This window comes from Trichechus manatus, unplaced genomic scaffold (assembly GCF_000243295.1).
Source record: "Trichechus manatus latirostris isolate Lorelei unplaced genomic scaffold, TriManLat1.0 scaffold00030, whole genome shotgun sequence".
Lineage (NCBI taxonomy): Eukaryota > Metazoa > Chordata > Mammalia > Sirenia > Trichechidae > Trichechus > Trichechus manatus.
Window position 1 is genome coordinate 6046338 of NW_004443966.1, and position 124590 is coordinate 6170927.

General features: G+C 41.1%; 3 protein-coding genes across 4 annotated transcripts in view; all 3 read right to left on the reverse strand.

Moving 5' to 3' along the window:
- The window catches only part of ANXA2 (annexin A2), a 50794-nt gene extending 42985 nt beyond the window's left edge, over positions 1–7809 (reverse strand). Inside the window, exon 1 of the mRNA XM_004374620.2 lies at positions 7747–7809. Within this exon, the coding sequence (XP_004374677.2) occupies positions 7747–7804 (58 nt within the window). The 5' untranslated portion in view covers positions 7805–7809. The remainder of the gene's footprint in view (positions 1–7746) is intronic.
- A 17357-nt stretch (positions 7810–25166) lies between these two features.
- ICE2 (interactor of little elongation complex ELL subunit 2) lies at positions 25167–82312 on the reverse strand. 2 transcript variants are annotated; one of them, XM_023729693.1, is made up of 16 exons: positions 82066–82185; positions 81502–81632; positions 79395–79499; positions 72549–72810; positions 71263–71382; positions 64997–65134; positions 63831–63947; positions 63496–63655; positions 62345–62526; positions 55708–56710; positions 54612–54787; positions 49589–49718; positions 36649–36733; positions 35284–35334; positions 32226–32484; positions 27554–27682 (listed from the first exon to the last, which is right to left on the reverse strand). In XM_023729693.1, the coding sequence occupies exons 2-16, from the start codon at positions 81540–81542 to the stop codon at positions 27554–27556; spliced, it is 2958 nt and encodes a 985-aa protein (XP_023585461.1). In that variant the 5' UTR covers positions 81543–81632; positions 82066–82185. The 2 variants fall into 2 exon arrangements, with proteins under 2 accessions (XP_004374678.1, XP_023585461.1); XM_004374621.3 differs by having other exon boundaries at positions 25167–27682; positions 81502–82312.
- Positions 82313–92533: 10221 nt separating this feature from the next.
- The window catches only part of RORA (RAR related orphan receptor A), a 48948-nt gene continuing 16891 nt past the window's right edge, over positions 92534–124590 (reverse strand). Inside the window, exons 2-9 of the mRNA XM_004374786.2 lie at positions 121572–121713; positions 118007–118402; positions 111905–112026; positions 109499–109631; positions 108725–108832; positions 103822–103932; positions 102722–102834; positions 92534–100851 (exon numbers count right to left, since the gene is read on the reverse strand). Coding sequence (XP_004374843.2) covers positions 100687–100851; positions 102722–102834; positions 103822–103932; positions 108725–108832; positions 109499–109631; positions 111905–112026; positions 118007–118402; positions 121572–121584 — 1161 coding nt within the window. The 5' untranslated portion in view covers positions 121585–121713 and the 3' untranslated portion in view covers positions 92534–100686. The remainder of the gene's footprint in view (positions 100852–102721; positions 102835–103821; positions 103933–108724; positions 108833–109498; positions 109632–111904; positions 112027–118006; positions 118403–121571; positions 121714–124590) is intronic.

Here is a 124590-nt window from a genome sequence, read left to right on the forward strand (position 1 = left end):
GAGTATAATGAGCTCTGGTGGCACAGTGGTTAAGTGCTCGACTGCTAACCAAAAGGTCAGCAGTTCGAATCCACCAGCCACTCCTCGGAAACCCTGTGGGGCAGTTCTACTCTGTCTTATAGGGTCACTAGGAGTCAGAATTGACTCAACAGCACACAATAACGTATTATATTAATTTATTATTTATAATCATGCTGCAGAAAAAGCACAACCACAAAGGCACAGTAACCACAAATGAACAGCCATGAGGTCTGTTATTACTGCATGCAAGTGTCTTCTGTAGCCATATAAATATTTCCTATTACATGCAAATTGAACGCCAAACACATTGCCACCATAGAACTAAGATAAGACACTGGTTTCCTCACTCCGTCAAATCCCTTGTCAGTGCAAAGCCGTTTTGCATGAGATGGATTGGTTGCCAGGAGAACAATCAGCTTGACCACCCATAATGTTTGTTAAAACATTAGTTTAATATAGTACATATGACTAATGAGCCCATGTCAGTGTGCTGCTACCCTTGAAAGCAGAAAAGAGAAAGTCTTGGCAGTGCTCCTGTAGGTTACAAACCCTGGTAACATTCAAGTAATCCATCAACTGACCCATAACAAGCACACACTAGGGCCCACACGAGAGAAAGGGCACTGAGAGACACCCAGAAGTACCCCCCACAGGGCTTCAGGGCTCTCTCTCCCCTCATTGCTCCTCTGAGGGTCCTGAGACCCAGTGGGCCAGGTATTTGCCCAACGGGGCTCAGCTAATAAGCAACAGAGGCAGGGCCAGAATCCAGGTTCCCTGGCTCCTGGACAGTTGCTCTTTCAGCCTCACCACAATGACTGCTCATTCCAAGAGATTAAGGTACAGAGAGAAAGACAACAGTAATACCAGCGAAATCAGTGCCGGGCTTAGCGGTGAGGCGCTGACTGACTGGTTTGAGAAGGTTCCAGCAAGCAAGACAAGGGGAAGGCCCAGGGAGACAGAGATGGGTATTCCAGGTGGGAGAGAGCAGGAGAAATGGTCTGAAAAGGAGTGGCATCTAACGCCGTGCCCTGTGGGGAGCCGAAAATAGAAGGTTCTGAATGGTGTAAAATTAAACTTGAATACAGAAAAGCTAGAGGGTGATGTGGATCCAATCCTTGTTTATATTTCTCTGTTCACCAACACATTTGCTCTTACTGAAAACAAACTCAGTAGCTCTGCCTTCAGTGTTCCTACTGCTTTGAATGAGAATAAAAATGCTGTCTACATGACACACAGGAGTCGCTGTGTAGTGCAAGCAGTTAAGCGCTCGACAGCTAGCTGAAACATTGGGGGTTCGAACCCACTCAGAGGCACCTCAGAAGACAGGCCTGGCGATCTGCTTCCAAAAGGTCACAGCCTTGAAAATCCTATGGAGCAGTTTTACTCTGCACACACGGCGTCGCCAGGAGTCAGAACTGACTCTGTGGCAACTAACTAACAACATGGCATGCGAGACAATTCCCCTCTGTGAACTGCTCATTTCGGGGTAAAATTCATAACCGCATTAAAAGCAGAACGGCCACGCCTTTTCTGGCCGACCTCTCCACAAAACGCGAAACCAGCAGCCCGCATCACCCCTTCCAACACAACTGGTTTCAACTTGCAAGTATGAAAAAAAAAAAAAAAAAAAACAGCCAATGTAATCTGTTGATGAGAACTTCTACACAGCAGTACCTTCCATTCCGGGGAAGGGCTGGGTGGCTAGAGAACAGCATGAAAATAGCCCTTTATCAGAAAAAGCTCTTTCAAAAAAAAAAAAAACGAGAGCGGTACAGGCAGACTAACTGAAAGGACCACACCCACACCAAGCTGACTGGAAATAATTCACCACTGGGATGGGAAGGAGAACAAGCTTGCTGAGCTCCACCCTAAAGAAAGTGAACAGAAAGAAGGGTCTCCTCTGGCCGAAAATATTGATAACGACGCGGTAAGCACCCGACTAGCAAAGTCTTCAGAGTACAAAGCTCGACATTAACGAAAGCTGTGCAACATGAGTGATTTATGTGTAAAATAAGGATTATATTAAAGATAATTGAAGGGTTTGTCCTTTTTTTTTTTTGGTCAGTACACATATTGTTTTATGACATTGGTTAACAACCCCATGACCTGTCAAAACTCTCCCTTCTTGACCTTGGAGGACTTTTTTTTTTTTTGGTGAAAATATACATAGCCAAAGTTACACCATTTCAAAACTTTTTACATGTACAATTCAGTAAGGATTTGTCCTTTTTGAAAAACCCCACAGGCGTTATTGTATCTTATTGTTTCACTCTACGGACAGTTTCAACTAAAAAAAAAAAAAAAACAGGTGTAAGTGAAGCACCTTTAACCTCTCCCCCAAAAAGAAAACGAAAGCAAAATTGAAAAAAGGTTAAAACTGAAAAAAGTGAACCCGCAAGTCAACACTTCCAAGAGTAAAACTACATGGTGCTGGAGAGAATTGAGAACTAGCTCCAGAAAGCCCAAATGTTAACAAACGCGTGTCGCAATAGGGCTGGTCTGAGCACAATCCAGTGGTATTGTGGGCACGGCCCCTCCATGATTTACATGTGGAATGTTGATGCATTACCAGAAAACAGATCCCTAGCAACCAGGATGAATCAGTCAGCGACTGAATGACACAGACTAGCAAATGTGGGTGTGGGTGGGAGTGAGGAGGGCTGGGCTTCCCCACCAAAGCCCTTCCTGTACACTGTCCTTACCACCGTAGAATACAGGACCAGACTAGAATTTCAAACCAAAAGAAAAAAAAGGGGTATGAGTGTGTAGGGGTCACCCCACTGTGCCCTACCCTCCACTCCCCAAAAGTGTCTTTATTTAAAAGAAGCTTCCTGGGAGCACATACTCTCCTGGGCTTTATGGTCTTGATTAACGCCTGAGGCCCACGGCCAAGTCATCCCCCCAGAGTCCCTGGAATTCTGCCCAGTGGCCTGGATCAAGCTGGCAGGATGCACAGACACACGTGCACTTGCTCTGGCCTGGCCCTCCTGCCACCTGATCTGAATCAGTGCTTGTTGGGAACCTACAGATGTGCTGCAGCTCCTTGCTCTCAGCGTCTCCCTCTGCCAGTCTCCTGATAGGGGAGTGGAGTGGTCGGAGAGAAATCAGCAGCAAGAATGAGCTCACTTGGCACCAAGTGCTTTCAGGATTGGGAAATCCAGGCCTTTGAGTTTACAACTTAATTCCAGTGTTTTATGGCCCACATATCGTATTTGCAACGGTGCCCGGCTGCCTACGGAAAAGAAATCAACTTCGCACTAAAGATTTTCACTCTGGACGTTGCCTACCCTTCCACCTTTTAATGCCTCTGTGCACACATGCACGCACCCAAGTCAGCTCAGACGTTAACTCTTCGCAAAACAAGCACAGCCTAGCCTGCTACCCCCAGGCCTGTGCCTTCCATGTTCCCGCCACCAGGAACACCGACCGTCTTGATGAGCTGACGTCCAACAATGCTTCAGGATTCAAAAAATAGTAATGCGTGTTCCCTCTGCTCAGGCACCCTCCCAGCTCTGCGCTCCTGTGGCCCTGTGTATCTGTTAAATACTAGTGTTAAATGTCATCTTTCATACTATCTGCCTGAAAGTTGGGGTCTTACTCATCTGTTTGTTTATAGGTCTGAGTACCTGGCACACAGCAGGTGTTCAGCTGAAATCTTGGCTGGTTTCCACACGCTGGGACTTTCCATATGAAGGCTTTCTTTTTTCTTTCCCAACACTCTCCTTCCTCCCTTCTTCTCTCTCTCAGACTGAACATTTTAAAAGCAGCTTCAGTTCCGCACATTCAGAGCTGGAGGCTGAAATTCCCAGCCTCCGTGCGAGTCTTTGCAGAACCTGGCAGATCCCGGGCGGCCTCTCTGTCACCGTGACATAAAGCTCGTCCTCACCCCCAGTCCAGCACCCACCTCTGTACTCATGCTGCTTGGGTCCTTGCTCTGTCCGCAGGAAAACGAGGAGATATAACCTACTTCCCCTCTCCATGGAGACGCTGGTGGTGTAGTGGTGAAGAGCTACAGCTGCTAACCAAAAGGTCAGCAGTTCAAATCCACCAGGCGCTCCTTGGAAACCCTATGCAGCAGTGCTACTCTGTCCTATAGGGTCGCTATGAGTCAGAATTGACTCGATCGCAAGGGGTTTGGGTTTTGGTTTTCCCCTTTCCACACTGGAGGCAAGGCGGTGGAAGGAGGAAGGGCTTACAAGTGGCCTTGGGTCTCTAATATCCTCGGAGCTGTGAGTATGGAGGCTGGGTGTGGCAGAGAGAAAACCGGCAAGTGTTCCCTGTTACAGCCACTGCCTGGATCTTTCCCCACCAGACTCAGCCTGGACTAGAACCCTGGCCACCTGGGCGCCACTGAGCTGTGCTCTGACATGGACGAGCTGAGACGGCTTAAACATTTCCAGGTGTACCCTAGAAGGGCGATTCAGAGAAAGTCTCGGTGGAGCCCCGCAGACGCACAAGCCTGGAGGCGTCCCCGACTGCCAGCTTGCCCTCTCCACAAAATGGACGGGGACTGCCTCTGGCAATGGGAGAAGAAAACATATACTGGACAGTGAATGGGCGGAAAGAATTTTTTAAAAGAGCTGGCATTTCCTCTGGCGTGGCAGACAGCTAGAATCGGGTGCGGCACCAGGGAAAACAAAGGAAGTGGATTCCCATGTGCAAAACCAAAAAAAAAAATCAGGAACATCCCATTTCTGTTCTCACCGTCAAGTCTGGAAGGCAGGTAAGTCACCATCACTTCAAACAGCAGCTCCCCGAGGCAGCCTACATAAGCTGCTCAGGACTGTGGGACAGCTGTACTACAAGGGCAGGGAGCCCCAGCCGTGTTTGGAAACGCACGCTATTTGAGGAAAACGGAGAGTTTAAAACCATCGGACACTACGTTGTGTTAGTTGCCAGTGAGTCGGCCCTGACTGCAGGCGACCTATACATACAACAGGACGGAACGTTGCCTGGTCCTGCGCCATCTTCAGGATCGTTGGTGCAGTTCATTTATTTTCTTTTCTTTCTCTTCCCGCTAGATTTAGGGTCTACAAGAGCACGCGTTTTCTGTCTGCTTTGTACACTGCTATGCCCCCAGTGCTTGTAACTCCAAGTGACACATACTAGGTGCTTCATAAATATTTTGTGGAATGAATGGATGTTTACAGCAGCCCTCTAGACTCTGGGACTCGTCTGGGACACGCCCAATCCTCCCTAAACAGAAAAGGCCTCAGCAGGCAGAGCCCCACACAAGCAAAGAGGTAGAACAAAGGCTCACGATGGTGCCAGATAGCAGGCCTATGCTTGCAGGAAGTTCCTACAGCCCTCAAAATCAATTCCAATTACCAAAGAATGTCTACCTTGCCAGGAAAACTACTTAAATCAGAAATTAGATTCAGTGGCCGGGAAGCTAATGGCTATGACCACAGGCTTAACAGCAATCAATACGTTCCTTTTCATAGCGCAAAGACACAGGACGTTAAATACTGAGACTCCAATCCATGACCGGGCTCCTGATCAAAGCCTGTGAGTCAGCAATATTTCCTGCACATTTACCCCAGACAGGCAGGCCACTTGGCACCTCGGTGAATTACAAAATCATAAACCTCCCGCTAAAAAAATACACATTAGTGGTCTCAGCCTTCCACACAGATGGGATAGGTACTTCTGGAGAAACCCTTGAGGCTTTTAGATAACAAAGGCCCTAGAAGGGAGGAAGCTGCTAAGTCGGTATGTCTTAGCGCTGTTGGCCTCTCTGGATCTGGCCCTCGCCTCAAATCTTCCTTCCCACTGCCTGAGTATTATCGCTCCTGGATTCCACAGCCTCAAATTCTATAAACGACACGTTTATAATTGTTGGGGTCAGCAAGGTTGTTTTGTGTTTTGCTTTTTAAATAACACAATTCCTCTTGGTTTGCTGAAGATTTCAGGCCACCAGCCATCCCTAACTTAATGAATATGGATTCAGTCTGCTAGTCCCTAGCTGTAACTGGTGCTGCATGGCTAAGAGCTCAGGCTGCTAACCAAAAGGCCAGCAGTTCGAATCCTTGGAAAACCTAGGGGGCAGTTCTACTCTGGGCTACAGGGTCGAGATGAGTTGGAATGCACTCGACAGCAACTGCACAGCTGTGACTACACTGAAACGGGAAGGAGGAGGGTAGGACACAGCGCTGAACAAGCCTGACGGCTGTCGAAACTCATCAGAGGTCAGGGTGCTGTCTGAGGAGTGGGAGGAGGGCGGAGAAAAGAACGTGGGGAGAGGCAAAGACAGACTTTTCCAATTAAGATGATTTAATCACGGCCAAGTTTGAAAGTAACAAAAGTTCTGGTAAAATAGTTCAGTGCTTGGTTCGTTCTTCCTACTCACAGATCTCTCCTTATACCCACCCCCACCCCCAAAAGAAAAATCAGGCATGCACTCTCGGCACTTACATACCCTGCACGTTAAATACGGTTTTCTGGGCTAGCCCGAGTGCCTGAGCACGCTGTAACACTGGGAAAGCACCTTCTGCATCCCAGAGCACCAAGTCCCAGACAGTACACACTTCTGGACAGAATCCATCAGTACAGTTGGTCTGAGCTCAGAGGTCCAGGTCCCTGGACTCCTGGAGCTTATGGTTCTTGGTAAAGACTCAGGCAGTGTGCACCCACAAGACCCAGGCTCTTTTACACAGATTCAGCACGCCTAGCAAATCGTAATAACGCAACAATAACGTCCCTCTGCATTTGTAGAGTGCTTAGTGTTTTCATTGTACTTTCCACATTCATTGTTTTGCTTTTTGAAATCTTGAAAAAGCATCTTGTGTGAGTGGAGGAAATAATGAATTCTTAAACCACTTTCACAGATAAGGAAACGGACGTTCGCCTCTGATCTTCTCCACGGTCAGAAGGAGCCCAAGGCCAGCACTCCAGGCGCTGGGGACCGCCCCGCAGCGCTGCAGGAGCTGCCGGGAGCCACGCCCTTCTCTGTGCCCTCAGTCCCCGACTCACTGACGCATTATTGAGAGGAAAAGTCAAGACAAACCTCCCCACAGAACCAGGAGGACACTTCCTTCCTGATGCAAATGTGTTCAACCCGGCTGAGTGTGACCCCTAGTAACGGGGAAACTCTCCAGATAACACTTAAATCCGAGGTTGCTATCCCACAAGATAATCTAGACAAAGGAAAACGAGCTGAGGTTTTGTTTCTGTTGTTCTGGTTTTATTTGGGGGGTGCGTGGCTACTAAAAACGCCCACCCCCATCCTTACCCACTGCTTCCCCACTTCGGGTGAGTTGAAGCTCCACAGATGCGCCTTTGTGTCAAGTAAAGTAACTGGGAACGCTTGAGGATTCCTTTCCAGATGGCTGCAAGGCTTTCGCTGAACGTGGGGGGAAATGCCCAGGAACCCGCGGCCCCCTCGGCGGCCACACCCTGTCCCCCAACCCCGCCTGCCGCCCGGCCTACGGGCCTCCCTCCGCTCCTCTCCCCTGCGCGGCCTTGCCCCCGCTTCCTGCGAAGCCTTAAGCGGGATGTCCGATCCCAACCTCTCCCTGCACCCCAGGCCCGGGCGCAGCTCGGCGCCCGGCCCCTGTGCCCCCACCCCGACCACCTGGCCCCTGCGCCGGCTCCCCGCCCAGCCCCCGCCCGGACGGCTCCCGGGTCCCGCTGCCCGAGCCTCTCCTGGCGAGGCCGCGTCCTTGGTCCTGCCTTCCCGCCAGCGCGGGTACCCCGGGGCCATAACAGGCGGCACGCCTCGCTTACCTGGGCCGGGCGCCGAGAGCTGCGAGCGTCCCCAGATGCGAAGCGGAGCCGGCCGCATGGGTGGGGCTTTATACCCGCTTCATCCTCGGTGCGCGCGGCCCGCCCCGCCCCGTCCCCACCCGGCCGGGGTGACTCACCCTCCCCTCGCCCTGCAGTGTCCCGCGCCCGCCGCGCCCTGCGCCCTGCCCTCTGTTAAAGCACGCCGAGGCCTTGGCGAGCTCCGGCCTCCTCCAGACCCATTATCGGCCTTGTTTCTTCCTCTCTCCCTCCTTTTACTTCTTGAGAGCCACGTTGAGGTCTCAGCCTGGCTGGGCCTAATAACTTAGCTTGTTAGAAGACTCGGGGCTTGGTTAAGTCACCTTTTTTTTTTTTTTTTAAGGCGTCAATGCAATGGAGAAAAGACTTGTTCCAAGAAACACAAATCTCGATTCCCCTGAGCGGCGGCCGTTGGCATCCAGCTTCGCGTTACCGTCTGCAAACACATTAGCTTAACCCCTGCCCCGCAGTTCCCGGGCGTAGCGCGAACGCGGAGAGGCGCTCCGCCTGGCCCTGCCCTGCAGAGCCCTGGCCCACTCGGCCTCCGAGCGAGCGCAGGGAGCGCAGGGCTGGGGGTTCCCGGGAGGCAGAGGCTAGGAGCCAAGAGCCCAGAACCCACCGCATCCCCGCCCCCAGGAGACTCTCCCAACCCTTCCTAGCGAGCTGCGCTCAGCTGCTCCCCAGGCTTCCGGAGGCATTCCAGTCGGGCAGCTGTGCGCGCTCCCGGCAAGACGTCCCGAGCTGGGCGGGGGCCGGTGGCTTTGAACCCCAAGTTGCAACAAAGAAGTTTCCTCCCTTCCTTCTTTTACTACTGCCGTGTTTTCCCAGCCGTTTAGCCCGCTGCCTCGGCGGGATTTTGCTATTTCCCGCTTTTCTTCCCTTTTCTTTTAACGAAGCACATTGGCAACATGTAGGCAAACATGTTTCTGTGTGACTGAGCAAATACTGTAGTCAAACCTCAAACTGGCAGAAATGCTTTGCTGAGTCCCGAAACCTTTGCTAGGAGACCTTTCACTGCGCCCTTGAAGTCCTTTCAGCTCACTCCCTACAGCCCTTCCTCCTGAAGCTTCTGTGTCTCAGTCTCCCGTGTGTTTACACCTCCATTTTGACTTTCCAGTGGAAAGCCAGCTCACTTCTGCAATCAGAATGAGAGGAAAGGTAACCCAGAGCTCATGTGGCAGAAGAAGACACCAAGGCCAGAAGACATTGGTGCCAGGCTGACCTGCTGACTGTCACCCAGTGAGTCAGATGCTAAGTGGAAGCAACACCTGGGGCCTCTTGTCTGCCTTCCGGTTACCCAGTTCTTTCCCGAGGAATTACACATGATCGACTGTAACTGAAGAACAAATAGCAAATAAGTCAACGCCCTGGATAAAATTTCTGATCACCATTTATGGCTTATGCAGTGAAAGCCTATAAGGCAGAAACTGTGTTTATCTGCCTACTCAGAGAACATTCTGGAACATAACACGCAGGTGGGAAAGAGCAGCCTGCATGAATCAGTGCCTTCTTTCCTTCCCGGGGCCAGCTCCACAGCCTTTCTCCTGATTGTGCGGGTAGGTCCTCTATGGAAGGTAGGAATTCAGACCACAGGGACTATGTGAAAGTCACAAAGTAGCCAAAAGATTGGGGTTTTTTGTTTGTTTGTTTTTGCTTGCCCTGGGCATTTCACAAATCCAGACTTCCACAGTCACTGCCATAGCCAGGGTTTGCTTCATGCTGGAGAACTTTGCACTGATGTTATCTTCAAAAATAAAAAGAAAAGCTGTTGGAAGTCATGGTTTGCTATTTCTGAGGAATGTGAAGCCAGTTCTGCTAGTATAAAAGAACTGTGAGTCTTAGTGCAAAGATTCTCTTCTTTCTTTCTCTCTTTTTCCCCCCATGATTGGGGAGAGTGTTTACTGCCTTAGACCTCAGATTATGTCGGCCATTTTGTGAATTTTCCTCTGAGGGATGAACTTGATTCTATCCACATTTGATCTTGTGCACGTCAACACCTCCAATAGTGCCTGACCAGCATGGATACCCCCAGTTACCACCGAGCTGATTCCGACTCACGATGACCTCACATGTGTCAGCATAGAAACATACTCCACAGGGTTTTCAATGGCTGATGTTTTGGAAGTAGACCCCCAAGCTTTTCTTGTGAGGCACCTCTGAGTGGGCTTCAAGCTCCCACCTTTTGGTTAGCAGCCTACCACATTAACCATTTACACCACCCCTGTAACCATGTGGCCTTCAACTCTCATTGACAGGCACTCAGTACATGTTGTGGAGTGACAGAATTGCTCCCAGAGTAACATGTTAGAGAGGAGCCCTAGGGATTAACTGTCCCATCTTTGATTTTTATTGATGAAGAAACTAGAGTCCAAATAAAGTCTCCTGCCCAGTCCAGAGATTAAATAATGCACCCAAGCTCCTTATTTCAGTTACTTACTAAAATGTAACAAATTATCGCCAAGACGTGGTGGTTAAAACATAAGCAATTATTTATTTCTCACGACTCTGCAATTTGGGCCGCAGTCGGTGGGGACAGCTTGTCTCTGCGTCCCACGATGCTGATTGGAGGATACAAAATGCCTTCCCTCATTCTGCTGGGGCCTCAGCTGGGGTTGCTAGCATGGCTGAGGGCTGGCCAGGCTTCTCTCTCTCCCTTGGTATCTCATCCTCCAGGTCCTCTCTATATACCAGGGCAATCACGGATTTCAACTGGATTTTAAGAAGAAAAAGCCGAAGCTCGCAGGCCTCTTAGCACACAGGCTATACCAAACGGGCCACAGGTTGGGTTTGGCCTGGGGGTTGCGGTTTGCTGTTGTTGTCAGCTGCCATTGAGTCACACACCATCCTACCCCTGACTCGTGGCGACCCACGCACACCAGAACAGAGCGCCGCCTCGTCCTGCACCATCGCCACGATCAGCTGCGGATCAGACTGTTATGATCCATAGGGTTTTCATTGGCTGATTTCCAGAAGCAGATTCCCAGGCTCATCTCTGCTCTGTGCAGTGTTGGCTAGGGAGATCCAACTGTGACTGCAAGATCCAAAAGAGCCGCTGTCAAGCAGGGTGGTTGCTTGCTTTCAGGAGGGTGTACGGAGAAGATTCCAGGCCAAGAACTGCAACAGTGTCACCTCCACTGCGTTCTACTGGTCAGTGCAAGTCACCAAATCAAGAGTCAAGGGGAGAATAAACGGACTCATGGAGTGGGGACATGTGTTTACAAAGATGGAAGGACCTGCTGGCAACCATGTTTGCAGACAGTCTACCACAGTCCTTAAGCTAGTAAGTGAAGAGCTGGGGCCAGAATTTTATTTTTCTGCCTTTCACCCTACTGTTCCATTACTCCTTATTTCTCACTGAAGTGAGATTATTATGCTTCAGTGAAATACAGGCTGTCTCCGTGGTATATATATTGTATGGGTTAGACTCTCAATAACCATAAATTTGTTATTTCTTTGAGCATGTCATATGCAATCATTATATAATAATGTCTTATATATGAAGACCTGTCTAGGAATTGTCCTGTACTAAATGTGTCTTGCTCTCTGGGACCTAGCATCCTCAAGTTCATAAATTAGGCAAACTTTGCACAGTATTTAATTTTATCCATTCATTTATTCTTTCAACAGATATGCACAGTGCTAGATACTGGAATTAACGTATAGGATGTATTGAGGTACCTCAAAATTATTTATAGAATGAATGAACTATTCTGAAACATGTTTCGTTATTTTTATTTTTCAAAAGGATGCCACACTCATGAAAAGCATCCATGCTCCATTAGTTAGTGGCATCCTTACAATATGAAAAACAAAATCAAAAACCAGTTGCCTACAAGTCAACTCTGACTCACGGTGACCCCATGTGTGCCAGTGTAGACCTGTGCTCCATAGGGTTTTCAATGGCTGATTTTTCTAAAGTAGATCACCAGACTTTTCTTCCAAGGTGCCTCTGGGTGGACTCGAACCGTCAACCTTTCAATAAGTGGCCAAGCGCATTAACTATTTGCACCACCCAGGAACTCCGTAGAATACTTGAGCTTCTTGAAAGGAGAAGCCATACCCATTTACTGTTGAAATGACAACTCTCTTAGTTATCTAGTGCTGCCATAACAGAAATATCACAAGTGGATGGTTTTAATGAAGAGAAGTTTATTTCCTCACAGTCAAAGTAGGCTAAAAGTCCAAATTCAGGACGTCAGCTCCAGGGGAAGTCTTTCTCTCTCTGTCGGCCTTCTCATCAGTGTTCCCCTGGACTAGGACCTTCTCGGCACAGGGCCCCAGTCCAAAGGACGCGCTCTGCTCCCGGAACTGCTTTCAGGATTGTATGAGGTCCCCTTGTCTCTCTGCTCACTTCTGTCTTTTATATCTCAAGAGATTGCCTCAGGACACAATCCAGTCTTGCAGATCCAGTCCTGCCTTATTAACACAACTGCCACCCATCCTCCCTCATTAACATCATAGAGGCAGGATTTACAACATATAGGAAAATCACAGTACCAGGAATCGTGGCCCAGCCAAACTGATACACACATTTTGGGGGGGCCATAATTCAAACCATGACATTCCACCCTTTGACCCCCCAAAAACACATCCTTGCAACATGGAAAACATATTCATCTCATCATATCATAGCAAAAGTCTTAACTCCAAGTCCAAAATCCAAAAACTCCTCTTCATCTGTGAAATCTAGAATACAAATTATCTGCTTCCAAAGGTACAATGGCAGAACAGGCACAAGCTAGACATTTCCATTACAAATGGGAGAAATTGCAGGGAAAGAAGGGATAACAGGCACCAAGCAAGTTAGCAGAACACAGTACATTAGCCCTCAAGGCTTTGAAAATAATCTTCTGTTCTCTGAGACAATTTACACAATAGCCCTGCCCTCTAGACTCTAGGTATTGGCCACAGTCTCTGGATTCTCAGTGGAGGCCCATCAGCCTTAGGCTTCAGCTCCTCCTTCCAGGCCCACTGGGACAGCAACTCTGCTCCCTTGGCTTTAGGCGCACCATTCTCCTAGTCCACTGGCGTGACAACTCCACCCTTAGAAACACCAGAGGCCATGGCTCCACCCTTTGAAATCCCTGAGGTCATGGACATACCTTTTGAGGCTGAAGCAGCTCGGCTTCTTGTGTCCCTTGTCTCTTCAGCTTCTGCTTCCTATGGCCTCTCAGCCCTCGGGCCACACGCCCGCATCTGCCCTGCTGGGGCAAGTGTTCCAAAGCTCAGTAGCTCCACCCTTAGTGCCCGGAGGCACCCCACTCCTCCAGGAAGCCTTGTGAACACAGGCACTCAGCTCTCTCGCTCAGTGGGTCGGCTTCAGTGCCGTCTCGCACTGGTCTCCTTGTTCTGCTGCTGTTGGTTCTCTGCCGCTGCCGCTTCTCTGCTGCTGTAGGTTCTCTGCTGCTGGTGGTCCTCTGTCACTGCCCCACGTCTATCCATTCACAGTTCTAAAATCGCTTCCACATTTTAGGTATCTGTTAGAGCAGCACCCCACTCCTGGTACCAAATTCTGTCTTAGGTATCTAGTGCTGCCACAACAGAAATACCACAAGTGGATGGTTTTAACGAAGAGAAGTTTATTTCCTCACAGTAAAGTACACTAAAAGTCCAAATTCAGGGTGTCAGCTTCAGGGGAAGGATTTCTCTCTGTCGGCCTTCTCATCAGTGTTCCCCTGGACTAGGACCTTCTTGGCGCAGGGACCCCGGTCCAAAGGACGCGCTCTGCTCCCGGAACTGCTTTCAGGATGGTATGAGGTCCCCCTGTCTCTCTGCTCACTTCTGTCTTTTATATCTCAAGAGATTGCCTCAGGACACAATCCAGTCTTGCAGATCTAGTCCTGCCTTACTAACACAACTGCCACCCATCCTCCCTCATTAACATCATAGAGGCAGGATTTACAACATATAGGAAAATCACACAGTACCAGGAATCGTGGCCCAGCCAAACTGATACACCTATTTTTGGGGGGCCATAATTCAAACCATGACAACAACTCATTTCCCAAAAGAACGCTGAACACTGTAGGTCCTTAATAACTATGTATAGAAATTCATAATAACTAAGAATAGAAACACTTGTATAGAGGTGTGGCTTTCCCAAATGTCAAAACAAAGGTCAACACTTTTCTGCCTTCGTGAATTTCAGACTAAGCTTAAATAGCATGTCTAGTCACAGGATCTTGCTCCTAACAGAATCACTTATCAGTAGAATTTCTCAGAAGACTATGATTTGAAATCTAAGCGTACATCTACCCTATGACCCAGCAATTCATCTCCTAGGTATATACCCAATGAAAACATATGTCCACAAAAAGACTTGTACAAAGATAATTCAAAGCAACTGTAAAATTAACAATCAAAAACTGGTTACAGCCCAGGTACCCATCAACAGGAGAATGGATAAGCAAATTGAGATGTATTGACACAATGGAATACTACTCAGCAATAAAAAGCAAACTCTACTGTATACTCAGCAACATGGATGGATCTCAGAAACATCATGCTGAGTAAAAGAAGTCATACACGCAAGGGTACCTACTGTATGATTTCGTTTATATGAAGATTTCAAATAGGGAAAACTAATCCATAGAGGGGAAACACTGGAATGATTGCCTCTGGGCATGAAACAGAGGTGGGAATTGCCTGAGAAGGGGCATGAAGAAACTTACCAAGGTGATGGTCATGCTCTGCATCTTGCTAGGGGTCCGTGTTACATAGATGTATATATTTGCCAAAACTCATCAAATGGCACACTTAAGATGTGTGCATGCTGCTGTATGTAAGCTTGACCTCAAAAGACAACAAAGGTTTATAAACAAATACTGACTCCTAGTTTATGATATGAAGGTCTAAGTGTTTAGTGTCAAATTGTACTGATGTCTGCAATTTACTTTGAAATGGATAAAGAGAAAAAGGATTACTGATGGATGTATTCTGTATGTGACAGAGGCACCCATTCATGTTGTGGGAAGGGAGGATTGTAGGACTGTTCCCCCAGGACAAAGAGAAAAAGAAAAGTGATTATAGTGACAACATTTTAGAAACTGAAAAACAGATGGGCAAGTGACAAGTGGCTTAGCCGATCTTGGAATCTGGAAGCTTATCTAGCCGTGGGAGATACCAGGAAGCATGTTATTTTGTGTCATGGAACCCCAGAGAGGCTTAAGAATTGGAGGCATCAGGTGCCTCCAAATGTGAGGGGTCGTGGGACTGGAAATAAGAGCACTGGTCGAAAATCTGTATAAGAACCACCTGAACTAAGAGACCCCCTCCTTATCACTCACAGTCCAGCAACAGCCCCTCACCCACCCCAGCCACATGAAGGACATTTACCCTCTAGAAAGGCTGGCACAGAAAGGTTATGGACCTGGGGACAGAAACAAGACCAAACCCACTGACTCATAGTGACCCTATAGGACAGGGTATAACTGCCCCATAGGGTTTCCAAGGCTGTAAATCTTTAGGGAAGCAGACCGCCACATCTTACTCACATGGAGCCACTGGTGAATTCAAACCAGCGACCTTTAACCACTGTAAGCAGCTAATCGCTTTAACCACTGTGCCACCAGGGCTCCCTGGACTTGGGGACAGCAGGCACAATCCAGGACAGGGAGGTCATGCTGAAATCAAGGAGATTACAAAAAAGTCTCTGTACTGAAAGGTAAAATTCTCAGTCCCCTGCCCCTCATAGAGCACTGGAAGACAACTTATTAGCCCTCTTTCCCGCCTCCTGCCAGTGCACAAGGTGGGAGGAGTCCACGCCGGAGGAGATGACCTACCCAACAACAGCCCTATAGATATGGACTATTGGGGTGCCTTCATCGACACCCCCGCCTGGTCACTGTAGAGTGAAAACCACTGCTTGGCAAGCCGTCTGTGGAAGCCATGTGTCCTGTTAGAATTGTGCTGTGCCAATCTTGAAGATGAGGGAGTAGCCAAGGATCACCAGACACTTAACAAGAATATCTCACATAAAGTACAAAGACCAAAACAACCTACCAAACAGAAAAAGAACTCAGAGGAAACAGAAACCATGCGCAGAGTATCACAAAACTTCAAAACAACTATCATTCATATCCTCATATATGTAAGACGAGATACTGAATTTATGAAATAAAAATACCAAAAACCCAAACCCATTGCCATCGAGTTGATTCCAACTCATAGTGACCCTATACAACAGAGAACAACTATCCCACAGGGTTTCCAAGGAGTGACTGATGGATTCAAACTGCCGACCTTTTGGTTCCCAGCTCAGTCCTTAACCTCTAGCCACCAAGGCTGCATGAAAAATAAATCCAAAAATCCATAGCTATTGAGTCAATTCTGACTCATAGAAATCCTATAGGACAGAGTAGAACTGCCCCCATAGGGTTTCCAAGGAGTGGCCGTTGGATTAGAACTGCCGACCTTTTGGTTAGCAGGTGATTTCTTAACCACTGCACCATAAATAGGAGAGTATAAAAACAAAGAACTTTCAGACACTAAACAAGAGCTCTTGAGAATTAAAAAATACAGGAGAGCGTAACTGAGAAATTACAGATTTGGAGAATAACTTAATGTTAATCAAATAATTCTCCCAGAAAATAAAGCAAGAAGGCAAAGATTTGGAAAACAGGAGAGAAACAAGAAGAAAGAAAAGCATCTGTCTGGGAGATCCAACATCCAAATAATAGGAGCTCTAGAAAGAAAGAATTGACAAAGTGCAGGGAGAGAAAATCATCAAAGAAATGACTGAAGGCCACAATGAAAGGAAACCCCAACAAGGCCGTGAAATTCCACAACACTGGGTGGGGACAGGGCGAGGTTTCTAAAAGTTTCCAGAGAGATGAAACAGAGCATATAAAAAGAATCAGAAATAAGAATGGCATTATACTAAATATCCAGATCTTGTTTTCTAAATAACCTTCCCCAGTAGAAGAAACCAGGGCCCCCTGGAGAGACGGTGGAGTCTCGGAATGGGGCAGGGGTGCACATGGTGAGCCTGTGCTAAGCAACCTACGGGAACGTATCCAAAAGACACACGAGCCAAGTACATTTAAGATCTGTATCTTCTATCCCATTGGCTTGGCCACATTCTCACAGATATGGCGGGCATATCTGTTACCACAGAAACAAGGGCTACTCAATTGCCTACCCCCCACCTTCATCCTCCATTTAATTAATTCCCATCTGAAGATAACGTCCACAGTCTTCAATAAGGTACCCAACGTTTTTAATTTGCTTCTCTCTAGCCCACCTTCTTAGGCTCCTTTCTTCTCCGTAGAAACCCTGGCTAGGCCTTAGTCGCACCAATGTCTTACTACTCCAACAAGCTATTTGTGCTTGTGCCTCTGTATCATTGGTCAGACTTTGTCCCTCAGCTTGAAATTCCCTTTCCAGTCTGGCAAGTTCTAGTGCAACTGATGCCTCTGATTGCTTTGATCTGACAATACTTCACTTTTATACAGTGACTTGCAGTTTAAAAACAACTTTTATATCCATTATTTACTTGATAGCTACTATGGCCTGTTCTAATGAAATGTAACCCTTGAAGATAGATATCCTAGGCATTAGTGAGCTGAAATGGACTGGTATTGGTCATTCTGAATCAGACAATCATATGGTCTACTATGCAGGGAATGACAAGCTGAACAGAAACGGCATTACATTCGTTGTCAAAAAGAACATTTCAAGATCTGTCCTGAAGTACAAGGCTGTCAGTGATAGGATAATATCCATACGCCTACAAGGAAGACCAGTTAATACGACTATTAAGCAAATTTAAGCACCAACCACTAATGCCAAAGATGAAGAAATTGAAGATTTTTACCAACTTCTGCAGTCTGAAATTGATTAAACATGCAATCAAGATGTACTGATAATTACTGGTGATTGGAATGCAAAAGTTGGAAACAAAGAAGAAGGGTTAGTAGTTGGGATATATGGCCTTGGTGATAGAAATGACACCAGAGATCACATGATAGAATTTTGCAAGACCGACAACCTATTCATTGGAAATACCTTTTTTCAACCACATGAATGGCGACTATACATGTGGCCCACACCAGATGGAATACATAGGAATCAAATTCACATCTGTGGAAAGAGACAATAGAGAAGCTCAATATTATCAGTCAGAACAAGGCCAGGGGCTGACTGTGGAACAGACCATCAATTGCTAATATGCAAGTTCAAATTGAAGCTGAAGAATATTAGAAAAAGTTCATGAGAGCCAAAATATGACCTTGAGTATATCCCACTTGAACTTAGAGACCCTCTCAAGAACAGATTTGAAGCACTGAACACTAATGACTGAAGACCAGATGAGTTGTGGGATGACATCAAGGACATCATACATGAAGAAAGCAAAAGGTCATTAAAAAGAGAGGAAAGAAAAAAGACCAAAATGGATGTCAGAAGAGACTCTGAAACTTGCTCTTGAAGGTGGAGTAGCTAAAGTGAATGGAAGAAATGATGAAGTAAAAGAACTGAACAGACGATTTCAAACAGCAGCTCGAGAAGACAAATTATTATAATGACATGTTCAAAGACTTAGAGTTAGAAAACCAAAAGGGAAGAACACGCTCAGCATTTCTCAAACTGAAAGAACCGAAAAAAAAATTCAAGCCTCGAGATGCAATATTGAAGAATTCTATGGGCAAAATACTGATCGACGCAGGAAGCATCAAAAGAAGATGGAAGGAATACACAGAGTCATTGTACCAAAAAGCACTGGTCAACATTCAACCATTTTAGGAGTTCGCATATGATCAAGAACCTATAGTATTGATGGAAAAGTCTAACCTTCATCGGAGGCATTGGTGAAAAACAAGGCTCCAGGAGTTGACGGAATACCAACTGAGATGTTCAACAAACAAATGTAACATTGGAAGACAGCTACCTGGCCAACTTACTGGAAGACGGATCCATATTTGTGCCCATTCCAAAGAAAAGTGATCCAACGGAAGTCATCAAACAATATCATTAATATTACATGCAAGTAAAATTTTGCTGAAGATAATTCAAAAACAGTTATAGCAGTACATTGACAGGGAACGGCCAGAAATTCAAGCCAGATTCAGAGAAGGATGTGGAATGAGGAATATCATTGCTGATGTCAGATGGATCTTGGCTGAAAGCAGAGAATATCAGAAAGATGTTTACCCGTGTTTTATTGACTATGCAAAGGCATTCGACTGTGTGGATCATAACAAATTATGGATAACATTGTGAAGAATGAGAATTGCAGAACACTTAATGTGCTCATGCAGAACTTGTATGTACATAGACCAAGAACAGGCAGTCATTTGAACAGAGCAAGAGGATAGTGCACGGCTCAAAATCAGGAAAGGTGTGCATCAGGGTTGTATCCTTTCACTGTACTTATTCGATCTGTATGCTGAGCAAATAATCAGAGTAGCTGGACTATATGAAGAAGAACAGGGCATCAGGATTGGAGAAAGACTCGTTAACAACCTGTGACATGCAGATGACACAACCTTGCTTGCTGAAAGCGAAGAGGACTTGAAACACTTACTGCTGAAGACCAAAGACTACAGTTTTCAGTATGGATTACACCTCAACATAAAGAAAACAAAAAATCCTCACAACCAGACCAATAAGTAACTATATAGATTCCTTTACTTCTCCCCCACCCTAAAGGCCATAGTTGTCGTACATATTACATCTACATACATTATAAACCCCACACTACAGTGTCATAATTTTTGCTTGAAAAATTCATATATGTCTTTATAAATCAGGAGTAACAATTGTCCTTTTATATTTACCAGATATTTCCCATTTCTGTCCCTCTTCATTCCTTCCTACAGATCCAAATTTTAATCTAGTATCATACTCCTTCAGCCTGAAGAAATCTTTAGCTTTTCTTGTAGTGTAGGTTTGCTGGCAGAAAATTCTCTTAGTTTAGACATATGCACACCTATGTTCATGGCAGCATTGTTCACAATAGCAAAAAGATGGAAACAACCTAGATGCCCGTCAACAGATGAATGGATAAACTATGGTACATACACACAATGGAGTATTACGCAATGATAAAGAACAATGATGAATCTGTGAAGCATCTCATGACATGGATGAAACTGGAGGACATTATGCTGAGTGAAATAAGTCAATCACAAAAGGACAAATATTGTATGAGACCTCTATTGTGAAACCTTATGAAAAAATTCACACATTAAGCAAGCTTTAGGTATGGTTCAGTCAGGACTCAAAGGCTGACTCCTTGTAACTTCCCTGCTTCTTCCTTCAGAGTGTAGACCTCATCTTCAGGGGGGCATCTCTTCTGTCCGTAGTATGGCTGTGAGGAGCACCAGGCCTGTGGCGCATATCCACTCAGAGTGCCTCAGCTCATAAACATCGAATAAAAGTCCTGAGATTTGAACTGACATTATCCTTAAACTATTTCCTGGGTCCAAGAGGTTTGCCGTGTTGAGATCTGAGTTACTATACAAATCACAGGAGAAAAGGAGATTAGACCTTTCAGGGCCCCACCCCTGGGGCTGCGATCAGTCTCACTCTGAGTACGAATTGACTCCACAGCAACAGGTTTCCCGTTATGCCACAGCGGACAGCATCGAGGTTTTTCTGAGGGAGGAGAGCAGACAGAAGGGGACTGGAGACTCTTTCCAAGTTGAATCTTTACACCTAGTATCTTCATCTTATTCTCCACCTCCATCCAAGGGTCCCCAACCAAAACCCCTCCTCCAATTCTCCACCAATTCTTATCTATTAATTTGCATCTTTGTATTGCTTCAGTTTACAGGTATAATCCCCTTAATCTGTAAACAAAAGAATGTCCACATCATTCTAAAAACCAAAACAAAACTCTTCCTCCTTGGTTGTCCTTCCGGTTGTCCTACCTTCCTTCCTCAATAAACTTCTCAAAATTGCATCTCCAAGCGGCCCCCTCCCTCTTCTCTCATTCACTGCTCAGCCCACCCTAAGCTCTGTTGACTGTTCCTCACCGCCGCTGAATCTGCTGTTGACTGTCGACTCCAACCAACAGCCTTTTTCTCAGTCTTCATCTTCCTTGAGCTCTCAAGAGTATCTGGCACTGTGGATAACACTCTTTAAAACCTTTTTATTTTGAAATAATCTTAAATTTATATCAAAATTGCAGAAATAGCACACATAACTCCTATACACCTTACATCCAGACTCCCCAACTGTTAGCATTTCTCTGTCCAACTTCTCCAATTTGAGAATAAGTTGCAGGTATTATTTATGTAATTATAGGACTTGCTCTGATATAGCCATTTCAAAAATCAGGAAGTTAACAAGGATACATTACTACCATCTAATATACAAACCCCATTCAAGTGTTGACAATTGTTCCAATAATGTCATTTATGGACCAGGATCATGAGTCACATTGTCTTCTTTCATCTGAAACGGTCCCACAGTGTTTCTGTCTTCCGTGACCTTGACATTTTTGAAGATTAGTGACCAGTAGGAACTGACTCCACAGCAACTGATTTCTACTTTATAGACTATCCCTCAGTTTAGGTTTCTCTGATATTGTCATGATTTAGACACATTTGGCAGGAATATACCACAGAAGTGGTGTTGTCGTCTTCTTGGTGCATATCAAGAAGCACAGAGTTGATTTGTCTCGTACTGGTGATACTTTCACCACTTGGTTAAGATAGCTTCTGCCATGTTTCTCCAGCACTAGTAATTTACTAAATATGTTGTACTTATTAAGTAATAAAAAATTAACTATTTTGTGGGGGGATTGAGACTATGAAAATAGTCCTGTTTCTCATCAAATTTTCACCCACCACATTCAGCACTGATTGATGATTCCCAGGTAAAACAATTCTTACTGTCATGGTTGCCAATTGGTGGTTTTTCTAATTCCATCATTCCTTCTAGATTTATTGGTTGGCATTCTACTGTAGTGTTCTCTTCTTCCTCCTCATTTATTTATTCATTTGTATCAGTATGAACTCGATGTCTATTTTACTCAAAGGATTATAATCCTTTACTGTCATTATCTGATGCTAAAATTTTCCCAGGTCTGGGAACTCCTTTAAACTAGCTCCTGTGTTCCTTTGATGTGCCCATCGTTCTTTGCGCACCTCCTTACTTTCTGGCGTAACATGATGTCCCAAGCTCATCTCGTATTTTTCCTGCCCATCTTGGAATTAGCTTCTCCAAGAAGCCCTGGATTCTTTTGGTGAACAACAGGAGTTAGAAACCCAGACCTGGGAGCTAGGTATGCTCATTGTTACTGGAGTATTATTGCTTCTAGACCCTACTCTCAGCAGTTAGGAAATACATATGCACATGTACACATACATTGCTATATCTGTTTCTCCATCTCTCACTACATACATATTAAGTGCCACGCGTTCACACTGATACCTCCAATACCAATCCAATACTACAGGATTTATTATTGAAATCCCCTTTCCCATTATTCTCAATGTATTTATTTATTTGCTCAGTTATCCAGTATATAACCAAACTCTCAGCCTCCTGGCCCAAACGAAGGGGAAGAGGAGGAAGGAAGAGCTTGGTTCCAGACATGCCAGGCCCACCTTGCCTGGAGTAGCAGCCTAGAGGTGGGCCCCGACACGTCTCGTTCTTCCCCCTAAGCTGTAGGCCCACAATTCCACTCTACAGAACATCCCCTTGTTCTGCTGATATTTGGTTGAAAACACTCGTCTTTTCACCCCATTCTTACTCTTCCTCTAATATTTTCATTTAGCCAGTGGCAGCACTCAGGCTAAAAACCTCAGCCGTCTCTGAATCCTCTCACTTCATAATCCCACACGCACACCATTTCCTGTGTCCCGTCTTTGTTACTCTGCTCCTCATCCGACTCCTACCCCCAGCCCTATCAGCTTGGAGAACACGCACACATTTGTTCAATAATTTAATACACATTTATTTAATGTTTACTATTTGCCAGGCTTGGTTCTAGATACAGAGGTAAAACCTTAAGAAGATGAGGTTTTCAACTGAAGCATCACCTCATGTATTAAAATAATTTTTTTTGGATGCCTGGGGGTAGAAGCAACTGCTACTTCTTTTACATAATCTAATTAGAATACCCGTATTATTATTTTTTCTGTACTTGTTTAGCTGTCTCTTTCCATGAAACTGTAAACACTTGAGGATAAGGACTTTTAATTCATCTTTGTATTCCCAACACCTAGCACGGTGACTATGACACAGCTGTGAGTCAGCGTTATATGAGGAAACGTTCATTTTGGGGGAGGGTGAAATCTGATCAGCGCTTTGTCTTAAATGGTGTTCTGATCTACCTCTCCTTGTTTTCAGTCTTCTTCCTCTCTAAATAATTCTTTACATTGTAACTTTCCTAAAACTGATCACGTCATCTTGCTCAAAAAGCCTTCAACGTCTCCTCGTTGCTTTCAGAATAAAATTAAACTATTTGAGGATAACTTTGAAGATCTCCCGCCACAGAGCACTGACTTACCCTTCAGCTTCTCCCGTGTCACCTTTTACCCCCATGCTTGTCATGAGCATACTTATCATTTCCTGCAACCAGCACCTTTCATACGATTGTCTCTCATGCTGTAACGCCCTGCTCCCTTTTTTGTCCATATTAATATTCTACTTGTCTTTCCAGCGCAGCTTACGTGGTACTTTTACCAGACCTTCCTCTTACTCCCAGGCATCTGTTTCCCCTCCTCTGCACTATTGTTCAACTTGAACATCCTGCCCTGTATTATAACTGACTGTGCACGTCTCTATCCCCAACCAGATCAGGAAAGACCCTGAAGGCAGAAACCAATCTGCTCTATCTTTACATCCCATGAGATCTGTATAACGTCTTACACCAAATGAATGCTCAAAGATGCATTATCAATTCAATAGAGGACAGGTAAGGTTTGTTTTTTGTTTTTTTTTTTGAGACTTTTTTTTTTTTAATTGCACTTCAGGTGAAGGCTTACAGAACAAATAGTTTCTCATAAAACAGTAGTACACATATTGTTTTATGACATTGGTTAACAACCCCACGTCAACCCTCTCTCTTCTCGACCTTTTTTTTGTGTGTGTGTGAAAATACACATAGCCAAAGATACACCATTTCAAAAATTTCAACATGCACAGTTCAGTGACATTGACTACAATCTTCCAATTGTGCTGCTATTCTCACGTTAGATGAAGGCTTACAGAACAAAGTAGTTTCTCATTTAACAGTTAGTACACGTTGCCCTATGACAATGGTTAACAACCTCACAACACATCAACACTATCCTTACTCAACCTTGGGTTCCCTATCACCAGCTTCCCTGTCCCCTTCTGCCTTCTGGCCCTTGTCCCTGGACTGCTGTGCCTCATTAGTCCCATTTGGTTTTACGGGGCTGTCCACTCCCCGGCTGAACGGTGAACCTCGGAAATGACTTCACCACTGAGCTAAAAGGGTGTCTGGGACAGGTAAGGTTTTGACAGGTGGTAAGAAACCCAAGCAGATATAGCTTCATGAGCAAAACCACGCAGGCAGGGGCACAAGTGGCTAATGTGTGAGACAGAGAGCCTGGCTGGAGCAGCTGTTCCATTAATGGGGTGCTCGGGAGGGAACGGAAGCCTACAGTATCAGGGTGGTTGGCCTACTGGGTGTGACTCTTAACATTAATGCACACATACGCTCCTGTGTTGTGTATTTTAGGGTAAGCAAAACCTAGGATAGGGAAGACAGAAAAGATCGCTGTTTTTCCCTCAAGAAATACATAGTCTCAAGAAAGGGAGTGGATTCAACCTACTATCATAGAATCTCTAGGGTTCTTCCACTTTCAAAACAATCTATACTCAGGCTTTTTGTTTTTTTGCATTCCTTACAGAATTAAACCAGTTGTACCACAGACCTACAGCAAAAGTAAATAAATAAAAATAAAAAAAAACTGTTTTGAACCTCTTGCTTGATCACTTTTTAATAGAGTTCATGTATTTAAAGCAAACAGTAATACTACCAAGGGTGAACCCTTGACTGTTTGAATCTTCCTGTGTGATGGAGCAGTCTAGATATCCGGCCTAGAAACAGAGGCCTGGGCAGGTGAGAACCAAACCCCACGCAGACATGTGTGTGAGCTCTTATGTATCTTGATGAGATGACTTCACATAGGCCGGGAACACGGCAACAGTGTGGAAGGATCAGTGAAATACTTCCCTGTATTTCTAGATCTCAATGAGAAATCAATAAATCTTGATAACAAATATTCTAAGATTTGATTAAAAAGCATCAGATACCTATGGCATATCATATATATATATATATATATATTATATATTATATATATATATATAAAAAATCTTATTATTAAGACCCATTACTGGTTTCACATTGCTCAGGACAAAATGCAAATGCCTTAGCATAACATGTCTGTCCCTGACCTCTCTCTCTCTCCTCTCTCAAATTCCTATCTTCCAATCTGGCCATTTCTCAGTCTTTGCACACCCTGCTTTTTCGTCGTGGGACATTCCTTCATTCTTCCCCTAAACTCCTGCTCATTTTTAAAAGACTCAGCTCAAGCTTTATCTCAGGAAACCTTCTTTAACTATCAGGTGTCAGTTAGATAGATGTGTTTGTTGTATTACTTTATCAGAGCTTATTGCATAGACTGGTATTGTTTATTTTCAAGCTTATGTCCTCTACTAGAATATGAGCTCCTAAAAAAAAATCCTTGACATCAACATATTGATTTATTCATGCATCTAACCTACACTAAGCAATGACATGACAGGTACTGGGTCAGGTGTTGGCTATATAATGGTGAGCCAAGCTGATGTGCTCTGGCCCTTGTAGAGCTGGTAGTCTATTCAAGAAGACAGACAATTAAGTCAAATAAATGTCATCATATCTGAAAAGGAATTTTATGAGCGAGTAACAGGGGGGACCTACTTTAGATTGCATGGCATACAGCTGCACGCAAATGTTTACAGAATTAAATTGTTTCCCAGGAGGTGTGTGTAAATTTTATCTTCATCACTGAAGTAAGTGGGCCAGGTTCATCACATCCTTGCCAACACGGGCTCTAACCATTTTGTTTTGTTTTTTAAACATCTTTGCTCATATTGTGAATGTTGCTTGCTTATGTATTCTCAGTACTAAAGAGCAAGAAAAATAATACAAGGCATGATCAAATATATATTAAAAATGCTTAAGTAGAAAAGTAAGACTAACTTTATATATATTATCGGTTACCCAAATATATGGCTAAGATAATTTGAAAATAATCACTTGCAAGATCACACGTCTTACTATGTAAAAAACAATATTAAAAAAATGAAAGCCAATTCTTTCTGGTATTCAGAAGTCTGAAGCAATCATTGTTCAGCTTTGTAAAAAGAGGAAATTCCAAGGGGATCCCGGCCTCTCCCTTGGCTCAATGCCAAATGATTCAGGACTGAAATATTTCTGGGATACGTGGCTATAGGACTGAAATAAAGTTTTTTAAAAAAAGATCGAATCCATTAAAAACAAAAGAAACAATCACTTAAAAAAGGAATGGCAGAATGAGGACACACTACATTAAAATACACAAAATAATTTTACTATTACTCATTAAATAATTCAAAAATTTTTATAACTGACTGAAAAATAAAAACAGCACAAAACTTGGTAGTCGAAGATAAAAATTCTCAACTGTTATTTATAATAGTTGACGATTTTTTAAAGGCTTCATTACTTATATTAATATAAAACACATTAAAAAAAATTCCAAAAACAAAGCAAATATTGCCTTGGATTAGAAAGCTTGTATTTTACAGATGACACACGATTTCTAAAATTTTTAGTGTATATTAAATAACAGGGATAAAAAAATTAAAAATTTTGTTCTTAAGTCCAAATTGGTTACAGTAACATCAGCTGATCATGTCCCTTTTCACAGTCATCTATTTAAAATATGGGCCTGTAAAATTTAATCAATATAGATGAAAAAAAATAGCTTCTTTTATCACACCTTAACCCTTTCAGTCAGCATAACAGGATTTTTCTGGAAAACATACTCGTGTCTTTGCTTTCACTGGTGTATGTCAACACTCAGCTGGGGTCTGTGCCAGGAGGCAGAGGTGCTCCTGGCCAAACCTGTTAGACCACAAAATGTTGTTTTTTTTAAAAAACAAACTGATGGTCGCACACTGAGAAAATATAACTTGTGACTTTTCAGAGGCAGGGTTTTTTTTATTTTTGGCTCCTGCAATAGAATTTCACCAAGTTTTTTAAGTTATCAGCTTTATTAACCTGTAATATTTCCCCTCAAACTTTTCTGAATTTAACATTGTTATAACTGGTTTTTTTCCTCATTTAAAGTCGTATATAAAAACAGTGACAATGGGTCAGAAACAGGGTCATACTGCTCAAAATTATCTGACAGTGGCAAGATTTCACCTTCGAAGCCAACCTCAACAGAATAGAGATATAACTTAAATTATTTACATAATATATAATGGTAAATGCTGTTCCTGAAAAAAATTTGTTTCCTATTTACAATATTTAGAAAAGGTCTACTATAAAAATATTCGTCTTCTCATTTACTTCCCTGCCACGATAATGTTAAAACCCACTTAGATCCTCTTCAGACGTAAGAGTTAACAGCGTAACATTCCATTTTAGTCCAAATGGCCAACACAGTTTTCCAAGGCACTCCGGGAACTAGCGAGGTCACTAAAATACACATTTTCCTCTTGCCTACTGATCTTTTAGGCATATGTCCCCTCAAATTTTTCTGAATTTAACATTGTTGTAACTGTTTTTTCTGGAACTTCACTTGCAACAGTACAGCCCTTAAGTCATTTTTCTTTTATTTGGAGCTGCTCCTTCATTTTCGATTTGCTGAGCAGGCAAGCAACTGCTTTCGGTTTCCATGGAAACTGGATTCCTGCGGCTACGAGTAGGCATTCTTGTTCCACCAACCTGAGAGAGATGAACAGAACAGCTTACCATATTTACAGCACACCTAGGGACAGGCAAATCCGGATAATTTACACATGTACTAACCGCCTTGTAAATGATCCTTTATGTATTCTTCATCCCCAGCCACCTGGCAGTTTCTGAACAAGTTTTCATCTTATTTATTTTATTTTTTTTTAGTGCTTTAGTCCAAGCACTAAACGTGGAAGTAACGATCAGAACAGGGAGAATGCTCTCCATGTTAAATATGGAGAGGGCTGAAATGTTAACTAAGAAAACGAGGGAACGGCAGGCCTTTGGAGCGGTGTGTTCGTCTGCACTCATGAAGATGAAGGGCCAGCGAAAGGAAGAAATGAGAAGTACGAAAGGAGAGAAAGGACACAAAAGGAGGAGGTCCGAGGTCGTAAAGAAACAACACGGACAAGAAAGGACCAAGGCACAAGATAGAGAAGAAGGGAAAGAAACAGAGAAGGGACAGAAATCAGGGAAAACAGAGGAGTCTGCAAGGGAAGGAGGGGAGATCCGACAGAAAAGCAACATGGAAAACGAGGGGAACCTGAGCAGAAAAGAAGAAAACTGAGGGGATGAAAGAGAAGAGAGACAGAGACAGAAAAGGAGGGGAAAGCTGTGAGAGAAACAGAGGCTAGGAAACGGGGGAGCAGCAGGGGCAGCGTGGTGTGGGGAAGAAGCTCTGGTGCTGGTTCTCCCTCACGCCTGCTCTTCCTCAGAGTACTAGCTCTCGGTCTCCGGGACAGAGGAGCTCCATTCCTAGGACACAGTCCTTTGTTAATCCTCATCCTCTGAAGATGAGATGTGGAAACGCTGTCACCTCTTTGGTCACTGAGAGCACAAAGCTTTTAAAAAGGATAACGGCGAAGGTCAGCCTTGGAGAGAAGCAGCGAAGTGGCAGAGCCTGAAACCATTTCCCCTGACCCTGCTGCCTGTATCCGCCTCTATTTCTTTAAGCCACCTTGCACCCTTTCTGCTTCTCTACATCATGTCCGCTGAACTTCAGGCCTAGGAGTGATAAGTGAAACTGTAACTCCAGGCACACACATACTCCTGCTGCGGTTGTTAGCTGGCATCCGGTCGTTTCTGACTCACGGCTACCCCACGCGTGTAAAGTAGAAAACTCCATACTGTTTCCAAGGCTGTGACCTTTCTGAAATATGTCACCAGGCCTGTCTTTCGAGGCGACTCCAGGTGGGCTCGAACTGCCAACCACCAATGCTTCAGCTAGTAGTCAAGCACTTAACTGTTTGCACCACCCAGGGACTCCTCTGGTGGAAACAGTGCTGGCACTGCACTAAGGGGTAGCGGCTCACTGAATGGATCAGCCTCCAGCTTCCCTTTCTCAACAGCATCTGTCTCTTCAGGGGCACCTTTTCGTTTACGGTGAGATGACCAGGAAGGGCAAACTTGAGCTAGGTTTTGAGTCTGCCAGTCTGTCTGAATCTGCTGAACTTCTGCAATACACTGATGAGACAACTGCTGTGCCTTTTAGATTACCTATGCTACTCCCCTTTCTCCTGATAATTGTAAGTCAGTGGCATTTCCCCTAAAGGTATCATGACAACACTAACTGTATCTACTGCAGCAGTGGTGGTCAGTGGTAGAATTCTTGCCTTCCAGGCTAGAGACCTGGGTTCGATTCCCAGCCAATATACCTCAAGCACAGCTACCAATCATCTGTCAGTGGAGGCTTATGTGTTGGTATGATGCTGAACAGGTTTCAGTGGAGCTTCCAGACTAAGAGAGACTGGGAAGGCCTGATGATCTACTTCCCAAAAATCAGCCAATGAAAACCCTATGGACCACAATGGTCTGATCCCATTGTGCATGGGGTCACCATGAGTTGGGAGCTGACTAGATAGCAGCTAATGGCAACAGAGCAACAAGTGTATCTAACATAAAGCTGAGGAAAGCAAGCATTTGGAAGACTTCCATTGTGAGATCATATGCGTGCATGTGCCTACGTGAAAAGAGTGCTTATTACAGAAGCTGTGGAAGGGCAAAAGGGACAGGTATGGAGCTGGTGCAAAAGGCTGAGAAGTGGAAGATGTCAGGAGCAGCACATGAAGCAAATGGGACCCTCCAATACAGCTTTGTTCAGTGCAGTTGGGAGGGAGATGCAGGTCATACTGTGGTATTCCCCAGGGATAGTACCTAAGGCCCTGCATAAAGATGAGTCTGAGTTCAAGTGGACTAGGGGCTAATGAATTATATTTGAGGTAAAAACACTTGTTATGTGCAGTTTGACACCATGAAAATAAGCAGATGATTTATGTTTTATATGGGGTCCTGCTTCCCTGGGTTTCCTGAAGCTCTGGTCTTCCCCCATTGTTGCTAAGGCTAGAATCCCTATCTGTGCCTAGTCTGGCTGGAGCTAAAAATTCCCATTCTCATGGCCTGGACAGGAGGATGTAAAAGAGGAGAGTAGGGTAATTCCCAGGAGGCCTGGTGGTGCAATGGTTAAAGTGCTCAGCTGCTAACTGAAAGGTGGGTGGTTTGAACCCATCAGTCGTTCTGTGGAAGAAAACCCCTAGTGATCTGCTCCTGTCAAGATTACAGCCTAGGAAACCGTACAGGGCAGTTCTACTCTGTCTTACTGGGTTGCTGTGAGTCGGAATCGACTTGCCGGCACACAACAACAACAGGGTAGGTCTCACCCAGCGTAGGGTGGGGTTAGATTTGGGGTAGGTGGGTAGGGAATGATCAGAAACTTCCCGTAGGCTTCAACATATACATCAAACTAAGAAACAGCAGTTATCCAACTGTCTACTGCACCTAATGCTGGGCTGTAAACACAAAGTATTTGTCCCTTGAAAAATACAAATCAACAAATGCTTAAAACTGAATTGCTAAACTTCATATTCGTGTGGTCAAACTTTGCACATGTGGAGCTTTTTTTTTTTTCCCGAATCAATTGTTTTCTTATTGTAACCACATTTTGGAACAGGTATGTTATTAAAAAAAAAACAAATGAAATTATTGAAGTATTTCCCAAGCATAAAGTGCTCAACATGATTTTGCTGTCAATCTGTATCTAAAAGGAAACAATAAGGATCTTACTTACTTTTTTTAGAAAACACCTTGTGCAAACATAATACATTTTTTACTTTCACGTCAAGGTATTAAACTGTTCATTTTTCCAAGAAAGGAACAAGCCATTCACAGACAGAATTATATGTTTATGGGTGAGAGACTATAATCAGAGTTTCTAAATTAAAAAGAAATCATTCTCCTAGAAGAACATAAATCCTTCAAAAAGAGATCTTCAGTTATTATTTTTAAGTTACAGTGAAGAAAATTTTACCTTAGAAGGTTATAAAAATGACTGCTTATATTAAAGTTAAAATGGGAACAGTCGGCCACAACTGTAGATAAAATAGTTCAACATGCTGACAACTAACTCTCATCATTCTCTCACTCATTCCAACTAGTTAACCACATTTATACTTTTCTTGGCCAAACTTAACTAGGAATGTGAAAAGAATTCTCATTTCTAAAAGGATCCCCAGAACAGCAGCATTAGGGTGGAGAACTGAGAAACACATAAACCACCTCATTTTACATTGTAAAAAAATTCCTCGATATTTGCATCTCAGCTATTTCTCAAAAGGACTTGAGAACATTTGTAGAATGATTTAGTACAATACAGAAAGAAAAAAAGAACAGAACATCCACAGGATACAGAAGCAATAGATGCGCTAAGGCAACCACACTAAGGACGTTACAGAACTCAGGGAGTAACCCGACTCGGGGTTTTCTGGCAGCAGAGAAGAAAAATACACTGAGTTTTTGTTTCCTAAATATTCAGATTCATTTGCAGAAAACAAAGCTTTTCCTATAACTAACCTCAAATTAGAATTTTTTATATGATATTAAGAATGACATGGTAGAGACTATCTTTAACCACGGCTTTACAAAAGTTTCAGGTAAAAATGTCATTCACCTGTTATTTCTAGGAAGGATTCCATAGAGAGAGTAGCATTAATTATCACTCAATAAATATTTGGAGTTATATAATACTTAGCAAAACACAACTTAATCCTTAGTACTTCAGGTGTACTTTTAATATAGTACTCCATTCACTAATTACTGAAATTTGCTTTTATATTTTTCCATATCCTATTTGTCAATTGTAATTGTATGTTTTCTTCTGCAAACTGCCTCAAATATTTTATAAAATGAAAATAGGGTATACATAAATAAAATTACAAACATTACCTTTGCTTTTAACGAAAGTATGAGGATTGAACTTTGTGGATACATTACCCATGCCCCCACTGGGCAAGCAACAGAACTGTCTTTAGATGACTTACAAACCTTACATAAACAGAAAGTTCCACGGACACACAGACCAGACTCGACAGAGCGTACGAGTTTATCTAACCTCTCTGTGGATACAGTTTTTAGAGTGTTGCTGTGATTAGTATGCCAAATGTGGACATCAAGTTGAAATACTGCGTAATCAGTGAGATAGACTAATAATAAACATCCTAACAGAACATTCATTAAAAAAAAAAAAAAAAAAAGATCTTACCTTTTGTTGTGCTGGGGGACCTAGCGATTTAGGTGGGAAAGTACAAGGTATTCTCCCGTGATGGATGTGATACGGTAGTAACAGGCTGGGGTCTAACGGGACCCAGGGAACTGAGAGACTGGAAGGTACCGCAGGCAGGCTACAGTGTGTCTTATGCAAATTGTACGCCGTCCTAGTGACTTTTCCATCAGAGGTCTTGTAGATCAGGAGTGAAGAATCTTCTGCTGCATGAGACAACAAGTAGGAACCCTCCTGCAAGCTAAATCCACACAACGAAACTCAGTGCATTGGCTCACCACGCCAATCACAATAGCACTTTCTCAAACATGATCTGCTAGTAAAACTGTAAACACTGATGGGAAATGGAACACCACCTCTAACGATACTTTCATGATCAAAAATTTGATGTCAGAAATCTTTGTAACTATCTGCATGCCTTTTAGGCAATGGATTTTTAATTTCTTACTCCCAAGTTCAGAAAATATGATTATTTTCTTTTTACTGTTTTATCGGTCAATTTGTAAGATGGGTTTTCAATCATTTAAACCTGGAGATAAAATGGCAGAAACAGCCATTCGGACAATTACAGAACAATACGAGGTACCATGAGGATGGTAACGGTACCGGCAGCAGCTAATACTATCGGACGTTTCTCGTGAACTGTCCACTGTTGTAGTGCTTCACCTGCAATTCTCATCAAATGCTCCGCAACAACCGACCCCTTATCAGAGAGGAGGACACAGACATCAGAGATATAAGGCAATCTGCCCAAAGTTCTGAAGCACAGGGCTCCAATTTGAACCCAGGTGGTGAAACGCCACAGGCTGTCCCCTAAACCATGACACTCTACTGCCATGATAATCTGAGTCATGCAGAGCATCAGATTCCACATTTTTCCCTCTTCTTTGGAAAGCTTTAAGGAATTCAATGAATCACCAGAAATGGAGAGCTAAATGCATATGACTAATATGCTGTGCTTTTTTGGGATTACATACTCTACTGAATCAAAGGGCCAAGGAGAACATTACCTCTTTCCCACAATATAACATTAAAAATAAAGATTAATCATACTTTAGCTATGTGGATCTGCCTACAGGCCTAATAAATTATGTTTTCATTAACTTTTTCAACAGAAAACTAGTAGATGTTGGCAAAAAAAGTCCACAGAATTATCCTTATCCTCTGGGCAATTTTTGCCACCCAAATAATCACTTTCATACTTCAGTATAAGAAAATGAACAGTAACTGATTTGGCAGTAGAAACAAGTAACTTTTCAATGAAAATCATGGATCTTAACTACCTTCAGTTAAATGAAGAGCGCTTTGGTTTACAGAGGAATACATTTAATTCACTAACGAGACACTCCAAGAAGGGTTACGTTTTGTACACATGCAAAGGGCATGGCGAGATACAATTATGTAGGCAGAATAATGGCCTCCCGAACAAGTCTATGTCCTAAAAACCCTAGAGCCTGTGAATACATCCATGGCAAAAGGGAGTGAGGCAGCAGGTGGAATTAAAGTTGCTTAAAATGGAGAGATTATCCTGGATTATCTGAGTGGGCCCAATCTAATCAGAGGTTCTTAAACATGGAAGGGGAAGACAGGAGAGAATCAGAGGGAGACACGACTGGAAGGGGTCAGAGTGACGCGATGTGGGAGGGACTCCATCTGCCTTGGCAGCTCTGAAAATGGAGGAAGAGGGCCAGGAGCCAAGGAATGCGGGTGGCCCCCAGGGGCTGGAAAAGGCCAGGAAACAGAGCCTATTCAGAGCCTACAGAAAGGAATGCAGTCTGCCAACACTTCGATTTTAGCCTAGTGAGACCTGTATCAGACTCCACAACTGTCAGGTAATACATTTCTGTTGCTTTACTTAAGTAATTTGTGGTAATTTTCTACAGCAGCAATGGAAAACAAACTAAATAAGAGAATGGTAACATTTCAAAAGCATCTGGTAAATTTCATGTATAAGCGTTGTGCTTCACGTGAAGAACAGAATATATAAAATAAAAATCCTGTCATAGAATCACAGACTCTGAGAACCGATAAGTGCCCAGGAAATCACTGCGCTCAACACCATCATTTTACAAACGAGGAAACTAACATTCAGTTGCACAGTAAGTTAAGTGGGACAGTTAGACTAGAAGTTTGAGATTTTGAGGCTTTTGAATTGTTTTCTATTTTACCTTTTGGTAAGGGTGTAACAGAAGGAATGTAAAAGTTCATATAACAAAAGAATTTGATAAATGATCAGGGAGAGAATCCCTATTTTAAGATTTGCCATGAACGTAATGATTTTTGATCACTAGGTCTATGCTGCGTCCTTATCCGGAAAATTAAAATAACACAGCTATGGTAGATTGAATAATGACTCCTCCATGATGCCCATGCCCTAATCCAGAACCTGTTAATGTGTTACCTTATATGGCTTTGCAGATGTGACTAAACTAAGAATTTCTGAGATGGGGAGATTACTCTGGGTAGGTCACATGATGTAATCACAAGTGTCCTATAAGAGGGAGGCAGAGGGAGATGCCACTACAGAAGGGAAGACGGCAATGTGACGACAGAAGCAGAGACTGGAGTGAGGTGATCCGAAGTTGGAGGAAGGAGCTCCAAGCCAAAGAACACAGACGGCTGCTAGAAGCTGAAAAAGGCAGGGAAATGATTCTCCTGCAAAACCCTCAGGAAGAACCAGGCCTGCTGACACTCTGACATTTAGCCCAGCGAAACTCATCTCAGACTTCTGACTTCCAGAACTGGAAGAGAAGAAATCTCTGTTGTTTTAAGCTACCAAGTTTGTGGTAATTTGTTACAGCGGCAATAGGCAACTAATACAATAGCCTTATAGGAAAATGTAGTTGCAAGTTCATTGAAGCCAGATACTACCATATTATCCTTTTACTTATATCTCCATAAATTCAACTTTGACACAATAAAGTTAATTTTGTATTTCTGAGTTATTTTCCTCCCAATCCCTAACGGCATACTTTTGAAGTTTCTATCAATTTTCATCCAAGAAGATCAGATTAAGGCAACATGTCCAAAAAATACATACCTAGTTAATTTCTTTAGGATGTGTTGGAGGATGTTAAATAAACTTGAAATCCTATTAAATAAAAGAAATTCTCATAAAATTAAAGCACACAAAACTTAATCTTAACAATTACAGTTCCCCAGGAAGAGAACTGCCCTCAATAACAAAAGGAAGCAGCAGAAGAGATAATGTAAACCTCAGAACATCCAAACTTATTTCCACGTGGATTAAATTATAACATCTACCTAATGTTCTGCCATTCCCTGATTTTTCTTTATAATCGTGAAGTACTTGGCTTCGTGTAAGAGAAACTGTGAAAGGACCACTATTTTATGTTCAAATCATACACTTCTGAAAGTGCTCAGAAGCATTTAGCGGAACTCATCTGTAGGAGAGTTTGCCTCTTAGAAATGGTGGTTGACTAGTTTCCAAAGACACTGCCGGGCACTCCAAATGTCTGCTGCCATAGAAGCCACTGATGGGATTGGATAGTTCAACAAAAATGAAATATATTATTCTAAATACTTCATTAGTATTCTAAAATCACTCCCTTTATCTTTTTTTTTTTTTAACTGGTTTTCACAGAAGAGGGCAGGTGAAGAGTAGGGTATGCAAAAGCTTTTTCTATTCACATATATAAGTTACCTCTCAGGAGAAGCAGTCCTTATAATGGAAGTGGACATATTTAAGTACAAGCAAAGAGTTCAAGTATAGATCTGGGACATTAAAAAACTGTGTCAAGCTCCAAGGCTGGAGTTAGGCAGCTAGTAAGTCAGGATGACTTCCCATCCCAAGTGGTGAACCAGATATATTCACTAGCAAGCCATCACGCTGGCGCAACTGTGTGCTCTGGGACAAGTCCCTCTAAGTCCCAGTTTCCTCATGTATAACACGGAGATGACACTACCACCAGCCCTCCTAGCTAGCTGTGAGATTTACACGAGAAAATAACCTTCAGATGTTATTTTCCGTGCCGTTCAGGCACTTGGAATTCTGAGTACAATAATTTCAGTTTGATGCATAATAATGCTTGGTAAAAGGACGAACTTTTAGAAGTTAGGGTATTCAAATCAGTGTACACAATCCTGAGAGCAAAGGAAGGGTGCCTGTCCTATCCCTCCCCTTCCCTGCAAAGGGGTAAGATGTATGCTTCCCACGTGCTTCCTAGACGCTGGGCTCCTCTCTTGTGCTGCTGGCGTTACACTTAATCTGGAGATAGAGACAATTCACATGGATCACACACTGGGTCAGGGGAAGCCTCAGTGGATAAACGGATTGAAAGTCTTGAGAATAAATGATTTAAACTTAACCATATTTGGAGATACAGGAAAAATAACGATCACATTAATACGTTTTTCTATTCCCAGACAAAGTAAACGTTCTTACTTGAGAGCTGATAGTTTTTCTTTTAATTCTTCTGAGGTAATTTCTTCAAGCAGGAAAAGCTTTGAAGTAAATGCATCAATATGCCCTAAAATAAAATATCAAACTTAAAAAGAACTACAGTATTTAAAAAACAAAATCCAAGTTATTCAATCTCCTTAAAGATGTGTTCACAAAATTTTTAATGGCTTGAAAGGATCTTCACATTCTAAAGAGGAGCAAGATACCTTCTGTGAGGTTGATTATGTAAAGCCTCATTTAAAAATGACACAAAAATATTAGAAAGGAAACGTATTCACTCTAAGATACTTGCTAAATGTAGAAAGTTTACACACGTTTACATTCAAAATTCATCTCTAAGTTCAAAATTTAAAAACAACTGTTAAAATATTGGTATGTTTCTAATTTCAATTAAAGTTGCATTTTTATGGAAATTTCTTAGAGAAAAACATGCTGATTATCAAAGCAGGCGGATAAAGCCGAATTTACAGTCTGTGCGTGCTCTGTACGTCTCTGGTTCTTCAGAAAAAAAGTAAATTATAAAAATCTGGTTTATTATTTTTAATCGAAGTACTCCACAGGCTTTCCTATAACTTAAAAAAAAAAAAAAATCTGTTAAAAAAGTCTTACTTTATTACCAACATGAGATGCTAGAATTCCAAAGACAAAACAGCAAACTTTCAAGAAAACACTTCTATTTTAAACTGTAACGTGTACATTCCCAAACAAAACAGGCTGAGATATAACACTGAGGCCTTGAAATGTACCCAGGAAGAGTGCAATAAAAGCTAATCCAGAGCTGAATGTCATATCACCAAGTCAGTACAAAAACCATGTTATTGCACCCTAGTTAAAAACACCAATTAACATGGTAAGAGTGTAACTTTCACCAATGCTAAAAACAATACTGCTTTTGTTTTTATATTTCAACTCCCAATATTTAGTTATAAAAACAAATTACCTGGCAAGTTCACGTCAATAACTAGGACAAGAAAAAATGCACGCAATCTCACATTTCATTTTCCTATCTAGCCACCTTTTATTTCATTTGCATTGCGCACATAAAAAGAACCACAAACGTCTTTACAAGATGTGTTCCTTCTAAGACAACAAAGCCACTTGTTCCCACACCTACTTTTATTTCCTACACCAAGTTTTCCTTTACCTCTGCATCTCCAACACTCGTTATATAGTGACATTTCTAATAACTGTGACACATTTTAATGGTTTAATACAGGTAGAAAGGGGATATTAAGTACAATGAAACATTTTTATACATTCACTAAATATGCCTATGGGGAAACCCATTAACAGTTTTTACGTTTTTAAAGAAATCTCAATGAGAAGTATGTATTATAGTATATGTCAAACATGGCCAGTCAGAAAGAACCGTACAGAAAACACCACACTAAGCGCTAGGAGGACCCACCTCCTGAAGGAGTTTACGATTCTCTCAACAGTGGAGCTTTCCAACCTACGGGCCTCTAGTGAGTTATACGTGTGCCTGAGACATTTCTCTCTTCAGCCCTTGGGGCAGCTGAGCAGGGCTTGGGGTGGCAACAGCTTCCTGGCCACTGCACATCAGCCATGAGCAATTTCTTTTGTGTATCACAGTGTGCTGTACAATTTTTTTTTTTTTTTTAATGTAGGCCAAGGTTGGGAAGCGTTGCTTTACAATCTTTACAAATAAAGTCTTTATAAATATGCATTCATTCATAAATACATACATACATATACATGAATTTATATATGTATGAGCAGTCCTTGCTTTGCACAGCAGTATGGGACCATAAAAATCATCATGCAGACTGAAACCATGCAAAGTGGTCTTAATAATCAACGGGAAAACTTAGGATTGTTCTACTACCTTCATAATTTTTGTCAAACACTGTAAATTCTCCGTTGATTATACATTTATAGGAAAATAATAGAAAAACAGTCCACTATAAAACACTAGAACCATTAAGAATTAAAGTATTTCGTTTCTTTGTAAAAAACCAGTAATTTGAATAGTGCTTGCCACTTTCCTCTTCCTGTATAACTTGTGAAGCAAAAAAAAGCCCATTTTCTATGACTAGGTTAGCAACAGCTTCCAACGTTGTAACCTTTGTGCTTTCAATGTTGTGCAACACCTCTGACAGTTCCTTTAGTGGACCATCTTACGCCCATGTCATTTCTGTGGGCCATCGCCCGTCCTGTCACACCTGCTTCCCCCATTTACGTCCGTAAGTTCACCTTCGCCTGGCTGCATGCCTAGTCTCTCAAACAGCAGCGGTGTCAATATTCCCACTGTCGGCCATCTATTCAAGAACTCCATTTGTTCAATCTGAATTTCACTTCCAGCAGTATCACTTCTTGTTACTTTGCTGTGTTTTAGCCTCTTTCGGTCAGTTCCTTCTTTTGACTATGCATTTTTATAAAATATCGTCTGGGTTTATCACTGGGAGACAAGAAAGCAACAGTACAGGCTCTGCTTTCTGTGCATGAACTAAATGAGATGTGCAGTGATCAATCACTGAGAGACTTTGAAAGAAAAGAAGGGATTGGTCACTGATCAGGATGTGCATCTGTTATTTTACTTTTTTATATTCTATTTGTTTTGTTGTTGAGAATATACACAGAACAGACACCAATTCAACAATATCTACGTATATAATTCAGTGACAATGATTACATTCTCCAAATTATGTAACCATTCTCACCCTCCTTTTCCGAACTGTTCCTCTCCCATGAACACTGTCCCCTAAGTTTCCTATCTAACCTTTTGAGTAGCTCTGGTCAATTTCATCCCATATAGATAGTTCTTCAAAGAGAACAATGCTCAAGGCAGACATTCTTTACTAGTTAAGCTAAACTCAGAGGACACTTTTGGTTTAAGGATTAAAGATTGTCTCAAGGCAATAGTTTTGGGGGTTCACCCAGGCTCCATGGCTCCATCAAGTCTGGATTCTGTGAGAATTTGAAATTATGTTCTGCATTTTCTCCTTTTTGATCAGGATTCTTGTACATCTGTTATTTAACTAGTGATCTGTGGACTTACGAGCCAGAAGTGAAGTTTGTACTTCATGCAATTTCTCACAATTAATACACCATGGTAACTGTAATTCATGTACGTGAGAACTGTGTGAAGTGGGGACTGCCATATGTCAACTATATATAATTAATACATAAGACTGGAGGGTGTATACAGAAGTTGTGATAGGACTGCTTCGGAAACCTTCTTAGAGAAGTCAATCTTAATGTTTTTATGGGGCAAGAGGATAAAAGGAGTACTGGAATCTAGAAGAGAAACACGTTCATAGCAAAGCAAACACACAAACACCAAGTATGTTTATTCTACTTAAGCTACAGCAGTGGTTCTCAGTGCAGCACCTGGACCAGCAGCATCAGCATCACCCGAGAACATGTTAGAAAGGCAGTGTTGGGCCCTAATCCAGACCAACTGAAACAGACCCTCTAGGGTCAGCAATCTCTACTTTAAAAACCCTCCGAGGGATTCTGACGCACATTAAAGTTTGAGAATTGCTGAACTAGTGTCCTGTAAACCAAGATGCCTTCAGTTAAAGGAAATATTTGCTGTTTACTGGGATCTTACGTCATTTGTACCTCACAAGATACATGCCTTGTCTGAATCTCTGAATCATGCAGGTAAACTCTACCCTCACTGTTATCTCTAAAAGATCTAATGAATGACCACCAACCTTGATTTCTGAGGAGAAATGATCTTTAAATTTCCTTGAAGTCTTGAGATTATAGGAAAGGACTGGGAGGACTGACAAATGCTTCAGTTAAACAAAGGAGTGCCCAGCAATGATTGGATGTGGAAAATTCAGGCCATAACTGAGAAGGGAATATGGTGTATGAGTACATGGGGGACAGAGGTCGTGAGCACTTGGAAACCTCCTGGTTAGATTTTAAGATTCTGATTTCTAAGACACAATAAATCATTTGTTTTAAGTTATACTGATTAATATTGTCTCTCACACACACAACACTTCACTTTTGTCACATTTGCTCTCTTACTCTGCCTTCCCTCAAAATTCTTCCCTAGCTCTCTATTGTTTTACAGCCAGGTGGCTGCTGTTAGGTTAGTCACACTTACAGGAACTATGACTAAACTCTGGCCCTGCCATTGATGAGCTCTGTATCCAGGGACAGGTTACTTAATCATCCAGAGCTTCACTTCTCTCTTTTGCTTAGAGCAGTGGTCTCCAAAAATTTAAAACTATTCATTAATAACAATTAAAACAGACCAAATTTTTTTTAAAGAATGACATAATAATATGCTATGTATCATTGATCACTTTTCTTTGTAATCTTTTTTAAATCCTGGTTTCATACTGTGTGATACAACTACTTGAAGAACTGGTTCAAAGTTTAGTTTATTCTGTTACAGGTTTCAATGACTAGCATAGCTAAAAAAGATATTAACACGATGCTGTTGTTAGGTGCTGTCAAGTTGGTTCTGACTCATAGCGACCTTCTGTACAACAGAACCAAACATTGCCCTGTCCTGCACCATCCTCACAATTGTTGCTATGCTTGAGCCCACTGTTGCAGCCACTGTGTCAATCTATCTCCTTGAGGGTCTTCTTCTTCATTGACTCTCCACTCTACCAAGCGTGATGACCTTCTTCAGGGACTGGTCCCTCCTGATAACATGTCCAAAATACATAAGATGAAGTTTTGCCATCCTTGCTTCTAACGAGCATTCTGGCTGTACTTCTTCCAAGACAGATTTATTCGTTCTTCTGGCAGTCCACGGTAAATTCAATTTTCTTCGCCAGCGCTATAATTCAAAGCTATTGATTCTTTTCCAGTCTTCCTTATTCATTGTCCAGCTTTCACATGCATATGAGGCGACTGAAAATACCATGGCTTGTGTCAGGCACACCTTAGTCCTCACGGTGACATCTTTGCTTTTTAACGCTTTAAAGGGTCTTCTGCAGCAGATTAGCCCAATGCAATACGTTCTATGATTTCTCGACTGCTGCTTCCATAGGCGTTGATTGTGGATGCACGTAAAATGAGATCCTTGACAACTTCAATCTTTTCTGTTTATCATGATGTTGCTTACTGGTCTGGTTGTGAGGATTTCTGTTTTCTTTATGTTGAGGTGTAATTATTACTGAAAGCTGTAGTCTTCGATCTTCATCAGTAAGTGCTTCAAGTCCTCTTTGCTTTCAGCAAGCAAGGTTGTGTCATCTGCATATCACAGGTTGTTAATGAGCCTTCCTCCAATCCTGATGCCGCATTCTTCTTCAGATAGCCCAGCTTCTTGGATTATTTATCAGCATACACATTGAACAAGTATGGTGAAAAGATACAACCCTGATGTACACCTTTCCTGATTTTAAACTATGCAGTATCCCCTCGCTGTGTTCGAATGACTGTCTCTTGGTCTATGTACAGATTCCACGTGAGCACAATTAAGTGTTCGAAATTCCCATTCTTTGCAATGTTATCCATAATTTGTTATGATTCACATAGTCCAATTCCTTTGTATAGTCAATAAAACACAGGTAAACATCTTTCTGGTATTCTCTGCTTTCAGCCAAGGTCCATCGGACATCAGCAATGATATCCCTGGTTCCACCTCCTCTTCTGAGTCTGGCTTGAATTGCTGGCAGTTCCCTGTCGAGATACTGCTGAAACCATTTTTGAATGATCTTAGCAAAATTTTACTTGTGTGTGATATTAATGATACTGTTTGATAATTTCTGCATTCTGTTGGATCACCTTTCTTTGGAATTGACACAAATATAGATCTCTTCCAGTTGGTTGGCCTGGTAGCTGTCTTCCAAATTTCTTGGCAAAGGTCCAAATGGAACAAGTGCATCATGCTATCCTTACTAAAGTAGGACCATGTTTTTTTCACACCACCCATCAATTACACAAATATTTTTGCTGAAATTCTACTAGTAAATGCCCATCTTCTCCAACATTAATCAGGCTTTTATTTTTTAAAGAAACTCATAGGGGCTGCATCTCAATCCCTAAGGCCCTTTGGGAGATTTTAAAAGAGATTTTTTTTTTTCTAATTTGATTCCAAGTTGTTAAAGTATACAGATATGAGAGGTTTTCGATAATAAGTGACAGTCTTCATTTCTGACAACAAAATCAACGAAAAAATTTTCAAACGCCTGTTTTCAAAATGCTCTTTTCACAGTCCTCATTTCTTTGAAAAAGCAGGTACTTTCTTGGCTCATCCACATTAAAACTCACCTTTCCTGTGAAGAGACAGAATATGCTGCCACCACCACCAACACACTAACATTACGAGTAACTGGCCTGAAATTCAAGGAGTTATAATCAGCAAAGTCAGAACTCTTGATTGAAAACAAATACAAGTTCTTCAAGTTCCACAACTTTTGTTTGTTTTTCTCTTCGACAACATTTTTAGAGTACTTTGTTATAAAATAATCAACAGACCTCCTGCGTTATTTACAAGATTTTTCAATCCCTCTCAATATCATTACAAAGTATTTAAAAATTTGTTAGTATTATTCCTAATAAAATCCATCTGCCTAGAGATGCCTTACAGTTGGTAAAAGTACACTGCAACAATTTAGGGCACACTAAACCCTGGTGGTGTAGTGGTTGAGAGCCATGGCTGCTAACCAAAAGGTCGGCAGTTTGAATCCACCAGCTGCTCCTTCGAAACCCTATGGGGCAGAGTTCTACTCTGCCCTATAGGGTCACTATCAGTCAGAATCGACTCAATTTTTGGTTTTGTCAATCCCAGCAGGGTGAGGAACGACCCTTCTTCCTCAGCATAACCAAGGACGCTCAATGCACAACTCTGGGGTGGCCATTCATGTGGAATGCAGGGAGCACATTCTCTCCTGGAGGTGGGCACTGTACAGACACTGAGGATACCTTGAATACTATATGTGACAGCACTCTATGACAAATATCCAAGACAGCATACCACGTGTCAACCCATATACTCAATAGGAGTAATGCTTAATTTTTACTTTTTAGAGAAAAAACTAAATATAAATAAACATCTTAATGTTCCCTTCATGCATCCCAATGGTTTGTCTGACACACGGTTGGGACAGTAAACAGAATAAAGAATATAAATTCAGTGGTTAGTTTTCTGCCATTTTCTCTATCCTTCACTTTTACTGTTCCTTCAACCAATTACCAAAGCCAACTTTATTTAGTCTACAAGTATTTACTGAATACTCCCAAGTACCAGACACTGTTCTAGGTGCCTGGAATACATCAATAAACAAAAGACACAGAGATAGGCAATAACTCTCATAAGCAATTAAATGAGAGAGCTTATAGTGGCAACACGAGAGAGCGGCAGGCACACATTTGTGTGGGTAGAGGGGGCAACGTTCAGAGGAAGAAGGAAACCCAGTGGCACGAGGCTGGCTCTTACAGCTGCTTCTCACTCAGATGCGCCTGGTAAATCTGGAAAGGGCAACTGAGAGGCTAAAAAGTGACCAGAGTTTTCAAGTCTTTTAGCATCAGAGGAACCAACACTGGAGTTCAGGGCTAACGAGGTCAACTAATGAGGTAACCTCTTAAAGCTCTGCATTGGGCCTATGTCAGAGGTCCCCAGAACTGCATACCGGTTTGGTGACTCACTGGAAGGCTCGCAGGACTTAGCATACAGTTGTGCTCTTGGCTAAGGTTTGTTACAGTGAGAGGACACAAAGGCAAAGGACTGGTGCCTGGGGTGACGTCCAGAGCAAAGCAGGCGCAAGCTTCCAAGAGTCCTCACCCTAGTCACACGGGCCACATTGCATTGCTCCAGCAATGAGTCATGGAGAAATGAGGGAATGTTTTAGAGACTCAGTACTCAAAGTTTTTACTGGGGGCTGGTCACACACCAAAATCCCAAACTCTCAAAAAAAGAAAAGTAGATGTTCAGAATAAATCAAACTGTTTATACAAACAGTTAAGGCACGATGAACCATCCTTATCAGTTAGAGAAAATTTTAAATCAGTGTAGGGAACTGTTTCCCAGTCAAGCTTCCGGACACCAGCCCAGGGCCAGCTTGCAAAGAGGCCTTTCTAATGATAACATGTTCTCAGGCCTGCTTACTCTTTTCTGCACAGATCCTGAATGGCTACACTTTAGCAAAAATCAGGAAACAGACTGGCCCTTTTAGAGACCAAAGCCAAACTTCAAATCATCTCCATCCACGTAACTGGATTAAAGTGAACCAGGACTGCTAGCGCAGCTGGCTGCTGTCAAAAACAAACAAAAGTAATCCTAGCTAGAGGAGGAAAAGCCCTCAGGCCTCAAATTATCTCCACAATGTTTCATAAACGGTACCTGGCCCTCGATTAAGAACAACTTGGCACATAACATGGGAAAAGAAGAGGAACAACATATTATAGAAAAGACAAGGAATTTAGATAGCAGGGTTACTAGACACAGACATAAAAATAATTATGCCTAATCGTTTTAAGAAAGGACAAGATTGAAAATTTCTGCAGAGAACTGTAATAGATAGGTGTGTGTGTGTGTGTGTGTGTGTGTGTATACATGCTACTCTAATACTTTTTTACAGCAACACGTAAAAAAAATTGGCATAGCAGTACTTACAAAAATACCTTGCAGGGAGGGCGCAGCTGGCAAACAAACATAGAAGACATGCGTTATTTGCATAAAAATATGGCAATTAAAATGGTGTGGTATAGCCTGAAGGACAAATAGAGAGCCCAGAATTAGATTCACATATGATTTGTAACACAAGGAGCACTGGAGAGAGGCAGGCTAAGGATGATTGTTCCAATAACTGGTGCTGAAAATTGATCATGCCTCATATTCTATGAAAAAATTAATTCCAGATAAATTATATATGTCCAAAAATTAAAAGATAAAAAAAAAAATGGCTTCTAGAAGATAACAGAGGAGAATATCTTCATGACCTTGCTGTAGGGAAATACTTCTTAAGTAGAGCAAAGAAAACACTAACCATAAAGGAAATGATTAACACATCAGACTACACTGAAGTTAAAAAAACATCATTAAGAGATTGAAAAGGCAAATCACAAAATGGGACAAAAATATTTATAACATATATAGTCGCCAAAGGAAAGACAACTGCATAGGAAAAAAGGCAAGAGATTTGAATGGGCAATTCACAACCAACATTCAATTTGAAATGAACGTCTAAATGATTAATAATTACATGGAAGCATGTCCAACCTCATAAATAACCGGGAAAAGGCGAATAAAACAATCAGATATTAAAAATGCACACTCACCAGAATGGTTAAAGTTAAACTGACAAGACCAAGTGTTGGCAAGAATATGGAGAAACTGGAATACACACTACTAATATAAGTGTGAATCAGCACAACTTTGAAAAACTTTGAAAAACTATGACCCAGTAATTTCGCTTCTAGGCATTTGCCCGATGGCTATGCGTGTACACGGCACTAATAGACATTTACAAGAATGTTCGCAGCTGCATTAAAACAGAAACAACTCAAGTGCGCTCCCAGCGTTAAAGGGATAAATAACTTGTGGTGTACTCTTACCAAGGGATACGTCAAAACAATAAAACTCCTGTTACAGACAACATGGACAAATTGCAAAAGCAATGTTAAGTGAAAGAAGGTAGAAACAAAAGAATCCCCCGTATGATTCCCTTTGTATAGAGCTGGTAAAACAAAACCATTAGGTCAGAAGTGAGAACAGCGGTTACTGTGGGAGAAGAGGAAGGGGGCTATGATGCGGAAGTGTCACGAGGGGGCTCTTCTGGGGCACTGGCAGTTTGTCTTCTTCTTAATCTCAGTGCTCATTACACAGGCTCTGGCTTTGTGTTAATCTCTGAGCTGTACGTTTATATTATTGACATTTTTCTGAATGTACGTTATGCTTAAGAAAGCTAAAAGCTGGACAAAGAAGTCAGTGGCGCGCTTTACACCAGAGCATCTTAAAATGGAAGGATTACCACATATGTGTTTACGTTTTAAAAATTATGTATAGAGAAGTTATCAGTCTTTTTGTTTTAGTTTATGCTTTTAGTTTTTGGTTAAGAAATCCTTCCCTACTCCTGGGTCATAAGGATGATCTTGCATAGTTTCATCTAAATTCTAGGTTGACAGTTTGTTTTTTTTTCTCCAGCACAAAATATATATGTAATTTTATTCTATTATCTTGTGGGGTATTTACTGTTACCAATGAGAAGCCTACCTTCGAGCAATACATTGTGTAATAACTGTAAGAAAATGATTTGTATAAACAGTCCCTGAGGTAGGCCAAAAAAGTAATATCATATACATGAAAAAAACTGAGGCCCAGGGAGTTTAGATAATTTTACGCATCGTAAAAGAGCTGTAAAGTATAGGAAAACACTCATACACCCATCTTCTGACTCCCAAATTCCGCAGGATTTTCACTTCTCCATTTTAGTGGAAGACACGGGCTATGGGATCGGATATGGATACCAATTCTGGATTTCGCACATACTGTGCGATCTGAGCGTCAGTTCCCTCCTCTGTAAAACAAAGATAAACATCATCTGTTTTATAGTGAGGATGAACAATCACGGGTCCACAGGCCTTGGTCCCCAGTAGGTACTCCATAAACGACAGGAACAGTGTTCTATTCTTCTTTGCATGGGTATGTAAATGAATAGTTCATAGGGATGATTTTGGAGCATTTCAGTGTAACATATAATGTGAGTGGTAGGTACATAATGAACCAAACTGAGAAAAAACCTAAGCTCATAGGCTGTACCTGGGAGGCTGGCGAACAGGAGAGGAGGAAGGTGGTACAGAGAGCAATACAGGCAAATTACAGAGCGGATCAAAGACTAGAATACGCCAAGAGAAACACACCGCTTGCCTGCACGTGTGTAACTCCCACCTAACAAAGTATTATACAGATAAAAATAATTTCCAGTTAGCCTATTATTTGGATATCAAAGAGCAAGAAGTGCTTCTGAAGTGAGATGTCCTAAATATTTTATACACTTCACCTTTAATTCCTGGTATTTTGTAAAGACAGGCACCCAACTTTAAACTCAAAACTACTGTAAGTCTAAATTACATTAGGTATAAACTATAAAATAAACAGGCTAAGTAATGAGTCACATATACCGCTTTATAGTCACATTTGACATATAACTTCTTTTAATTATATTCAGACAGCCATTGCAATGATAAAACGACTGTTGTTTTATTTTTTTTTATCTTACTTCTAGAAAGTAAATGGGCCCCAGTGGCACAGAGGTTAAAGCTCTCAGCTGCTAATCCAAAGGCCAGCTGTTCAGACCCACCAGCTGCTCCACAGGAGAAAGATGCGGGGCAGTCTGCTTCTGTAAAGATTTGCAGCCTTGGAAACCCCATGGGGCAGTTCCACTCTGTTCTACAGGGTCACTATGAGTCAGAATTGACTCCACAGCAGTGGGTGGGTGGGTCTCGAAAGTAACTGTAACAGAAATTTACTCAGGAGCCCTTTTATCTCCACTCCCTGGAACATTTTTCTCAAGTTAAAATGGCAAAAAAACAACAACATTAAAACAAAATGAAAAACAAATTCCTAGATTCTTTTAAAATAGCTTTTTAAAACATACCCCATCCACACACATACCTCACCAAAACAACAATAAACCCACCTTTTTTTTTTTTCTTTTTTTGGCTAAGACAAAAATAGACAATATGCTTCAGTGTTTCACCAAACAGCTGTCGCAGAAACCGCTTTCCCATTAAATTAAAGTGAATGGCTCACAGGTGGTAGGAGTCACCGAGGATAACCAGCAAATAGGGCAACAAATTACTCACCAATTTGTCAAGAGTTACTTTAGATGAAGTGTGCACTTTTTATCTGTTAACTGGTACATTAAAAAGAAACAACTTAAAATGCATAGTCATGAATCTCCATCCTTGGTCCCTACTTTAAAAAAGTGATTTCGCTGATAAGGGTTCTTTTGCAGGAACACTGAAATCGTGGTTACTGGTCAAAAGTTGCTACAATGAACTTCTGGCAGTGTGTACGACCGGGAGGTGAGCAGGAGTGAGTGGTTACACAGTCAGTGCATTCAATCACTTCTTTTTGGGCTAATCAGAAAGAGTGAATCCTTTATCTCCTTAATACTTTCATAAAATAGGAAGACAAAATATTGATTAACCAAAATGGGGAAAATTTTTCAAGGGAACAACTGCGTTTTTTTAGTACACAGGAAAAACACACTCACAGACCGCACCACATACAAAGGGATAACGCCGAGCACCGTGAGAATACAAAGTTTCCGCAGACTCTGACCTTACTGCTTACTGTCTAATGGTAAGATAGAACACGACTAAAAAGAACAATAAAGTAGCCAATAACAAGTCATAAAATAACAACAAGACAATGTGTTGAGAGCTCAAAGGAAGGGCAGCCTGAGATGTAGGGGAGGCACTGAGATGTGTGGGATTCCACACGCTTGGCAGCAATAATATCAATATATAGCAAGTTATCCATCACGTGAGGTATGTTAACTGTACACCAATCTGCTGAGTCAATGCAAATTAAACCCCTGCCCACCCCCTTCAAAAAAGCCACTTCATCAAGATAGATGAGATATTTAAGGACTATTATAATTTTAAGAAAATTTCAAAATATATGTTTAAATGAATGAAACAGTACTTTTAAAAGAAGCTTGTTAGAAAACATTATCTGTATTGTTTGCTAATTATGCTGTTAAATAAAATAAATATTTTAAAAATAAAATGGTTTTGTTGACATTCATGTACGGCTAAAACAGATATGGAATAAGAAGGAAATGAAAACATTTGCTATCACTGACTCCATCCTGCCATTTAATTCTGGAGCAGGAACGGCGGTCTAATAGACAGGAACATGAACAATCATAAAATGGAAAACACAAAACTACAGAATGCAAGTATTCGCAATGGAATTAACAGCTATGTATTTGTAAGGGATTTAAAAAGGAGAAAGGACCGAGCTTCTTATACAACTTACCAACATAAAACGAGCAGTTGGAATGCAATAAACTTTCAGTCCATAGGCGACAGAGTTCACTTTCCGTCAGAGCTTCCACTCCGTAACAAGCTTGGTACTCCACCTTCGGGAGCACATAAACTGGAAATTGCTGCAACGCAAGGTTAGTATACTTATTCAAAGATCATCAAGCTTACTCGCAAATACACTTTGTCTATGTCGTGCTCTGTAGCTTTCCCGTCAACTATTTTACCCTTTCAACTAGAGTAGGTATCAGATAGGAAGACTGTTACATTTGAGCCTGACGGATAGAAGAACTCTTGGTAGATGTGGGCAAAAGGTGGATGGATAAAAGAGATCCTTCCTCCACCCAAAACCAACATATCCCCACATACATGCAACATCTGAACTCTGTCAGGAAATGTAACTGGCAGCAGAACCCCTGGGAGCAGAGTCTTCTGATACATTAACTGCTCAAAGGTTCAAAACTAGATGTTGCAATATATGCTAAGAATTCTCAAGAGGATAGAAAAGGTAAAGATCCGGCTTTTTGCCCCTTCAAAGAATGAGTTACATCGCCTTAGGACTCAGATACCCTAAGTATTTCATTGTTTTCATTCTATAAATGTATGAGCATTAATATCTGTATTAACACCTGTGAAAGTCAGAATCTTCATTAATACAAAAGCTTTATTCCAGACACTAAATGTTATAGATGGAACTGTGTCCCCCCCAAAATTATGCTGAATAACTTTTGAGCCTTTTGTTTGAACTTTTGTTGAATAACTGCCTCATAGGATTTCCCTGTACCTGTAAATAAGACCCTGTTTGGAAGTAGGGGTTTTCTTGTGTCATGGTAACGAGGCCATATGGGAGCAGGGTGGATCCTATACTGAACCCTTCTGAGTGGTGTCTTACAAACAGTGCAGAACAGACACAGACACAGAGGAGACACCACGTGACGATGAAGGCAGACGCATCTACAAGCAGCAAACGAACGCCAAGGACTGCAGCAGCCACCAGAAAGGAGGAGAGGCCTACGGAAGGAATCGATACGGCTGAGACCCTGATGTGGACTTTCAGCCCCCAGAACTGTGAGAAAATAAACGTCTGTTCCTTACAGCCACCCATTTGTGGTATTTTTGTTACGGCAGCACTAGGAAACTGAGACACTAAGTATCTGACAACTTATCCACTCAGAGTTTACTAGTCAGGACGCTAAACACAGTAAGTAAAATGATGGTACCCATTACTGGTCTACAGGAGGGATATGGAACACAGGGTCTTTGTGAAGTAATCTCATGGTGGTCCTATCCACTGTATTTATGCTATCTCATTTTTGCCAAAGAAAATTCTACTTTTAACAAGAGTCTCTCCATTTCCAGCTATGAGAGAAAAATACATGATTTAAGGGACTTAACGCAAAGGGATATGGCCAGTTAGTACTTCTGAAATTGTTTCAAGCTGTCTTCATTCATATACTTGAAAGTATTTCATCAATATTTCTGAAATCCTGATTTTCACAAAGCAGCAAACTTAGTGAGCTTGGCACAATGGTGATGGTAAGAATAACAGAAATTCAGTTAAAATTTCTGTTATGAACAGCAAGGGAGGTTCACATTTGAACCTTCTGAATGTTGTAAAACTAAAGCCAACCAAAACCAAATCAAACCAAACCCGTTGCCGTGGAGTCAATTCCGATTCTTAGTGACCCTAAGGACAGAGCAGAACTGCCTCCTAGGGTTTCCAAGGAGCAGATGGTGGCTTTGACCTGCCGACCTTTTTGGTCAGCAGCTGAGCTCTTAACCACTGCACCACTAAAGCAGTGCTTCTTAAATTCAATGTGCATATGAATAACCCAGTGATCTTATTAGAATACAGATTCTGGGAGGGGCCAAGGTTACTTTTTTAACAAGCTGCTCTTCCAGGGACCACACTTTGAGTAATAAGGCCCTAAAATGTCTTTTCAATTAAAAAAAAAAAATTAAATTGTGATGAGGATAATTTCATTGTTAAAAGTATTTGACTGTATAGCAATTCTTTGGAAACTGGTAGTCTGCATATGATTCATAATCTCTTAGAACTTCAGAGTAAACAGAGGCTAGAAATAAAGAAATGAAAGCCAAAAGGTTAAGAAATTTCCCCAAGGACACAGCTGGTTTAGAGCCGAGCAGGGAAAAGAATAATTAATAAAGAAGATTCTCTTTCTGGATGATGAATGGAGAACAGAGTTAATTCTAGTTTTTAAAATTAATACATATATTTCTGAAAAGAAAATACTTTGGGGATTTTCTTTGCTTGTATTGCTCTATGTACAGAAGCAAGCCCTAAATCTGGTTTTAATTTCTATATGTATTCTACTGCCATCTCCAGGAAGCCAGCGGAAGAAAAATCTGAGCATTTTATCTTGCCTTAGTATTTCAAAATTAAAGTGAAATTTTAAGCACAATCAAAGTTTTCATTCTATAAAAATCAGATTTACTGTTCCCTTTTCTCTTAATCGGCAGTTCTTATTCCCTCCGTGAGAGCTTCTCTTGGTTCTCTGCTCTCCGATTTTTCACGTGACCTTTTAAACTTTTATTCCTAAGTAGACACTTCACAGATACTATCCTCTCACTCATCCCACTAGGTACTTTCTATTCTTTCCTTACATTCAGCATCTTCAGGATTCTTTTTCCTGGCCCTCAAAGGCCAATATAAATTTCAAAATAACCGGATCTAAAATTTGTTTTTTTTTTGGATCTAAATTTTTGACCCATTTTAGAATACAGCATTTAGGAAAGTTTGTTAACTGTAACAGACAACAACAGATAACAGCAAATAATTCCAAGTTACTCAGTTTGGATTTCAAAATTACATGGAGAACTCAGGAAGTTCCAGCTTCATCTCGCGGTCTGAATTAACCCCCTTTACTTCATTCCATCCCTTGAGACTGGCTGCTATTGTGAAGTTCTCTTCAGTGCAATTCATATGTATTAAGCAGAAGCTTTGGATGAGAACGGGTGAATGACACTGCATGTTCTTCTCAAGAACTACTCTAACACAGACTCGAATAACCAAGGAAAGCCAAAGAAGGGATGAGGTGCTATACTAGGTTCTTGGACATCAGAGGTTGAAGAAACTTCTAAGTATTCTAACACTTCAACTGAACTGAATTTTAGGTAGGAAACATTAACGAGGAAGCATTCTAACCTAATTAGATTTTAAATAGTTAACTACTTAAAAATTTCTCAAACTAGTGCTTCAACCCCTTATAAGTTCCACTGCTTAACACCATCCTTCTTTTTCTCCACCTCTCAATTTTTCTCTTTATTCAGTATCTATTTATTGAGCTTCTATGATATAAAACATGTGGGGAAAATACTGATGAACAGGATATAACTTCAAGGGGCTTACACTCTACTGAGGGATTTAAACTACAAGCACTAAACTATTAAATATAATAATGATAGCTGTGATATGGTAAGCATTCACTGAAATATTTAAAATTTTACTTGGGTTTGACAAATCAGAAAACTCCTAGGCTCCTATTCAGATGCTCTTTGGGGCTCGCTTGTTGGGACATATTTTGCTGCAGAATGAGCTCTCTCCTACACACAAGGTATGAGGTCTTGACACTGACAAACGGCACTTTAATCAAGTGAATGACAATGCCCTCACGAAGCTGCCCCTTTCAAGAATTAAATCAGTATCCAAAATTTCCCTGGGCTTTTTTTTTCCTTAAGAGATACTGGCCATAAAAAATTTCTAAACACAGATAAATACAAAGTTGTACAGACTCACAGGGCAGGAAGTGAAAGAAATGAGGTTAGCTCCAAAATAAATCAGAGAGCTAGTAAGAAAGAATTAAAGAAATAAAATCTTGACAATACAGTCCACAGCACTGATGCTACACATATTCAAGACTTCCCTGCTTATGGTCATTAAATTCATCACAGTTACATACAGATGAGGCAGGAAAAAATCAGCAAATAAAGTAAAATCTTTTAATAGACAGAATATTAGTATTTATCTCGGAGAAGACCGACATCAAACCTACAGTATTTTGTCATTCCTTGACTTTCTCTTGTAAGAAGCACTCCCCTCATACAACTAATGCAAAACCATTTGGTTTCTAAAATGTCCAGTTTGAACCAATCTTTTATGTTCCTCACTTATTCGTGGATATGATTAAGTGGTAGTCAGGGACTGGATTCACAAAGGTCAAAGCTGGAACACCACCATTCTTGATTTGCTTGATCCCAAGCCCAAAACACACTGACATTTTACAGTGGTCACTGATGATTCTCACTGGGTGATGGGTTAGGAAGCAAGAGACAGATACACCAAAAACGGTCCTATGACACACGTACACAAAGGAAAACATTACCTTAAGAAAAATTAAACAAAAGAAATTTCAATATTTCTCACATAAACAACTATAATATAGAAGCTCCTCTTTACCAGAATTTGGTAGTCACACACACACAAAAACTGAACTAATCTCAAAAAGAACTTCACATTTCTAAATATGGATAGTAGCTTTAACTTTGTGGCAAAAAATGTTTTTTACTGAGGAAAAATATATCAAGCCCCCAAAAAAACAACAGGGGAAAAGAAAGCATTTGGTCTTCTAACGATCCTGGAAACACTTTTTGGATGTGTGTGACGGCTCATTTTTCAAAACATGGCCTTCTAAAATAAGTCAAGAAGATCCCCAAAGAAAGAGGGAACGGGGCTCATAGGTCATGTGGAAATCCAAATTCACTGAGAAAGCAGGAATATGTGCCAATCTAGGTTAAATCTGTGATGGTACGGTTTTTTCACAACATTTACATATTCTGTGCAAGAATGTGACAGGTATTCATGACTACTATACGTAATGAAACACTTTCTCTTATTAAAATTAATCTCGGTATTTTCCTAAAAAAAAAAAAAAATAAACCTGCAAACACTACTGTTAGGTGTGATCAACAATTGAAAATTAAATTTCATAATAATGGCATGTTAAATATTTGCTGATTATTTACTTACGTTACCACATCCTAACTTCCAAAAAACTTACTCTTCTGATTTTCTTCCGTTTTTTAGAACGTGGTCTTGTCTCTATCCTCTGGACACTGCAACGCGCGAGTAACAACAGGTCTTGAAGACTAAATAACTTATAAACAAAATTTCCTTCCTTAGGAGCTAGATATTCTGATGTATCTTCAACATAGTCCTGAAGTTCATATGGCAATCCTTTAAAAATAATAATTACATGTTCTTTTTTAATTTTAGTATATATTAGCCCTTCATTCATCATAATCCAAGGTAAAATAATTCCATAATCTACTGATAGGTTAGTCATAGTTCAACTTCTCTCAACTTTAACTTGCTACTTTCTCTGCCTAGTTGACCCTTCACTATTACCATTTCGGTTTATTTTTGCTGGAATTGCAGGACTTAGAGCTTTAAGGTGCTCTTCCTTTTAACTACTACTTTCACTAACTTTAGGCAAAGTACAAATTACTGAGTCAGCATATCAAGTAAGAAGAGACGAGTGTAAAAAGCCATATTATTCTTAATCTTGGCAGAGCTGAGGAGCAGCTTTATATGTATTCCACAAAATGAAAAAGTACACAGCTGCAATCCAGCACTAAGTATACACAAATTTTGGATTAATCAATGTTTACCATTATTTTTGATGCCCCTGCCCTTCACTCGTTGGTGAACCACATTAAAAACGAGTTGCCGTTGTATCGACTCCAACTTATGGCGAACTCGTGTGTCAAAGCAGAACTGTGCTCCACAGGGTTTTCAACGCTGATTTTTCGGAAGTGGATTGCTAGGCCTTTTTTTCCAAGGCGTCCCTAGATGGGCTTTGACTTCCAACCTTTCAGGTAGCAGCCAATCATGTTAATGGCTTGCATTACCCAGGTACAGCTTAATAGCCGCTGTACATGTTGGATGAACACAGGCTACAAAATCCATACTTTTGGGTACATATTCAGAGAGATTTTGGAAGCTGAAATACTAATCAGTAGATTGCAAAATGAAATATCAGTGATTATGTGAAGATTATAGAACAGGCTATAAAAAGAGAAAGTGAGAGAACGAGAAAAACCTAAGCAAAAGATAAAACATTTAATATAAAGTTATTTATTAATATATTGACTTACGTCCTTTTGGTTTCGGAAATGCAGAAGGCCACAGAGATTGTGGCCAACCAGAGACCTCATCTGAAGGAGCAGAGGGCTGCTCGGAAACAGGAAGCTGTTTAGGATTTTCTAAATTCATTACGGGCGGTTCAGGCACTTTTCTGGAAATTGGCTTTAAGAGTTCGTCCTGCATTTTTAAAATTTCCCCAACTGGATCAAATTTTTTATATACTCTTTTGATAGGTTTTTTTAAAATACATGACTCTTCGGGGCTACAGGTAGTATTACTTTGGTTTCCTGCAGAAGGCTGTCCTGAGGAGGGATTTGGGTTAGCGGGGTTAGGACTTAAATCAGAACTCAGAGCAGCTGTTTTCCCATTCCCAGTAGTTTTACACTCTGTATCGATAATTAAACAGTCTTCATCTGTATCACTATCGCAGTGAATGACATCTGCAGTTCTGTCTGCTTCTGACGCAGCAGTGACTTCCTCTGAATTGTCTGTATTCTCTAGCACCTTTAATCTTTCATCGGCATTTACTTTATCAAGAGCCGTATCATTTTTATGAGAGGTTTCAATCTCCTTCGTCCTAGAGCTCTCTAACGGCAAGGCAGCAGACGTTTTCAGTTCACTACCTTGCATCCGAGGCTTGTCAGAATTGGGTATTCTGTCACCACGTGATTCAATTGCCTGATCCCCATTCTTCTTGCCCTTGTCAGCGTCCCCGTCCGCACCCGTCACCAGCTGTTTCTCCTTCTGCAGTTGTTCCAACAGAATCTGAGATAAACTTCTAGAGTTAGCAGAAACGTCGGGGGCAGTTGTTGCCACAGCTGTGGCTGTTACCTTGGGGGCCGCAGGGGTACGTGCCACGCTGGGGACTGTGGAAGGACTTGTTGGACTTGGTGACTTTGACGATTTGGCGGTGGTTACTCCAAAAGTTTCAAGTTCTGTGACGTCATCATCAAAATCCAGATCCAAATTTTCAAGGGTTTCAATTTTTCGGGACTCATTAACTTCATAAGACATCTTAAGAAAATACATTGGTAAACTGTTAGCAAAAAAAAAAGTTTCTTTTTTGTACCCCTCCCCCCCAACTAATGTCCCCACCCCTCACATACATAGTTCATGGATCTTGAAAAGTAGAAAGAAAAGTCTAACGTCTCTGAAAGGTTCTTGCTTAAGATGGTACTAAACTATTACACCTAATTTATTCAACTCATCTTCCCTTTGAAAACGCTTGTGAAAAAACAGACAAATTTTCCAAGCTGTAATAGCACAGGAGACAGGGAATACTTACGAACTACCACAGCCCAAGGGAATTTCCACTAATCAAAAACAGACAAGACTACAAAGAAGAAATGTACAGCCAAACAGGAAGGCGGTATATTTCCACCCATGCCCACTCCACATGCTCTTGCAGAGACACTGGGCTTTAGCTGAGCAGGAGGAGGAAAGCTCTCGCCCCCATGAGGAGGCAGCCAGGGAGGCGTCAACAGCAACTAGGGCCCTCCTACCATCAACCAGTGACTTACTTTCTACACCTACGCAGGGAAAGCAACTCTTAGGAAAAGAAGATGGGGCAGTAACACACAGAAAGTGGTTCACTGTATTCTAGGACATGATGTCACTGAGACTGTAGTTTCTCATATATTGTTTTGGTTATGGAAGAATTAAAGACAGGTTTAATTTATCGAGGAGCCCTGGTGGCGTGGTGGTTAAGCACTTAGCTGATAACAGAAAGGTCGGTGGTTCGAACCCACCAGCTGCTCCTTGGGAAAAGATGCGGCAGTCTGCTCCCATAAAGATTACGATCTTCGAAACCCTATGGGGCAGGTGTATCCTGTACTATAGGGTGGGTACGAGTCAGGATCGACTCGATGGCACTGGGTTAATTAACTGAGGAATTAATTTTCCCCTCCCTAAGTAGACAAACAAGCAGTAGAAGATCACTCACTAGCTGTATGGATTAGGATTTTAGAAAAAGATTCAAACAGCAATTATGTAGTGAATCAGAGGATCATTTACCACCTGTGTAAGTTACTTAACCTCTCTGAACCTCTTAGTTTCCTCATTTCCAAAACAGGGATAATAGAGTCATCTTTTTGTACTTGTTCTAAGGATTAAATGGGAATTGTATATAGAAAGTCTCTTAGAATAGTGCCTGGCACATAATAAGTAGCCTCTCAATAAATGGCAATTCTTACTAAAATAAACAGACTACCATATTTAGTCAAAAAACTAGATTAAACTACAGGTAGTCCCCAACTTACAACGTATTCGAGTTACAATGAACCGCACTTAAAACCATTTGTTTTTTGGCACATGGTATCATTAGTAATATGTACTACATGCAGTGCTGCAGCCCGTAATTTGCTGATGTTATCATTCGCAGATGTTCAAAGATCGGATTTATAAAGATATTGACAATAAAAAGTTGTTGGAACGGAACCCCGTTGTAAGTCGGGAACTAACTGTATATGTTGTTTGCATGAAGCATTCATGCACAAAAAAACTACAAATAAAAAGTGGAGGAACAGCAATATTAGTGTCAGACAAAGCAGAATTCAATGCAAAAAGCGTTACGTAGGAGAAGGAGGAATGTTATGTTGAAAAAGATGAAATCTGTGATGAACAGGTAATGGTCATGAATTGTGACATGCCAAATAATAACATCAAGACATATACACAAAACTAAAAAAAAACAGGGAAAATTTGACATAAACACAATTGTACTAGGTCAATGAAACACTCTCTAATTAAGGAAAAATAACTAGTGATATAGGAAGTATGAATGAGGTTAATTAAATTATTTAAAAACATATATGAATGATTGAAAACATACATAGGCTACAGAGATACACCTTGATTTTACTCCTGTAACAACTTTGTAAGGGATTCCATCAACAATCCTTCTCTGTTGTTTAAGTGAGATGGGTTTTTTTAACTCCGCTGGGAGGACAATCTTGTGTGAGGTGAGCCAGGTTACCTTTCCTAGCTTCATAACTCTAGGCTGACCCATAACTGCTATCAAAAGTATGTATGTTCATACACATTTACGTATGTATGCATGCATGCATGTAGGTTTGTGTGTATGTGTGTGTATAAAACCTTCAGAACTTTCCAAGATCTGCTTCTTCTGATCTTTTGCATAGTTATTTGAAAACTTCTCTTTTCTTGACCCTTAATGTCCTTGTTCTGCTCGATTTGGATCCTTGTGCCATTGATGTTGCCTCAGCGAGTCCTTTGTCTTGAGACTGGTTGATTTACAGAGTTCTTAGGCCCAGAGCGTATCAGCACTCATTTCCAGACTCACCCTGCTCTCACCCACACAGGAGAGCCTATCCACAGTATTTTCACTCTTGTTAGTCTTCATTCCTTCCTGTGTTTTTCATCATCTTCCTTCCATTTAAGATTATCTTCCTTGTGCTTAACGAAAATGCATCAGTGGGTTGTCAGCTCATGGCAAAGTCAGTTTTTATCTGAAAATATCTTTAACTCATTCTTATTCCTTAAGGATATTTTCACTGGCTATGAAACTTTAGAAAGTGGGTTATTTTCTCTTAGAATATATTGCTCCAACATCCTCTGGCTTCCATTGTTGTTTTTGGTGAAAAGTCATCTATAAGTCTAACGCTCATTCTTTTACAGGTAATGTGAATTTTTCCCTTCTGTCTACTTTTAAGATTTTTTTCTTTAGTAGCCCAGTCTTAGTCTCTGTCTCATTATCTTTCTAAGACCAGTCGTTCTGGGTCCAACTACACATATGTTAGATATACTCACTGTATTCTCTGTATCTCTTATCCTATCTGACATATTTTCCATCTTTTTGTCTGTATGTACTTCATTTTGAATAGTCTTTTCAGATCCATCTTCCAGTTTAGTGATTCTCTCTTTGGCTTTATCTAATATGCTAATAACTCACTTATAGAGTTCTTAATTGTCTTTACTGTATTTTTCAGTTTTAAAATTTCTATTTGTTCTTTTTCAAATCTGCTACCTCTTTTTAAAGTTTCTAGCTCTTTGCTGAAATTTTCAAGTAGCTTTAGTTTCCTTGAATGTTGTGTAATTAAACAGAGTTGGCTTATAGTCTGTGGCTGCTAATTTTAGAATTCAGAGTCCCTGGGGCATCTATTTCTTTGGTCATTGTCTCTGATGGTTCTTGTTCACGGTATCTAGTCTGTTCTTGTGTCAGTTATCTTTAAATGTTTTCTGATATAGTATTTAAAAAATTATTTGTAGAAATAATTTGAGGCCCCAAACTGACACTATCTTCCTCTAAGAATTATTATTATTTGCTTTTGCTAAGCATCTGGAAAAACTAGCAATCAATAGCTTCTTAATCCTAGTTCAGGGCCTGAGAACACAGACCACAATCTATGAGAAAGCTGATTGACCTCTGGTTCACCTTGACTCTAGGGTGCAGCCCTGTGAGGTCCATGCCCTTGGTGGAAAACTGAACTCTGACTTTCTTCTCCCTACTTTTATGATAAGGAGCCCTGGTGGCGCAGTGTTTAAGCGTTTGGCTGCTAACCGAAAGGTTGGCAATTTGAATCCACCTACTGCAAGGCTGGTGGTTTGAACCCACCCAGCAGCTCCACAGGAGAAAAACCTGGTCATCTGCTCCCATAAGGATAATAGCCTAGGAAACCCTATGTGGCAGTCCTACTCTGTCACATGGGGTCGCTATGAGTCAAAACCAACTTGACGGCACCTAACAACACTTTCATGATGCTGTCAAAAGCACAGTTCATTTTCTCAGCTGCTCTTTCAGAATTGGCAAAAACCACCCATGGCAAAAACGACCCTCAGTCCATCTCCCTGGATTGCTGTCTTCTCCAGGATCTCAGTCCTGTAATTCTTCACTATCTCGTTAGCTCTTTGATGCTTTTAACAAAGAAATTTTTATATCCTGTTCGGCTCTTTTAGTTGTCATCAGTAGGGGAATGTCCCAGGGATCTAGTCTGCCATTACTGCATCTAGTCTGTCTTCACTGACGTCACTCAGTCATTTTTTCTCTTAACCTGCCTCACGTTTCTTCACAGCACTTGTTATTTCCTGACATTCGCCTCACATCAACCTGAGTTTTGGGTAGGCTAAAAATTAAAATGCAAAAGAAGAAAATTTTTTAAAAAAGAGTTAAAAGTGCTTTATGGTATACTCATTATAAAAACATTAACAGGCAAATGACAGAAAAAACATATAAAACAAATATGGAAGACAAAAGGTATGAGCTAAGCATAAGAAAAAAAGAAAACATTTTAATATTTTATTTTCTAATCTTGTTTCCTCCCTCGTTTTATTTACGTCTGTCTACATTCATATTTTCTGCCCTCAGAAAGGTCTTCTTAATTATGAATCTAAAATGGCACCATCCCCACTCATCTATCCCCCTTAACCTACTCGGTATTTCTTCACAGCATGTATCACTACCTGCTTTTTTTTCTTTCTGCTGTTGCTTAATTAATTGTCTGTATCCTCTTGCACTATTGTAATCTCTAAGAGAAAAGATGCTTTGTTTTTATTCATGGCCATACCCTCAGTCTAGAAGAGTATCTGCTCAATAAATAATTCTGAAATGAAGGCAGTTTTCTACAAACAGAATGGCTTACTTTAATAATCATGGAAAAAATAGTTAAAAGCCCACGAAATAATAAAAGGTAATATTTATGGAGTGCCAAGTATTGCTCTAAATGTTTTACATGTATTAACTCGTTTAATCCCAAAACAACCCTATGAGTTAGGTACTATTATGATACCCATTTTACAGATGAACAAACTAGACACAGAGAGGTTATATAACCTGCCCAACATCACAAAGCTACAAAATATACTGAAAAGGATAACAGTCTGGCCAAATACTTTTTTTTTCCTCCTTAATTTAACATATTCATTTTTATTTAAGGAGTGGGGAATAGGAAGAATGCCTTGAACTAAGACTGAGTTCTAGAATTGTTAAGATGGGGGTAAAGCCCTGCTTCAGATAGCTGAACGCAGCTGATCAGGGGATATTCTGACACCTCTGTCTGACTGATAAAACCTGTGTCAGAAGCTAGCGGCGTAGCGGTTAAGAGCTATGGCTGCTAACCAAAAGGTAAGCAGTTCGAATCCATCAGGTGCTCCTTGGAAACTCTATGGGGCAGTTCTACTCTGTCCTATAGGGTCGCTATGAGTCAGAATCGAATTGACGGCAACGGGTTTGGTTTTTCTATAATTCAGCCTCTTAGCAAAAGGTATTGCCTAAATACTTTTTGGACCCATCAAATTAAACTCATCTGTTTCTTTTTACACTTAAAAACCCTGAAATATGAATAAGGACAATCAAATAAAATTTCATATTAATTACCACCGTGATTACCACCACTATCATTGAGTGAGCTCTTGGTAAATACACATTAATGACCGTGCTTAGCTTTTTACATATAATAATATTCAACTTAATCCTTACGATAACCTTGTGATGTAGGTATTATCATCTTTATTTCATAAAGGAGGAAACTGGGGCTTAGGGGGGCTAAGTTAGTTGCCTAAAGTCTAGCTAGAACTGGGTTCAATTTTAACTTTGAATGCAAAGCCTGCATTTTTATTTACTAGGTTTATAGACTTGCAATAAATCTTTATACTTCAAAAGGACAAATAAGAAAAACAGAAAGCATTACATACGTCCACTTCAGACACACACTCTTCAGGTTTGTCCATAAACACCGCAGAGACTGGGACAGATGAGTTTTTGGACATCATGAATTTTAACGGGACTTCATGGAAGATCTGATTTCTCTCCCTCATTGTCATTTTCTTTCGGGGAAGTGGTGAATTAACGTAAATTACTTTAATTGGTTTCGAACCTTAAAACAAAAACAGAAAAAATGGAAGTGATTGGTTTCTAGTAATTATTTTTTAAAAAAAGAACAAGCCCAGGATGTATGACAGAAGGACCACTATACAGAGACACATGGGATAGGAGAGTGGTAGCCTAAGTCCTATACATTTGCCACCCCTGGACTAGATCTTTAAAGTCCCTTGATCTCAAGGCAAGATAATCTGACTGTCAAGTGAAATTACGTTCTCTTTCTAACATAATTTTTTTAAAGGATCTTCTGCTTTTTACTGTTATACTTTTACTGTCATTATTACCTAGTTCTTCTAGGGATATGATTTCAAAAAGTGATGAAATTTTTACCACAGAGATTGTATTAGATTCAACTCTAATTTGTAGTTTTGTCTCATGAAACATATTCTTTCATTTACTATAATTATGCTGTTACATACAATAACATTAATTATGGAAGATATGAAAAAAAAATTAAATACGAACCAAAACGGGGAATCATCTGTTATACAGATAAATTTATGTGCAAATATTAATTCTACTGTCAAAGGAGAGACTATCCCACTGCTAATAAGTAGACACCTAATTTAATTCTGAATTCCAACAACAGACAAGTAAACAAATCCTGGAAATGCCCCCATTTGTGGCTATCTAATAAAGTACTGCATTCCTTTCATTTCAGTAAAAGACAGAAGAACCTCACCGCATTTCAAGGGTTTCTGGCCACCCCAGGTTATGATGACTTCTCTAACGACCCCACCCCCTAACATGACCACAGATACTGCAGACCTAATCGTTCACCGACGAGTGTCAATCCTATGGTAACACTATGTGGAACAAGCTCTAGTGAACCCAAATGTGAAATTTACATCCTCCTTACACCAAGCCTTTCATTTCGGTCTTGACCATCACCACGTATGTTTAGACAGCTGAGATGGAACCACCCTAGCCTCCCTTTGAGAGCATCACTTGACACATCACAAACCTGCGACAGGAATTAGTTGAACACACACGGGAATTTCCCACTGCTCCTTATAGCCTGGTCCATGATTATTTAATAAGGTAAATAATGATTGACTAGTTAGAGCGATCTGTGGGTGATATCTTGAAACAAGCTTCTCTGCATTTGGATCTTTACTAATATCCTGAAAAACAACATACAACTTGTTACTCAATTATACTTATTGAAAATTTATTTGACAAAGTAATGAAAAGGCGGCAGAAATGCGGGAAGGGGGCTTTAGAACAATCCGGTTATATGTATTTTGTGAGGTACAGAAGATCACCTAGGAAGATGCAGACTCCCACCTCGCTACTTACATCATGCATGGCCGCAGCTGTTTGTTCTAGCGTTCCAATGGTAGCTATGTTATCTTTTGTTAGCTGCAGCTTTGCAGGCATTGAGGGAAATACTGTCTTCACGTATTTTACACTGCCCTAAATAAGAAAAGAAAAATAAATGTTTTACTGCAAAAATGTTGACGCAATTTTATTTTCCTAAGAAAAGTGTCTTTTCATCATATGAAATTCTTAACTTGAAATTCTTCATTCTACTAAATGAAAATGTCACATTTACAGCTTCCTTAAACAAAGACTTCCTTTTTTTTTTTTTCTGCTCAACAACCACACATTTTTCAAAAAGTGGTCCAAGAGAAGGGTGTCATGAACCTTTAATTTCTAATCTCTTGTTTTACAAGGCACAAGCACAGTAGAAACTCCAGAATATCCTCTCCACACACCCTTATTTCTACTGTGATTGGGAGTAAAATCCCTTACAAGAAAAGGGGGTGTTCTGCTTCTGTTCAAGAGCACCAGGGAAGACGGGAACTAACACAAGAAAAACAAGAAATAAAGTTGGCAGTGGTATTTTTAAACACAAAAGGGAAGCAGGTTGAAGTACTGTTATCCATACAATAAGAAGGAGAGAGACTTGTACTACGTACTTAAAAAGATGTATGTCTATCAACACATAAATGGATAAACAACACGCGATATGCACGTATGATGAACAGTTCCAGCCATAAAGAGAAATGAAGCTCTGCTACAGCGAAGACATGGACGAACCCTGAAAACACTACACTAAGTGAAACGAGTAAGCTGCAAAAGGACAAATACCATACGACCCCGTTTATATGAAACAGCTGGAATAGGAAAAGGCATAGAGACAAACGTTTATTAGTGGTTACCAAGGGCTGGGGGAGGGGAAATGGGGACTTCTGCTAAGGGGTTTCTGTTTGGGGTGAAAAAAAAATTAGGAATGGATAGTGGTGGTGATGGCATAACATGGCGAATGTAATTAATATCACTGAAGTGTACACTTAAAAATGCTTAAAGTAGCCCATTTTTTGTGATATTTATTTTACCACAATAAAAAAATGTTGTAGCTCATTATGATTCAAAGCTTCTTTTAAATCATAATATCTCTGTGAAATACAGAAGACGCTTCAGACAAAAATAAATTTATACTGTCATGTAGTAAAGCTTACCAGCGCCAGAAGAGTCTTTTCTAACTTTAATCCCATCTCTGTTCTGAATGGGAAGAATCCCATTAAGCTGGTAACTTCATGGAGAGTGTAGAATTCTGGATATTTTTTCACTTGTTCAATGCAAGCTTTTAAAATTTGCTAGGAAATAAAAATGAAGAAAAATTCATTTTTATTGAACTTTTCTGAAAATGAAACAAAAATACCGTAGTTACATGTGGCTATAAAATTATACATTCCAAACATTAGCTTAATTTCATTAATCAAGCTTCTAACAATCCAGGCATACTGTATATTCCTTTCTTATTTGATTCAATCTCTTATTTTTCATAACAATATCTTTTTAACCTAATTGCTTAAAATACTGATATTCGAGAATACTAAAATTAGCCATCTTATTAAAATTTAAAACTAAATAGAGAAAACACACTATATTTTCTAGGCTATTTAACAAACTGTCAAAGAAATAAAGCCACATGAAAATTTAAGCATACTCTACTGCAATAAAAACAGTTATATGAATGATTAGAAATAAGTAAGTTTAATAACCTAAAAGATTCCCAAGCACAATGAGCTAATGCAATAAGTTTATCCTACAGGTCATTTTATCTACAATCTAGAAAATAAATGAGAAATGGTATAACTAAGTCAAATGATGGATTTTTAAGTATTTTCTTCCTCTCTAAACAGTTTTCAAAATATTGATGACTCACTAGGAAATGTAATGATGAAGGAAATAAAATTCACACTTTATTCAGGAAGAATACATTCCACTTGTCATAATATGTAAATAACTCAGGAGAAGCATAGTGGATTTTGGGGGGGGGGATTTGTAATTAAAACATACACAGGTATTATCTTCTAAGATATGTATTTTTTCTTTATCTGTCAATGAATCTTTTTGAATTTATTTTAGATCTCAAAACCGTTGTTGCTGTTTTTGTGTGCTGTTGAGTCAATTCTGAATCATGGCGATCCTATATGGCGGAGTAGAACTGCCGCAGAGGGTTTCCTAGGCTGTAATCTTTATGGGAGCAGATTGCCAGGTCTTTCCTCCCGTGGAGCAGCTGGTAGGTTCGAACCACAAACCTTCTGGTTAGCAGCTGAGCACTTAACCATTGCGCAACCAGGGCCCCTTTAGGGATAAGCACATCTTCATAAGAGATCTATAGCCCCCTTCCTTCTGACATTTGTAAAATAGGTCGTCACAATTACCTAACTTTACTCCAGTATGTCTTCTCGTCTATAGTTTCATATATCTCCTCTGCTTCTCCAGTCCCCGCTCCCTGCTATCGTTCCAATTTCTCCCTTCAATCTACTCTTTTCAATACTGACCTTGATATTTAATTCAGGAAATCACTTGCAGTTAAGGCAGATATGGGGTAATATGAAAAAGCTGTTTATTTTAAGGAACCCCAGTCAACTGCAAACTCATAGCTACGTAATATCTTTGTTTCTTATTTATAATCTTAGTTAACTTTCACCGGTAAATTCCCTCCCTTATGGAAGCCATTAGAAGAATCTGAGCATTCAAAGGAAAGCACATAAAGGAGGCCTGTGTGACAGAGGGACCATTCTGGCTGGCTATTTATCGGCACATCTTTTTTGGCTCAACTGTGCTGAATGTTAAAGTGCTTTTTAGATGAATTTCACTTAATTGAGTAATTACAGCAAGGAGAAGGAATTAAATAAAAATCGAAGACAGTTTTATACCTGTTCTCAGGTATACTATACCACTATCAAAGATATTTTAAAATTGGTAGGTACTGAAGCAACCAAGGGACCATTATTTAGTCAATAAAAAAGTTTTTAATGAATTATTTTTCTTTGAAAAGCAGCTAACAGTGAATAAAGAGAGTTAAGAGATTCAGACTCTTCCCAACAGCCACTCTCTGAAAGCTATTTAACACTGAAAATATCTTGAGAGCTAATTACACTAAAATATGCAGGTATACAACATCAGTCTATCATTACAAAGAAAGCTGAAAATGACTATGCTCCTTAAATTTTATTTTGGGCTAAAAAGGAAAAATATGGGCACCATGTTTTGAAACTTAAAAATTTAATAGATCTTGCCGTGCATTTATAGAACCTACCATCATTTCTGTCCCACAGGTGGTAAACACTCAGGAAATATTTATGGGGTAACTGAAAAAAAAGTTAATAGATACCACTTCTGGACAGTGTGGCAGAGTACATACTTTGTACTGAAACCAGATTCTGTACGAATTACAATGACCAATTTCTATGTACTGCTGGGCTTAGTACAAAGCAAGGAGAATCTTTAATGATCATAAATAAACAAATAAATAAGCCACAAATATGACTGAGGAGAAACAGGAGTGTGAGCAGTAAGAAGGCCCATAAAAGCTAAGGTGACTTGAGGGCAAAGCCTTCAACCAGTTTTAAAGCCAGGTGGGGGCTGAACACAAGACTCTAACGTTTAAACACAGTATCTTAAAGGGGCTAAGTGGTTGAGAATCAGTGGTGATCCTGGCTACTAGCAGAAAGCATCTCCAGTTTAGGCAATCAAGACTCTGATAGATTAAATTCAAGAAAATATAAGCACACACACAGACAGACACAGGAAATTACCAAGCATTCAAGAAAACAGATACGGTGAGTGAGGACTGGGAGAAAGAGCAAACAGCTAAGAGACCTCAAGACACCTGTTGGGGAATTATAAGATAAAGAATACAAAACAATATATGAAATGCTTAAGGTAGTAAAGATGGAAACAAAAATTTATACAAAAACAAAAGATTATGAAAAAATGACAAAGAAGTTCACACCAGATCAGACATAGCTGAAGACAGAAACGGTAAGCTGGAGGGCAGATTTTTTAAATGTAACGTAGAGCTATTGAGGTGATGGAAAGGTTAAGATACAAAGGACAGACTGAGGTCTAACCTAGGAAAAACTGGAAATTCTAGAAGGACAGACTTGAGAGAAAGAAGAAAAAGCAGTACTTGAAAATGCCTGGAAATTTTCCAGAACTGATGAAGGAGAGGAAGCCACAGATACAAGAAACACAATGTACCAAGTAGGATTTAAAAAAAAAAAGTGGGACTCTAACCTCAATGCCTTGTAATGAAATTGCAGAACATCAAAGACAAAGAGCAGAGGGAGAAAAGACTGATTTCCTAAGAGAAACAACAATTAAATAGACAACATACTTTTCATTAACAATAATGTGAGAAAAAGTAGAATTATATCTTCAAATGTTGAGAAAAAAACAACTGTCAACCTAGAATTGTATATGGATAACAACAAAATATACATATTCCAGATAAACAAAAAAGGAGATTGACTGTTCACTACCAAGATGCCTTTATCAAAGGAATTTCTAAAGCATACTGCATTTCAGAAAGAACGAAAAGGATCTGATAATACAGGTTTGAGAAGAAGAAATTGTTAGACAAAAACTGGCAAACTTGTAGGTAAATTACACAAAAGTCCATATAAGGTAATAATAATGTGGGCTGGTTTAACAGAGAGACAACACTAAAATAACTACAACCAGAAAAAAAAAGGGGGAAAAAAAAATCACTGCCGTTGAGTCAATTCCGACTCATAGGGACCCTGTAGGACAGAGTAGAACTGAGTGCTTAACCACTGTGCCACCACGGCTCCCACTAAAATGACAATGGCACATAAACCAGGAGGAATGTGATGAGAGTCCAAATGCTCTCAGGTCTCCATACTGTTCGGGACAAGAGTTAAGATACTCATTAAAGGAAGTATTCACTGAAAAATTTCAAGAGTAACCACTAAAAGAACAGAGAGCTCGGTATAAATTCTAAATCACAGACGGGAAAAAAGTCAATCCTCCTAAAAGAAGTTAAAAAAAAGGAAGACTCACAGAAAAAGTAAAATAAGTAGAAAGCACAAATAAATCCATACACATCAATAATCATAATGAATGCAAAATGACTAAACTTTCTAATTAAAAGGCAAGAGATTGTCAGATTTTATTTTTTTTAAAAAAGAAAGAAAAGCAATCTAGTTAAACACTGTTTTAAGAGACATCTGTAAACTAGAAGATCTACAGATTCAAAGCACTCCCAAAGCAATTAAAATCCCTTCTAGCTTTTTTGTAGAAACTGACAAGCTGATTCCAGAATTGACATGGAAATGCGAAGGGCCTATACTAGCCAAAACAATTTTGAAAAAGAATGAAATTGCAGGACTTCAGCCACACAGTTTCAAGTTTCAAGACTTACTAAAATGCTACAATAATCAAGGCCGTGTGGTGCTGGTATAAAGACAGACATACGGGGACAGAATAGAGTAAAACAAAAAATCACACACACAAGGTAATTCAGTGAGGGAAAGACTAACCTTTTCCACAAGCAGTACTGGGCAGATTTCTCAATAGTGGCACCACTGACATTGTGGCTCAGATCAGATAAGTCTTTGTTGTGGGACACAGGAGGCTGTTCAGCAGCAGCTTCCCTGGCTCCACCCGCTAGGTGCCAGGAGCACCCCTCCCCTAGCTGTGAAAATCAACGTGTCTCCAGACATTGCCGAAGCTCCCGGGGCGAGGCGAGAAGCAAGACTGTCCCCGGCTGAGAACCACTCGGGGTAGGCAAATATTCCAATGATAGAACACCCACACCCACACACACACACACCCACAAACATTAACCATAAAAACTGAAAAATTAGGCTTCATCAAAAGTAAACTTCTGCAAATATATAAGGAACTTTTACAATTCAGTAAAAATAAAAGCTAATAAAAAAATCAGCAAAAGATTTTAACAGACACTTCACAAAAGAAGACAGACAAAGTCAATGAGCATATAAAAAAGACGGGCGACGGGAAATGCAAATTAGAAGCATAATGAGATACCACTACACACCCACTATTGGCTGAAAGGACAGACTGACAAAGACCAGTGTCAGTGAAGACCGGGGGCCTGTGGCACTCTCCCACATTCCTGGTGGGGGGTGTAAAGGGGCACGGCCATTGTGTAAACAGTTCCACAAGATTATACTTGCCGTATGATCTGAAGGTTCCTGGGTGGCGCAAATGGTTTGCACTTGGCTATTAACCTAAAGGTTAGCAGTGCAGGAGGGTAGGGGTAGGGATGGAAAAACACTAACTAGACAACAGGTAAGCGGTAACTTTGGTGAAGGGTGAGACAGTACACAATACTGGGGAAGTCAGCACAACTCGTACAAGGCAAGGTCACGGAAGCTCCATAGACACATCCAAACTCCCTGAGGGACCCAATTACTGGGCTGAGGGCTGTGGGAACCACGGTCTTGGGGAACATCGAGCTCAAATGGCATAACATAGTTTATAAAGAAAATGTTCCACATTCTACTTTGGTGAGTAGCGTCTGGGGCTTTAAAAGCCTGTCAGCGGCCATCTAAGACACTCCACTGGTCTCACCCTGCCGAGGGCAAGGGAGAATGAAGAAAACTAAAGACACAAGGGAAAGATTAGTCCAAAGGACTAATGGACCACAACTACCACAGCCTCTACCAGACTGCGTCCACCGGCTACCACTACTGACTGTTCTGACAGGGATTACAATAGAGGGTCCCGGACACAGCTGGAGAAAAACGTAGAACAAAATTCTAACTCACAAAAATATGAGAGACTTACTGGCCTGACAGAGGCTGGAGAAACCTTGCGAGTACGGCCCCTGGACACCCTTTTAGCTCAGTAATGAAGTCACTCTTGAGGTTCACCCTTCAGCCAAAGATTAGACAGGCCCATAAAACAAAACGAGATAAAGGGGCACACCAGCCCGGGGACAAGGACGAGAAAGCAGGAGGGGACAGGAAAGATGGTAACAGGGAACCCAAGGTCGAGAAGCCAGAATGTCGACATGTCGTGGAGTTGGTAACTAATGTCACAAAACAAAATGTGTACTAACTGTGGCTGCTTATCACGACGATAAAATGAATGCAAGTTTATGTGGCTGAATTCTAAAGGACCATTCAGATGTTTGAGAACTATGGTTACTCAAACATACGTTCTCTCACTAGGGAAATCAGTGGATCAGCTCATACCACTCATGTGAGTAAAATATAACTCTCAGATACAGTCGTTGGGTCATTAAAAAAAATCACATATTGATGTACTATATTACACAATGTCGAGCTCTGACTGTCTGCACTACGTAAACACACGATGAATACGTTCATCTCTAAACTGATGCTGATACTTCCGTACGCCATTGGTAGGATCATTCCACGTTTCAGAAAGCTGCTGTTGCCTATCCCTAGGCAGTTTACACACATGCAATTGTGTTTACCTCCGTGAAGAGACGAGCATCTGCAGAAAGCATGTTATAATCCTGCGCACATGTCTTTGCAGAATTCTGCAGAAACTTTAGGAACTCAGTAACTTCTTCATTCACATGCTTTTTCATATCCTGATTTTAAAATAATGGACATGTCTTGGAATAAAATGTTTGGTTAAGAAATAATCACTTCTCAAATATTACTGTAAAAACCTGAACTTAAAGAATAATTAAAGTATCACATGCAAAGCAGAAACTACAAAGAAAAAGTTGATAAAAATTATCACATAATAACGATCAACTTCTTTTATTAAAAACGCCACAAAAATAGAAAGCAAATGACTAATACTGTAATACAGGCTTAAGGAGTAACAAGCTTGTCTGTACAGGGAAAACCTGTGAGAGCCAGTAGTCGATGGGGCTGCCTGGTGCTCGTGAGTTTTCTGTCTTTGATGGTGCAGCCATCACTTTTCTCTCTCTCTGTTAGTGGAAAATACTTGAGTTTTCCTTCCCTGACAGGTTTCTACCTTACACAGGTTCTGGCTTTCACAGGTTTTACTGTAAAATGATCTTAATATTAAAGAACAAACATGTCAACGGAAAAACGGGCAAGCAATACGAACAATCACAAAAAAAGAAATAAAAATGGCTAAAAAGCACATGGAAAATCCTCATTTTCATCAGTAATCAATGTAAATTAATGTACACAACAGAACAATATTTTTCAATATTTCAGCAGAGCAATATTAGAGGCAAAAAAGGTATTGTCCAGTATTAGTGAAGGTATTAAAATAAAAAAAACTTCCATACAATAGTGGTACAAGATGGTTTATAAGCTTTTTGCAGAACAATTTACCAACATATAACCGCAGATCAAAGTCTTAAAAACATGCATAATCTTTGATCTGGCAATTTCATTTTTAAGAATTTATCTTAAGGAAACAATCAAAAGCATGAACAAAGATTTCGCTACCAAGATGTCCAGCACGGCATCATTTACATAACTTAGGATTTGGAAACAATTTAAATGTCCAATAATAAAGAACTGGTTCAATAAACTGTGTCAAGTTCTACGGCTACTACATCAGCAATGAACTGGAGGGAGATGCTCAGAAGGAGGCAAACTGCCTGAACTCTAAGAGAACTAACAAAAGAATTAAAGCGCCACACTCTGTCAAGTAAACTCCTTAAACTTTCTGTTTTTGTCAACAGGACTACACCTGACAACCTAGAAGACAATTTAAAAATACTTCCTAATTTGTAACATTTTTACTGAAGATGAAGTATAGACTACATACCAAGTACTGCAAATAGTCATTTTTATTTATTCCAACATCTTTGGAATTTGCAGGAACCTTTGCGTATCTAACCAACAAATCCACGTAAGTCCTCTGCTCTCTCTGGGAGAAACGGGAGAAACGGGGATATGGAACTCTGGGTTTTGGAAGAAGAACCATTCCAACTGTGGTTTTAACTTTTTCCTTCGCTTGAGCTGCTGAACCAACTGCTGGCTCGTTTTCTACAGAACTCGCTGAGGCGTTCAAAATTTCTCCTATGCGTCTGGAGAAGACAATAAAATACGATTTACAAACAAGCGCTTCTTACAGGACGATTACTATCACAGAACTTCATGATTCTCAATCACTGGGAGAATATAGTGTGATTAACATAGTAAATTCTAGATTATTCTCTAACTCTGCCACCTGCATTTTGATGTTCAGCCATTTAGTGTAGATGAAGTATTCTGCAGGATAGGATCACGCTGCAAACTTACCTTCAATTACCCGATCGAGAGGAAGAGGCACATATGTTAAACTATACAATCTGGAAACTTTTTCGCTTCACTGAAAAGAGGTCAATCACTCTCACTAATTAATATGCAGGTACTTCGTGTTTGTATTTTACTACAATGCAAGTTTTTTCTTTACACTTAAATTCTTCAGTAAGATATATCAGTTAGTATGGTGAACACAAGTCACTAAGAGCAGGATATGGTGTGGTTAAACATTTAACAAATTCACTGGAATTCTACATTTTGTGTTTTCTTCTGCCTTATCTCAAGAATTAAAAAACAAAAAAATTCCAACACTGTGTGCCATATTTTATGCAGGCAGTAGCGGTTCTAGAAAAGGTGTACAATCCTCTATCACTTTTGAGCCATGGCTGGGCCCTGGCTCAAAAGCCAGGGAAGTCTGTATGCTTTTTATGGATCCAAAGAGAACTCTTGGCATATCTATAACAAAATGTACTAGAGGAGGAAGGAGTGAGTACCAAGAGAACCTGTTACCATATCTGTTTATGAAATGCTACCCCCCAATTTTGGAGTCCCTGGGTGGTGCAAAGAGTTAATGCACTCACTAACGCAAAGGTCCACCCAGAGGCACCTTGGAAGAAAGGCCTGGAAGAAAGGTCTGATGATCTAGTTCCGAAAAATCAGCCCTTGAAAACCCAACAGAGTACAGTTCTACTCTGACAGACAAGGTCACCATGAGTAGGAATTGGCTTGACGGCAACTGGTTACCCTCAATTTTATAGAAATGTACCTTACCATCCCAATTAAGGTATCTGAATACAAAGTTTCTAACACCGTTCATAATCTATCTCTATTCCTGGTATTCAGCTACTGTAATCTACCTTTTTAACTGAATTTAAAAGTCCACAAAAAAAAGCTACACTTCCTCAGCCAGCACTGAACCTCTAAGACTCTAATTTGCAACACCATAACTGTTCCAATGAGTTCGCTGAAATGAAACAATAATCTACAGTGTAAGGGAAAATAATGAGATGAGCATCTTTTGTTTAATTCTTCATTCCTCTATTGGTTAAAATTTACTTAGTGACTACCATGTGCCAGTCCTATGCAACATGCTGGAGACAGAACCAGTATTGAGCCAGATACAATCCCTGCTCTCCAGGACTTTCCAATCAAGTAGATCAGACAAGTGAATGGGGAAAAAGAAAAGCAAATATACACACCAACACAATGTGACCATGGAGACCTCAGGTTTCCAATCTAAACATACTGAACTTATGTCTGTGAAGAATCTTACAGACATCATGATCAGACACGAAGAAGGAGAAAGGGAAGAAAGGGGGAGAAATATCCCCAGCAGTGGTTCTCAACCTTCCCAGTACTTATTCCCTAAAGGTATCTGGAAGCCTGTGAGTGGCTGCATCTGGGTTGTCACAATAAAAAAGGAGGAGGGGGATAAACAGCTTTTAGAGGCGAGGAACAGCAGATGGGATGCTACTGTTAGGTGCTGTCGAGTGGGTTCCAACTCATAGCAACCCTACATATAGCAGAACGAAACACTGCTCTCTCCTGTGCCATCCACACAACAGTAGATATGTTTGAGCACATTGTTGCAGCCACTGTCATTCCACCTTGTTGAGGGTCTTCTTCTTTTTTGCTGACCCTCTACTTTACCAAGCATGATGTCCTTTCTCCGGGGGCTGGTCCCTGCCGACAACGTGTCCAAAGTAAGCGAGACAAAGTCTCACCATCTTTGCTTCTAAGGATCATCCTGGCTGTACTTCTTCCAAGACAGATCTGTTTTTCTGGCAGTCCCTGGTATATTCAATACTCTTCGCCAACACCATAATTCAAATGTGACAATTCTTCTTCAGCCTTTTTCACCGGCCAGCTTTCACGCGCATAAGAAGCGACTGAAAATACCACTGCTCGGGGCAGGCGCACCTTAGTCCTCAAAGTGACATCTTTGCTTTTCAACACTTTAAAGAGGTCTTTCGCAGAAGATGTGCCCGATGCAATGCGTCTTTTGTCTTCTTGACTGCTGCTTCCATGGGCGTTGATTGTAGATCCAAGTAAAATGAGATCCTTGACAACTTCAATCTTTTCTCTGTTTATCATAATGTTGCTTATTGGTCCAGTTGTGAGGATTTTTGTTTTCTTTATGTTGAGGTGTAATCCATACTGAAGGCTGTGGTCTTTGGTCTTCATCAGTAAGTGCTTCAAGTCCTCCTCACTTTGGGCAAGCAAGGTTGTGCGAGGACGTGTGGTAGCACTGTTCTGCACAACGAAGAATGAAGGTCTACATTCAGGGACCCCTTCAGGCTTTACCTTACTGTATACAAGTCTGGTCTCTTATTACTTGTCATAACAAATAACAATACATTTTATTCTCTTATTTTTCCCATGATTCTTTTATGGTAGAACTTATCTTCTTAAGTTCAATGTTATTCATTTTAACTTGTGTATATAACTTCATTATATCTTCTAGTGTAGTGTCTATGCATTTATATACTAAAATACATATTATTTTAATATACGTTATTTTCCTTTTATTTCATCTTTTATATTTATGACATTATATTATTCTTAAAAATTATGTGTATGGTTATTATTGTCTACAAATTTGATTTTAGGCTAGTAAAAGAGGTGTTTTATTTCCCATAAATATTTGTTTCAAAAAAGTGGGCTGGGAGTTTTGGCCTGATAAGGTTGAGAATTGCCAATCTAGAGTTGTGTCTGGGCAAAGGGTGAGTTAAGGCCTATCCAAAACTACAACTGATTTGTTCTAAATCAAGTTTACAATACTAGAATATGGTAAAAATTCCAAAAGATGAAAAGAATATTTTTAAAAAAGATGTAGGCCCCAAAATAAAGCAAAATATTCCAAAATACTCTCTTAGAGCTGAACAATGGCTGTAAAACTCATCAAGAGAGCTGGTTAGTGAATGGGAAAGAAATCTTGGAAATTAAAATAAGGATCCTTTGGGTTGACTCTGAAAATAACATAGGCCAAAGAAGACATACTTAGCTGCTAAACTTTCTCCAGTAACTGTATAAAAATAAGCATGTTTTAGGTTAACAAAATGAGTATTAACTGCTGATCTTGGGAGAAATGTATTCCAGCAAATTGATTCCTCACTAGAAAATGTCTTGAGAGCTATTCACACCTAACAGTACTGTGCCCACAACGCTGAACAATACTGCTTCACAGCTGTCTCTCTGAATATGAGAACATGTCTGTCCTTGTGGCACCCACTGGCAAATTTAATTAAGCTGCTGCAGCAACAAGATGCTGACTCAGATATGCCAGCGTATGAATGTCACAAAAGTCTAGCAGTTTAAATTGGCTACATCCAGCAAATAATGAAATGGCAGCACATCAAGATCATTTCAGTGTGCAGTGCTGTCAAAATCTTCATCAGCGTGCAAACCAAAAGCATCTGACAGGGTTTCTCTATCCACATTTACAGCATTATATTTTATTTCAGTTGACGGTTTGAAGTTTTCCCCCTTCATTTTGTCAACTACCCAGTCTCCTTTTTCACTTAAAGTTTCTATGAAAAAAAGGGAGAATCCAAAACTTTCAGCTTCTTATACTTCATGTCTACCAGTCCGGATAGTTTCTTACAAAGTAGAATTTGGGAATGGGGCTTCCACCGGTCATCTAACATCTACTCGCACCTCCTAAGTTTGATGCGCTTCTCTATTAAACATATTAAAGCTTCATAATTTTCTTTATATTTGAAGCTACTGATCTCCCTGTTGGCTTCAAACTTTGTTAAAAATTACTGGAACCAGAAATTTTAATTAAAAAAAAAAAGAAGGCAAATAAAGAATGTACAATAAAATGTTTACAGTGGCTACTGCTACATGAATGGCTCATAAAAAATTTTAATTTTCTCCTTGTTTTCTTCGGAGTACTTCCAAAATATCCTACAATAAATGTAATTGCTTTTTGGGGCTTCACAGAAAAGTAACACCATATTAACTTTTTAACATTATTCATATGTAATATAGACACCTCCCAAATTATCCTTTCATTTTATGAATATTTATAGGATACACAGCATAAAAGGAAAGCTTTTTATCTTGAAATGAACAAAGAGTAAAAAGCCTTTTTGTGGCGGGAGAAGGGCTGAATAAAAACATTCACATTGTTGAAAGCAGTGCAATTAAAGGAATCAATGTTTTCTCAAAATATGTTAAAAGGCAAAAAATACCAAGTTAAAGCTAATAAAAATTTTACACTCTTCTTGGTTTTTCCATCAAAAAAGCAGGTGTAAGTTAACAGTTTGAAAATCCATTCCTTACTGTAACAAATTTTAATAAAAGTTAAGGTTGGGGAAAAAAGACTGGAAATACATTGTATCAATACTTTGTTCCTTTATTTTTTCTACACTAAAAGGTAAATTATACCAAGAAATTATTTTCTGCTCTAGGGAAATCTTAAGAAAAGTAAGCTTATTCTGAAAAACAAAGATTTTAGGAGTTAGGTGTACCCCACTGCCAGCAAGATGCGCTCTCCCGTCTACAGAGCTAGCTGTAACTCACAGCTGGGATGTGCTGCTCTGTAGGAAGCTCAACTGGACTGGAAAAGAACCATTACAATAAATCAGGGAGCAGTGGGCAGTTCTACCCTGTCCCATAGGGTCACTGTGAGTCAGAATTGACTCGACGGCAAGGGTTTTTTGTTTTGTTTTGTTTTGACGGGTGTATGTCTATTATTATACAGTGATTATAGGCTGATTTCATTCCACAGATGCATCATCAGAGATTCAGATTGAAAAGAGGTTGAAAGTGGAAAATCTGTATTTTATTGAAACTCCACAGACAGTCTGGTGATCAGCCGGGATGGGAAGCTTGAGGAGGAAGACGGCGCCAGACTGAGGAACAGCACAGGGATCAGAGCAGGGAGGAAGACTAGCGTGTGCAGTACCGCGACGGCCAGGTGCTCACTGGTGATCCTGAGAGGAGCCGTTTTAATAGAGCAGTGAGGGCGGAGGCCAGGTCAGGGCGCAACGTTCAACCAGAGGCAAGTGCAGCGAGTGGAAGTATAGCAAGTACATCCAAAAAGAAGTCTAAGTACAAATGAGAGAAGTAAGAAAGTAAACAGAAGGGAACGTAGAGTCCAAGGATTTATTTAAGAGAGGAAAAGCTTGAGCGTCTTTCAATACTGATGAGATGATTAAGAAAATGAGAGAATGAAGACACAGAAGTAAGAGGGGACGGTAAGTGACAATAAGGGTAAGAAAAAGCGGGAGCAGATGGGTTTCCATTCATGTGGGGGGCTGGCTGTCCGGGTAAAAGGATGCGGAAAGATGAAAGTAAACGCTGAGCTCCCCTAATTCTTCATCTGGTGTACTTACACACCTTCCTAGTAAACTCCATTACTCGGATTTGAGACTCACCCACACTAGATCAGAAACAGTCAATCCAAAAGAAGAGCTACTGCAGGCAGGAGGGCAGTGAGAAGTGAAAATTATCACTTAACAGGCATCTCCACACCAGAGAGGAAAAACCTTTGCCAATTTGGCAGTATCTATTAAAATATAAAATGCATATGCCATCTGACAAAACAATTCTATTTCTATGAATTAATCTTATAGAAATAATGACAAAAAGTTAACCGCTACACGGCCTATAATTACAAAAAAAGAGGACCAACACAAACATCCAGCGATAGAGGACTAGCTAACTGAACTAAACATACATCTGTATAATGAAGTAATATACGACCATTAAAAAGACTGCACCATTTGTAACCCCATTGCCACTGAGTAGATTCCGACTCATAGAGATCCTAGAGGACAGAGTAGAACTGCCCCATAGGGTTTCCAAGGAGCAGCTGGTGGATTCGAACTGCCAACCTTTTGGTTAGCAGCTGTGCTCCTAACCTCTGCACCACCAGGGCTCTGAGCTATCTGTAGGAAGATGGAAAGATGTACAAAGTATCCTTTTAAATGAAAAGAGCAAACTGCAGAACAGTGTTATATGACCCCATCTGTGCTTTAAAACGGTAAAAAAAAATTATATATATATATATATACATATATAGGAGTTCTGGTGGCACAGTGGTTAAGAGCTCAGGCTGCTAACCAAAAGGTCGGCAGTTTTAATCCACCAGCTGCTCCCTGGAAACCCTATGGGGCAGTTCTACTCTGTCCTACAGCGTCCTATGAGTCGGAATCGACTCGACGGCAACGGGGTTTTTTTATACATATGTATATATACACACATATATACATCTATATTCACATACATACACATACATAGCCTTTAATGTACAGAAAAAGGTCTGGAAGAATGGTTGTCATTGGGTACTGAATTTACACACACACACACACACACACACACACACAATCAGAAAAACAACAATCAAATAAATAATTACCTGTTAGATAAAATACATAATTCTTTTAAACTTGGAGCCATGGAATGATCTTTATAATTTTCTCGACAGAAAAATGTCTTAAGGCCATTTTTTGGGGAAATATCCCTGTGAAACAAAGCAATTTACTTGCATTTGACAATTTACAATCTTACGTTAGACTAAGAAGCATAATGGTACAACAGTAATTTACAACCACTTCCCCTCCATCCCTCCTTCCCAATCACCTCTTGACAATTTTAATTCCATGTACCAGATCTGCGACATCAGATGTTTTACTTCTTGGACAGCTTCTAGCCTAGGCCCATTCTGAAATCTTCCAGTTCAACAATCAGCCTTGCCTTGTTTTTTTAAGTACCCAATTAAATAAATGCCAGAGAGGTTTGAGAGTAAAGATACGATAGAATGAAGTATAATGAAGGGCCTGTCGGGGCAGGGCTCACCTCTGGCTGCGAGGCATAACATTAAGATATTTGAATGCTGAAGGAAAGCACTTCTCATCTTATTTTTATTCCATGTACTACTGTGTTGGGCCAAGAAACTACACTATAAAGACCCAAGATTCCACCTATTTCCATTAACTTGGCAAATGGGAGCAATGGTGTGCTTTTGCTAAAACCACCTCTAAGGTGATGCATGATTTTTCGTAACATAATTAATTTAGACACTAACATATTTTAGCCTTTAGTCAATACTTTGCATTTAGTAAGCATTCAATCAATGTTGGTTGAATGAAGGAATTAAAAAATGAGTAACATTGAGAACCATTAACCTCGAGAGGACAAAGATTAGTTGGATTTAGCGGGAAAGGATAGTTTCAAGGGCTGCAATACTGTACACAGGCTCTAAACCAGATTTGGCTCTATGTTAGTGGCGTATAGGACCATGTGTGCTGGCTCTGAACTCCTACTTTATGGCAATGGCAAGGAATGCAATGCACACCTCTTAAAACCTCCAATAACAAAACGCTCTAATCAAATTGCCCTGGCTGGCCCATTCTTAAAATGTAACTAGTATACAAGAATTCTAGCATTTTGCTCCATAGTACTTCTTACTGTTGGTGCAGTGGTTAAGTACTAGGCTGCTAACCAAAAGGCTGGCAGTTCAAACCCACCAGCTGCTCCGGGGCGGGGAGAAAGATGCAGCAGTCTGCTTCCGTAAAGACTACAGCCTTGGAAACCCTACGGGGGCAGTCCTACTCTGTCCTATAGGGTCACTATGAGTTGGAATCAACTGACCAGCAACGGGCTCTGGTTTTTGGTATCCAAAAAACTGTGATTAAGGTATTAGTGATAAGATTAGAGTTTCTTATTTGCTATGCACCACTGCAGAGTTTCTTACTACCTTGCCATAGTACCGTATCTGTGATGTCCTACTCAGCGCTAAAGTTTCTGCATATCACACAAAAACAAAGTCGTGGGCGTCAGGGATTTCCAGCTCCTTCGGGATGGGAAGATTTTTTTGCAATAAATAAATACTTATTGAGCAAATACTGATTTAATCTTCTTTGAGTCAGGTACTATTTTAATCATCTTTGTAACCTCTTGTGACTTTTGCATCAGCCTAGGCCGGCAAAGAGAACCTGCTCAGTAAATGTGCACTGAACTGATTTAAAGCAGCATACGGATTCACTAGAACTCTACAAAACCAATATGTTACTTAACTCTATTTGCCAAGTTCTCATACACTTCTAAAATAAGGAATAAGCATTGACATTAATACGTGAGATAGACTTCAATATAACAACAGGGGATTCACTTTTTAAAAGGGTCCTTTTACTGCCTATATGGAAATGGGCAAAGTTCTTGGATACAAGAAAATTCCAACATCTCTCCTTTGCTAAGAGACTATCAACAGATGCATGATGGAATTAGACCTACATAGCAACAATCTGAATGCCGAGTTGTCGCTTTAGGGGTGGAAGTGCAATCAGCTGTATCTAAAAAGTGCTCGGTATGTGAATATGAGAATAGGGTAAATTCTGAGGCCCTGAACTAGCATCTTCTTTATTTCCTTCAAATCTCTCCAGGCCAGAAACCCTCCTTTGCTATATTCATCCACCAGACCCACTTCAATCCTTCTCAGGGGACAGCAAACGGATGCAACTCACCAGTTCAGCCCTGGTTCACCCATGACCATCTTGGAGCTCATCTTCCTAGATTTCTGCTTGACTCTTTATCATAACTCTGCCGCCTGGCAGTGCAGGCTCAATGGAGGCAGGGTCCCTACAGACTCTACACTCTACTGTGGAAAAACAAAAGGTCAAGATCAAAAGCAGGCGATCCGCACGGGCAGGTAAGGTTAACGCAAGGGCGGCAAGAACCCCTCCTCAACGCGTACCCTCAACTGACTTGGGCACCCAACACAAAATATATCAGGTTCCCAAAGTTGTTTCCAGCAGAGCAGCAGTGATACAGGATGAGTCCTTGTCCACTTAACTCATGGCCAGGAGCGTCACTCTTAGGACGCTCCCCGAGGGAAAAAGAGTTGAAACATAACGGTGTTGTCATTGCGTACATTCTACATCACTTTCCTGCACGGAGCTGTGTCTGAACTCAGCTCTCCCCTACAGCCAAAATAAATCGCGCTTCGGTTTTCCTAATTACACACTGTTACGGGCCGATTCTGGCCGACAGTGCAGGACAAAACTCCCTGGATATCAAGAATCTGAGACCTGGAAGTCTTTCCCAGAGAACCTCACACTGCTGGAGACTGAGGTCCTGGCCACTCCGCTGACACTTCACGGGATCCCCTACAGCCATCAGGAATGCCCCCATCACCCGGGCGGACTGACAGCGTGGTATGCGAAACACGAACAGCAAACTGGGTCGGTCTCCCACTTAATTACACTTCGCTTAGTGTGCGGCAGGGCAGGGGAGGTGAACGAAGGCAAAAAAGGCGGCCGAGGGACAGGTGGCGGAGGGAGAAGAGAAACAAGGCTCCAGGAAGGGAGGTAGTGAGGCGCGAGCCGAGAGGGGAGGAGGTCGCGCCAGGGCGGGGAGCGGGGTTCCTGGCCCGGCCGAGGGGGCCGCCATGTTCTCTTCCCGCCCTCAGAAGCGCGTCCGCCTCTGGGGCAGCGCCCTCCCTTCCGCGGCTCCGCAGCAAGGTAGCCCTTCCGCCCACCTCAAGGTCCGCGGCGGCTCGGGCCTCGGCCGAGGCCCCCCGACACTACACCCTACGCCTCACACTGCGCGCGCCTGCGCATGCGCGCGCCGGAAACCCTTATATAAAGGACGTGGCCGCGCCGCCGCGGCCTTGCGTGATGACATCACCAGCGACGTGGCGGGCGCGGCCTGCGCGCCTGGAAAGGGTTTACCTCGCCGTGCGTACTCGCCATGTGGTTCAGTCAGCGAAGGGCGAGAGGAGACTTGTTGGGTGGAAGCGGGTGGGGGCTGCGTGTTGTCATCAGAGAAAGTCCTTGACCTTGGAGCAAACTCTCATAAGTTCCCAGTGATAACTTGGAAAGAGGACTGGCGACAAGAACAGTACAGAAAAGACCCAAACAGACTTGGTCGTGAGCGGGGACGGCTTACGCAATAAGCAAGGTACGCAGGGGCTTAATTGTACTTACTTGCTAATCTGTAGTGCACCATTTCACCTGTTTTTCACAGCGTTGCTATGGTGAAACCCATGTGAAATGGCGCACTACAGATTAGTAAGTAAACACAATTAAGCCCCTGCGTACCTTACTGAAGACCACCGTGCTTACTGGTGGGTTAATCGGCCCTTGATTGTGACTTTAGGCAAATTTCTTAATTTCCCTAAGTCTGAATCCTCATTAGTAAAACGGAGATGATAGTATTAGCACCTACTTGGTGGGTGTTTTTGAAAGGATAAATGAAATAAGGGATGAAACTGTGCTCAGCACCGGGGGTGAATTTAACAGTAAGCAAGGTACACTCGGGTTTACTCTTGTTTACTGACTGAACTGTAGTGCACACTTTCACATGGGTTTCACCACATCTTGCCATGGTAAAAACAGGTGAAATTGTGCACTACAGATTAGTAAGCACAAGTAAGCCTGTGCTTACCTTGCTTATTGGGTCATCTGTCCCTGTTGAACGCATGGTACCCATGGCCCTCAAGTCGATTCCTACTCATACCACATCTCCTCTACGCCTCTCCCCATTCCAGTTTACATGCCGGTTTTCAGCAGTGATCACTCTGGTTCTAGCATAGTTTTATCGATTGAGCAGTTACCATAAAATTGTGCTTGGTGATGGATACATGTAAGACTAAGAGTGAACACTGGTTTTCTAACAGCTTCTGATCTTTGGGAATCTAAGACGTTTACATTAAACAATTATAAAACAAAATAGAAGGTGATAAATGGCTTAAGAGGGACATATAGAAAGGATCATGTGGGTTCAGAGAGGGGCATGGAGCATCTTTGAATAGCTAACGAGATTTATCGAGTACTTACTATAGAGTCACTATTGACTCGACAGCAACAGATTTGGTTTTTTGGTTTTACTATGTGTTGGAGTCCCTGGGTGGTGCACAGGCATCTGGAAGAAAGACCCGGCCATCTACTTCTAAAAAATCAGCCATTAAAAACCGTATGGGGCACAGCTCTACTATGAAATGCATGGGGTCGACATGAGTTGGAATCAACTCAACCCACGGCAACTGGTTTTTACTATATGTCAGTTACCACATTGGGCACTTGACATCGTTGGCTCATTTGAAGAATCTGGGCGGGCAGAAAGGTGGGAAAAGCATTCTAGACAGAGGGACCAGCACAGGGAACTGCTTAAACCTACTGCATGAACACAGTCTAGTTTGTGTGCTCTCGGGAAAGCATGCTCTAAATTTTAGAATGATTTACTATATTGTTAAAAATTATGTTTATGTTAAAAAAAATTCCCTTGAATACAGAGACCTTTTGGTAGTTCATTTTGGCTGGAATGCAAGGTGTATGAAAGGTGTTGTTGTTGTTAGGTGCCGTCAAGTCAATTCCGACTCATAGTGACTCCATGTGACATGATAGAACTGCCCCATAGGGTTTTCTAGGCTGTAATTTTTATGGGAGCAGATGGCCAGGTCTTTCTCCTGTGAGGCACTGGGTGGGTTCAAACCTCCAATCTTTCGGTTAGCAGCCAAGTGCTTAACTGTTGTGCCACCAGGGCTCCTGTATGAAGGGTATTAGAGAAAAAAGGTTTGGAAAAATAGGATGGTGAGTCCAGACCATAGAGGAGCTTATGAGCCAGACTGAGGAATTTTTACTTTATTGTATGGGAAGTGGAATGCTGCTTCAAACAAACAAAAAACAGGCTTATAAGCAGAAGGGTGACACCGTCAGAGTTGCTGTGCTTCAGGATAGTTTATCTGGCAATGGAATGCACAGACTGAAGGGAGGCTGGTTAGGAGACAGGGCTTCTGAGTGCTCGCAGAGGAAACGAGCTGTGCAGTGCCTGGCACTGTGCAAGCAGCATTTGCTATAGGGTGAGTGGTGTTGATGGCTTGTGCCGGGACAGGGACGACCATTACGGAAGTGTATAATTTGAAGTGTTGGGTATTACTAGCTCACAAAGCATGCAGTTAGGGAGAGTAGGGGAGTCTTATCCTAGCCTTTAGCAACTACTATAATTGTTCAAGAACTCATGCAGCTGGCATGTCCCAGCCCATACCAGCATGGTAGGGCAGCATCACCAGCCCTGCCCTGTGTTGAGACTCCAGATTGTCATCAAACAGTATGCTCTGGTCTGGGCTGCAAGATAGCACGATCAGAATTTTTAGAGCCAGATGGGAATTGGAGATTATCTAGTCCAATGCTCTCATTATCCTGATAAGGGAACTGAGGCCTAGATTGTCAGGTGACTTTTCCAGCATCACATAATTAGCAATAAAGCAAAAATTCAGGTTTCATAACTTTTGCAGTCACAACATTTTAAGTACATGCATCCTTTCCTCTTTATGCCCTGCCTTGTAAACTAGAAGCAGCTTGGTGATAACAGCATGAATTTTTGGCACCCATCAGATAACGGTCTATATGTCAGTTTTCCTGCGAACTGGCAGTGTGATCCTGGGAATGTTGCATCTCCTCTTTGAGCCTAAGTGTCCTCATCCGGATAATGGGAACTGTAATACCTGACCTACAGGATCGTTCTCAGGATTAGGAGGGATATGTGAAAAGTGCACGTTCAACAAATGGTAAAACCCGTTGCCATCGACTAGATTCTGACTCATAGCGACCCTACAGGACAAAGCAGAACTACCCCATAGGGTTTCCAAGGCTGGAAACCTTGACGGACGCAGACTGCTACATCTTTCTGCCGCAGAGGCTCTGGTGGGTTTGGACCACTGACCTTTCGGTTAGCAGCTGAGTGCTTAGCCACTGCACCACCAGGGCTCCTTCAACAAATGGTAGTTATTAGTAAATGCTTTTTCTGTAAAACAAAATTTCAAAGATGAATAAAACACAGTGAAGGTAGCATTGTAAACAAATGATTATAATACAAATAAGATAATGGTCTAGCACACACACAGTACACTCACATACACATTATAGAAGATTCTACGGGAACACAGAAGAGGAACCATCTCATTTTGACTGGGACAACGTAGAGACCACTTCAGAGAAAAAGTTTAATTTAAATTATGTCTTCAAGGATGAGTAAGAGTTTACTGGGTAAAAAAAGGGGGTGTGGATTTTTCAGGCTGAAATAAAACAAAATAAACTAAAACATGCCAAAAGCAAAGAGGTATGAAATAGCTCCACGTGTTCTAGGGAAGACAAAAGGCTCCTCATTGCTGAGGGGTGGAGTGAAGGCCACTGGGCTGGGGAAGGGTTGAGGAGTCAGGCTAGAGAACTTGGACTTCATACTCCAGGTGGTGGGAACCACTGTGTGTGTGTGTTTTCAATGGCTTATGAAGGTGTAACCTACATACTATGAAATCCACCCATTTCAGTGTCCCATCCAGTGATTCTTAGGGAATGTGCAGAGGTGTGCACCCATCCACACCATCAAGTTTTGGAACATTTCCATTACCTCAAAAGATTCTTCGTGCCCACTTGCAATCAAGCACCGTTCCCACCTCGAGTCCCAGACCGTGCCACCTACCAATCTGCTTTCTGTCTCTATAGATCTGCCTTTCCCGGACATTTCTTATAAATGGCATCATACAATATCTAGTCTTGCAGCTAGCTATTCTCTCTTAAAATAGTATTTTTGAGGATCATCCATGTTAGAGCGTGTATTGCTCATTCATTCCTTTTTGTGGCTGAACAGTAGTCCATGTGTGCGTATACCCTGTTTTTCCATTCAAGCTTGATGGACATTTATATTGTTTCCATTTTGTGGCTATTATGAATAATGTTGCTATGTGTGGACATATGTTTTCAATTCTCTTGAGCAGATACCTTAGAGTGCAATTGCTGGCCTTATGGTAAATTCATGTTTACCTTTTAAAGAAACTTCCAACTGTTTTTCAAAGTGATTGTACCATTTTATACTGTGCATTTTTAAGCAGAAGAAGGATTTGATTAGCCCTTTCTGCTAACCTGAGAAAGAAACAAATGCATCAGTTGAATGAGAAGACAATTTGGAAAGAATTTACTTGTTCTGATTTTATAAAATGTTTCATGAGAACAAAATTTTGAAAAGAATTTTTAAAAGTACAAGCACCTGGCTAAATAAACTTACCATAGTTGTTACGAGATGGCTATTTCTTCTTGTGGGCCGAATCAAGACAGTGAAATGTACCAGATGGTCTATTTTTTATCAGTACGGAGTCATTTTCCCCACCTTCAGCTAACAAGCTTCCTTTGCTTGCTTTGGGGTGCACTTGGCCTTCGCGAGTTTATAGCTCAGTAACTGCTTCACTCAGGGGATTGCTTCATGAATTTACAATCATCCACAAGGTACTTTCACCTGAGAGTCCAGAAATCAGCCTCTGGCAAAAAGGTTTCAATCCAGTAATTGATTCAGAAATGACTGGAAAATATTGTTGCTAATTGTAGATTGCTCAAAGCAGGCTGTTCAGCAATAAACCGTATTTCGAGGGGAAGGGAATCATCATTAATCCTGAAGACCAGCAAGATACTCTGGCCCAGGATATGCTGTGTCAGAACAGAATAGCTAAAGTGTTCACATTTTTCTACTCAGAAGATAACGCTTTCTAAAATAGATTTTGTTGTATCCTATATTATGTGGTCGCTACTCTGAAAAACACCCAGAAATCTGAATAGCTGGTCTTTTACAGGAGGGTGTGCCTAAGGAGTCCTGGGTGGTGCACGTGGTTAACGCTCGGCTGCTAACTGGAAGGCTGGCGATTTGAATCCACACAGAGGTGCCTCAGAAGAAAGGCCTGGCTATCTACTTCTGAAAAATTAACCATTGAAAACCCTGTGGAGCTCACTTACACTCTGATGCACATGGGGTTGCCATAAGCTGGAGTTGACTCAATGGTGATTGTTTTTTTTGGTCGTCATTGTTTGTTTAAGTATACCACAGGAAGAGGTGAGATATTTCCAAGCGCGATCATTTAACATATTTACGTTTGTTTTTAAAATGTACTGTATATTTTATTATAGGGGTAGAGAGAGAATGGTAGAAGGGGAGGGCGTGGGGCCTGCTAGGGGGGCACTATTAACTTTGTGTGAAACTAGTATTAACATGAATTTTTATCCTCTAAGCACAGAACCATTGATAGATGAAGCAGCCTCCTCCCCTCGCCCCACAAAGGAGAAATCATCTTGGAATTAAAAATACTGTTTGAGAAGTTCCTCAACTGGAGCCAGTATTTCTCTTCCAAAGAAAAAATCCAGAACCAAACCAAATGCAGAAAGACCAGTGTGTTACCTCTTCACTCCAACATCAGAGCTAAATGACATCAGGAAAAAACCAGGATTGTTCTCCAGCTCACAACTCGTGGTACAGTGAACGGACAGAGCGCCTGCTAGCTCCTAGCAAGACATTCTCCAGCTCATAACTGGTGGTACAGTGAAAGGACAGAGTGCCTGCTCATCTCCTAGCAAGAGGTTCTCCAGCTCACAACTCGTGGTACAGTGAACGGACAGAGCGCCTGCTAGCTCCTAGCAAGACATTCTCCAGCTCATAACTGGTGGTACAGTGAAAGGACAGAGTGCCTGCTCATCTCCTAGCAAGAGGTTCTCCAGCTCACAACTGGTGGTATAGTGAATGGACAGAGTGCCTGCTCTTCTCCTAGCAAGAGGTTCTCCAGCTCACAACTGGTGGTATAGTGAACGGACAGAATGCCTGCTCATCTCCTAGCAAAAGGCTTCTGCTACCACTGGAAACAGATTGCCAGGCCTTTCTTCCACGGCACTGCAGGATGGGTTCAAACTGCCAGCCTTTAGGTTAGCAGCCGATTGCAAACCACTTGTACCACCCAGGGATCCTACTTGGAGTGTAGGCATGCCTTAAGGAAGGCTGGAGGGTGGGGTGGGCCGCGTAGGCTATGGGGGCAATTACTCAATGTTATTCTGAGATTGGGAGGGAGTTTCTCCTGAGAATAATTCCCTCCCTTGCCCCCATGTTCCTGAAGCCCCTTACGGCGGAGATGTCTTATTTTTCCAGTTTCTGGTGACTTATGTAACAGTAATGGCCTCTTCTGGACCATGGCTTTGAACACCACCGGGCCCCATCTTCAGTTTCTTATCCCAAAGGGGAAGCCAAGGTGTTGCACTGTACCTCTCAGCACATCCGCAGTTCCCCTCCTTCCCCAACCCTCCACAGACCTGCCGTGAGAAGCAGAGATCTGCTCCACGTGGCTCCGTTTGCTCCAAATGCTCATTAGAAAGGGCCGCACTGCTTGAGCTTGCCTCACAAAACAAAGGTCAGTAGTAACAGCAGCAACCAAGACATTCTTGTGGTTGGATCTTACTGATCAGTCAGTGGTTATTACTTTTGCTTTCTTCCCTAATATTTCTAGTTCATTAATAACCTGATGCTTGTTCTCCTTTCTCATTTTCCCATGACGTCATTACAAACAGTCCTTAAAGTCCCCTGTAAGTACCCATCTTGAAGTCGAGCAAGCTAATCCAGGATGACGAGAGCAGTGTAAACCATTATTTTTAGTGGAAGTCTGTAGGCATGGTTTGGGTAAAGGCCTAGGGGTGACAGCTTTTCATCATTATTTCCATTGACTCAATTTCCAGAGACACTGGAAGGTGGTGAATATTTATAATTATATAGAACTTGATAGTCTACAAAGATTTCATAGGCATAATCCCTTCCTCTTCTCTGAGGTGGCTGGAAAGGAAAGCAGGATTAGGACTATTTGCTGTGCAGTAACTTTTAGGATGACTTCAAATGTTTAATGAACGCCTACTGCCTGCAAAGCACACTTACTGTAGTATGTGTGTGGAGGAAATGCAACTCAACGGCCTTCAGATTATTTTAAAATAATTTGAGATTTCTACACCATTAAAACAGTGTGATACTTGTTGTTTTTAGTTGCTGTGGAGTCGATTCTGACTCATGGTGACCCCATGTGTACAGAGTACACGTGCTGCATAGGGTTTTAAAGACTGGGACCTTTCAGAAGCAGATCACCAGGCCTGTCTTGTGAGGTGCCTCTGGGTAGGTTCAAACCGCCGACTTTTCAGCTAGTAACTGAGCACTTAACAGTTTGCACTACCCAGGGACTGTGTGAAACTTAGCTGATGTTACATTGTTGGTTCACCTGTACATATTCTACTCAGAAAAAAGGAGGTGGGTGGGGGGCACTGACAGCCCAGCAAAGTCATATATATACATTTTTTCTGAAGTCTCTGGCATCATTTCTGATGGTCCATTTTAACGGTCTCTACAGCAAAGACAAAGGTACAGTGTGTACTCAGGCTTTCTCCCCTCCCCAACCCAGGGCATAGCTCTGGTGGCACAACCGTTAAGCACTTGGCTGCTAACCGAAAGGTTAGTGGTTCGAACCCACCCAGCAGCTCCACAGGATAACGACCTGGCGGTCTGCTTCTGTAAAGATTACATCCAAGAAAACCCTATGGGGCAGTTCTACTCTGTCACGTGGGGTCACAATGAGTTGACAGTTGACTCCACAGTACCTAACAACAACACACCCGGGGCAGACATCACTCATCGGTCACGGAACCATTTTCCCTTGAGACAGGAAACAGCCTCAGAGTCCTGGATTCTGCATTCCAGGCAGCTACTACCAATCAGCGGACTTTATCTCATAAGATTGCCATCTCTGATCTAAAGGGTAGCTTGGCCCTCACATCCACTTTTTCTTGCCTGAAAAATGGAGATGAATTTTTTTTAAGTGCTATAGTACAGACCAAGGAGCTCGGGTGGTGCAGTCGTTAAGTGCTTGATGCTAACTGAAAGGTTGGCGGTTCGAACCCACCAGCTGCTCCATGGGAGAAAGATGTGGCAGTCTGCTTCTGTAAAGATTTACAGCCTTGGAAACCCTATGGGCAGTTCTCCTCTGCCCTACAGGGTCACTATGAGTCGGAACTAACTCAACGGCAGTGGGATGGGATGGGATACTATGGACCAGTGCTTCTCAAACGTTCAAGTGCGCATACCGATCACCTGGGGATGCTGTAAACCTGCAGATTTTGAACCAGACGGTCGGAGGTGGGGCCTGGGATTCTGCATGTCTAACAGGGTTCCAGGTGATGCTGCTGCTGCTGCTGTTCCGCGGATCACACTTTGAGTAGCAAAGGTTACGAGACCACTCACTGAAGACAAGGCGTAAAATTGAAAAAGTGCTAGAGAACGATGCACAATGCAATTCAATAACCAAGAAAGAAGAAGGGAAACAAGGCAAGTGTTCCATTAGAAGCTGAAGTTTTATTATAGGATAACAGTACATAAAGCACATCTAAAATCGATGTGTTCAATGCACTTTTAATAAAGGTAATGTAATATTAAAGGTACAGTTTCTAAGTACAATATAACAACATTCATATTAGAATGAAAATCGGAGTATTTAAAAGACAACATTAAATCTCTCTTTTTTTTACAGCTTGTATTTACAAAATGAATCAAAATATTTTTTTTTTTTAAAGTCAGGACTCAGTAAAATAACAAACAGCTGGAAATAAGCAGACTACTGTAAGAGTGAATTGGAAAGAAAACCCAATGTAAGTGAAAAATTGGATGGCCCTCTAATAAGGATCATTAGCAAAGTTTTAGTACAATACTACTTTTAGGATTCCCATAAATGGCTTGCATTTTTAGTGCGGCAGAAAAGGAGTCTTTACATACTGTATACAAAACAGACAGCATATATTTATAGGTACAGTATTACTGTTTCCAAACTTGCATGTATATTTACAGAAGGCTGAGTTTGTTACTCACGGGGTTTTTGTGAAATTTGTGTGCTTAATCCTCAAGACCTACACACAATGAGAATCAGCATATCATGTGGTCTTTTTAAATGTGGCTTTAACACTTGATCGTAGAAGAAATTGGTTACCATAAGGCTTGGCATACTTTATAAATTTACCAAAACAACCCAGGAAAAAAAGTTTTAATAGGGGCACACTTGTCAATTGTTGTTGTTAGGTGCTGTCGAGTCACTTCTGACCCATAGCGACCCTATATACAATAGAACGAAATACTGCTCGGTCCTGCACCATCCTTACAATCGTTGCTATGCTTGAGCCCATCGTTGCAGCCACTGTGTCAACGAACATCTACCAAATGCCGACCAGAGCCGGCCACTGTGCAGACTCAAAGAGATCACAATCTCTACCCTCAGGAGGCTTAGGATACTAAATGAAGTTTTTCTTTAAAGGTTTCAACCTCTTTTTAAGCAAAGCCATATGGAATGACGTGATTTGTATTCAAATAGATTTCTCCCTACACTTTAGCCAATTCACTTAAGAAGGTTAACTGTTAGCATTAGCTGTCATTAACCACATGATTGCATTTATCCTTAAGGTAACAGTAACCCTTCCATAAAAATGGAAAATGTCTAGAATCCTGGGTAAATATGCAGGGCATGGAAGCCAACAATCCTGGCTTGAGAATTTATCACCTTCAATTACAAAAAGTGCAATAAACAGAAACATTTGCTCTAAATTTATAAACTGCTCAAAAATCTTTGCTAAAGATCTTACAAATTCCGTAATATTACAGAACAATTCTAATCAATATTTAATAAGGTTAACTACATCCTTAGTTAGATATTTGATATACTTTGATTTTTAAGAATGCCAATAGGTCTTGGGAGAATAGATAAAAGAGTTTAATGAAGGTCACTGCTAAATGACTTTTAAAATGAAAGTCCTTCACTCAGTTTATGGAACTGGTCGAGGTCACATTAAAGCAGGCCATCCCTTGAATTTGCGTTGATAGTCCATGTGCTGCTAATGGATGTCTCCGTACTTCTCATGACTCAGGTGGGAAGGGAAAGGTTTATTCTGCCATCAAGCCCCAAGGATATCTTATACAAATGCCTATTATCCATAATAGGAGCTAAGCACACAACTCTGTCAGGTGCCAATAACATAATTCCTTAGTAAGAAAAAAAAATTACTCCATTTAACGAGAGTGTTTCTTTAGGATCTTGAAGGCCTGGCAAACTATTTTTCAGCTCAGGAGATACGGCATGAAGCCACATAGCAAACATAAAGTAACTGATAGTAAGTTTTCATACATCCATATTTATAAACAAATTCACCCGCTAGATGTCAAATATCAATCCTAAGGAAGTAATTTTATCCTAATTAAATACACTCTAGAATAATTTATATGATATTATGTATTTAAAGAGAAAAGCATGTCCCAAATCCAGCACTCTGATACAGCTGCTAGTTGGGCACAGGTAGGTATATATATATATATATATATATATATATGTATATGTATATATATATATAAATATATATCTATACTCAGTGAAATTAACAAGACCCAAAGGTGGTATTGTCTAGGAATAAAAGGGGTTTTTTGTTGTTCACAAAAGTAACTTATCTAGCACCACACATCAGAAAAACACAAAAATAGCACACTCTAGTTCTAAACAGCTATGTCTAAAATAGATTATATAGTAAAACCGGTATTATACAGCATATTGTGGTATTTGATTAAACAGATAAATATTTGCACTGAGTAGGCTGTTTATAATATAACATTTTCTTATCTATACAGAAGGAAAGCCGAAAAGTTAACTGTATAGAGATGTGCAGAACAACATTAAATATCATGACTCAAAAGCAGGGATGAAGGTAAATTGAAAGAAGAGTAAGAGAGAAAATGTGTACAGGCCATTACAAGTCCTTAAGTTAATAGTAAATAAGGAATCAATTGTCCAAGGTGAAGAAAGCAGTAAACAAGAGATTGCATTTACATGCAGATGTCTAAAATTTGTATTTTTTTTAAAATCTATGCACAAAAGTCGTTTGTTTTATTGCTTGACATTCAGTTATGGCTAGATTATTTACCTTTTTTTTTTTTTTTTTTGTACTTTGGAAACAAGAGTATTGTTATAGGTGCCATAAAAATGGACAACATTGAAAACGGTTTGCAAATAAACCACCTAACATTGCAGTTCTTGGTATATATTAAAAGCCTTGTCTGGGGTTTGTCATATGTTAAATATATTTAAACTGGGAAAATATGTTGTAGCTTGAAGCCTCCCATTGGCCCAAACATCCAATACAAAAACACATCTCCACAAAAGGAGCAGGCAGACAATACAGGTACATTTAAAGAAGCAGCCAGCTAATGTCCTAATGTTTAAAAAGTTACCACTGTTTTATATGAGATTTCAAACCATTACGGACAAGAAGAGAATTTCGGATTCAGGAAGATGTGTACAGTACATACGAATTTTTTTGTGAACTCATATTCACTATATTGCTCAAGAACTATCTGCATTTACATATGCGATCTATTCAATGATAATCAAGTTCCTAGGAATAGTATTCATCCACATTAAAGGAATAAGGAGTGAGAAAGGAATCACACACAAACACTGAAGAGAACTGAGTTGCTCTTCCAGAACAACATGATGGCGCGCGCAGTATGTCAAAGCTAATGGCAAGCTCTCTCTCCTTAGTTCTTAGGAGGAAAAAAAGACAAGGAAATGGGTACTGCCAGTGTGACAAAGGACACTACATGTAAACAGCAAACACGGATTCTCTAGGCATCTATTTAAAATATTCATATTCACTTTCTAAATACAAGACTCCATGTTATGTTGCATCGCTGAAGAAGGGTTGTTTCTATTTGGATTGAATATTCTGTCATTCATTTATAAATAAATGACTGAATGTATTTATTGCTCTAAGTTCTGAGGGTCCGGTTGAACATGGAGATCCCCCATCTAGGATGGTTCCTTGGGATGAAGCCAGGCTTCTGGGTTACTTTTAAAACCATTCTGAGAGCCTGACAGAACCGATCTCATCTCAACATATGAAGAAACAAGCAAACAAAGGAACAAACAGACCCAGAAGTGAAGCCAATTGTTTTGTGGAAACATGGCTAGTCAGCCTTTTCATCTCTTTAAAAATAGACAACAATAGGAAAATTTCTTTCCTCAAATCCAGCAGAACTTCTTTATAATACTAGTGTTTGGGGTTCGAATGAAGACCTGTATCAGGGACTATCAGCAACAGATTAAGATTTACTGTTGCAATTGCATTTCTGGGCACATAATTTGATCCATAGTATAACATAGTATAAAGTTGTTTTATGAGGTTCTGTTGTATCATATCTTTACAAGAAAGAAGTGACACATTATAACATGTAAAAATCTCAGTAACCTGCATATACATATATGTAATATATATATATATATCTGCCATTTTCCATATTTTTTTATTATAAAAAACAAGGTGAAGGTACCTTTTTGATCTGTAAGACATGCAAAATTTTCCCAAACTATTGCCTCTCTCACGGTAGTAAGAAAATATGTAACAGTTGTTCTGAATCTGTATTTCAGATGTGGAAGAATCAAAGCCAACCATTACACGGAGGCTGACTGACATTATGGAAAGTACTATATGGTACTATGAGAACAGGATTGTATCTCAAAAATGTCAGTTGTCACCTGACAAGTTACTTCCCGTTGTTACATAGGCAGGCTTTGCTTTGTTCTTCAACACCAGTGCTTGTATTAATTTAACAGATACAAACTACAATGTGGAAGTAGAATTGTCTTACATAAAGAGATATTTTGGTTTGTTTCTACAAGAGGATACAGTGAAAACAATAGTGTCTGCTGGCGTTTAAAAAAACAAATGTGTTTTTTTCTTTTACCTCTCTCATTGCACTTGGTAGGCAGGTCTCTCCCATCTGGTCACTGGGTTTTAACAACTTTTTATCCATAGTATGTAGAATTTGACATAGATTTTGATGTATAATGCTATAAATATATTCAACATGAATATTTTAGTTATTCCAAAACCAAACCCGTTGCCGTTGAGTCGATTCCAACTCATAGCGACCCTACAGGACAGAGTAGAACTGCCCCATAGAGTTTCCAAGGAGCGCCTGGTGGGTTCGAACTGCCGACCTTTTGGTTAGCGGCCGTAGCTCTTAACCACTAGGCCACCAGGGTTTCCATTTTAGGTAACAGAGAATGGGAAGTGGAGTATGCAAGACTGCAGTTTGAATGATATTCCTTGTCGGTACATTATATACGAATGTCTCTCTGGAACACACTAATGTACTGCTTTGGAAGTTTTCCAGTGTTTTTAAGTACACAAGACCGAACAGTACATTAAGTTTTCAACTCAACAGAGACACAGTGAAAAGTTTACACACATACACACACGTAGTTCTACACAGTTCACTTGTGCCTTGGAGGGATAGTATTATTATCATTCTTACTAATAAGGAAAAACACAATTTGCCCCAGTAGTACTGGCCACCCTGTTTTACGAGTTTTAGAAGATCCCTGAGCACTTCGTTTCCGACTCTTAACCCCAACTGCAAAATGATAGGGCTGCTGTTGTTGATGTCAAGATGGATTGTCATTCACAGTAAGTCAATCATAAGGTGCTTATTTACCCTTTTTTTTCACCAGTCAGCACAAAGAACCGTCAGAAAATAACTTTTTATTATTATTACCTTAAAATAATAGCACGGGAAGGACACATGATTTCAACCATTGATGTTTGAAACAGTGGCTTTAGGATTATTATCTGGCTGCCCCTCAACAATAACAAGTGATTCAGTCGACATTCCTTAGCCAAAAACAAAAAGGCAAAAAACAAAACAAAAACAAAAAACTGTACAAATATGTATTTTTTTTTCCCTGAGGGATCAAGGTACACCCGCAAGTGCTCTATGTACATATTGCACTACAGAGGAAGGGAGAACGTGTGCAAAAAAGCAACAACGAGAGAAGCTCACGTACTACTTCAACCTTTTCATTAAAGTTTCGACTAGGTTGTTTTGCGTTTTGGAATGTCGGAACACAAACAGCTATTCCTTAGTCTACAACTAAAAACACATATTTCTGCTATGGCACAGTCAATGAAATAAAAAGTTTTCCAAAGACAGACAGATTCCATCAAGAAAATAATACAAAGTTTGTTTTGTTTGTATTTTTTTTTTTAGAAAATTACATTACTTTCTTTCATGGTTTCACATTACAAAATCTTTTTTTTTTTTTTCTTTACACAAATCACATTTTATTGCAGGAATATTTCAAGTGCCATCAAATATTTATAGAAGGGTTTAAAAAAATAGAAGTCTCTCTAAAGTGGTCCAGACAAGGCTTTGTATAGAATAAATCTTTTTCTTTTCCCCATCTTCTAGTTTTGATTTAAGTATTTTGAATACATTTTCTTTTCCATTGACACTTAGTAGCCTAGAAGCAGTCTGACGCACGCACATCATACGCGCGCGCGCGCACACACACACGCTCATTCCTCACCTGACCCCACCATCCCACCCCACACACTCACAGAGATCTGAGTTTCCACACTATAAAGAACAACCAAACTTAGAAGCAGTGTCATAAGTCATAGTTTCCCTAAATTAGGAAGGGTGAAGTAGGATGCCGAAGACTTTAAACAAATCCATAGCTTTAACGCAAATTAGGATGCTGAACACTTTAAAAAAAAAATCCGTAGCTTTAATGCAATTTACAAACTGTCCAAAAAGCACTTTCATCTGCACTTTTTTTTTTTCATTGTGATCAAGGTCAGTTTTTTCACAATGCAGTACAAACTTTGGACGCCACTGTAACAGAAGGTGGTCAGGCTTTCTACCAAAGCCGTATCGACCCTAGGTAAAAAAAATCGTCTAAAATGCTTTACAGCAGCCAAGTTGACAATGCCATGGCTCCAATCCTGAAAAGACTATTGGACATTCACGTTTAGGAAACTTCAGTTGTAAGAACTATTAAGAATAACCAAGTAGTTTGTGTTACCACACAGGTGTTTCTATAACCGGGAAGAAAAAAATGCAAAGTTTGTCACATCCTTTTCTGGACTCCATTTTTTTTTTCCCACTGAATTTATTGTTTAACTTCAGATCCCAACTTGGATCCAAGTAATAGTTGTTCCCTCATCTCACTGAGCAGTCTCTACTACTCTGTTCCTGCACAGTCGCTGCACTTTGCTGTGAGATGCCACACCCTGCTCTTCCCTCAGAACGACCTAGCCACAGCATCACATCGCCGTATCTTGGTTTCCCATACAGACAACGTCACAGGAAGGGACTATTACGGAGATTAGAGCCTCGGTTTTTTTTTGGCATTAGGTACATGCAAAATCCTATCTGGAAAGGAGTTTCTTTTAAGTTCAACATTCAGTTCTCTCTCACCCTTGGAGAAGTTCAATTAGCTCTTAGCATCTCGCATGGACACTGAAATTAGGTTTAGTTGCTCTTTAATACGCTAGCACCTGAGGCTGGTCATATTCAGAAAGCTTTGGTTAAAAAGAAGTTAATGTACTTTAATAAAACCATCCCCAATTTTAGTGAATTGGAATGACCAAAAAGAAAACAAAACAAGCCCCCCGACCCCCAGAGTCAAGCACCCTTTTCCCCCAAAGGACCAAGAACAGAATGAAATGGACAAATAAATAACTGAACTAAGCTTGGTTTGTTTTTTTTTTTTTAAGAGTATAAATACTATTGATCTTTAAAGGAACTATGCTTACTTAAATTTAAAAAATTTGACTTAACCCTTCTTGCCCCAGTATAAATACTATATGCCAACACTTAACCTCTCTATGTAAACACATTAAAGTTTTATACATCTGTAAGAAATTTAAGTAAATATTCCTCTCGTCTTCTATTTATGGTTAAACTCTTAGTATATTTTTGGAAAAAAAATTTAGATGTTATTTAGGCTTCATACATACTTCTTTGTAAATAATCCCTTCCCCTTGTCCAAGTCCCTCTCGAAACAAGTCAGAGGGGTTAAAAACAGTGAAGGGCCCTGGGGAACCCAGGCTGGGGATCCAGCATGGCATCAGGAGCCGAATTCCTGAGGAAAATTCAGGAAGGATCTGAGGGGCAGAGGAGACAGTTTCTGGTCTGCAAAGGGCTGTTTGAAACTCCCACCTTTACGCCACGGAAAGATGTTTCCTCGCTGTAGAAACATGTACACACAAGGCCGTGAATATCAGACCAGAGGCGTGAATCCCACACGTGTGAGCGGTATCGTGCTCGCAATGCTGAGGTTCTGGAAAGGTCACCCTGTTTTCCAAACGTGCACACTTGTATACTGGACTGTTCCCTTCCCAACACCCCCCTGCCCCCCCAGCCCCCACTGGGGATTATGCAAGACAAAACCAAAGTAACACAAATCACTAGGTCGCACCTGAACACAAAAGCCCAACAATCTGCTAAATAGTTAATAAAATAAATTACAGTCCACAGTTTTCTAGTAAAGATAAATACAAGAGTAAATGTTTGCAGCTAGCATCAACTTCACTTTCAAGGCTGAAAATATTTACTATTTAAATAAGAGACACTGGTTCAACATTGTATGCCTCCCTCACCGTCCTAGCCATTGTCTAGACAAGCTGGAGAGCAATATTCTAGAAGGGTAACATCTAGAGGCAGCTAGTCTAGAATTAGGTCACTCTGGGATAAACTCTTACTGTTTCTAAGAACATAAACATTCACAAAGTATACGCTTCATGTCCTCGTAAGTGGAGTGGGCGTTTGCTCCAGATATAATCTTTGGGTCCTTCTTAAAATAAAAGCTAGATTTCAATAAATATTCTCGTTATCGATTTGTTCTCAAAGCATAAGGATTCCAAGTGGAGATTGAGTCCACGCAGCTACTGAATTGTATAAAATGAGCCTCTCCTTCCCTGTCTCCACAAGGTGGCATTTAAAAAAGCTTTTAATTTTTTTTTTTTTAAAAGTGCATGATACCATAAATCCACAACACCCATCAAACATTCAACTTTGTATGAAGCATAAAGACATCTACCCGGAAACTCACCAAAAAGCAAAGTATAATTTAGGGAGCGTCCCGTTTCTAATTCCCAATCCATGTGTTAAAAAGAAAAAAGAAAAAAAAAGGAAACAATTCAACATCGTGATTTCTAGATATGACCAGCCAGTCTTTTAAAAGGAATTTTGTAAACAGCAGCATAAACACCTCCCGACGTACCTGCCAAGCCTTCTTCTCAGTTAAACTTGTGTTTCTGGGGTACGTGTGACGCGGCAGTGAACACGCTAGTATTTAATTTAAAGAAAAAGGTGCAAAATGAAAGTGCCTTATCAGTTCAACAGGAAAAGCTACACCAGTAACTACATTTTATATTAATTAAAACAATATATAAACAATATCTCTTTTAGCTATATATATAGTCTTCATGCCCATTTACCCTGTAATATATTATAATGCTATTGTTGCTAGTGCTATGGACCCTTTTCATGCCGTCCTGCCGACTGGCAATAATCGGTGAAAAATGAAAAACAAAACAAAAAATCTTCCTTCATGAAACAAAGAGCAAGTTGTGCAAAGTAATGCCGCAAGCTCCGCTATGCACACCAGCCACCGATTACTGCGGGTCTCTCTGTGGTGAGTGACAGATGGGTGACGCTTCAGGAAGTCTCTGGGCAGTGAGCTACAAGAAAAGGAGCTCCTTCGACTCTAGTACCCTCCTTCTGTGTAAACAGAGGCCAGCGGTCAAGAAGTCGAGACAGAAAAAGGGTCCATATCTGTAGGCATAATGGAAATCATATGCATGAGAAAAACAAGTTCACCTTTTACTTGTTTTCATTGTTTCCCTCCTTTGCCTGACACTGATCACCAAATGATGGGCACGGTGTGTTGGCGCGCCAGGTCTGGGCAGGGCCATATAAAGTGTCTCGGTTAATGTGTGTGGGTCTGCTTTTCATGTTTGTACTTCAGACATTCTAGAAGTGCTCAGGTGATACATCTACCCATCAATCTGCATCGCTGGCTCAAATTCGGAAGTGAACAACTCCTTGTATAATGGAGGAAAATGAAGTCGTACAATGTCTGGATATATTGCTTTAAACGCCATTAGCTTTTCCGTATGCCGTCCACATAAGGCTCTTAATGTCGACACCTTGCATATTAACTGTAAGTGGAAAGAAAGACACGTGGTCAGGAGAGAACAGGCACGAGGAGCAAGAAGCAGGGCGTCTGGCTGATCTTCACGACATTGTCACGGTGAAACACTTGAAGCCAACTTAAACGTCTAATTATTGAGGCTTGGGAAAAATGATGATGTGGTCATATCATAGAACACAAGATATATATTAAAAAATGAGTTTGAAGGTGAATAATTTAATAACATGAAAAAATGTTCATAAGCAGAAGTTGGCACAGCCTGTTAGTGGCAGTCAGGACAAGAACCTGAGTCTCTTACAGCCTCCTCCTATTCTAATGTGCTTCCCACTCTACCATCCTTTCCTTCCTGCCCTCTGCCACTTCAGGAAAAGAAGAGATTTGATGGGAAAGGAGAGGGTGAGGGACAGTCATGAGGAGGGTGGGCATGAGACCACAGCTGACCGCACCCCTTATACCCTTCATATAGAACAAGTACTGGTCAACCCCAAAGCAACAAGATTCTTCTCAATGAAGAGCTTTCCCTATAACAAAGCCATTCCAGGCTTCAGCAAAAGGCCTGGAGTGAAAAAAAACAAAGAGTCAGAAGGCCTGGACTGAACTCCCAGCACTGACTGTTCATCAACTGAGATAACAATACACTTGGAAAAAATGCTATGTAAACTTTAAAACACTATACAAATGCAAAACGCTTATTATTTCAACCTGAAACAATCCTTTCCAAGGAATGTTCTCACCAGATCTTGTCCATGGTGAGGGGCTCCTTAAAATAAAAAGAACCTCACGGTACACTTAGGAGCCCTGGTGGCACAGTGGTTAAGTGCTCAGCTGCTAACCAGAAGGTCGGCGGTTCTAACCCACCAGCCCGCTCTGCAGGTGGGAGAAAGATCTGGTGATCTGCTCCAGTAAAGATTACAGCCTTGGAAACCCTACGGGGCAGTTCTCCTCTGTCCTAACGGGTCTCTATGAGTCTGAAGCTACTGGCTGGCACACAACAACGATGGGATGCCTGCACTGGGGCAAGGAAGAGAGGAGAAAGAAGCTCCTAACCGTTTTTTCCCTTCCATTTCCCATTCCTTCCCCTATTTCTCATTTAACAACACCAAAAACAAAATAGTAATTAACCCCCCAGATTCCCCTTTCTGTCCTTAAACACCGTAACCTAGCTATGAGGAGAAAACAAAATAAATAATCAAAAACAAAAAAACCAATAAAACATGTAAAATAATCTAAGAGAATGGGGCTAATTTTTCAAAGACTAAACTCATACCATTACCATGACCACTGAAGGATATGAGTGTATTTTAAATTGACAGCCTAATTATATTTTTATTATAATTAGTAAAAATGAAACATTATGCTTTGAATACAGGGTAGTAATAAGAAGCTGAAGAAGAAAGTACAAAAGTCATTTACTATTGATCACGAACACATTTAATGGAAATAGAACTAATATTAAAGTATGCAGTGGTTAATTCTTTAAGCCCTTAATATCTTCTTCCTTCTAAATTCAAAGACTCCTTCTCTATCAATGCAGAACATTGCCTCTACTTTGTCTCCAACTTGGATGGAATAGGAGGAGGATTTCCAGAATGTACTAAAAATTAAACAAAAATTGTTTTTTGCTCCTGTCCCGCAATTGCAAGATACTTTGTAAGCCATGATAATAAATAGAATTTAGTCTGAATAAGGAGTTTAATCTGAACAACAGAATTTTTCAAAATGGAGGTGCTTCTTTCTTTTCAGGAGCCTGTTCCTTACTGATGCTTTTGGAGGCTGGTCAGAGAAACCACCTTGTTATCGTACACGCGCAGCAGGGAGCATAAGCTGCGCCATGCAATAAAGGAGGCCATGCCAAATGGAAACCCTGTGTCCCTCACCTTGGTTAGTATTCCGTCCTCTCGGTGATTCTTCTGTAGGACGTGTTGAAGTGCTAGCCGAATTTTCTGTTGCAGCTTTTCAATTTTTACCTTTTCCTGCAGCCACGAGCGATCTAAACACGAAAAATGATACTCCTTAGTATTCCTCCAACATGGTGTCGAACACTTCATTCCTTTCGACTCTTAGCCGCAGATTATTACAGCACAAGGCCTATTTAGAGACTGACGGCCAGTTCCACTCTTTCAAAATGTGTTCCCGCAGGAGTGAAAACTCATCTCCAACAGTTATAAAACAGGATTTTAAACCTTTCCATTTCTACTGATGCTTAAAGGAAAGAAAGATTTTCCCCTTTCAAAAGGACAGCCATTTTAATTGAAGGTCACACCTGTATGTGTGCAAATGAAACCACCTCAACCCCTCCAGCCTCCTAATAATTACATTTCTGAATGAAATACTCATACTCATCCTGCAAACTTTTTTGGCACATATGAAAAGTGCCTCAGAATCCAAGGCAACTGAACGTGCTAACAGAATTTCAAATGACTTAAGGGTGGTTAACTCAGGATAAAGTTTTTTTGTAAGAATCCGAAATAGAAGATAGTAAATTTGCAAAACTGATTACCCCCGAGAGAGTACTGGTTGAAAACACAGATTAAATTCAGATAAACTTGCGGATGACATTCAAATGGATTTTAAGGAGAAAGCAAGATGTCTTAAAAACCACCTCTTCTCTTGGAGATTGGTGTTAAGAAAGGCAATCTTATCCCACCACAGGTGAATTCTAGACGAGGTTTTATTCAATTCTCATTTCTTAAAATTTTATCTGAAAGGCATTAAGATCTTCTTAAAAGGGTATATGTGTGTGAGCACGTCTACGGTTTAATAGTTTGAAATCTTAAAAGAAAAGTCTGCGTAGCCAATATCACCATCATCGTCGTCATTCATTATTTTAAAACTTAAAATTAGATTTAATAAGGGTAGCAGTCTCTTCTGGTTGCCCTCCAAATACTCTGTAATCATAAAAAGTTACGCACGTTGTAAAAAAAATTCTTTACCGGAACAATTTTTAAACCATCTTATCTTTATTTGGTTATCTCACCTGCTGACATCAGTACAAATGCAGAAAATAACGCAATTTCATCTTCAGTCAGGTGCATAGAACATAAGCTCTTTCCAAATTCAAACACAAAGCTAATAAAGTCTTCACAACCTGCCAAAATTAAAATAGAGACGGTTTAGGATTTCTGTATTATTCTGGAAGAAAATGTGGAGGACGGTAAGGAGGGTTGCAGTAAAAATGGCTACAGATCAGAGGGAATAGTAACAGCACTTGGACGGTTTGATAGTTTGAAATCTTAAAAGAAAAATCTGCTTAGCCGATGTCACCATCATCATCGTTCATAATAACGAGAGTGAACGTTCGTTGTAGGATTGCCACATGAGGTACTGCTCTAAGAGATTTCTCTGGGTTTCCTCCTCTTTCACAACAGCCCTAGGAAGGAAGTATTATCATTACTATCCCCATTTTAGAGGTGAGAAAACTGAGACTTGGAGAGAAAAATAATTTACCCAAAGCCACCCAAGGAGGAAGTAAGAGGCTGAGTCTCAAACCCAGGCTGCCTGACTTCGGAGCCCACACGCTTAATCAGGAGAGTTTGACAGCTACAATCTCACCGAAATGCTAAATTTACCCATTTTTGTCTTCTACTATACTGCAAGTAATAGGCCCTTTAAAACATTAACAAATGACACATTCTGGTAATAAAACTATTCTGACAATTACCGAACCGAAAACATAGAATGTGAAAGTTCTCTAATAATCCCATCCCCCAAAGACTGGTTAGGTTTGGTGTCTATTCTTTCTAACTTGCATTTAATATACATACACATGTTGTTGTTGTCAGGTGCTGTAGAGTAGGTTCCAAGTCACAGCAACCCTGTGTACAACAGAAGGAAACACTGCCCGGTCCTGCACCATCCTTACATTTGGTGCTATGTTGGAGCCCACTGGTGCAGCCACTGTGTCAATCCATCTCCTTGAGGGTCTTCCTCTTTTTTGCTGACCCTCTACTTTACCAAGTATGATGTCCTTCTCCAGGGACTGGTCCCTCCTGATGACATGTCCAAAAGACTTGAGACAAAGTCTCGCCATCCTCCTTTCTAAGCAGCATTCTGGTTGTACTTCTTCCAAGACAGATTTGTTCATTCTTCTGGTAGACCATGTATATTCAATATTCTTCGCCAACACCATAATTCAAAGGCATCAATGCTTCCTAGGTCTTCCTTATTCATTGTCCAGCTTTCACATGCTTATGAGGTGACTGAAAACACCATGGCTTGGTTTAGGAGCACCTTAGTCCGCAAAGTGAATCTTTGCTTTTCAACACTTTAAATAGATCGTTTGCAGCAGATTTGCCCACTGCAACGTGTCCTTTGATTGCTTGACGGCTGCTTCCATGGGTGTTGATTATATATCCAAGTAAAATGAAATTCTTGAAAACGTCAGTATTTTTTCCATTTATCATGCTGCTGCTCATTGGTCCAGCTGTGAGGATTTCTGTTTTCTTTATTTTGAGACGTAATCCATACTGAAGGCTGTGGCCTTTGATCTGTATCAGTAAGTGCTTCAAGTTCTCTTCGCTTTCAGCAAGCGAGGTTGTGTCATCTGCATGTTGCAGGTTGTTAATGAGTCTTCCTCCAATCCTGACGCTGCATTCTTCTTCTTATAATCCAGCTTCTCGGATTATTTGCTTAGCATAGAGGTTGAATAATATGGTGAAAAGATACAACCCTGATGCATACCTTTCCTAATCTTAAACCATGCAATATCCCCATGTTTTGTTTGAACGACTGCCTCTTGGTCTATGTCTTCATGAGCACAATTAAGTGTTCTGGAATTCCCATTCTTCACAATGGTATCCATAATTTGTGATGATCCACACAGTCAAACGCCTTTGAATAGTCAATAAAACACGGGTGGATGGTGCAGGACCGGGCAGTGTTTCGTTCTGTTGTACACAGGGTTACTGTGAGTTGGAACCGACAGGACGACACCTAACAACAACAAACATCTTTCTGGTATTCTCTGCTCTCAGCCAAGATCCATGTGACATCAATGATATCCCTCATTTCACATCCTCTCTGAATCCAGCTTGAATTGCTGGCAGTTCCCTGTCGATGTACTGCTGCAACCATTTTTGAATTATCTTCCACAAAATTTTACTTGCATGTGATATTAATGATATTGTTCAATAATTTCCACATTCTGTTGGATCACCTTTCTTTGGAATGGGCACAAATACGGACCTCTTCCAGTCAGTGGGCCAGTTAGCTGTCTTCCAAATTTCTTGGCATAGATGAGTGAGCACCTCCAGCGCTGCATCTGTTTTTTGAAACATCTTAGTTGGTATTCCGTGAATTCCTGAAGCCTTGTTTTTCGCCAGTGCCTTCACTGCATCTTCCTTCAATACTGTCAGTTCTTGATCATATACTGCCTCCCGAAATGGCTGTATGTCAACCACATCATTTTGGTACAGTGACTCTGTGTATTCCTTCCATCTTCTTTTGATGTTTCCTGTGTCATTCAATATTTTACAGATACAATCTTTCAACATTGCAAATCAAAGCTTGAATTTTTCCTTAACTTCTTTCATCTTGAAAAAATGCCGAGCGTGTTCTTCCCTTTTGATTTTCTAACTTCAGGTCTTTGCACATTTCATAATACTTTGTCTTCTCGAACCACCCTTTGAAATCTTCTGTTCAGCTCTTTTACTTCATCATTTCTTCCATTTGCTTTAGCTACTCTACGTTCAAGAGCAAGTGTCAGAGTCTCTCCTGACATCCATTTTGGTCTTTTCTTAGTTTCCTGTCTTTTTAATGACCTTTAGCTTTCTTTACATATGATGTCCTTGATGTCATCCCACACCTTGTCTGGTCTTCTTCAGTCATTAATGTTCAGTGTGTTACCTCTATTCCTGACATGGTCTCTAAATTCAGCTGGAATATACTCAAGGTCGTACTTACGGCTCTCATGGACTTGTTTAAATTTTCTTCAGCTTCAACTTGAACTTGCATATGATGGTTTGTTCCACAGTTGGCCCCTGGCTTGTAGTGACTGGTAATATTGAGCTTTTCCATCGTCTCCTTCCACAGATGTAGTCGATTTGAGTCACCAGTTACGTTGTTGAAAAAGGTATTTCAGTGACTATGTCGTTGGTCTTGCAAAATTCTGTCATGTGATCTCCAGAGTTGTTTCTATCACCAAGGCCATAATTTTGCAACTACATACCCTTCTTCGTTTCCAACTTTTGCATTCCCATCACCAGTAATTATCAATGCATCTTGATCGCATGTTCGATCAATTTCAGACTGCAGAAGTTTGTAAAAATCTTCAGTTTCTTCATCTTTGGGATTAGAGGTTGGTGCAGATAACAGTCATATTAACTGGACTTCCTTGTAGGTGTACGGATATTATCCTATCACTGACAGTGCTGTACTTCACGATCGATCTTCAGATGTTCTTTCTGATGATGAATGCAACACCATTCCTCTTTATTTTGTCATTCTTGCCATAGTAGACCATATGATTCAAAATGGTCAATACCAGTCCATTGCAGCTCACTAATGCCTAGGATATCAATCTTTATGCATTCCATTTCATTTTTGACGACTTCTAGTTTTTCTAGGTTCATACTTCATATATTCCATGCTCTGATTATTAATGGATGTTTGCAGCTATTTCTTCTCATTTTGAGTTGTGCCACATCAACAAAAGAAGGTCATGAAAGCTTTACTTTGTCCACATGACTAAGGTCAACTCTACTTTGAGGAAGCAGCTCTTCTCCAGTCATATTCTGAGTGCCTTCCAACCTGAAGGGCTCAGCTTCTGGCACTATACTAGACAATGTTCCACTGCTATCCATAAGGTTTTCACTGGCCAATTGCTTTAGAAGTAGATCACCAGGTCCTTCTTCCTACTCTGTCTTCGTCTGGAAGCTCCACTGCAACCTGTCTACCATGGGTGACCCTGCTGGTATTTGAAATACCGGTGGCATAGCTTCCAGCATCACAGCAACACGCAAGCGACCACAGTACAAAAAACTGATAGACGAGTGGTGGATATACATACATATATATACATATACGTGTACACATTCATATTCATATGCATATATAATGGCTCAAATTCTGAAAGTGGAGCAATTCTGTGTATTATGGAGGAAAATGAAGTTGCACCATGTCTGAGAATATTGCTTCAAATGCCATTAGCTTTTCTGTATTTTGTTCACGTAAGGCTGTTAGTGCAGACACCCTGCCCATTAACATATATTTAAATCGCAATGGGCAACCCTTTACCTAACTACACATGCTTTCTGTTAACTTTTTTAAAAAATCACTTAACAACATATCTTGGGTATCTTCCAGTCTTCTTAATGACTACATTCTACTTTATTTAAATTACAGAAATCCACAAATCCTTCATTTATGTATGTATATGTCACAGCTTCACTTAGCTGTATTTTATTTCTTTGACATCCGCATCTAATTTTCATTAATGGTTGCTGTTTGAGGGGTTGCTAGTGTAGACCTTTAGCTCCTTGCTTGATTTTATGTATCAAATCACGTCTTCTAAGTTATCTGGCTAACATATCCCCTATAAATCTGGTTTCTAAAAATCTGGAAGAAAACTGGAAGGGCACATAAATCTCTTTGATTACCAACTAGATAAAAGGAAACTTTAGATTCTTTACATGTAATTTTGTTAAAAAGCTTTTGAGCTGTGTATATCTTCTACAGGTTAAATATAAAGTAAAACGATACTTTGTATTTATATATACACACACATACACAGTGTATCTCTCTGTCTATATATATATAGTAAAATTCTTTACGTTGTATTTCCAAATAACTAGTTTCCATTTTGTTCAATAAGAGCTGTCACTCCACCCACATCTTTCCCTATAGTCCTGATGTAAAGATCAAGCACTTTGCCATTTCCTCACCTAGGGATTTGAAGACGTCCGGGCTAGCATACTTCCCATCAAAGTACACGGTGTTGTTCTGGGGGTCGAAGGCACGGCACATTCTGATGAACACCACCTCTAGAGAACCTGGGTGAGGGCAGACACGGTTTGGATTAGTGTATTTTAGGGAGCTTTTCCATGGTGCGAATGGAGAGAACCATTCTGGACAGCACAGTGGGAGCTGTGTGCAGTTCAGCTAGTGGGCTCTCGGTCACATTAGCCAAAAGGCAGGGTTTACTACTGTAATTAAAGACTACTGTGCTGAAGCTGAGGACTTTTTACAGAAGAGAGGACTGATTTGCACAAATTACTTCCTTGGCCCCATTCTGCCTGGCCATGTAGTCTCAAAGTTGCTAGGAAAACATTTATTCATACTTAAAAAAAATAAAGAAAACAAAACACCCAACAACAAAAAACAAGGACGTGTCTTTGAGTTCCACAAACAGCCTTCTTCTTAACAACTTACTGTAACCCCAGAGGATCTCGAGTGTAGGCACAACACACGTGATGGTAAAATTTGGGGTTGCAGGTGTTGATCAAATTAATCTCTTCACCTGGGGGGTGGGGTGGGCAAAACAGAGGGTATGTTTCCTGAAAATAGTTCAAAACCCTTTACAAAGCCCTCAGTTTCTGCTAAGAGAAATCTGAGCGATTATCATCGGAACAAAACCATCCCGACACCTTCCTTACCAAGCGTTTCTTTAATAAGTGGGTTAGGAAAGAAATCTCAAAATTTACCTGCAAAGCACATACCTGCTTTGAGAAGCACAATTTGATCGTTTTGACACAGTTCCATAAATCCATCGATGCGTTTGGCAAACTCCACCACATACTGAATAGCTTCTGTGATTTTGATGGCACATAATTGCCACATCACCTCCCGCTGCTGATAGAGAGGAAGACATCCAGATGCACGTTTACCCATGGCCTTGGCACCGTTGGTGCAACCGTTCCTATTTTGTAAAATCCATCTTTGGAAGTAGATTCAAAAAGGCTAGAGGGTTAGAGAACAAAAAACCAAAACACAAGAGCCAGGAAAAGCAACGCATTCCATCACTTTAGCCCTGGCCCACTGAGAGAAGCAAAGGAGTATCTTCCCTTGAGATGCTGCTTTGCTTTGGGGAATTTAATACCATTTTATTTAGGGGAAGGGAAGGACCGGAGAGTCCATGAAATTTATTGTGCATCTATTACGAGCTAGGTGCTTTATGACCTTCTTGCCTTATTTTGTTTTCACAGGGCCATTTTCCTATTTTATAGGAATGGGCACTAAAGCTCACAGAAGTTTCAAGCTAGGAGGCAAGGAGCTGTGATTCAGATCCAAGCATGTATTATCAGCGGCATCACTAGGGGGTGCAGGGGATGTGGACCGCGCTGGGTGACACTGTCAGAGGGGGTGACACCAAAATTTAGTATTTTTTTTTTTATAAAAATACCCCTGCAGTTAGTTATAACAACAAAAACTTCGTAGGCCCAGCTTACATGCATCAATATACCTACAAGGCTAAAACTCTGTGTTAATTTACTTTTTGAACTTTGTAATGTCCTCTGGTCAGATCTGTCAATATTACCCAATTACAGTGATGCTTGAAATCATGTGGTTTCATCTGCACGCGCTACAAGCGGGCGCTGTTATTTTCATTACTGCTGGTGGTTTTATAGCCACTGATTTTTCAAGTTTCCTGAGGTTTCAGCTACAACATAGTGGTAACTAGTATTTGTGAACCTATAGCAATAACTTTTTTTGAGAATGAAGTAGTAATTAAAGGAAAAGAAGGAGTGATACATGGGAATTATGATTCACAAGTAACATTAGTACAGAAAACATTACTAAGGATTCTGTATTGTCAGGTATGGGAGGAAGTCCGTGGGGAGGGTGACACCAACTCTAGTGATGTCACCGTGTCCTACTCTGCATTCCCCTTTGTTAGTCTGGCTGCTGGTGTTACCTGCTCTCTCACAGGCAAACAACGTGATGCGTTCCTGTTCCCTAACATGTCCCGTTCAATTCCTTATATATACTCACTCTCCAGTTACAGGGCGACCTCAGTCTGTTATGGTGCTCTCGTTTCTCCAATCTTAGCTTAAGGCTGTTCCCACCAATAGGATGGGGTGGAAGAAACCCTGAATTAAAAGCCAGCAGTCACAGTCCTGGTAGTGCAACTGTTCAGCACTCAGCTGCTAACGGAAACGTTGGCGTTTCAAACCCACCCAGTGGCTCTGTGGGAGAAAGGCCTGGTGATCTGCTTCCACAAAGATTATAGCCGAGAAAACCCTAAAGGGCAGTTCTTCTCTGTCACATGGGGTCCTTATGAGTCGAAATCGACTCCATGGCACCTAACAACAGTCATGGATTCTAGTCTTGATGTTTTCACTCTCCAGCCATATGCCACGGGACTTTAGTGTCCTCATATTTAAAATATGGAAACTCATTTAGCCCTCCTGGGACTTTAGCTTCTGCATATGTAAAATGAAGGAGACAATTAGTCCAGAAAATCTCTAAGGGCCTTTCCAACCTTGAATTTCTATGATTGTTGGGAAAAACAGCAGCATTTTCTTTTACCAAAGACAGAATGGACAGTTGAAAGTTCCCCATCTCCCATCTTGCCCTCCTCCATGTCTGCCACTTTAGTAGCTTATTGATCAGAGTGTTTTCCAGAAGGCAAGTAGGGGCACTATGTTTCAGCCCCACATGGCTAGGTTCAGATTGGAGTTGCGGTCACAGATGCCAAAACCTTTTTGGAACGCACTCTTTAAACTCCTTCTTCTTAACTTCTGGACAGAAGACACTAAGATTATTTTACTCCAGCTCCTCGGCCTTAAAACCTGCCATTGTGATAGTGGGACAAATCCCAATTCATTTAGCCTCTGGGAAGCTGCTTAATCTAGTCCCCTGTTGACAAACTGAAGGAGATACGTGTATACTTATAAGCACAATAGAACTCGCTCATGATCACTGACTTAGATTTTGCAAGCTGGCATGTCAGTAAGGCGGCAAGGCCTGAAGTACACCATCAGCTCTGGAGGAAGATTTTTAAACTGAAAACTGACATTTGATGCAAGACATTCTTTCTGCAGTCTGTTGCGTACTCCTGACCAGCTCTCCTGCCATCAACACACCCTTCCCAACTTGGCCTCAACCCTAGGCTTGGACGGTACCTTCGTTTGATAGTTTTCAATCTCCTCCTGGAGAAAGGTCTGCCACGTTATCTGCTGGAGCTCTTCTCTCAAGTATTGGCAAGTCTCCAGATGTGACTTAGATATATTCTGCGCAAGGTGTTCTAAGGAGAAAACAGCACATTACAAACATGAAAAGCCAGGTTCCTATTTGGATAATCAGCGTTTCCCGACTTCACATTTGATTCTAAAGATGCCAGGGATAAAGCCACGTGCTTGAACCAGCTTTGCGGATCCTTACCCATTTAAATAAGCCGTGTAATCATTTGGAACTCTTCTGTATTTTGGGACATGAGGAGGGAGGTCAGGGACTGTGCAATAAGGCTTGGTGACCTCAAAGACTCTCCAGACCTCGACCTTGTCCTATGCCCCTAAGCAGATGTCTGGAATGAACAAGTATTGACCTAGATACGTATGGGAAATGACTGATACAGGCTCTTCTCAGGAGTTTTATGAAGGCACACCTGCTACATACATGGACCTGGGAGGAATTACTCTTGACAATTATGAAATGGGATTCTGTTTTGATGACGACTATGTATTTCTTCTGTTTTTCCTGCAAACAGGAAAACACGCATCACTGAGGGCCCGCCCCATGGCATCACCATGAGTCGGAATCGACTCCATGGCAACTGACCACAACTACACCCATGTGACTAGATACAGTACGGTGGGTAAGAGACGAACTCTGGAGCCAGACGGCCCGAGGATGAAGATCAGTTCTGCTACTTACTCGCTGTGTGCTCTTGGGTAAGTTATTTAACCTCTCTGTGCTTTGCATTTCTCATTTGTAAAATGAGAAAGCAGTACCTATTTCATAGTGTCCTTGTGAGAATTAAATGAATCGAGAACTTAGAACAGGGAAGGTTACATAGCATGTGCTATAATAACATTAGTTAATTAGTGTACTTGAGTCTAAGGGCTTTGAAGATATTAAAGAAATAGATGCCAAAAAAGTTTCTACAGGAACTTGTGATCTGGTGAACGAGTATGGACACACTGGAAAGGCAATTCAAGACACTAGATAATAATAACGTATAAAGTTGAACTACATCAGAAGAGAAAGAAAAAAATAATAGATGCTGTCAGGAAAGGTAGAGAGCAATGCTGCTTGGTGGAATCGGGAGCTTTTTGGCAGAGGAGGAACACTTGAGTTGGACCTGAAGGGTGGGTGGGGTCTACGAGGCAGAGGTCTGTGGTGAGGAAAGGAGGCCAGTTCCACTTAGGAGGGATGGTAGATGAGAGAACAAGCATGGCATTTACAGAGGATGGGGTAGATCTCTTAAAGTGCCAGGGTAGAAAACAGAAATCTGGGCAGGTAAGAGTCCAAACCATGAAGGATCTTGAAATGTCAGGTCAGCGAGTCTGGACTTGTTGCAATTTAAAAAATCAGCAGGATTCTCACTGGGGAAGCTATGTGTTGAAAATTATCTCTGGGGAAATAGGAAAAACAGTTTTGGGCTTGGTGGATCAGAGCAGGGAGAGGCTGGAGGCAGGGGGGCCAGTTAGGAGGCTGTTGGAATCTAGATGAAGGGGTAAAGAGCTCGGAGCAGGCTGATAGTAACTGTTACAGAAGAGAAGGACAAATCAGATAAGTATTTTCAAAGAACTGGCAAGATTCTGTGGATATAAAACCGTACCAAAAAAATGATCCCGTTCCTCTGGTCTTGAATACATGATAGAGAAGTCATTTAAAACAATAGCGCTCAATGCAAACTTGGGAACACTAGTTAAGAATGCCTATTTATTTGGAAATCTCTTACTTCTTTAGTCAGACAGAACCAGGATTGTTTGTGTGAAAAGAGAGCAGGCTCACCTACATGAAGCTTGAAACCAGAATCTCCTTAGAGACACTGAAACATTATAAACCCTAACAGCCTTGCTTAGCAATACACGGACACAAAAACAACATAAATAAGTAACATAAGAAAATAAAGCATAAACAAAAGGAAAAAAATTAAAGGAAAGAGAGACAGAGAGTAAGAGGGAGAAGCTGGAAAACTGTGCGTCTGAGAATCGATGACATTTGGGAAGAGGGGAAGAAAGACAAAAATAATGGGGAATCAGAACCCCCAAAATAGATGTGTAAATAAGGTTGTGAACCATCTCCTACAAAAAGACCTCTCTCTTTAATAGACAGTTTCTAGAATATGAAGCAATTTTTGGAGATAAGAAAAAAATAATAAAGACAAAAGGCGTCTTCACATGGAGGCAAGCGTCTGGAGGGGTCCTCTGGGGGGAAGGACGGGGAGAGGCTCATAGAATTCTCTTCCAGATTATGCTTCTTTCCCAGTTAATACAGTCAGCATCTTGTTGTTTCACTTCATCCTAAAAAAATGTTCCCACTTACTCCCACACATTTGAGTCCAGCTTTTAAATCCACTGCTGTCGAGTCAATTCCGACTCATAGTGACCCTACAGGACAGAGTAGAACTGCCCCATAGGGTTTCCGAGGCTGCAATCTTTACAGAAGCCGACTGCCATATCTTCCTCCCGCAGAGCAGCTGGTGGGTTTCACCCACCAACCTTTCGGTTAGCAGCCAAGTGCTTAGCCACTGCGCCATCAGGACTTCCTGTCCAACTTTTAGGAGAGCCAATTAGAAGTGAGACAAGGAATGATGCAATGTGTAGACAAACCAGCAGAGGGCAGCGGCTGCATTCTCATCAACAGCTACAAAGCCTTTGATTCCAACTCACGGTTGATTTGGCTATTGCGAGATTATTTAGATACTTTGCTATATTTAAATCTCTATTTCAGCAACGTAGAACATAGCCGGTCTGAGTAAAAGTAAGAAGTTAGTGCAGTTTTTCAGAAAAACAGACTAGAATAGTAAAATACCTTGGACCTAGGAGTTAGGAGACCTGGTATCTGGTCTAATCTCAGTTGATACCTCACTTCGTGAAGAAGGTAAGTTACTTCATGTCCTCAGCTGTGATTACTTCATCAGTGAAGCCAAGGGCTAGATACTGCAGCTGTAAAACCCTCCATCATCTGCTCCAAACTCTCTTCATTTTACAGGTAGTAATGATGATAATAACGAACACGTAAGCAGCATTTACTATGTGCCAGGCCCGTATTTTATTTCTATATGTAAGTATATAATGTGTTGCTGTCAAGTCAATTCCCACTTACAGCGACCCTACAGGACAGAGCAGAACTGTTCCATAGGGTTTCCAAGGAGTGGCTAGTGGATTCGAACTGCCGACCTTTAACAGCTGTAGCTCTTAACCACTATGCCACCAGGGTTCCATGTATAAATATATATCTACAGTATAAATTAATATATATAACATACATAATATACGTATCACTTAATCCTCCCAACAGCTCTGGAAGGGAAGTACTAATATTATCTCCTTTTTACAAATGAGGAAACTGAGGCACAGTGAGGTTAAGAGACCTTTCCAAAGTGTCACAGCTGGCAAGTGGCAAAGCCAGGATTCAAACCCAGACAGCTGGAGTCTGTGCTCTTAAGCATTACATTCTATAGATAGGGAAACTGCAGCTTGAATGATTATGTAACTTATACATGGGGTGTATAGCTTATAAATAGCAAAGCTAAGACCACAATCCACAGAAGCCGACTTCTTGTCTCATGCTTTGCCCGATGTATCACTTGTCTGTCTTCACAGGGCTTTAGTTATCAATAATAGTAACAAGTACAGTTAGCTTTCTTTGTTTGGTTTTGAATGAACCTAGATTGTTTATCCGGAACATATAATTCACATACTGATGAAAAAGCAAGGGCCAAAATTCCTGGCCAGGGATGCAGATGAATTTCCATTAAAAGTAACTTGTAGATACTATCACAGAAAGACAGGATTCTGCTTAAGCTATGTTAATTGACAATTTATTTTCCGATTGGATAATTGGTTTCATTTGTTTAAAAGTCGTTGACAAAATTTAGCCTGAAATGAAGTCAAGAGCCTCAGTTGAAGACGGAGTGGGACGTTAGCCCCAAAGGAAACACCAAAGAACTTTAGGAAGCTTGAGGAAGCAGCAAAGTCTGTGGTACTTTTATGCTACTCTTGGATCCCTAAACAATTTTGTACATGTAAATGAATTAGAGCCCAGTTATATCCTTTCCCGGTAAATTCTAGTTTAATTTTGGGTTTGGGACTAATCCTAGGGAGGAGCTAATTTTACTCATCCTGGAAAATGCCACAATAAGGTGAAATCCTTAATTCAGAAGAACATGGAGAAAGCACGAGGGCCCAGGGCTCCTGGATCGCCCTGGGGGGTGACAACTGGAAGAGGAAACCGGTCTGTGTGCGGGACCAGGGGTTCAGCCTCGGCCATCGCTGGCGCCAGCCCCATGTTAGTGCGCTTTTCATCCAAGGTGCCGTGGTCAAGGACAATACTCTGGCTAAACTCGATGGATTTATTTCAGGGTTGGGCATTTGACAAGCGGACAGGATAGGATCACTAGCATTTATGATAAGGTGGAAGCAAACCCAAAGTCAGCCAGGTCATTTGTCACGGCACCATGTCAGCTTTCAGTCAAATCCTTACTCATTTCTGAAAATTTTACTTTCATTACAGTTCCGCGTAAGGCCCAGCCGACCAAGATTTCATGACAAAAACGGAAGGTTTTTGTTCTAGTTCAAGAAAAAAAAAGAATCAAACCTACCTGTGCTCAGCTTGGCTTCTGGTTCAGAGGTTTCTCTGTTAATCAAAAGAGCTGTGATACACCTTTAATGCTGTTCAGTGGTTAAAGACCAGGCTTAAAATGTCCCTGCTCTTGAGGATTTAAATTTAGACCCATAAAGAGGTGCTTGTGTAAAAACCGTAAAGAACGTTCAATTTGTTCTATTTGGAGAACAATTTTACTGGAAATATAAATTTTCACTTAAAAAATGTTGTATGAGGTACAGAGGTGGAGACACCATCTAAAGAACACAACCGTTCTTTCTGTGAACTCAGGATTTCTGTGCTCAAGTCAGAGCCTGCTGGTTTGCCTCCATCTGAAGTCCTCTTTCTCTCCTTGTATGAACTTGGTCACCTCCGCAGCAACTAACTGAAATGTCCCAAAGGATTGTACCCTTGTGTGAGGAACCACCAGGAGGAGGAGATCAAATTCTAGAACCGCAAAGGATCTTATCAAAGCATCTCTAATAATAGCGCCGTACTTAGAAATCTAGTAAATATAGCAGAGGATGTTAACACAACTTCCTTGAAATGGAAAGTCTTCCGCTCTCTGTATTATCAACATTTCTAGGTCACATCTCCCAAGCAGCAGCGATATCGCAACAATGAGGAAATGATTTTTTCTTTTGCATGGTGAACCTTCTATGAAATACTTCTCAACTCTGTCACCATTATCCCTCACCAAAACATGTGGACAAGTAAAGAAGCTAATTTTTCTTTAACATGTATAATATACATTTGGGCTGAAACACTTTGATGCCTGTAGGGGCTGAGCAACTGACGTAAATGGGAGAAGTGGGCTGGGTCCATCTAGCAGCCCATCAGCCACTGATTGCACATCGAAGATCGAATTACCTAGCCAGGGATGTTGACATTTACAAAAGCTGATTCTCTGCAACTCGATGATTATGTGTGTGTATGTATATATATACATATATATATATATATATTTTTTTTTTCCTCCCAAAAGAAGCTGCAAATCTGGGTGTAATTGTCCAGGTTTTCAACTCTAGCAACTAACTCAAAAATTCTATAACTCTGCACAGGTCAAAAAAACCTATCTGTGGACCAGATTCAGTTTGTGGGCCGCCATTTTGTGATCTTAGGTATAAGCCACACCTGGAAAATAACTAATGACATTCATGTGGGCATTCCCTGCGTTTAGAACTTCCTCTGGAATTTGAAGGCTGCTTAAGTTCATTGTAGCCCCGATCGATCTCTGACTGAGAGGTCAATCTGTGTATTGGACATACCACGGGCAACAGCAAAAGTCAAAAGGAAAGGCCAAGCTGGAATTGCGGCGTGGCCCAAAGGGTAAAGATGAACTTCCCTTCTAGTTGCGTTACTTTAATAACTACTTAGCGAAAGTCAAACGTATCCCCGTTACTTCAAAGGGCCTAAGAAGAGTGCCCCCACAGAAGCATCTATGCCATTACCTAGTTCTGCCATGGACACCGTCGGGGACGTCTCTCCATTGGTGAAAGAACAGTAGGGAAAGAAGCCTGATGCTGCTGTGTAGTCACATATTGGTTCTGGTTTGATGCCGTTGATATCCAGGCCCGACTGGTCTGGGGAAGGCTGTATGTCCAGGTAGAAGCTGCTGACTGCAGAGTCCGCCTTGCTCCCCTCGGGGGTGTGCCCGTCGATGTAGTTGCTGAGGTCGTCGTGGAGTTCCGTCAGCCCGTTGGCCGAAATGTTGTAGGTCGGCGTCAGGGGCTCGGCCTCTCCAGGCTGCTGCTGGTGGTCTCGCTGCTGCTGCTGCAGCCGGTGCTTCTGCACTTCGGCGTACAAGCTGTCTCTCTGCTTTTTCGACATTCGGCCAAATTTTACAGCTGGAAGATAAAGCCAAACCACACCGTATACAACGCGCTTCCCTTCATTATCCTTTCTGGCAGGCTTTAGGGTTTCCTTTGAAGTCTCAGACAGTCTTAACTAAAAACCACATAATCACAAGGTAAGGGTAGAATCCAAAGGTGAAAACAGTCCTGCCCCACAGGGGGCTGCTCCGCCCCCGATAGCCAGCACACATCCCAGAGCACTGATGGTTCAGAAACAGACCCAGCACAGGGCAGAGAAGGCCCCGGAGCAATGACCGCCCATGTCACATGCTCCTAGGCTCCTGGCTGCCAGTGACATGCAGCTTCAAGGGCTGTTCTCTATCCCTCCATGCAGGTGGCCTAGACTACCTCTTTCTCTTCCCGGTGTTCAGACCGAGGCTCAGAGATGCACAGATTTACAAGGGATAGCACGGTAACACCAGTCAAACCCAATCTTCATTCAGTTCCCCATTGTGTACACTGGAATGAGTTTGTTCCCAGTCAAATGGCCGATACTGGGGCTTTATTGAGGGGCCCAAAGAGACTGAGCCAGGCTTTTGTAATTCCCTGAATTACATCCCTGAATCTACCTGACTTAAGAAGGTCTCCCCCAGCTTATGGGTCATGGTAGCCCCTGTGAAACTCCTGGGCCTATCTTTAAATGTCAGTTCCTATTGTTCTCAGCCTCAAGCAAAAAAAAAAAAAGCATCAGGATTTTGGGAAGGCCAAGCACTGTGTAAGACCTCTGCTGGGTGAATTTGTGGTTGCAGTGCTTCTCCCCTTGGAATACCAAACTCAAAACCAAACACGGCCGTCGCGCCGATTCCCGCTAGTGACTCTGTAGGACAGAGCAGAACTGCCCCGTAGGGTCTCCAAGGAGTGGCTGGTGGATTTCAACTGCTGACCTTTTGGTTAGCAGCCAAGCTCTTAACCACTGTGCCACTGTGGTTCTCCTTGGGATACGTCCCCATGTTTAACACAGAGCAACGACTGTAGTAATTTTCAGCTCATTCGGGATCCCAGACGATTTCTCCCAAAACACCCAGGTCATTGAGACAAAACTATGATTTCCTGGCCCGAATTCTCCCACTAATTCATTTCGCCACTAGACTTTGTCTACCGTATTTTTACACAAATGACAAGCGGCTTCTATGTTTGTTTGCCAACTGCACCCTCCTCCTGCAGGGTATTTTCGTAAGCACCGCCATGCTGATTCTTTTTTCACATGTTGTTGTAAAAAAGGGGCCTTGGTGGCACAGTGGTTAAGAGCTTGGCTGCTAACCAAAGGTCAGCAGTTTGAATCCACCAGCTGCTCCTTGGAAACCCTATGGGGCAGTTCCACTCTGTCCTAAAGGGCCGCTATGAGTCTGAATCGACGGCAATGGGTTTTTAACGAGTACGGTTGTAAAAAAAAAAAAAAAAATTAGCATAGCGGCAGGCGGAGGGCAGGGTTGGCAAACAAACAGAACGCATGTTATTTGTGTAAAAATATGGTACACAGGTAATGCCTCTGCAGAAGGGACTTAGTTCTTCCAACTGATTGTGGTTAAAATGATACCTGAAGGGGTGGATGAATTCATCCATTTGACCATCACTGTAGTTATCCTGCAGGAGGCGGGAAAGATGGGAATGAGGTTGGAAAGCAGGCACTGGCCAGCTGGTGGGTTCTTTTTAGATTGAGGAGGATGTGCTGTCCTTTTACACAGGGAACAGTGAGCTGGAAGACTGGTCAGTTGTCAAGTTCTACAATTCAGGTAAGAGGGACACACTTGGATGGGATTGGCAGACGGCAATCAGGCTGATGTGGGCTCTGAATTTAGGTCCATAATTTTATAGGCCCCCAAACTCATTCCAAGCCCACAACAACCTGTGCTATTTATTATACGCAAAATTTCCAAAAGGCACACTAAAGGTACTTAACTTTTTTTAAAGCATACTCTAGGACACCCAAGAGGATCCATGCCCTCAGGTGAAACTTGTTCTACGGGGCTGTGTGATTGTGCTTTAACTTTTGCCTTGCCCCAAATATTAACAACAGTAATCACACTGTCACATAAGTGAAACGAAAAGATCAGCTCTTGAGAAAAAGCACACGCAACTTGGGATTTTAACATTCAAGTTCATAAAAGATACACCTCATTTTGTCAGCTGAGTGCTCTGTAAGATGAAATCCGTGTAGCTGCATATCACAGGGTTTCTAAGACTACGGTGTAAGTTCTGAGACTCGCATCTTCCGATGCTAAAAACTTACTTCCGTGCCTTACATGTTCTAAGAGGCCACCCTGTGTATTGCTACTTCAGGATGTCATAATCGGTGCCTGGGATGGCCCACGGGCCCCAACAATATCGGATTATGGGAAGGCGACTTTGGGAAAGCCTGCCTGCGTTCGGAAGTATTTTTCCATGGGCTGGTGCTTTCAGAAGGAACCTCGTTGGTATGGATGTTCCCTTCAAAGGGGAGTCTTACAAGAGCCAGCCCATATTTTAGAAAAGTCCTTAAAATGTACCCCATGTACTTTCTGCTCAGTTTCCATGTATAAGAAATTGAAATCTGGTGCTGATTATTCAAAGCATTTTGGTTTTCCAGGAAGATCTTGAAATGCTTTGTAACTAGATGGTAGATGATCTCTATTTCTTAAAATAGCCTCGTTTAATGAAAAGAACATTCGTCACTGAGCCCAGCTCTGCACCATTTTCACATATTCCATATGTACAAATATTTGAGTTTGGCACGTGATTCAAAATATCCAGTTAGCATAAAAGCTAATTCATACCAACTGCCAAGAAGCTTAGCAGCATGAAGCAAGTAATGATAAGCAGTGGTTTGTGGGCGGTGCTTCAGACTGGGGGAAAATGCCCTTAGGAAGAACAAGGCTCTCATTATGATACTTACCGTCAATCATTCATGTACCTGTAGTGTGTTCACCATCAAAGAGCTGACCGTGTTCTGACCACAAGACATTTCTTCCTCCACCCCCTCCCAGCAGCCACTCGGCTGACTCCCATATTCTGCTGGAAGCAACTGCAGTGAAATCCACAAAGCAGCCGGAGGAGGCTTTGGGAGGGTGGAAAGGAGCGTATTTTAGCAGATCTGGGTCCATGTTTCAGAAGGCACTTTTGCAACTCTGCCCCTAAAAACAAGGCAGCCCCACACTACCGCGTAACACAAGCTGTGAATGCTTACCATCTCGAGACATCCCTACGGCAAGGCATTTCTGCAACCGACAGTGCTGGCAGCGGTTCCTACTAGTCCGATCAATCAAACAGTTCTTCTGCCGAGGACAGGAGTAGGTGGCATTGCTTTGCTGACTCCTCCTGAAAAAGCCCTGTGATTCAGTTATAAAATATGAAACAGGTTAGTGTCAGTTTGAGCTGTAGAATACGAAAGGCAGTGTGCTAAGCACGGAGCAGCATTAATATTTAATGGAGAATTAAACTTACAGCAGAATCATCCAGGAGACCATTAATGAAATGAAAGTCACTTCTTTTTCCTTCAGTAACATTGATCCCCAGAGCCTAATCCTCTGTCCCTTACACATGCAAAACTTTCTTTAACTTCCACAGACACTTACCTCTGTGAAAGGCCCTGGTTCTCGGCTTCTGAGGACCACAAGCAATGTGCTTGCCAGAACAACAGAGAGGGACTTACCTTTCACTTTTATCCCCCAAATATTTAGTAAAATAAACACAAAACATTTCTCTGAGATGTCCAGATGTAAGGAAAGTGAAGCCGTACCACAGTCCAGGGCAGCTGCGATCTGGGGGCACTGTGGGATTTACCAGTTGACTTAAACCCACCACCCTGTGGGTGCCTCATACTCTTGAGGTCAGAATCTACTATCCAGTGCAGTTAGATGGCACCTGGAAGGGTGATCTTGGTGGATGGATCAGATGGGGCATCCTCTTTGTCCCTGACACTTTGGAAATACCACGTGCTCAAACTGTGGCCTTTAAAGATTTAAACAATCCTTACAGTGATGGAAAACTTGGCAATGGCTGCACAGCATGATTACTGTAACTGGTGTCACGGAATTGTTCAAGAAAACAATGTCAAACTGACAAATGTGTCACATATAGGAAGCCCTGGTGGCATAGTGGTTAAGTGCTCAGCTGCTAACCAAAACGAAAGGTCGGTGGTTTGAAACCTCCAGCTGCTCCGCAGGGGAAGATGCGGCAGTCTGCTTCACTAAAAATTACAGCCTTGGAAACCCTATGGGGCAGTTTTACTCTGTCCGATAGGGTCGCTATGAGTCGGAATCAACTTGATGGCAACGGATATGTTTTACATATATATATATACATATACAATCACAACAAAAGATGTAAGCAACCTAATTTGATGTTCACCAAGTTCCTCTTTACTCGCTGAGCACTGTTTTGGAAATGAGACGGTATACAAAGATGCATAAGAATGAGCTACTGACCTTAATGGTTTTAGTTTGTTTCATTTCTTTTTTTTGCTAACTTCTTGAGCTGGATTCTTAGGCACTCATTAACATTCAGTGTTCATTCTTAAAGCTGTAACTTCTCCTTTTATTTATTTATTTATTTTATTGTACTTTAGGTGAAGGTTTACAGAACAAATAGTTTCTCATTAAACAGTCAGTATACATATTGTTTTATGACATTGGTTAACAACCCCACGACATGTCAACACTGTCCTTACTCAACCTTGGGTTCCTTATCACCAGCTTTCCTGTCCCCTCCTGCCTTCTAGTCCTTGTCCCTGGACTGCTGTATCTCATTAGTCCTGTTTTTTTTAGGGGGCTGTCCAAACCTCAGCTGAACCACAGGAGTGACTTCACCACTAAACTAAAAGGATGTCTGGGGGCCATACTCTCAGGGTTTCTCCAGTCTCTGTCAGACAAGTGAATCTGGTCTTTTTTTGTGAGTTAGAATTTTGTTCTACATCCTTCTCCAGCTCTGTCTAGAACCCTCTGTTGTGATCTCAGTCAGAGCAGTCAGTGGTGATAGCCGGGCACCATCTAGCTGTACTGGACTCAGTCTGGTGGAGGCCTTGGTAGCTGTGATCCATTAGTCCTTTGGACTAACCTTTTCCTTGTATCCTGTTCTCTTCATTTTCTGTTGGTCCCGAAGGGGTGAGACCAGTGGAGTTTCTTAGATGGCTGCTCACAGGCTTTTAAGACCCCAGGCGCTACTCACCAAGGTAGAATGTAGAACATTGTCTTTATAAACTGTGTTACGCATTGAGCTAGATGTTCCCCAAGACCATGGTCCCCACAGCCCTCCGCCCAGCAATTCAGTCCCTCAGGGAGTATGGATGTGTCTATGGAGCTTCCATGACCTTTCCCTGTACAAGTTGTGCTGGCTTTCCCAGTATTGTGTACTGTCTCACCCTTTACCAAAGTTACCACTTATCTACTGTCTGTTTAGTATTTCCTTCCCACCCCTCCCATCCCTTGTAACCAACAAAGCATGACCTTTCCTTGTACAAGTTGTGCTGGCTTTCCCAGTATTGTGTACTGTCTTACCTTTTACCAAAGTTACCACTTATCTATTGTCTATTTCGTATTCCTTCCCCACCCCTCCCATCCCTCGTAACCAACAAAGATTGTTACTATTTGTGTGTAAACTTTTTCATGAGTTTTTACAGCAGAAGTCTCATACAATGTTTGTCCTTTTGTGATTGACTTATTTCACTCCACATAATGTCCTCCAGTTTCATCCATGTTATGAGATGCTTCACAAATTTATCATTGTTCTTTATTGTTGCATAGTACTCCACTGTGTGTATGTACCATAGTTTACCCATTCATCTGTTGATGGGCATCTAGGTTGTTTCCATCTTTTTGCTATTGTGAACAATGCTGCAATGAACATGGGTGTGCATATGTCTATTCATGTAACGGCTCTTATTTCTCTAGGATATATTCCTAGGAGTGGGATTGCTGGATCATATGGTATTTCTATTTCCAGCTTTCTAAGGAAGCACCATATCACTTTCCAAAATGGTTGTATCATTATGCATTCCCACCAGCAGTGAATAAGAGTTCCGATCTCCCCTCAGCCTCTCCAACATTTGTTATTTCCAGTGTTTTTGATTCGTGCCGGTAATGCCGGGGTGAGATGGTATCTCATTGTAGTTTTAATTTGCATTTCTCTAATGGCTAGTGATCGCAAGCATTTCCTCATGTGTCTGTTGGCCACCTGAATGTCTTCTTTGGTGAAGTGTTTGTTCATTT

What these genes read in the sequence shown, in the direction of transcription:
- ICE2 (XM_004374621.3), bottom strand. Translation starts at nt 81,542, where the DNA reads ATGAGCTCCAAGATGGTCATGGGTGAACCAGGGCTGAACTG. An exon ending in GGTGAACCAGGGCTGAACTG is followed by an intron (nt 79,500 to 81,501) that starts GTGAGTTGCATC and finishes TTTGTTTCACAG; the next exon opens with GGATATTTCCCCAAAAAATG. An exon ending in AAAAGACTCTTCTGGCGCTG is followed by an intron (nt 63,948 to 64,996) that starts GTAAGCTTTACT and finishes TTTCTTATTTAG; the next exon opens with GGCAGTGTAAAATACGTGAA.